The following is a 140,605-nucleotide window of genomic DNA, read 5'->3' on the forward strand; positions in this document are numbered from 1 at the left end:
CACATACATTCATTCATATATATTCATTCATATATATTCATTCATATATATTCGCACGTACGAGTCATTCTTTGCTAAATGAGCACAAACAGAAGCGGCCCAATCGCACAATGAAAACAAACATCCAGTGGCTCTGTGAGGCTGTTTTTAGGCACATGGTGCTTTGAGCTTAATGCTAAGTTCACCGCTCTAACATGCTCACACTGACAATGCTGACATGCTGAGGTTAACCAGGTGTAATGTTTACCATGTTCAAACATCTTAATTATGTGTGTCATCATGCCAACAATAGCTAATTCTTGCTAAATACAAAGTAGGAATGTTTTCAGTTATTTGTCTGTCTGGCGTTGGTTGCACTCCTGTAACCCTAACCCTGAATCTAACAACAGTCACACTAATGTTGGCGCTTAGGGTCAAAGTTAGGGGATCATTAAAGTCAGTAGGATTCATCCTCTGGGAACCACCAGTGTCTGTATGAATGTTATCGATCCATCAAATAGTTGTTGAGACATTTCAGTCTCGACCGAAGTGGTGGAGGGATCCACGTTGCCATCCCGAGAGCCGCTAAAACCGATTGTTGGATATAAACTTAACACAAACAATTTTATCGGCCAATTATATTCTGAATTACAAGAAACAAACGTGTGTAAACCTGTAATAAAACACTGGCCCGTGGTTGAGCATATTGCCGCCCCCTGTGTTACACTAAACACAGTCCTCCTCCTGAAGCTCCATCCTGCTTATTTTCTGCTTTCGCTTCTCCCACAGAGATTAGACACTCCTCCACCATCTCCCTTTTTGGCACAGTTCTGGTCTGTTTGGGGTCGCTGCTGCACGATAACAGGCCTTGGCCACAATTCAAGGGGGCTGCTGAATTCAACCGCCTCAAGTTTAGCTTCCTTGCCAAAAGGATATTAGGAGCTCTTGCTTTAGCAATTTAACACTGCCAGTGATAGATTACAGGGAGAAGAGGATTACTGTCAGAGAGTCTTGTCTGGGGGTGGGGAGACTGATAATAAATAGGATGATGTTATCTGGATGGAGCAAATTGCCTCTTCTTGGAGGCAGATACAGATTCCCAGAGTAAAGAATGTGTGATTGTATCTGTTTGCTTTTATGCCAGTTGATGTCTGTATTTATCTCTCCTGTCCTTTAAACTCTGGTGTTTTGTGTACAAAATATCATGCAATAGCGTTCATTCTCTGCCGCATGTCTTGGAGAGTTTCCCAAACACTGTTATGCAATCTTTCAAACATTAAACCCCTCCTTTCCTACTTCTTTAAACATCAAATATGTTCCTCTGTGTCCTCCCTGTTCTCTCTCCTCCCAGATTCTAATTGGATTTCATTACCATTTCCTTTCAGTTTTTCTGGTTGGGAGGAACAGCTTTCACTGGTTTCTCTTTGATGCACGCACACATCAGCAGCAGCAGCAGCTCCCACTACATTGTCTGGTAAGTTAAGTTACGTTTGTTTTCCCGACTTGTGAGTGAAAGTTGCTTTTCAGTGTTTCATGACACACAGGGGAAGTCTCCACAAGCTATCGTGCAGAGTTCAGACATGTCTGAAGGCTTTAGTGTTGAGAAAGAAAGTAATTGCGAATATAAAATGGCAATAATGGCTGACAAATCTGCAAATTATGAATATACATTAAAAAACAAAGACCAAACGCTGTTCTGACACTATAAACCGAGTCAAACGTGTTTGTAGCTGTACAGTTGATACTGTCATCTCCATATTAGTGGCCTATAAACTGTGGATTCATCTTTTGTTCGGCTATTGAAAACATTCATGTTTCTAATCATCCGAGGAGTGACGGCAGACAGCTGTTCAGACTCTCCATTATTTGTCGTCTTGTCTGCTCTCCTCTTCTGCTGACATGCATTTCTCTCTCCCTCTTACTTTTTTCACTCACTGTTTCCTTCTGTTTTTATCCCTCCTCCTCCTCCTCCTCCTCCTCTCTCTTATTTTGCAGCAGTTGTGGATGTAAGCTTTAGATTCCAATTAGGAGACCACCAGAAATATGACAGACAACTCTTAGCTGTTCTCATCATTGTCACAAACCACAAACAGCACGTTTAACCATAAACATGGCGTCCACCAGAGAGCCGTGTTCTGTTCGCCAGCTGTGAGTCCTCCTGCTTAGCTCGTCAGCTCGGTTTATGGTCCTGCGACAGACTGTGGAGACGAGCCGACCAAAAACGCTGCAGGAGAGCACACAGATGATATATATATGATCATTATATGATCTATATGATTATATTATGATAGGTAGAAGCACAACTCTCAGATTGAGGTTCCCACACGAGCAGGAAACCCTTTCAACAATTAAATGTGGCTGAGAGTAGTTTCTGAGACGCCTGTCTGGTATTCAAACTTTTATTAGAAACATCTGCTTTGTCATCATGCTTTGTTATGAAGTCGTGATTAGTCATTAGCTCAGTTTGTATTACTTTCATTCTTCTGAATTGAAAAAACATTTTGTTATGACTGAATGGCCCTCACAGAAACAAATGTCACGCGTACACCTTTTTATATATGGATGGTTTCATGTTATTTATGTAAACATTAAATCAGTCTGAGATCATAGATGATGGTCTCTTCTCTTTACATAATTTCATTTTGGGTCTTTGTTTACTCTCCTTCTGTTGACTCTCAATACATTATTCTAGAAAGATGAATCACCAGTTGGAACCAAAAACTGCACCTGCGTTAATAAAAACAATCTCCATGTGGGACAAATCTCCATTCATAGGCCTACTTTTAAAAATCTTTTTAAAGATATTAGATTTTGTAAAGATATCTGAGTGGAGAAGGACACTTTCATAAGATATCTGTGCTGAATTACTGTCTATTTCTTTATTTTTTGCATTACTGACATCCAATGAGTGATGTAAACTCAGTCAACTTTTAATCCTGTGACACAGTAAACTCAATTATACTGCAAGTCCTTAAATTAAGTTGTAAAACACTCATTACAGTGTGTTTACACAATATCAACATTTATATGCACTCCTCTGGTGTCTGTGATCTGATGAAGTTACAGTTTAAGTGATGTTTATATGGTGCACTCTTGTTTAACTGCATCATATCGTCCCGCTGTTCAAACTTTAATGTGACTCGTCCACAGACGTGTTCGTAACTCGTAATGTTTCCTTTATCTTTGCAAGACTAAACTCTATTTCTCTTTTTCCCCTCAGTCATGACCTCACTCTGGCTGTTGCACTCCCTCCTTCTCCTCCAAGTCCATCTTTCCAACCAGTTAGAAGACAACAAGATCCCTCCCAGTCTGTGTACTGGTCACCCTGGTACCCCGGGCTCTCCAGGAGCTCATGGCAGTCCTGGTCAGCCAGGGAGAGACGGGAGGGACGGGAGAGATGCTGCTCCGGGGGAGAAGGGACCGAAGGGGGACACGGGAGACCCAGGTGCTCTATTTGATGTATTTATGTGTGAGTATGTGATACATGTCTGCTGTTGATGCTCATGTCTGCGCTCCCCAAGGTGAGACAGGAGTGCGAGGCCTGACCGGAGACAGAGGTGACCCAGGAGAAAAGGGTGAGGGGGGGAAGGCAGGAGAGTGTGCAGTGGCCCCCAAATCAGCCTTCAGCGTCAAACTATCCGAGGGTCACACTTTACCCCTCACCGTGGGAGATGCAGTCGGCTTCGACAAGGTCGTGATCAACGAACAGGGCGACTACAACACAGAGACGGGTCGCTTCACCTGCAAAGTACCCGGGGTTTACTACTTTGCCGTCCACGCCACAGTCTACCGCGCCAGCCTCCAGTTTGACCTGATGAAAAATGCACACGCAGTGGCATCTTATTTTCAGTTCTACGGCAACTGGCCCAAACCGGCGTCGCTGTCGGGCGGCTCCCTGCTCCACCTCGTCCCTGGTGACCAGGTGTGGGTCCAGATGGCTCTGTCAGAGTACAGTGGATTTTACTCCAGCACCAAGACAGACAGCACCTTCACTGGCTTCCTGGTGTACTCGGACTGGAAAAACTCTGCTGTGTTTGCATGACACGGGCTCATGAAGCAAAATAAGTCATATCCCACTTTGGGAAATGACCCACAACGTTTTTTTTGTTTGCTTATTTCAGTTTTCTTATTGAGAAGTGAATAGGCCGTGACTTGGTGCATCTGTATTTGTGTAATGAGTATAAAACGCATACCGTACTGGTGAGGTGTGAGCTGTTTATTCAGTGTCTGTTCTTCAGCTGCAGCCTTCAAACTGCTGGGACACTTAATTATTGTAACAGATGTTGTGACAGCCGCCTGCCAACTCCAGGCCACAAATTCAAACAGCTTTTTATGCTATTATTGCACTTTTCCTGTCAATATCTGCGCAGCAAATATGAAAAATGAATTAACCATCTCATCACTGATGTTTTTGGCCCATAAATACCAATTAATACTGTGTGAGGAGATCTGTTTTATTTATTGCTGCAATAAGTCAGTTATACACTTTTCAAATTAATCTCCAAACTTTATATTTAGGTCACTTCCTCATAACACGCCAGTCAGTTTTATTATATAGGAATGTACTGATTGCAATGGTGGGAAAAATACTCAGTATCAATGTAGAAGTGACATTGTTATACTGTTGAAGCTGGTTGAGCTGTTAGTATTAACTACTTTATATACAGTTACAGACAGCTGTTTTGATCCAGTGGTGTCCAACCTAGGGGTTGTGCCCCCTTCAATGGATCACAAAATTAATCTTTAAAATATTGTGAGAGGAAAGTAATAATAAGGAAAATATAATTTGATCTCATTAAGCCTCAAATTGTTACTCAAAAGATACCATCTGAGAAGTTTAGATGGTAAATCCTTTCCGCTGGAGCCGGTAACAACTTCTAAACATCTGAAACATGACAAGGTGCTTAACAATTAGTACAATAAAGGGTTGTAGGGGTGACACGTCATATTGCAGTGGTGATGCATCACATTTTTTTAAGATCATCATGTTTTTTAAATCTAAAATCTTAAGTCACTAGCTATAACTGTAAATAATGTAGTGCAATAAAACTGAATAGAAGTGTAAAGTAGGATGGAAATACTCCAGTAGTACTTCAAAAGTACAGTGCTTGAGTAAATGTACTTTGTCACTTCTGACCATTGACAAATTGAACAACTTTCATGTGGCATTTATATCAATTAAATCCACCCGATACACCCAACTCTGTGGATTCCATTCCCAAAGGCAAAGCAAAACTAAAGTAAATTCCATCATGGAAACGTCTGGAAATGATTAATTTCCCACTTACGGTGTTTACTTCGGCTTAATGGTTTCACTAAACGCTGTGAGACTCTCCAGTTATGCTTCAACACGGTGAGCTGCTTGATGTAAGTCACCTCCTTCTTCCCATCACTGATAATAGCGAAAAACAATAATAACACTTTAGTTTCCCGGTTTACTGCGGTGTCTCCCATCATCTCCTGGCATCTTTCTTGAGGCATGGTTGTTTATTTAGTTAATCAATCTCCTCCTGGCATCAGTCAGTTATTCCCATTAGTTCACAGCCTGTAAACCGCTCCGTTTGAAGCTGATGGCCCAGCAGTGATGTCGATCCCTGAAATACTGAGCTCTCATTGGTTGATGAGAAAGGCAAGAGTTTGACATCTAAAGCTTTGATGCAGATACAATGTAGTTAATATAGTGAGCCACTGTGATAGACAGCATGCACTATAGTTCACCAACTGGAAGAAAGTGTCTGAAAAAAATCTATTAATTTCTCATTTTATTAATTAATTGAATATAGTCCATGGTACGTATACATCAAAGCCTATGTTACAGAAATACGTCAACATTTTTAGCTTGAAATACAAATTATTACTTTGACTATTTAGACATTGCCATCAGGTTGCCAGGCAACCAGTGGATGGAGGAAATAGTCCAGAACACACATTTGTACACATAATTTGTGTACATCCATTTAGAAACACCTTTAAAGACTATCGACTAAAAGAAAGAAGAAAACCTTTGTAATTTGTGTGTAATTTTAGAATACAAACCTCTCCTCAGGTAGCTGATCCCCAAATTAGAAACTATATGACTTCATTATCCTCCATGAGAGGGTGTCTCAAAAACAAAATTAGGATATGTGTATATGAATTCTGATCCTTTAAAACTGAAATATGACATAGACAATATATTCCAGATAAACACAAGTCATACAGATAACTATACTATCCTCAGTCTTTTGGGTAAGATGGTTCCGCTGTAGTTGGAGGTGCCACTTCTCCAGCAGGGGGCAGTGTTGTATCACTGCTACAACATTGCCAGCATCTGCAGAGGTAACTATCACGTATCATCACTTTGTGCTTCACATTATGGAGGACTGCTCATTTCAACCATCTGTATCAACAGTCTGTGAGCCCTGAGGTGACTCCATGATGGTTGGCTGTGCTTGAAAGAAACGTGAACTGTCTGCACACACAGATTCGTGGAGTGTGAATCACTTGATACAGCCACTGAGGAGAGTGATTTACACAACCCTGATAACGACAGCTTGCTTTGTATTACATGTTGAGGACTATTTTGAATGTGTTTAAACTTAAATACTTCTCATAGTTTAGTTCAACACAGGATGCACAAGTAATCTCTACAAAACTTTTGCATGTTATTGTTGGACGAGAACGGTACTTAAAATAGATTAATGCTAAACTATTAAGCTGAGCTATTAATGAACATTAGACTACAATTATGCTGTTATGGCGCAACCAAGAAGAAATACCCCTGAAGTGTACTTCAAATCACATTTCCAAAAGTAAAAGATGTGCAGTTAAGTCTTTTGAGAGTATTTATTGAATCAGATATTCAGGATGTTCAGGATGCTTCAATGGCCTATTTTACTGCACTTAAGTGTGATTTTTCTCATCAAAAGTATACATTTCATGGTATGCATTTTGTCATGATACAGTCTTATAAAACATTCCCAATGCAGGTGTATTCATACTATATCAACTTAAACTTCTTGACTAGACACAATTGATCTGATTTGATTAATTTAACTAATTATGTGACTGCACAACTGCTGATTTAGGTGTGTCCTCTAAAAGAAGGTGATTCAATCTGTATTTTGTATTTGTAAAGATTACTTTGTAAAGATCGGTTTTCGTTGACTTTACATGGTCAACAAAGTCCACATTAAATCCTCTTTTGTTTCAATGTTATAAAACAATTTATCGGGACATATACTTCTCCTCCAGACTTGGCCATCCTTTTTTTGTGTTGGAACAGTGGCACATTTCACGGCATCTCATTTCACTCTCTCAGTCCAAAGGTGAAAGTTCAAGTACCATAGAGTGCTCCTACAATGAGCCCCCTGACCCGATGGCTATCATCCAGCTTTAATCTCTACGTGGCCCATTCATCACACACTGCATTTATTCAAGTCTGTCAGGATGATCTGGATTACTTAAAACAAGCCTCTTAATTACAGTTGAGTCAGAGTTGAGTGGAAGCCAGCACTAATGAGCTTCCTGTCTCTTCTGTATCTTTATTTACTGTCCAACTCTGGTTTTCCATCTTAATTCAACGGCACCGTTTCCTCTCCATTCTGTCTTCTCTTACCTTTTGTAAAGCACAATATTTTATCCTATGCATGACATGTTTGTCCCTTTCGAACTTGCAGAACATAAACTCTGTGGCAAACAAACGTTTATGATACTTTAGCAAGATACTCTTTCCCAACGTCTCTTTTAGGATATTTGACGCGTGAAGTAAAGAAGTAAAGAGCTAACGTTAGGCTATAAAGGAAATACACCACGGTCACATGACTTCACTTCACCACCACGGAGCTAAAGGCAGTGTTGACGCAATGACATTTAATAGTTTAATTTCCTTTTTTAAACACAGGCCTCATTTTAGGCAAACAAAAAAAGCAAACATTGTATTTGAGATGAAGGGAACCAGAAGTGCACTAATGCAAACTCATTTGCAAGTTTTAAGACTAATTCCTGTAGTACACTAGTCAGCTCATCTATGCAGATCCATTCTCTTATTGTTTATGAGGCCCCAAAGGGAGGTCAGAGGTCAGGGTCGACTTGCTGTTTGTAGCTGGGTAGATGCTCACTGTTATGATGGCTTGAACCCCTCTGGTTTCCCACTCGTTAACGCATCAAGATTAAAGCACACGGTTTAGACATGATGTAGAAATTAAGAGTCAGGGTAAGAGACGGAGACAGTGCTCATAAACAGAAAGAAATAGAGCCTGAGTGAGGCAGGGAAGAGGGCACTAGAGTCTGACATGTTCCCACAGTGCTCTAGACCAGGATCACCAGGGTCAAAAGGAAGAGGTCAAATCCCTGGAGTATAAAGCTCTCCTCGGTTTGCCCCTCCCTGCTCTTTCCCTGACATTAAACTTCCTCTCCACTGTTAACACCAGCCTCACTTACAACTAACACATACACACTGCTGAGGCTGGGCTCAAGGGTCAGTAGACAAAAAAAACTCCTGGATGTTTTCTGGTCTTGAACAGGAGTGTTTAATTTGTGGTCGTCCAGCTGAAACCTGAGCACACCTCTCAGTTATACAGATGATACAAGTTCATGTCTCCTGCTTCCTCACACATGATGTCAGTACCCTTAAATTAGAGGATCAATCAAGATGCCAATGTAATGTTCAGACCCCAACTAATTAGGAAGATCACACACAAATTGTTTTATTACTGTAAAAATTACCAGAAATATAAATATATTCTAGATTAATGTCATGTTGTGCATTATTTTATTGTAGTAGATGTCTGGTATGAAGCTGGAGTTATTTTTAGAGACAGCATTGGGAACGGGAATACATTTGTAAACTACAAGGCTCTGATGAATTGTCATATGGTGGTGGAAGTGGTCCCATGTGACCATTAGAGGCCCACTCCTCTAACCCTGCAACCCTACTGCAGCCCCCAAACACTCCCTTCATCGAAATGGATACAAAACATGAAAGTTGAGCCATCTCAAGACTCAACGGTTGCATTATCTCTGGTTTCAAGAACAGCCTTGACAAGTAAAAGGAATCTATAATCTTTTGTGTCCAGTCCCCTTAGAAATGCTTCCCACTGTACTTCAGTTGTAAACAGCTGCATCCCCCTCTTCATATGTAAGTCCCAGGGGCATAAAGCAGTCTGTGTGGACCTCATGAGAAGAAACTAATTTGGTAAAATATACAAACGCCAAAGCTTAAAATATATGAGCATTAGTAAACTATGTAGGTTGGAATGTAAGATGGAAACATGGTCCTCTAGTGCTTTACATCCCTACTGATTACTACATAGGCTTTTGTACACCTTGTTGCAGCAGAAAAGGCACAGGTGCTGCTAAGAACATTAACAATCGCTCCGTCCCATTGAGTCATAACAGGGTCATAGTGAGGCCGCATTAACAGCACCAGAACTCTGAAACTGTAGCAGTTAAATGGAATTCAGCCATCATTATTTTATCATTTACACCTGTTCCTTATGTGACACGTCACATTTTCCTCTGGGGAAAAAAAAAGCCTTTGTGATGCCTGCTCTGTTTATTCTGAGCTGCCCCTGAAGGCAGCACAATCAGCAGCATGGGATCCACCTGGCTTTAAATAAACTGAGCTACTCCACTATCTTTCCATGTGGCCCAGGGGTTCACATTCCCCTGGTGGGGAATCTTTGCCTTACACTACTGATATATATACAGTGGTATGAAAAAGTGCTGTCCATGCTCGGAAACCATCAAACCGGACTGAACTGGAGATGTTTTGTAAAGAAGAATGGTCAAAAATACCTTCAACCAGAATCCAGACCCTCATTGGAATCTATAGGAAGCGTTTAGAGGCTGTTATTTCTGCAAAAGGAGGATCTACTAAATATTGATGTAATTTTTCTGTTGGGGTGCCCACATTTATGCACCTGCCTACTTTTGTTTAAGTCATTATTGCACACTTTCTGTAAATCCTATAAACTTAATTGTACTTCCTAAATATCACTGTGTTTGTCTGCTATATGATATATTTAATTGAAATTGCTGTTCCGAACAACCAATGATACATAAAGGAAAATCTTGAAAATGATATGGGGTGCCCAAACTTTTTCATACCACTGTATATATATATATATTTTCTTTTACTTAAAAAAATAATTAAGCAATTTTGTACTTATTTTCCCTCTATGGTAATAGGCTGAATATCTTTAGGTTATACACAAGGAGCAGTAGAATAAAACAACTCTACCGTAGCCATTCTTTAGACTAAATTAGTTATGAATCAATTAAAGACATAAGCTGTAGATAAATAGATAATGAAAATAACTGTTAGTTGCTTTGTGTTTCCTCGTGGTCTAAGAGTTCAACTGTGACAACATTTACAAGGATTATTACATGATGGACTGATAAAGATCACAAAGAGTTTCAGTCATTGTTTTATTATAAACAGAAAACCTGCCGTTATGTGGCAGTTATAGTATTTAAAAAACACAAGTTACATTCATGTATTCAAATCACATTGTCCCACATTGTGTCATACAAACTGCACGTAGCAAGACATAATGGTCATGTGAGCTCTTTTTAGTCCACTGCAAATCGTAAATTAGGAATGCCATTGGCATTTTAGGAATAGTCTATAATGCCAAGTCTCTTGTATTGTCAGTAATTGCTCCGAAAACAATGCAGAAATCGAATTAGTCAAATCATACAAATTGTGTATCAATAATAATGGTGGGGTCCCAACTCTGCCCTGTAAACAACAATCAATATCAACACTTCAGTTTTGACGGCAACAGATGAAAAACAAAAACAAATTAAATTGCAACGCCTTATTAGGTTATGGTCCTCTTTTACAACATAAATCTGTTTTATTAAAATGGCAAAAGGAAAGGGAAAACCTGCTATGGATTATGTGTTGGTGGTGACTGTAATGTGCCTCTGATGGAAGACTGGAATAAGCCCTATCAAAAGAACAAATAACAGGAATGAAGCTGTATTTGATCAAGCTTGACTGGAAAAATACACATCACAGAAAACCTTCTTTATATGGCTCTGTGAGAAGTGGTCCTCATTTACAGTATTTTTAAATGGTAAAAGCTTTTTTATAACAGAGCAAAACAGTCATGGTGTTGCTTGTAATACACTCTTCATTCATACAGCATGTGTTGAATCAGTTGTATACTCATGCAATAAAGCAGTGTTAGTTGTATCTTCTTCACAGCTTGGCCCACTGAAAGCACAACATTTTAAGACATGAGCGGTGGTCGACGTTTCAGCATCAGGGAGGGCACTGACGGGTTACCATGGCAACCAGACCTGAGGCTCAACATGGCAAAACAGGTGCATCTTTGTGCCCAAACAGACTTTAGCCGTGTCCCAAATCCACACGCAAACTTATTCTAAACAGTATTTTAGTATGTTGTGTGTTCACAGGTGACAAAAACACTATTCTCCGACAATGCAATGCACAAAGATGCAGGAACTGTTCCCTGTGTGGATGGTGATGAAACCGTTCTTATACATTAGTGGCATTTTACTGTTGGAGTCATGACAGTGTTAGTATTATGTTATTTCCTATTCCCTCAGTTGAAACAGTTAAGTATGTTGATTTCTTATATGCCAGACTGCAAAAACAGTATACTATAAAGATTAATATATATAGTACACAGTGTATACAGCTGTTGATTGTCAGATGGAATTGGGACACAGTATGTGTTTTCTTTATGTGTACTCAAAAAGATCTGAAATCAAATGTTAAAGATAAGTTTGTTAATGTTCTCTATTTTAGATTATCAATAAATCCCAATAAATTCCACACCAACAATAGATTGATGTTATCAGCCAGAATTGTCAGTGGTCAAAACCTTTCCATTTACACCAGTTTGCAGTGTTTGAGTAACACTTTTTAGAGACGTTGTTAAAGATTTACATCCCCAGCAGAAATGAAAAAGGCTTGGGGCTGAGTGCCACCGTCGGGGTAGAGAAGCAGGAACGTGTTAACAGACCGACTAACATGTTGTTACTTATGGGCTTATCATGGGATTTGTTGATGGCAAGAAAAATTTACAGAATTACCAGACTTATCCTTTAACACAACCTAGTCAAAGCACAGGTCATACAGCATGGTGTCAGTGGGGGTAACACTTTAAGTAGAGAGAATGATAGTGTAGTCGGCCCACAGATCCACTTCTGTTGGTCCCTCACAAGTACACGTCCATAGTGTTGAGGATCATGTGCCGACAGAGCGGGCAGTTCTGTTGATATATGGGCTGCCTCAACAGGATGTTCGTACAGTCTTTACACAAGCAGAGGTGCCTGCATGGCAGCAGCACCACCGTCTTGGTACGGTCCTGACAGATCACACACTTCTTCCTTTCCTCTTGCTCCTTCAGCAGGGTCAGCAGATTCTCAGCGGGTAGATGTTTACTGTTTTTGCCTGAAGACGACTGCTTCTTTAGTGGCCTGTCTATGCTTGATGATGGGAAAACCAAGTCCAGCAGCTCTTGGTGTGCTCCATCTCCTGCTCTTCCATCAGGTGGGTCCCTCCTCTCCTCTCTGGGGTCGCCATCGCCGCGTACTCTGCGGTTGTTGTCCCTGCTAAGCTGTGTCCTCAGAGCTAAACTTAACTGGCTGCTCAGTCGAGACAGCTTCTGCCAAAGTCCTCTTTCTAGCAGGCAGAGGTGAAGGAATATTCTTTGCAGACGCTGCATGGCACCACGTAAAAAACGTGGGGCGTTCTGCAAGGCTGAGGCGAGGCGGTGGTAAACCAGATTAAGTCTGTGCAAGGCTGGAAACAAGTTAATGTAATCTCCAATTCGCACAGCGGCCTGTCGGGTCAGGTCTCGATTCAGGTAGGCAGTGGTAGTTAGAGCAATAGTAACAGTGAGCAGGAGACCGTAGATGTTCAATATGAAGATACTGACAAACATATGAACCAGCGAGACCAAAAAGTCCAACAGGAGTTTACAAGGTGACCACAGGAAAGCCGAAGTCCCAACCAGGCTGCTGTACAGAAAGGTGAAGGAGGTCAGCGTGAGCTCCAGCACTGTCTGCAGTGGGCTGGAGACAGTCTGCCACACACTGACCACCACTGTGTAAATGTTCTGGGTGGCAATGAGTGCAAAATTGACCACAGTGTTGGTGAAGTAGACCACCAGGCTGACAGCAATGCCACAGCCCTCCAGCACAGACAGCAGACCTCGACACAGGTGCTCCTTCCCGCGAAGCAGGACATGCATGGACAGGTAACCCACCATCTTCAGGCTCTCGAGCAGCCCCTCCAGAGCCAGCACCAAGCTCCCCAGCATGGTGACAGTACTGTGGGCGACGTTGGACGTCGCCTCTGCCATGGACACCAAGCAAAACACGGCCAAATCCCCCAACTCCACCACCGAGTGGAGGAGAAGGGTGGGCAGGCTGGTTATAAAGGTGATAACCGCAAGGATTGTCCGCACCATGCTGTGGACGATGAGGAAATTCACGTCCAACAGTAAGCAGACGGCGTCCAGGCATTTTCCTACAGTGGCGATTACAAAGTTCACCAAACCCATGGTAATGTATATTTACCTCTCAGTGAGCTAAGATTGTCTCCACTGCAAAGTCCATGTCTTGTTTATTTGCTCGGGGCGAGATACTCAGACGATAGTTAACGCAAACGTTACATCATGCTGCTCTTTGTGTCAGACGGGATCTGACACGATGGATCGTTCCGTTAAATGGAGCATACAGTTCATGTTCATATATTCCTCGTGTTTGTTCGACTGAAACGACGAGCTAACATAGTAAACACACGCGTTATCGTGGCGGATGTTTAGTTTCAAACGAGAGGCAGACACTTCCGTTTATTTTCCGGTTTTCGTTTTGGCTCTCCGTTTAGAAACATGCTCCAAAACGTTTGACTAGTTAAATGGTCAGTTTACAATATGTGTTGTATATTAAGTTGACCGGCAAAGATCAAGAGAGACGGAGAGAACACACAAAAAGCTTAGACGTGTTTACCGTCGTTACTGTGGCCGCCATGTTTGTTTTGGTCGCAGCAGCTGACTTCTCCTGCTATTTCCGGTGAGATTGCCCAATCACAGACGTCACAGAACCGTTAAGAAATGTTTGATACAATATTAAATAAAATATAAACATAGAACCAAATACTATACAAATATACTATGATACAAATCAAACAAACATAACATTTACAGTAATGTATAAATGTTGTTTTATTATTCAACTTTATTAATGAAAAAAGGAAGTCGAGAGACGGAAACAGAGACAGCTCGTCTTCAAAGTAAAAGTTGCACGTTTTCAAACGTGTTTGTGCCAGCGATACATTTTAAGGAGAGATAAATTAAAATACATAAACAAATATTATAAATATTTAACATAATATATGACTATTGTAAAGTCATATTTCTGCCACTTTCCCGCAACTGATCGAGAATAAACTGCCAAGGGGCACAAATACAGAATTATTTGTAATGATTCATTATTTTATCAATTTATTTGCTTCTTAAACTATTTGGGTGAATGATACCGGCTATAGTGTTGAGACGTGTAATAAGTCTGACTGTAGAAAGAGTCGATGACTTTGACATTGACTTTATTGCTGGCTTTGTGAAAATAACACCAGTAAGCTATACCATGTCAAATCTTTCAAGTGTATTTTTAACGTTTTATTGCACAACTATTCTACATAAAATATAATATACTCTTTTGTCATCTAATATAACGTACTTAGTAGTACTTACATCGTTATTATTATTTCAGTTTCCTTATTACATTACATTGAATTGTTTCATTGTATTCTAGAGACACAACACATGAAAAGCAAAATAAAGTTATTGCACAACTTTATTTTGCTTTTCAAGTGTTGTGTCTGGTTCTATAGCTTCAGTATTTGTCCCCAAATGCATGTGCCAAAACTTGTCAAAGCACAACAAGTGTCATTTAAATTGGGCATTTAGTTAATACACAGGTTCTGGGTTTCATTAAACAACTTTTAATGAACAATAAATTGCTTCTGAACAAACTTGCCAACACTGACATTGTTATTATACAACGTGATCAATAGCAAATTAATTATATTTCATGCATGGACATCTCTCTCTCTCTCTGTCTTTTTATTATTATTGTTTGTTTTGTGGTTTTCAAATATTATTAAATATAGTACCCACAATTATTTATAAAATAAGGAAAAATGTAAATCTTTTTTTGTTCTTAGAAACTGTATGTGTGTGTGAGTGTGTGAGAGAGAGAGAGAGAGAGAGAGAGAGAGAGAGAGAGAGAGAGAGAGAGCGAAAGAGACATGATGAAATTTATTGCAGTCCATTTTCAGCATTGTGAACTTTCATGCCATCACCAGGGTTTTCCAGTTTTCCAGTCATTCCTTTTACATTAACACAATGTCACTTGTTGAGCCATACTCTCCCATTACCTCAGCCACTTTAATGACAATGAAACACACCAGCTTTGTAATCCTGAACAATATCAACAGTATTTCCTTCCTTGCCCTGTGCCTCATACTCCCCATCTGAACCGTTCAACACTAGGGAAACTCTGTCTGATACGATCATGGGAAATCCTGTTCTGAACTTTTGGACACTTGACAAACAGCATTTGTTTAAGCATTTAATGATACAACAGGGATATGCAGGAGCAGTGCAAGAAGCTATAAAAAGTCTTATGCATTTCTTTGTCTCCGTCAGAGAGCGTCCTGCTCCTTTTATGGTAGCTGACCTTCCGCGCAGTCCTTTAGCATGCCAGTCGTCAGTTTCCTTTGTTTGTTTTCTGGTCAACCAAATCCTTCCTCTGTAAATGACAAGGTTACACAGGCTTGCTTTCATCTGAAACTGTCTGCAGCCTCCCTATAAGTGTCCACAATGTGTTGTCTACTTTAACTCAGAAGTTTCTGTATCGGTATCCAATGTCATAGACATCGATTTTTTATGAAAGAGGCCTCTCACAACAATGATGGAGGCTATTTAGTACAACCAATTGGTTCCTCTTAACTTTTTGTTGGCACACAACATCCCCAGCTGCCACAAAGTGTGCATCTTCCAGATTTATCAGCAGTCTTGATGGTGCTTGCATTCACATTCACTCCATCGGCAGAAGTATAGCCAGCAACCTGAGAGCACCACTCAACTGAAACAGCGATTGGCCATTTGTCAATGATGACAAACTCTGACATCCATCTTAAACTAAGACCTGGAAGCTGTCTCCTCAGAGATGTTTAGTATGGAATGCAAATAAGCAAACAATCTAAGAATAAAGGGCGGAACAACACGTGGGAAATAAGAGGAGCTCGCACAGGATGAAGCGGAGACAGCACGACAAACCAACCCTTTGACGCGCTTCCTACAAGGAGCTGAGGGCCCACGGATGACTGATTTACTGCAATTAGGCTTCTCCCCCGCTGGGTTATTTCCACCCTTTAAAGAAACTTGAGCATCAGACCCTCCCATCCATTTGTCTGCTCTTTTATTCCCCAGCAACAACTCTTTACTGCACTGTGTCAGTCCCCTATGTAGCTAAAATAAACGTATCAGTGCACTCATAGCCGCTTGCCTTGCTAGATATCTCTAATGTAAAGTTACATGTTATCTATATAACGTCATAAACATGGAGAGTAACTACCACTCGTACAGTTTCAAGCTCTTTTTTGAGAGAACAAGTGGTTTGTGTGTATACATATCAGTTATCACAATTAAAATATTTTCTTTGCAGAAAAAAAACCTATTGCCAGATAAGATTGCTGATATTCTGCTAAAACATGGATTATGTTGAAAAGACAAAAAAAACAAAAGAAAGATAACGTCTTAATTAGTGAGATTTAGAGGTGCTGGTGACTGTTACCTTTATCCTGTCTGACCATTCCTTCCTGTTTCTTTGTGCTAATATAACTGGCTGGCTATTGGCTGTATAGGTTCATAATTAAACACTGTAGTGGAATGAATCTTCTTATCTAACTCTTTAAAATCAATTAACTATATTTCCTAAACTTAATTTCAAATAAAAAATGAACAGTGATACGAGAAATATAGCTTGCACATTGCACATTATATTTCTGCATTCAAACAGCTTGGAACTTCACAATGATTTTTCCAGATTACAGTTATATAAATTAATTATGTTTAATGGAACAAAATGTCTTCTCATGGTCGGAGGCAAACTCCAACACATTGTCCCCTGTACAGAGTGACCTAACCATTTTTGCGCAGTCTCCACACAATCTTAATAATCTGTCACTGTGGCTGTGACTTAAAGTTTTGTGTGGTGTTCCCAGACTTAGTGGTTCATTTTGGGATGTAGAGTTTAGATCATCTGATTCAATGATGACTTTGGCTGCCAGCCAGTACACTCAACTCACATAAATTTACTTTCAGAGTACATCTGTGTGAGTGTTTTAGATTTTAGGTAGGCGGCAGACCAGAAGCTTCTCTGGGAAAACACAAACTCCAAACAGAAGAAATCACTGGAGTGCAGACTGGTTCAAGCCCAGAGCAGGACCCTGCATTCCTGAAAAACCCTCCGCCTCGAAATCCGCTGCCTCCATTATACGTTGAGCGGACCAACAAGGGAGGGATGGAAGACTGAGAAAGAAGGTGGGAAAATGAGGAGTGGGACAAAAGACTGATTTCAGAAAAAGACAGAGTGATGATTTTATTGATGTGACAAGAATAGGATGACTAAGAATGTGGAGGTCACTCAGCATGACATTCCTGTTCTTTATGATGTCTTCTCAGGACTTTGTCTGTGCATCTGCAGGATGTTCTTGTGTTTGCAGGCTGAAGCAGTAGCTTCCTGTTTCATGACTCATTATTTCTGGGAAAATGTAATTCAATCTCAATCATAAATGACAGTGATGTCTAAAATAGCAAAGAGTCAAAAACTTTACAAAAACCTAAACTATAACGATTTACAATATGGCTGCAACAAACAATTATTTTCATTCTGAATAAACCTGGTATTTCCTCTTTTAATTCAACATTTTTTATAGAAAATATCTCCAAAAGTCTGAGTTTAGAACCCAGAAATATTCAGCTATCTTATTTGACAAAGAAACACAATACATTCTCACACGTGAGCCACTGGAATGATTGAACATTTGGCATTTTGGTTTGAAAAAACTCCAAAAATAGTTGCAGATTCCTTTTCTTCAACTAATCAATTAAATCACTTAGAATTTCAGCTTTAATATAAAACGGAGAACAATTTTTTCATGTGTGATGCTGTTACCATCCAGTGTTTGGTTTTTCTTTTTAATAACTGAAAAACGATTAATTAACTCATTTATTAAACTACTGACAAAGTCTATTCCTCTTAAAAAAGTTAAATAGTTTCAAATGCAAATCATGTGTTTTATTCTTCACACCATCTTGTCTTGATTTTGATTCAGTGAGAAGCATTATTACTTATGTTTCATGATCCAGACTATCCTCACTTGAACATTTCTAATTTGTAATTGATACAGGTTCAACTTATCAACCAACAATGACAGATTTATTTTATTTGTTTAAAGGAAATAAGTCATAGAAGTGAATTCTAGACAGAAAGGTCTTCAGTAAAAGGGAATTTTTGGCAGCGTAAGTGACTCTTTAATCCTATTTTCTCTTAAGTTATATATTGCTCCAAACAAGGAAAACAAGTTTCATTACTAAACTGAAGTCATTAACCTTTTTTATTCATCTCCCCTTTCTCTTCTTCTGAATACCAAGCTCTTCCCAGGCTGAAACACTGAAGAAACATGTCAGTGGGTGGATTTATTATGATGAATGCCCCCCATTACATATAATCACCATGGAGAAGCGATGTTCAATTCTTGGCCCATGTAGATATCAAAGTGTCTCTTTGTCACAATCCCTGCTGTTGTGACGGAGTTTAGCAGAAATTCAAATTTCTCTCCCACTCTTCCCCCGAGCCCCCTCACCATACCAGTGCATGCTCGAAAGCCCCCCGTCCTCTGGAGCAACTCAGACAATAGCCGTCTCTCATGCCGGGCAGACTACCCCCCGAAACAGCTTGCTCTTGGGTCCGGTCTCAGCGACTTGGAAAGAATGACATCTTTTCCTCTCTTTCCTTCCTAAAGAATTTCCTCAACCCATGAGCACAGCGCTGTGAGCCCTGGTGAGATAAACAGACGTGCACAATCATCGATCACAAAGGAATGGCACACAGGAGTGCATGGTAAGGATGCTCAAGTCAGGGCAACAGGAGTGGAAACTCTAAAGGAGCCAAGTTCAGGGGTAAAAATGAGTGTGAATACTCACAGTAGAGATAAAGTTGATTATCCGATGGGCCAGAGGCTTATGGTTAAATGATATATGGTTCATGAAATAGCTTACACTGTTTGTGTGCGACTGCTAATTTTCCTTAAAGAAATAGTTAGAGAACTATGCGTCATTACTTTCTTGCCGAGGGCCAGATGAGAAGATATCATTCTCTTGTGTGTAATATAGAGCTACAGCTGTTAGCTTAGCATAAATAATGGAAGCAGAGGGCGCTAGCTTGCCTCGCTCTGTCCAAAAATAAAATGTATCCGCTCTGAGGCTGCTTACACTACTTTCTGATTACAAGCCCACAATACAATATGTCACATGTATGCATGCAAAATATACAGTTGCACAAAACTACACCTGTCATCACTGGCAGGTTGATGATGACTGTTTATGTGTCCAAAATGACCCGTTCACTATACTGTTATTATTAGTAATGCAGGAAGTCCCACAAATGCCTTCCTATAAAACAGTGTATTGGATTAAATGATATATAACGTGTTAATTAGTGGGCTTTGGAGGTGTTGTAGGTGGATTTTGTTACTTTTCAACAATGTCAGACTAATGCTGTGTTCACACCAAACGCGGCGCGAATTTTTCGCGCGTCTGGATCCCACGTAAAGTCAACGTACAGACGCGTTTGACGCGAATTCGCGTCGGGCGGCGCGATAGACGCGAATCGGGCGGCGCAAATTTTTTTCGTCCGAGTTTAAATATTTCAACTTTGGCGTCGGCCGTTAAAATTTGCCTCGGGCGATAGCCAATCAGCGTTGAGATGCTCCGCCCGTCACTGTCCTGCCGTTGTTGAATCAGAAAAACATGGAGGACATCGTAGCGGTTTGCGGACCCCCGAGCTCTTTAATACAGCTACAGGTTAGCCTGAAGTAGAGCTGGAAGCGGCAGTCATCCAGACGCAGTTCTTGGAGAAGACGGTGAAATTCACCGAGCTGTGTGCGGCGACGGGTGATGTTATGAACCCAAATACGACGGCGGCTGATGTTCCGACGTTTGTGGTATTTCCACAACAAGTACAGAGTAGAAATAGTGGCTATTTCTTTCATGGTGGACGGCGGAAGTTATAACTGTTTTTACGGAGACAAGCCGCGGAGATAAACCACGCCCCCTTTTCGCGTCAAACGCGTCTGTGCATTGACTTTGCATGAGATCTGGACGCGCATTTGGTGTAAACACATCACAACTTGTCGGGCGTCGAAACTCACGCGAAGTTTGGTGTGAACGCAGCATAACTGCTTGTTTCCAGTCTTTATGCTCGGCTAAGCTAACCAGCTGCTGGCTGAGAGTGGTATCCATATTCTCATCTAATTCTTGCCGAGAAAGCAAATAAGCTTATTTTTTATTTATATTTATATTATTCTATTTTGATTTTGTGTTGAACTATTCCTTTAAATGAGCCAAGTGCAACCCAGTGTGAATACTCCCAGGACAGATAAAGGAGATACTTGTTTATAAATTACTCATATGTGCAACCGATAATCTAATTTAACCATTAAGAGAAAAATAGGTTAGAGATTGTGTTAGATTTTGAAGCATGCTCTGATAACATGTTTCAAGGCTTTGCAGTCATGGGAACTCTGTGGGGGAGGCGATGTTGCTTTTCCTGCTTCTATTTTCCTTTTTTAGTCTCGTTCCCCAAACCATTCTCCCCTGATATTCCCAAACGCCTGTCCAGGATGTATCATATTAAATAAAGGGTGAAAGGGGGGCATTTTTGCAAATTATCCACTTGGGTTTTTAAGAGCGTTTCTGGAAAAAGAATTTGGACAAACTTGATATTTGAACTTATAGAACCTCACACCTTGTGCCGCGCCCAAGTCACACAGCAACCTTGAAGATTTGGTCATAATTCACTGACGCAGAGTGGCTGAACAATGTAGTTGTTTTGAGAACAGCTAGGACTCTGCTATCGCTACATAACATACGGTTTGTGCTTCACCACAAAGGAAATGAAACCATCAACACGATGGTTAACACCCTTATTTCCATTAATACATAATCACTTTAAAAAATGCATACCTTGACTGGCCTCTGTTGTTTCTTTAGACATACTGTGCAACTTATCATGCATGAAACTTCTCTCATGTCTACATGTAAAGCATGTTAAGGGTCAAACCATTACAATAGTTCCCTCTCTGTGGCAGCAATACAGCAATAGAGAGAGGATGTTGTGTTGATTTTCCAATGTACACTACTTTACAGCAGAAAGAGAGAGAAATAATGGGCCTCATGTTTCCATCAAAACAGAGCATCAGTGCTCGTATCTCCACCAACAAATCCCCTCTGATAGCTTTAGGATGGAATGAAAAACAGAGCACCAGTTATCTGGTGAACAGAGGATGTTTTGACTAAAAGCACCCGTAAAAGCAGAAGCACTATCTTTCTGCCGCTGTTTTATTATCTAAAAATAAAGAACTGAAGAGAGACCATACTCAAAAGAAAACAGTTGGTCCTAGAAGGAATACGTCTACCTTTATGGAAATATGCTTATTTGTTTACTTGCAGAGAGTTAAAGAGTGTCTTGTCTTTACGATAAATATGAATGGTCGAATGCAAACAACAAGCCTCGCTGTGTTAATAAACCTCCCGTCTCGTGACAGCCAGCTTCTCACTCCTCCAGCGTGGTCGTTTAGGTCAGGTAAAGAAACAACATGGTATACAAACCAATTACTTCCTATAACCCGCCCCTAGTATGTTGTGATGTAAAGAAAACAAGCTTGTATGTTGAGATTACACTTTTTTATGATTATAAGAAAATTGAGCAATCCGATTTCTACCAAGGTCCTCTAGGTCCTTTGCTAGGGTTAATTATTTTAGAAACGGGACGTGTTTTCTATTGCCTTGACAAAAATCTTGCCTGATACATCCACAGACTTCTCTACCTCACACAGAGGGCTTTCCCATTCACAGCACAAGCGTTTGGCAGATAAATGCATGGGAAAAAGGTTGCCCAAAGTTCTCTCATGGCCTCTTTATTTAGGTGCCACCAAATAAAAATAAATAAAAAGCATATCTAAAAACGCCGCTTGAAATAGCAGTGAAATGGCTTACAGCAGCAATCCCAATTTTATGATAAACAGAAAGATAATATTCTTGAAACATGATAATGACCAAATTAAATTAAGCCCATGTTGTAAATAAGTCATTCTGTGCTCCTCTTTTCCAGGAATATAAAACCACAACCGTATGGAAAAGACAAAATCAATTACAACTGCTCCATCCTTCTGGAAAACAGTTTATTCCTCTAAAGGGCGTTGACTGTCCAGCTGTTTGAGCGCTGCTGTAAGAAGCAGACCTCGTGTCCACTGGACTCTTTCTCATCCTGACTTTGGTATCATTGCCGGCTCCTTCCTCTGCCCTGCACTCCCAGGCAATCCACTTGGCAAGAACAGTCAGATCAGATGGCCCACGGTGGCGTGTTCCAGCAGTAAAGGGTACAGAGATCAGTGTACATGACACGGCCCTCCCTTCTTTGATCCGCGTCCAGCTGCACAGGCTGTGATAATTCACACAGGATCAAATAAATACTGAGATTAAACGATTGTTTTAACTGTGCCGACAGTTTGAGGTTTTATCACCGCCTGTGCAGAGTTTGGGGAAGTGTTTCGTTTGTAACACATATTGGCCTCTTAGGTCTTCTGCACAGGCAATTATGGGCTGGAGTATTTTTCGGACTAACTACCCTCAAAACATGTGTTTGACCAGCTCAGTTCATTAACATTTCGAAATCATCAAAGACTAATTAAAGACACTTTTTTTCCCGTTTGTAGTGTCTTTGGTTTTTGTGTGTGTTTAAATTGTGTCTATTCTGTTTGGTAAAGCCTTACCTTTGTATATGTGTACTGAGCTACTCTCCACTCTGTGGCAGTCTTAAGCAGCAGACTTAAAAAAATATGATGTTGACTTCTACGTATACTTAGCAAGGCAAAACCACTTGGTCTCTGACCAGAGTGTCAACAGCACAGTGTCTTGTGTCATTTTCCGGTGGCCCTCTGGCACTCTGGAGAATTTGTTTTCATTACCGTCTTACAGTTTGGCATTAGCTGCAGTTATCCAAACCCTGATAGTCAAAACCACGTTTAGGGTTGAGTGGTGCTACCAAAGTGCTTCATGTAAATGATATGATGTCCTCTGGCAGGCACCATGTTGTTACATGGTTTGTTTAGGGAGTTAGTCAGATTCAACTCCCATATTTTGTCCATATTAAGCCTGGCATCTACTACCAAGAGGGAGTCATATTCACAGGTTTTATAAGGGGCTTGGTGTAGATAAGTATTGTCTTTGAAACAGTTATTGATGGAGAACAACATTCAGTTAGAGTAGAGCATACTGATATGTGGTAATGTTGAGCAGATTTGTCTCTGACAATTTTGTGTCAAATCTTAAGTTCACCATTATATTCATGACTAAATAATCAAGTACAACACAGAGGAAGGTATTATTGATTAACATACTCCAAAACAACTCTAAAGCTTTCATCACATTTAGATGCACCTAAAGTTTGATGTGTGCACGTAAATATGTATGACATCACCCTTATCCAGTTTAGCCCAACACTTCCCATCAGTGAGTAAAGCAAGGAGAAAGAAATACAACAAAATAAACAAATCACTTATTTAAAAATAACTAAATATTATTAAGTAAGATGCTGATTGAGATCCTTGTCTTGCTGTTTAAAACTAAAACAACTTCAGGAGCTGTATCTTAACATGCTAGTGAATAAGAAAAAAACACTTCTCAATCATCTAAATGTGTATTCACTATTTGGACCATGCAGATGCATGTAATATGTGACGGGTAATGAGTTTGCGGCCGAAGAGGCTTCGGACTAGTTCACCAGGAAGCAAGTGTATATGTTTGGTTGGGGATGGAGTTCACTTTACTCCTCATCCTCCAGCCTCAGCTCCACAACAGGTCAAACCCTGTCTCATGTTGATCCTGCCCAGCACGCCGTTGCAAACAGCAGTCCTGATATCATCATGAAATCATGACACAGATGTCACCAAGCACACACACGTGTTGAAGAAGGCCTATAAGCTATGTCCTGCATGCTGAAAGGTGGAGCCCCATTATGCAAAAGGTAAGTGACAACTTTTAAAATAAAAAAAACAACAGCTAGTTTTTAACACTCGTGGTTAGTATTGACAAAACACAAGTTATATTACTCCTGGTGGGGAGATATATCATGTTGGAGTCTTGTAGGAGAAGCTGTAAACCACAACTTCATACTGTATCCAGACCTCCGCCCTCTCGCTGCTCTCACTCGAGTTCCTCCTTTCTTTTTTTTTTTGCACACTGCACAAAATATCCACCTCAGTCATTCATTTGAACCCGGGCTCCGAACTCTTGTTAGTCTTTATTTAATTAATGAATGCGACAACTAAATAACAGAGACCGAGTTGTTGAAAGCAAATAACGTGTCGTGAGAAACAAAGTCATTTCCAGAGCTACCGCGCGCGTGAATGAGTCGGACAGACGGACATTTTTTACAGCGGTAGGACCTCCAGTCTGCGCCCCTCCTGTATCATCTGCCTCCCCGCGCGCTGCACCGCCGCTCCTTTCACACAGTTCTCCAGGAGGACCCGGTCCCTGTCAGACTCCATACACGCCCCAGCACGGACAGCTCGCAGTGCCGACCGACAACCATGGCTACACGGAACGCTGCCTGTCTGCTCGTCGGACTTCTGGCCCTCTTTCACACCTGGGGAGGTGAGTGCTCGCGAGACGCGTTGACAGGCTCGTCGACCACACGAGTGTTTGCGCTGTTGCTTCCGTTTCAACACCGGCACACCGTGGGTACGACAACCCGAGACAAGTTTGTCATTATACAACTGCGATGAGTGTGATTTCATAGTGTGTTTTTTTTTGTTTTTAAAAAAAAAATCTTGCACGAGCATCATCTGCTGATGTCTTGCAACTAATTGTTGGCAGTTAAAGAGGTCCAAGGTCAACTGTTGCCTGCAGAGAAACTTTTCCTCCTGGCAGCGGGCTCGTGTGCCACCGTGTCCCACAGGTGAACCAGGCCCTGTTGTGTACACTGATGGTGATACTGTGCAGCCCTCTATTGCTTACATTAAAATCGACCCCCCAGAAAAGGCAGTAAACCTTCCAGCTATGTTGTTGTAACCTGGGTGTATGTGCTAAAATAATCTTTCTCGCCCATATATTTTGAAAGTTCTCACAGCAAGTAGATTTCAGAGGGAAGATACTTTTATTCATCTCAAATATTATAAAAGGCTGTGGCTTAGTGACACTGAATGCATTATTATACAATATTAGGTAGTTTTGAAGTGGACGTGTCATTTTTATAATGCTTTCTTTCTTAATTTGATTGCATTTCCTTAGTAGTGTGGGTGTTTGCAGGTTATGTGATGGATACGACTGGAGGAATGTAAACTCATAATTGCAAATGATTGAAAGACGTGTATTGCTTTGTTGTACATGCTGTGAACATGTCAAGACCGTTGGACACCTATTATTATTATTATTATTATTATTATTATTATTATGTAAAACATTCCAATTTAAATGTCATACTTTGCTAATTTCCATGGCATATGAAGCTGGTTATGGTGAGTTCGCTGCATGTATTTTTAGCCAGCGACATCTACAGAGGTCCGGTTGTAGCCAGGGAGCTCTCCGTCTGCTTTCTGTCAGCTCTCGTCTGTTCCCAGCAGTGATCAAGTGGCTCAGTGCTGCCCGGGCAGCAAACTATGTTTCTATCACACACAGAGACACACGGGGCAAACACATTCCCAGAGTGAGATCCAGCTCTCACGCCACAGGTTTAGAATGTGAAGACAAAAAAGAAAAAAGAAAGTTAACCTGTGCATTTTATCATCTTTGTTATTGTTAATCATATTTACTTCTTTAAATCAGCTCTGTGAGGCTATAATAGATGTGTTGGATGGCAACTTCTGATGTGCAGATTAATGTTTATTTTTAGAAGAGAGCGTGTGAGTGGAGATTTATATGTGGTGGTATGTGGATGAGAAGGGCACGCCACTTCAGCTATCCACATAACTGTTTCCTTTTAAAGGGCTTTTACGTTTGTGTTGGTGTGCATTTACTTGTTTGTTTCAACAAGACAGGTCAATGTGTGCTTCCCCCCCCCAACCCTTCCTCTTCCTCAGGCACTTCCCTCCTTTCTTGACCTCCCACTCTACCCACGTCTTTACCTTTCCTTATCCCTGTTTGTTCTCGACCACATGAACCTTTCCCCGCCTCGTCCCTGTATTGTGCTGATCTCCTCTTTTCAGCCTGACCATTGTCCATGATCTCTTACAACTATCTGCTCTCATCAAGTCCACTTCCTGTTCTCCGCCTCTGGTTTTCTTCAGGCCTTGTGCTGCTGCCTTTCACCTCCAATCCATATCTACCCTGACATTCATTGTATTACAGTACCAGCACTTTTGCCGTTGCCATATTGAGAGGCAATATAGATGCTCCGAATCCTGTAGGATCTGTAAACTAAACAATGATGAAAATGGTTGCAGAATCACTTTTTGTTTATAATTAATAATCTATTAATTGACATTTCAGCTCAAACTACTGCTGTTCTCTTCACTTTATGGTCAGTTTTTCTCTCACTTAAAATCTTTATTGGTTATCAGCTCAAAGATTTGCTGATGTTGGCTGACAACCACTCAGCTCTGCTGGATCTGCAAAGACACTGTTTGGATATATGCGTATGACTATGCATATGCTGCACAAATTAGTGAGATTATGTCTGTGCCAGATCTCTGTCTTCAGTCCCCTATGACATCAGAGGAAAGACAAACATGCTGTTAGACTGCAATGGTGACCCTCGATAAGGATGCTATTCACTTCCTGTGACATCAGCTAATCAAGCCGGGCCAAAGAGCAGCCACATTAGACCTCACTTATTTAAAGGTCATCCATTTGTGCTGCGGCTGCGGCTCTATGCTTCGTTTTCATGTGCTCAAAAGAAGAAGGGATTTGGTCACAGACAATAAATGCCCTTGTTGTGTTTCGACCGCAGCATAGAAAATCGAGGCCCAGTAATCTGACAGAGGATCGGGTTTGAAATGGAAGTCCCTCATTTCGGACCTCTCTTCGAGCACATATCCACAGCGAGGAATGTTCATTTCCATCTATAAATGACCAACAAATAGAGTTTGGAGGTTTCTTTGAATTATGAACAGACACAGATGTTGGTCCTAATGTCTATGGTAACATTTCTTTAATTAAAAAGTAATTACAAAATATACTTATTCATTGCAAGCAGACTGTTACGAGATACATTCATGAATTTGTGACACAAGTATTACATAATTTTCAATGCGCCTCAGTAACCAAATGATCAAATCATAACGTAATCACCATGCCCTCCAAACCAGATCCTTGTGTGGAGAAAGTTCGTCACATGCATGTGGTGTCTTATCTTTGTCCTGAAATACAGCCGTGGGCTGTTCAGGCGCTCTGTTTATGTGTTCCCATGCAACAGACTTCCCAGCACACCGCGCAGAAAAGGAGCAGTCCAACGCTGTTTTTGATCTGGGCCGTGACGGTGCAACATCAATCAATGGAGATGTCTAAAATTGTTTTGGTGAATTTGCAGTTGTTAGGATTAGTGAAACATAATCCAGATCCTTAGTGAAACTTGGAAAGGAAACAATACAAAGGCTAGAGAATGTCAGTCTTGTGCCATAAAAATAGATCTGGGAAAAAAGCGGAAATGCAATGCATATATTGCTCTTTAACATGGCGGTGAGGTTTTGAGTATCTTTGCCTGATTTTGACTGTTTAAAGGATAATGGACCTCCCATCAAAACCCTGACAAACCAAACAATCTTGTTGGTGTGAACTGGTCCACATTGGCGTTGTGATCTGTCTTTGTTTCAGCATTAAAAGGTTAAAGTAATACTTTACTTAAGTAACTGTAGACCGTGAGTATGAAAATGGAGCCGAATGTCTGAATAAAGAAAAAGCATCATCTTGTACAATCTCAAAAACGATCGTACGTATCTTCAATTGTTATTTAGTCGGACTCGGTACAGCCAGTGGCGACTAGATGTTGCTGTGTAACTGACATCACTGTGTGTCACTCAGTCACTTTAACATCTTTGTGGTTTTATACAACACTAAAAGACATTGTTCTTGCTTCTGGTCTGATTTGACCTGCTCTGTTGGTTTGGCCAATGATGACATCAAGTGAAATTTAGTGTGCCATTATCAAGTAATCCACACAGTAATCACCCCTCATGGCCACAGCTGTTGCTGCTCTGCAAAACCTTTGTAGGCTGGCTTTAAAATCCCACTGTGTGTTCATTACTATAGTGATGCCGTAACCTTATAGTAGATATTGGCAGCGATGTGGTTGTTGGTAACAATGCAGCAACTTTTGTTTGCCAGAGTTTATTTTCTGCAATAATCCAAAATCCAATAGAGAAATCCCATTTACTTTTTTTTATAGGGAACCAGTGCGATGCTCAGTTTGGAGTTGGCCAACACAAATGTCTTCCATGCAGTATTCTATACCGTTGCATCATTTTTAGCACTGTTTAGTTTCAAGCACAATGACGATGAAAGCTAAAGAAAAGCTGCCTTTGTTTTCAGGTGTGTTTTTTTTAATAGCTTTTTAATGAAACAGCATTTTCATGTGGCGTCTGCCTGCTGAACCATATAATGGGTTGAGGCTTTGCACTTGGGAGCACCAATTGTAGAAGCACTGGGTTTCCTTTTACTGTTTGATCTTCCTTTTGTTGAGAATAACATCCATTATCACCATTACCTGGGTCAATATAGCAAACAAGTGAGGGAGAGGGTGGGGGGCTGTTCCTGGTGGAGAAAGCTCCCAGGACATGGTGCTGTTGTCATCAGGACCATTTTGTGTGCAGTCAGAGTAGCAGCAAATGATTGTTTGTACAACGTAGCTCTAGCAAAGAAGCAATCTGCAGCCACGCCTTGTTGAATGATATCTTAATATCAACACTTTTTTGTGTCCAAAGCGTGTGGTCTAACACTTGTTTACTGTGCAAAAGGAAGGAAGGAAGTTCATATTCTGCCTTGTTCAGTCGTCTGTTATCAGAACAGGGGAAAATCTGCCTTTGTCCCAAAGATAAATATTCTTTGTTTTACACGTTGACTTGAAATAGGCAAACATCTGTAATGAAAGTGACTTTGCTATTGCAAACGGCTTTCAGAAACACAGATTTTGCCCAATTTGGTTTTATAGGAAACACCACACCAGTGATGGCCAACTGAAAGCCTTAATAGCCTCAATATCCGCCTTGTCTGCAGATGTGCAATGAGGCATTTCATCTGCACGTCATATTGGAGGGGCCTCAACACACATTGCACATTGCACTCTGATGTATTGCTCTCGCATTGACTGCAGGCTAAATCGGTTCATATTAGACCGTTTAAAGATCACCTTTAGCGAGCACAGCATCTCCTGTGACTGTTACCACTTACTCCTCTCACGGCCTTTGAAGTTCCTTGTTTAGAAGGACAGCTGCGTACACCTGGTACAAACGCACACACTCACACACAAGCTCATAAGAATGACCTTTTGTCACATGTTATTTCTGTGTAAAGCAGGGTGACTGTTTTACTGCTGGTGACAAACTGTAGGACGCTGATCAGTGATTAAGCTTCTGCAGTATGTTCTTCATGCCCATTCTCTGTGGTCACGATATAAATGTTTATATGATTTCATTAATGTAGATTAAATTAGATTTGATCAAATGTCTCGCTCTATCTATTTATGTCCTTTAATAATAATAATAATCCATTTAATTTATATAGCGCTTTTCAAGATACTCAAAGACACTTTACATTATACACTGTAGACACAGCTACGAGGAGCAATGCAGGGTTAAGTGTCTTGCTCAAGGACACATTGACTAGGGCGGGGATTGAACTGCTAACCCCTTGATTGAAAGACGGGCATGCTAACCACTGACCCGTAGTCGGGGCGACTATGGGTCAGCCCGACTACTTTATACAGTATACATGGCCTCAGCCATAGTTCGTGGCAGATTCATTTATATACATACCATTTTTCTAAAAAAAGGTTGTGAGTCCCAGAGAAAACCGGTAAGACAAGCCTAATGAGCACTAAGAATAAAAGCCTCAGCACTGAGAGAGGTATTGGCTGTGACAGGAGCTGCTACCTGATCTCTTAAACAACCAGAAATTGAGCCAAATGGGGACAAGCTCACCATTAAACCTTCGGCAAACGGGGACATAAATCATATTCAAAGCCTGTCTTTTCTGTCTAACTCGAGGAAAGCAGGAACATCGTAAAATTCACCAAAGAAAACCCAACTTTCCTGTTTTTCTTTTACAGCTTTGTGAGAAGTTAAGAGGTCAATGTGGTGCTTTGAAAGCCACTTGAATCAAAATGAATGAACATACAAACAGGATGAAGGGTTTTGTTGCGTCTACGGTTGCTCAGTTCAGTGTTTTGCAGGTGGGAACCCTCTGAAGGCAAGCAGGATACAGGCCTTCTCTCTGACATTCATAGCACAGACGCATTACAGGACTGTTTATGTGATTCCCCCCATTTGGAAGCCATTTAAAGGTCATTTAGAGTGTTTTTTTTTTTCAAAGCAGGCAAGAAGAAGAAAGCTCATATGCCGAGTCTGACCTTATCAGACTGTCAGGTCCTGTTTGAGCAAGGCACTTAACCTCAAACTGCTCTCGTGGACCAACCCTTTTGATGCTACACATGAATATGAAATGAGGAGCAGATATGGATGGAGCTACAATTATTGTATTGGACAAGAAGTGCTTATCACTTATCATCTTGTGAATTTAATATGAATTGTTGCTCTTTTATTCTTCCAGATTATCTGCTAGACTTCTGTGTACTTGAGCTCAGTGCATGAGGTTGCTGCAGTAACAACAAATGGCTCGACTCTGGGATAGCTTGCTAGTTAAACTTGGGTCACGGTTGAAACAACAAACCAAACCGAACTCTACAATGTTGTATCACCCCTGAAATAAACTCTAAACCTCCAGCGGGTTCTTCTTCTTTAGACAAATTGAGAAAACTCTCATCAGCCAAAAACATCAACATACTTAGCAGGTCACTGAGTAGACTTCTGAGATTATGTAAAATGTCGTGGAGAGGTGCAAGGAACATGGGTGCTAGTGTTGGGTCAAGGGCTGATGTAATCATTACAAAAGAAATGCTTTAGGCCTATCTAAACTTTTCTTTTGCCTTTTTACATTAAGAGCACACTATTTACTGCGTCTGACAAAACTTGTTGGTTGAGATCTTGCATTTTTGTCTCCAAAATCCTTTTTTCTTCTCACTTTGTTTCAATAGTTGTTTTGTGGCCCCCAGAAGAGCCAGCTGTTCCCTTTTGTCAGTCACAGTGACTCCGATGTCAAAACGATGGTTTCTACATGGTGGTTTGGCCTTAAGAAATAGTGATCATTCTTAAGCGTTGCAAGGGTGTGGAGTTTTACCAAAATATAGAAATCGACACCATTCACTCTGTCCGATGGGATCAAGGCTGTGTGATATATAGGCCACATGTGTATTATGAAAGTCATTAACTTCACTAATGTTGTAAACTCCAATATCACAAGGAAATCGATTAAAACACCAACAAATCACATGTTTAAAGTTGTGCATGCATCTTTCTGAAAACAGCTGGTCTAATGCCTTTAATGCAATTGGTTGTACACACAGTGTCTCTACTGTTGGCCTCCTCTCCAGATCTGTTTTCGTAGATGAGTATGAGCTGACGTGGTTTGCTCCACACTATTTTAGGAATACAATATGGTGAGATTATATGAGCCAAATTCTATTTGGATGAGATGATATATTTTTAAGTAACTGCACAGGCAGACATGCAAACACAAAACATACCTACACATGACATAGGGAGATTTAACTATAAACTCTGAAAGAATATTTACTCCTGATATGTTTAATGGTAGTTTGTCATTTTTTAAAAGATGTTGGCCTTGAAAAGGGTGAAAAAATATGTAAACATACTGTAGGTTAATCAAGAGAGACTGAGGCTGGTGATGGCTTCTTAACTGTAATGTCTATTTATTTTTTTCCATAACAAATAAGAAAATGCTTCACCTGTGAGTGCTAATATTTAGTTTCTTTGAAGAAATTCATGGGACAAGGTTTCAGGCCACTAAGATACTTTAAAAGAAACTAAGAAGTCTCGGTTAGTGATCATTTTAATCTAGCTTTTAAAAAAGAGCATCCAGAAAACTGCAGGATCAGCAAGCAAACCTGTGATCCTGCAAAGCATTAAGACATTAATGCAGCATAATACAAAATACAAATGTTTTACAAAGCCATCAGTAGCTGGTATCTGATACTGATAAGATGCTAAGAAGATATGGCTCTGAATATGGGCTTGAATTGAGTGAGAGATGTGGTTTCCAGACATTGGCATGCTGAACACATGGAGTTAACTAGTGAAAACCTTGCTGTGTGATTGATTGATGATCTACGGTGTTTATGAGAACAGGTATAGCATTGAGAAGTAAAAAACAGGCATGTATTTCAAAAATGTGGTGTGAAACTGCAGGTTAACTTCAAACTTTCTCCCCCATTGGTGGTCAAAACACGATAGGTAGAGATTTAAACTGGTGTTAGATAATAAAGACTTATTCTATGACGTAGAAGTCCTAGGAAATGTTTGTTGATGTAAATGAAGACCATTGATTAGCAATGGTGGTGGTCGAGGAATGCAGAATCCATAAACATCTCTATCGCTGGCTGCAGCAGGTTGCTTTCTGGTCTCTTTTTCCATTCTGACGCGGCGATTTATGTGCTTTTCCCCTTTCGTCTCTCCTCTGAGGTCAAACACACACAGACTATTATCTGTCCCTCTGCTAAGTATTGCCAATGAGCCCCATTGCCCACTGGTTTCTTTAGCTTCTTCGTGTAGATAGAGAAGAGACTCCAGCGCTGCTCGTTTACCAGGAATCGTGGCTAATTGCTAGGGGTGGGAATCTCTCTACACCTCACGGACCGATTCCGATTCAGAGGGCTAACGATGCGATTATAAAAGGATAATCGGTTACGGTGACACAAGATTCTGTAGCAATGCATGTCACGTGTGGCGTTTTACTTCTCTCCTCCCCACTTTCCTCAGTGACTCCGTGACTTGAGCTCTGGTTTTGTTGTAGAGTCTAAACGCGTTGAGATGAATGTTGTATCTCGGTTCCAAAGTGTCTCAATGACTGAGTAGGGTAGGGGCCGTCACCAAAACCCTGCTAGTATTCAGCTTAACTTAGAACGTAAACAACACGCACGTGTATTACGTCTGTTGCGTTCAGGAGCAGTGGTTAAGAAGGGAAAGCCCAGTGTCACGGAATTGTTTCAGGCGATCATAACGTTGAGAGTTTTTCTGCATCGAGTCATAATCATTCAAGAGAGAATCGCAATGCAAGAATTGATTTCCCTCCCTCTAATTACTGGGAAGTGCTAGCTGCTGGGCTTCTGTCAAGTGAAAGTTATATTACTAATAAACCTGTATTCTCTTTCCCATCTGTGGCTAGAGGTCAGTTGAAGTAGAACGACTAAGTCCGATAGGGCTACAATGTCAAAACGTTTTTTTTTCATGTGTTTGTCTCTATGCATGTGTTTGTCTCTATGCATGTGTTTTCTTAAGTTGCATTGTGTTGAGCTCTCAGTGCGACTGTAGGTAGATGCTAGAAAGAGAACTACCAGAGGTTTGAGCTCCAGGGCTACAAAGCTTGAGCTGATCCTTGGATCTGAAGTCGTCCTCCGGGAGCTTCACAGGCACAAGTGGAGACAAGAGGCCTGTCAGGATCTCTGTCTATTCTCTGATAGTTCAACACCCTGCTTAATAATGGATGTTGTTTTCCTGAAATAATGCTCCATGCTGATCTAATGCACATTAGGATCCTTTTAAACCTAATGCAACCTGTCAGGCCTCAGCCATGACACTGTGCCGCTGACTCCACAGAGCAGACGGATGTGTTTGCTGTGGCTGCACATTCTTAGTTACACTAGGTCGCTGTTAGTAGTTAACGGTTCATTTATTTTTGCTCTCCTTTCTGGCCCTTGTGTATGTGTATAGGATTATTAATGTCTGAATTTAAAGGGTTTTCTGTTATAGGAGTATATTTAAAGGTTTACTAATACATCAGTTTTATTTTATATATTATAATTATTTTTGTGTATCTAGTTCTTTCTCTTCTGATGAAACGGTGATTACTCAAATATCTTTTTCTTTCTAGGTCACACCATATATTCAGTCAAAAGTAATTTTGGTTTCAGTTATTTTATTTTAATCAACCTTCTCCAAGTAGAAACATCTGATGCAGTCAAAAGGGGCCATTGTTTTCATTGCTGCATCGCTTGCTTCATCATGCTGCACACACCCAGGACCTCAGATAGATATAGATATTTGGAATCAATCCAAACATGCGTGACGATTTTAGAGGACTTTGTAATGAGGTTCACAAGTTATGAAAGCTATGAAATGATATCAATACTTGATTAATGTAATGGGTTATATTGTCAATGTATTTTTAAGTTGCACTCAACTATGGGGTCAGATCAGTCTCAATAATTGAAAATGCACACAGAGAGATTTACAAATGCAAACACAAGATTTACAAATGCGCACAGAACAATTTACAAATATGTTCAATTTACAAATGCACACAGAGAGATTTACAAATTAATTACACTCACAAATGCACGCAGAACGACGTGTCTGTGTTTATTTATTTGTCAATCGTACTGCATTTGTTTGTGGATTCTTCACGTGTGTGTGTGGATTTATGACACTCCCCTGCGGTGGCTAGATCGGCAAATGCGTTTTTTTTAAAACAGACCTATCTGTAGCCAATCAGATGTCGCCCTCATTTTCAACCAATCACATGAGCGTCATTCGCTTTATTTGCGCCTTAGAGGGGGCGTGGCTTATCTCCGTGGAAACAGTTATAACTTCCGTCATTCACTATTTCTGCTTTATACTTGTTGTAGACATAAACGTCGGAACATCTAACGCCCTCGTGTTTGGGTTCATAACATTAATATGATATATATATATTTATACATACATCACCCGTGGGCTCACACAGCTCGGTGACTTTCACCGACGACGTCTGAATGACAGCGGGCGAACTTTTCGCTTCGCTCTATTCGCATCATTCGTGCCGCGCCAAGATTTTCTACAAGATTTACAAGATTATACCGAACTTTCAATGACTTACAACAACTTCCTTGTTGTCATGACTTAACGTTACAACAATGGGGGGTGGGGTGTACATTAATTGTGTATCCCTCTGCAAATTGTGCAACTGTAACGCTGGCAGCCCCGTGGGGAGGGGAGGGGAGGGGGAGATGCGCTCATGTGATTGGCTGAAAATGAGGGCGACATCTGATTGGCTACAGCTAGGTCTATGTTGAAAAAACGCATTTGCCGATCTAGCCACGGCAGGGGAGTCTCATAAATCCACACACGTGAAGAATCCACAAACAAATGCAGTGCGATTGACAAATAAATAAACACAGACACGTCGTTCTGCGTGCATTTGTGAGTCTAATTTATTTGTAAATCCTTCTGTGTGCATTTGGAAATTTAACATATTTGTAAATCTCTCTGTGTGCATTTGTAAATCTTTGTGTTTGCATTTGTAAGTCTCTCTGTGTGCATTTGTAAATTGAACATATTTGTAAATTGTTCTGTGCGCATTTGTAAATCTTGTGTTTGCATTTGTAAATCTCTCTGTGTGCATTTGCAATTATTGAGACTGATCTGACCCCATACTCGACACACTCTGTAATGATACAACCGTCTTGAGTTGTCACTCTAAGATAATTCTTGTAAACATGGGAATCCTTCCCATCTCCACCATCCATCCTTCTTATTAGGTCACCGCTTCCTTTCCCAGGAAGGAAATAATTCCCATGACATTAAAGTGCTCATTTGATGGGATCTTTAACTTATATGTATATGACATACTTGGGAATGCACAGATTTTTGTCAGAGATTTTATTTGAAAATGCGAGTTTGCATATGTTATATCGATTGTGGTGCAGATACTTCTGTATCAAACAAACACATATTTTCACCCACTCTCACCTGTATGCATACACAAAGTTAGCAAATACATGTCATGAAAGAGCAGTAACATATGTTGTGATATATAATATTACCACTGGCAGTGTCCACCAAAAAAGGAAAGAGCTGCTGCTGAGTACTTTATCCCATGAGTCAATCGGTAAAAAGCTTTCAGTGTGTGTGTGTTTATCTGCGATCTATCTTTAGCCATAATATGCCAGCAGCAAGCAACATCTCAAACTTGTGAAGCCATGTCATGGGACCTCTCTCTCTCTCTCTCTCTCTCTCTCTCTCTCTCTCTCTCTCTCTCTCTCTCTCTCTCTCTGTTCACAATCAGCATTGTAAAAAAATAAAAAATACCGTCCCTGTTGGCCTTTCCCAAACTTCCAAAGCAGCTTGTGTTATTTTTCTTCTGCCTGCTCACAGCGTTTCTGATATGGAGACCATTTTGTCGTCTGGGACGTGGGAAAGAGGAAGGAGGGGGCGTTTGTACCAGTATGGGAGCAGGCAGGAGGAAATGGTCCACTGAGATTCACTCACTCACACACACAAACACACACTCACACACACACACACACAAACACACACGGGAATACAAATGCAAGTAGGCATAGATGTGTGAGATTGTGAGAGTAATTTAACTCTGTTTTTTTAATATTATGGGAGTCATGGCTTTAGACATGGGAAGATGACCGCATCCCACATGAAGTCAGAAGTCATTTAGTTTGAGAGTGAACTCTCTGCTGAGAGAAGACCAAAGATACCAAGCCCGACCCCTCACAAAGCATCTTGATGCTCGTCCAGCATTCATCCTGAAGTCCAAGAGTCTTCATTATCTGAGGTCTTTATTAAACAGCTAAAGTGGGAAATGGCATTAAGTGCCCAAATTGTCAAGTTGAATAGACGTTTGTCACTGAAGATGTTTTGACTTGTTGAAAACAGGTGTAACTAATAACATTCATATTATTGCTGCAACAGAGCAGAATAGATACTTCTCTCACTTACCCCGACCCAGCCAGGCAGTTTTGACTTTATTTATTTATAAGAGATGTGTCTCTTAAATTTAAATGAATCCTCCATGCCAATACAATGGATGTGGATGACATTGGATTTGTGAACCGTTTTCATTGGAAGTTACTTTCTGCTGACGTTATTGATCATCCGTTTTCAGAGGGACCATGTGTTCTGTGGATTATCCAGAGTAACAGGGAGACTGTTTCTGGAAATGCTGTGAGAGAAAGCAAACACAACTACCTTTGTAAGAGACCCATCCACAACTTATCTACCACGCTGTTGTAACAGTTGGGATTCAGCAGAGCCCCCCTGAAAGATGCCCTGGAGTCTGGCATGCTGAGAACCGAGCCAGGTCTGATCTGTACAACAGGTGGTCTGTTGAAATGGAATATAGCGTTGGATCAGCAGGAGAAATCAGAGAGCGGTGTCGCTCCCTCCCTATCTTCCCTGTTGTGTGGTCCACTCTCCTCTTTTCTGTATTTACATTCTTTGTAGCCTTCGTCTGCTCCGCCTTTTGGAAATCGTTAATTCTGATGGCATGTTGAGTGGATACTGCCAGTATTCGGCTCCAGCGCCCTGGGGATTAGTGAGTGTGTGTGTGTGTGTGTTAGGGAAAGTGTCTGGCAGGTCACTATGACAAGTTGACCTTGTTTTCTCGCAGGCATCGTGGGAATGTGCAATTTGGTTGCTGCAGCTGCCACTGTCCATCTCATTGTCCCTGCACACCGCAGTTAAAGCATCACCTGAACTCCACACAGGCCTCATGCAGAGGCACAATGTTTTGGGGTCGCATCCAATGATTTGTCTTTGATGTCCTAATTTTGAGAAAGTGTATGTGTTTGACATTTTGTTTGATAACAGACTTGTATATCAAAATGGTTGCAATTTCATTTTCCATCAAGCTTTTAAACTAATCAATCAATTTACTTTTTATATTTCAGCACTGACAATATCCATGAAAGTTGTGGATGCTCAGATTCATTTCCCATGAACATTAAATATTAAACATGTAATTTGACGCTGATCAACTACATCTGGTTTACTAATCTGCTATCTCGATCCATTCACACCTGAAACTCCTGTAATTCCTCAGAGTCTAGTTTCTAGCAGCTATTTCTATTTGGAGCTGCAGGCCAGTCCTCTCTACTTTATGAGAGTTACTGTGTGCAGCCAACATGGCGGGAATAGAGCCATTCACCCAGCCCAAGGTCGTGGCAACAGGACTAGTTTTAGAAACGTCTCTTCTTAATACAACGTTAGTACGGTCAGACTCCTCATTAATAAAACAAAGCCTTGGTAACTGGTGACCGCTAATGCAAGCAAACAGGATTAAATAAGCGTGCATATTTATGAAGAAAGAGTGAAACACACTTTGGTGTGGGAGGGGTTGGAAAGATCCTTAACAATACCATTGTGCATTGTGCATCTGCAGAATTACTCCAGACAGGATTGTTAGCTGGTTCTTTAAAAATGGTGTAGCAAAAATATGTATTGTATATTTAAATGTATTGCAAAATAATGGCTGCATAATACCATGCATATTTATTACTTTCTCTATTAAATACAAATGAGTGGTTCTTTCGTGGCATTATAAAGCCTGCTGCATGTTGAGTTTATGGATTAATGTGCCTGCTGTTTGGAGGATTCATGAGTCACTGAGAGTCCTTTTCGTTCTGAGTGAATGATTAAAGCCAAGAGCCCTGTGTGTGTGTGTGTGTGGTGTGTTAAAATGCCTTAGGGTGCGTCACACGACTCATTTGATTGATGAACATGCGACACGGCCTTCAGTGTATACGTCTTTAAAAGTTTCTCATAACATTCTTTTACACCATTTAGCTGAGTTGACCCAAACTAAGTGGGGCTTCTGTTCTGGCAATCTGTCTGTGCAGGGTGGATAAGAATTTGGCTGTTCCTACCCATCCCTCAAATATGTCTATGAAGAATCTTAGTCTTCCAGGAGACATGATCTGCTGTATTTGCTGGTGAAGACCTGATTGTTCTTTAGTGCATATTTTCCTCTTAACTAGTTTGAATTTTGAGAAGAAGACAACATTTATTATATTTATCAATCAGGCAATATCACATACATAATATTCAGAATATCTGCTTGCAGATTCAACTTGCAAAAGCCAGATTTAATAATTACAAGCATCAAAAGTAATGGTCAAATTTTATTTGGATTTCAAAGACATTTCACAACTGAGTAGTTATGCCAATAACAAGTTAACTGATTTTAATCTGTGAGATTGGTTGTGCCTCAATAACTGCCATGAGCATTTACTGTATATCATTCTTTAAATATTCAAACTTGCACTTGTACTGTAAGTGAACATAGCAATAGTATTTTTTAAATGTTTCATGCATTATGTATTTTCACATCTTGCACACAGAGCTGTTTGTGGTCTTTTTCCTACTAGATTAATATGAATATTTAAAGGTTAACTATTCAACATTTGCAAGGCCATAACTGCTACACTGCCACTCAGAATTATAATGCATCTGTTTACCAGATTTGAATACCAGGTACATATATCTTTGGCATGAATCGCCTTTAAAGTAATTGACATCCTGCAGCCTGTCAGGAGAAATGAAGGTGGAAGGTCAGGGAGTACTAGTTTGCCTCTCTGTATTCCTCTTCTCACTTCATCTGGAGAACATGTCCTTTTCTCTGCAAGATACTGTAAGTGTGCCATTGAGGGATTAGTGTGATCAATGTCAGAGGACCAAACACCCTCTTTCTTCCCACATCGCTTGAATTCTCCCACCTCTGTCTTTTCTTTCTCTATTCTCTCTCGCTCGTCTTTTATCTGTTTTCTCATCACTCTTCACTCTATTTGCTCTCATTAGACCTATTTACATCCATAGAAGCCTGACTGAGGCACTGTTTTCCCATGCTTCCTCTCTCTCTGGCTCACCCTGTCCTGAAGCAGAGTTGCTATTTCTGGTGGCAGTCGGGTCAGTGCACTGTAATTCTGCTGTATCATGTAAGCAAACAAGCTTGATAGGCCATTGTTATTCTTAGATGTGACAGGACTGGAAACATGTCCCCGAGCTGTTGCTTCATTTAGGCATGTCTGAGGGGAAATGTTTGGTTCAATGTTATACACACTGTGGTATGCATGCTTTGTTTCAGTAAGAAATTATAAAATTATAATTGAATGTAATACGGCCCTTGTTTTTTTTCAGTGTGATTATACGTGCTCCCACATGTTGTTGTTCTTTGTTCCCGCAATTGTGCTCACACTGTTTCTTAGCAAGTGCGATCACCTGACACAAGAAGCTAGTGGGTGATGGCAAGCAATTAAAACTAGGTTCCTGTCCCCACGCACGCACGCACGCACGCACGCACGCACGCTGTCCTGATATCATTAATTCTTTTAATATTCATGCTAGTCCTTACATGTTTTTAGTTCAGTGAAGCCTCAGCCTTTTCTTTGGGGGACATGCCAGAAGTAAATTAAACATGAATTACAGTCTAAGCAGGGGAATCCCCAGTATGTAAACATTAATACAATACCTTACCATTTGAAACAGGTTATGTAAGGACTCTGTAATGCAAACAAAAGGGCATGCTCTCTCTTTCAGACTAATGGGTTCTGGACTAGATATTTCCTTTTAGAGAGAGCAGAAAGGCTGCTTGTGAATCCCTGAACTAAGTGGTTGGAAACTAGTGAATGAAACATAGCTGAGTAGGATGTATGTCATGTGGTTTGAAACATTTGAATACCATGTTATAATGCATTTAGAGCAGGGGTCAAGTTCAGGTCAGTTAGATACAGCTTAGAATCCTCAGTGTGTTTATGTTGCTTTGGATATTAAGGGTTATTCTGGCGACCTTCTTTAGCACCAATGAAGCAACATGTTCCACTTTTCACAAGAAGAAATCTAATCAACAGATACAGAACAGAACATGATATGTATTCAGTATATCCTTGGTCCCCACATAATGAAATGTTACATTTGCTGAGCATTTCCATACTTCTATGGGGATGAGTCATTTTGATTAACTAATAATCCTTTCGTGTTGCGCCACTCACTCAGCCTTTTGTTGAGCATTTCCACATTGTGTGCTGTATTAAACATCACGCTGTCTGTAAGCTGCTTGTCTGGCTTTCAGCTTTCGCCCGTGTTGCAGCCCTGTCTCTTAGAAATAACCTTTCTGCACTAATCATAGAAAGTTTTGAAAGAATGCAATGCTATTTAGAGATCACGTTTCAGTAATACAATGAGGGAACTTTGTTAATTCACACTGATAAGGAAAGACAGAACGTGATTGCTTTTGTTAACGTCCAACTGAAACCACAATCGCTTCAGAAGCTTTTGATGCATTATGAATACACCTGTTTGTGTAATACATAGAGAGTCAAGTAAACAAAGAAAAAGGGAGGTGGAAAAAGAAACTTTTCACATTCCCATAAATAATTGTGGGGCAATGTTCTGCACCTGCGCCACCATTCTGTTAGATTAATGTCAAAATGAGTCCAGGACGATAATCTGGTTTGAATGCCAGTTAATGTGCTGAAGGTGGACGTCCTCTCCCTCTCAAATGGCCATCTGTGGTCTGGGCCAGCTGCCAGAGCAGACAGAAGAGGGCAGGTCGACTGCAGCCTGTCGGCTAAACCCTTCATGGGGAGAGAGTCCAAACAGATTCCAGCCTTTGAACAACCACATGCTTCATCTCATCCGTCTACTGTACAAGTCCAGAGGGAGGACTGAAGCGTCTGCTCAAAATACATATGATGTTTCAAGATAAAGAACCCTGATGTGTGCTGATCACCTGACAATAGTTGTCTTTATAGGAGGTTTTCTTGTTCTGGTATTGAGGAATTAAGAGAATGTATAGCTCTGAGTCTGGCAGGACGCTTTGTTAGCATCGCTCTCCAAAAACAGAAACTGATTGTGTATCCTGACAAAAGGCTTTGACTTCATTGGAGACACAACAATGTCTTTGAAATGACTTCTCCCTCGAGATTATCTTATCCTCTCTGGCTCTGCTCTCCTTTTATAACAGGCTTATTCTGTCTTATCTTTAAGTGCACATAAGTTTACAGTGCCTTTGAATACAATCTGCCCTCTTTGTGGGGTGAGCTGTGTTTTTTTTTTGGGGGGGGGGGGGGCGGGGGGAGAGACACCAAGGTGTTTATTTCTGTTGAGGAAAGCGCTGATACTAATTCAAATGGAAGAATATGTGCATTTGTGTGTATGCTTGTGACCCAGACTCAATTACCTTCATAAATCCATGCTAAATATCCCTTCTAACTACAATGTTTATGGTATGTTTTATGTTTTCTGCATATTTGTGGGAAAATAAACAGTGTTGTCATTGTAAGCATTGTAAATCCCCCTGCCTCCAGTCTGTAAGCAAATCACCTGCTGGCTCTGGCTCCATATTTAGCATACAGCCTATAGTGATACTGACCTTCTCTTAATGGTTCTTAATGTTTAGCTTTTTTTTGATGTATGGAATAGCAATCTTTGGGTTTCTACTCTCCTCTTCTCAGGGTCATTAGATATTTACGATAGTGTACAGAGCACATTCCCCTCTCTTGTGCAAATTGTTTGTTGTCTCAGGGTCAAACACACACACTTTCAGGGGAAAGAATATTGGGAGCTCATAAAACTGGAGAGGCCCTGCTTTCTCAGCAAGCCAATGTGAGAGGGGATGCTGAGCTTTATTTGGTCACACTGATTTAGAACTGTTATCAAATGTGCATAGACTCCCAATATCTGCTCTTCCATCATCACACAGCATCGATCTGAGCCCTCGTAGTGCCAGCCGCTCTGATTGATGCACTGTGGAGAGAAATGCAGGTCAAGTTACTAATGAGATTTGAGTGAGATTCATGTGAACAAACAGACTCCAGCTGACAGACAGGATGAAGGAAGAGTTTGTGAAACATTCGGTCTGAAACAAACTAGAATCTGAATCCCAATTCTCACTGTAGGTAAGTCCTCAGATGGGGGATGGGATGCTGTGAGTGAGTCAGCGTTGTCCTTCCAACGCTAATGGCCAGGAAACGTGTATGTTGGAGAGACTAATTGGATTTCTTTAACAGGAAAGCATCCATCCAGCTCCATTAGCTGGTGGTAAACAGCAACACACAGCGAGAGGCAGGTGAGAGAGAAAAGGGGGGTTGAGATGTAAACGGAGGGAGGGAGAGCCGGGAAAGAAGGGAAAGAAGAGGAAGAAGGGGAAGAAGGGGAAGGCATGTTTATTGTCGACGCAGTCAGGTTCAGTTTGGGGGGAAAGCTGTAAGTGTTTGTTATCCGTGCAGATGATGAAATGAAATGCCAGGAGTGAAGCAGTGTCTGCTGGGTAATAAGATCATCAGCTGGCATCCCTGGGGTTATGTTAATGCATTAACTGCAAGACTATGAATATAATGATTTTTCATACATGAAGTAACTTCAGATGCAGTATAATAGCGCCCTATTTTGTAAAAAAAAAAAAAAGCCGACATGAAATGTAAAACAATTAACCTTTTTTTCAGTGGCGCTATGCTACAGTTTTTTTATTCAACTACAAAAATATTATTTAACAAAAAGTAAAAACTTCTCCAAAAAAGATGTAACTTAACTGTGGCCACAGTTGACAATCATGTAACAATGATACATGCTAATACATAACAATACCTGAAACACCTTCAAAGTACATTGTACACCTTAAGTTTGATATAATATATATATATATATATATATATATATATATATATATATATATATATATATATATATATATATATTTATACATCATTCATACATTGAGAGTAGTAAGCAGACAATGATGGAATAAGTACGACTATATATATATATATATATATATATATATATATATATATATATATATATATAAAACCTCGATCCATGGAAACCTGTGAAAAGAAGCAAAGTTAGTAATGTGCATTAATGGGACATGGATTCACACAGAAGGTGAGAAGAGCTCAGTGTATCCTAAAACATCCCCCAGCAGCCTATAAGCCTATAGCAGCATATCAAGGGGCTGGACCAGGACAAACCTGATTCAGCCCTAACTATAAGCACTATCAAACAGGAAAGTCTTAAGTCTATTCTTGAATGAGGTGACTGTGTCTGCCTCCCAGACTGAAAGTGGAAGCTGGTTCCATAAAAGAGGAGCTTGATAACTGAAGGCTCTGGCTCCCATCCTACTTTTTAGGACTCTAGGAACCACAAGTAGCCCCGCATTTAGTGAGCGCAGCTCTCTAGTGGGGCAATATGGTCATATAAGCTGTTCAGTAGATTAGCCCAAGTGTGGAACATGATAACTAAGCAAGCTCCATTCTTGGGTCACGTGCTGAACTGTCTCCATGAAAACTAAGCAAACTCGGTTTTCTGAGGAAGACCACGAGACACCATGGGAAGTATAGTCCTGGATTCTTTATTTAATTATAAAGTAATATACAATGTGAAATAAATCCTGGTCTTGTTTATGGGACATGAGACTAAACGGACTACTGTGTGTTTTATTGTGTATTGTCTGTTGTGCTTCTTGTGATTCAAATGAATGAATTAATGAATGAATGAGGGTTAGAATGAAGGTCAATGCAGGACTCAGATGAACCACATTTACATTATTCTGAGCAGCTCTTGACATAAACTACGAGAAAAGCTGCATTCAGCAACACAATGAACAGACGGTCAGGAAAGCCTAAATCAAACCTGGCACCCTCGTGTACCTCTGGGCTACATCTCTCGTTGGCATCTCGTACATCTACTGACACACTGCGATGAGAAGTGTAGTCGGGGGTTCCTCCTACAGACCAGTCAGATGGCTAGAGACCCTCGAAGGGGAAAACCACCTCGTTCATCGGAGACGGAGCATGGAGGAACAGTGGGGCTACTATGCTGCCTGTAAATTGAGCCTTTCTTCCTGTGAGAGGGTGACATGGTGGAATGCAGCACATTAATGTGGACATGGGTGGGCTTCTCATTCCTGTCATAGCATCTCTCTCTTCCCGATGACCCTCCATGACTTTCTCCTCTCTTCTTTTTTACTGGGTGTGCGTGCCACGGTTTCTATCTTCACCACGGAACTGGTTCTTGTGAGGGTGATCATCATCAGTCAGATATCAACCTCAAGGTTCAGTCGTTTTACAATCTGTCCATTATAGGTTCAGTTCAATGAAGGCTTAAGTTTTGATTGGCTGACATACTGTATCGGCCAATATTGGCTTCACGCCGATATATTGGCATTGGCATTTATTTAGGTGGCTAAATAAGAAGAAGTTTAAGCAGAGAAAGGTTTGAGGTAATTTAGAAACAATATCTCCATTACATAGTTTGTCAACCAGAAAGCACTTATCAGAAGCATTAGTTTCTGCTGTAACCTTCCTCAAATAAGAATATGATCAAATGAAACACACACAAATGGGACCGTCAATGGGACTCTTTCCATATTGTATTCATTCGTTTGAGCTTTGACTTGCACTCTTTTGATCATAAAATCTCGCTGGATTTTGTAAATTTGCATGGGAACTTGAGATGGCAGCTTGGCGATAAATAACACAAACATGTACATCACCCTTCCCACTCATTGGCTTGTAGGAGCATTTTTGTTAAATCACCAAAGATCTTTGTTTAAGAAATATAAGAACATATTTAAAACTCACTCCGACATGATTTTTGACTGAAAAAGGAAATGACTCATTTAGATGGGACGACTACTCAGTGATAAAAAAAAAAAAAAAAAAAGGAAAACAATTGCACACATTCTCTTTGTTTTAGGACAAACATCAGGGTTGATGGTGATAAACGATTAAAACATGTTAAACAGACATATATTGTCTTTCTCTTTTCCAGTGACGGCTCATGTGGAGGTGAACATGATGGACCGAGTGGAGGTGTTCAGGGGAGAAACAGCTTCGATCGCCTGCATGTTCACATCATCTGAAGGCGTTGGCGGCATGATGATACAGTGGTTCTACGTGAGTTTCATCAACCCTGATGCACGCACACGCAGAGAGGATGATGTGTGATATTTCATGTGTGTGTGCTCTCGCCTTTAGGTGACGCGGACTGGTGAGAAGCAGAAAATCTACTACCAGGACGCCACCATGAAGGTTGTCGACAAAGGCACACAGTTCACCGACCGGATCAGTGTGAGTGGTACCGGAGCCACTGGAGAGATCGTGTTGACTATCAGCAATGTGGAGCTGAAAGACCAACTGGAATTTATCTGTCTCATCAAAGGTCTCACAGAAGGGACCGGGGAGGGACGCACAAAGCTGAGAGTGTTCGGTAAGATTATTAAAGATAGAGTTTGAGTAACAAGGGAAAACATACAAAGTCCACAAACACAGAGAACAGGTGACTGCTGGGAGAATGGGTGTCATACAATAAGTCACGGTCAATTTTCGCCCGTTGCACTTTTTTGTATAAGTACATTTTTTTTCTATAATCACAGTTATAGAATGCCCATTTCAGACCTTTCAGATGTTAAAACTTCAGTTTTAGCTCGATCAAAAAAAAACCTACTCCCACAATTTCCACACAGACAGACATTTTCTCTGAAAAATGTAGCGTTTTCTAGTTCTTAATTTAGTGCTTAATTTCTATGCAGTAACACCAGACCTTCCCAACATTGAGGGTGTGCAAACAGGGATCTCGGTCAACGAAGACGGCCCATCCAAGGTAAACAAGCTTTGAGTTTAAAAAGTAGAAAAATAATGTACTGGCTATCGGGCTACAATTGATTTATTTTAATTTTGGACTTTTCTCATTTTCTCTCCTCTCCTACAGATTGGGACCTGCGAGGTCAAAAATGGCTTCCCCAAGCCGAACATCACTTGGTACAGAAACAAAACTCCGCTACGTGTTGATGGTGAGACGGATTGACATCAACATCTACAGTAACGTTTCTACGTTCGACACAGCCTTTTTCTCCATTTCCCTCCCTGTCCTTCCTTGTTTTCCAGTGGTGAAGGTGGTTCCCAGCATCACGACTGAATCCAGTGGTCTGTTCTCTGTCAAGAGTGAGCTGAGCATGAAGGTGACGAAGGAGGAAAAAGATGATCTGTTCTACTGCGAGATCAACTACTTTGTTCCTGGAGGAGTAATGATGACCGAGACCAACCATATTAACATCACTGTGTACTGTGAGTTTCCCACATAGTATAATATACTATATATATATATATATATATATAGTATATATATATATATATATATATGAGCCTTTCCAGATTGGCTGCATTGATTTGCCTTGTTTGCTGCAGGGACAGTTGTGGGAATCACAAAAACCTTAGAAATGTAAGGTCGGACCACAACCCTGAAGTTGTCGCTCTCTGTTTCAGACCCCTCCACAAGTGTAAGTGTTTGGGTGGAGTCACCAAAGGGAACCATCAAGGAAGGGGACTCCATCGAGCTTCACTGTCGCGGCAACGGGAATATGCCTTCTTCAATCTTAACAATCATGCACGAAAATGTAAGAAAATCAACCCTTTTGCACTCATTATTTATGCACTTGCGAAACCAGCAGCGTAGTTACTACTTCCTGCAGATAGTTGTTTGACACATGTCCATGTGTTGATCAGACTACTTTGGCTTCTTGCAGGATAATTACCCTTTAGTCAACAATGTGTTGGTGTTGGATGATGTGACCCGTCTACACAGTGGAGTTTATCACTGTACCTCTATGGACACAGACACCTTCGAGGAGCTCTCGGGAAACACCACTGTGTTCGTCAACTGTGAGGAATCTGCACTGATGTGACATGTGACCATGATAAATACAATCGGCCAGCTGTACGACTGCACGTGCCCGGTTCGACATGTGTTCCCTCTCGCCCTGCTGTGTGTGTGTGTGTGTGTAGATCTGGATCCTGCCGTTGTGATGCCCGAAGACACTGTTCTGGTGACCGAAGGAAATGAGCTTACGGCCACCTGCAACGCCCTCTCTTCTCTCGAGACACACACCGTCTGGATGAAGGTCACCGACACACATGCAGTGCAGAACTAAGACACAAACAGCAGCAACATGTTGTCTCTTGCATTTAGAAGAGCTGTCGCCCTAATGTTTTGTGTGCAGTCCGGCACTGTGGGAAACATTCAAAGGATTTAGGTTGGGATGCGTCTACGCTATAGTTTTGCGTGTGTCAGATTAGGTGATCATAGGCTCATTTTCAGGAGGTGGAGACTCGAGCATTAGTATAGAACTTCATGCAGAAGTCTGTAAAAAAATAGCTTTTTACTTTATTAGACTTTTTGGGTTGGCGGAGATTTGTCCAAAAGTTTTGGACACCAAAAAAGACCATTGAATCTTATTTACTTATTTTAATCCTGATTGTATTGGTTGGAGAGAACATTAGTGAAATAATCAGTTTTCCAGTTAAAATAGGACTTTTTGTGAAATGATTGTTGAAAAGATTTGTTGATGTACTAAAAACTAGTATACCTCTGCATCATATCTATGTGTGTGTGTTAAGTGTGTTTTTTGTGTCCCGTTGTGTGTGTAGAATGGAAAAGAAGTTTCAACGGCCCACAGTCTGATCCTGAAGGACGCTACATTCGACTCAGCAGGGATGTACGTGTGCGTGGTGACTGTGCTTAAGATTGAAGGAATGGAAACCAGCGGGACACTTAATGTCAAAGTCCAGGGTAAATCTGATCACATATATATAATATTTAAATTGCTTTTTAGTCTATAATCAATGTCATTCTTCAAGAAATGCCATAATATAATATACACTGTTTTAGTTTTTTCACTTTCTTTTTGTAGTTTCAATTTCAATGTTCAACGTGGCCGTTTTGAATGGAAAGTCTTTGTGGGTTAGCAACAGTCTACTAGTTATAGTAGCTTTGGTCACAAGAACGTTTCGATGTTATTATTGTTTGCTCTTCTCTCTGCAGGCCCACCAAAGATCATGAAGCCATCCGACAACGAGATAGAGGAGAGTTTTGAGAGTACAGTCGATCTGAGCTGTAATGTCAGAGGTTTCCCAACTCCCCGTGTTATCTGGACCACCTCTGATGGAAAGGTACAGCAGAGGGAATCCTCCTATGTTTCATTATCGACAGCTGCAGCAGATATGCAAAGTTTTTCCAAATGTGTCTGTCGGGTCAATCATGACAAACTGGTTTACAGTAAACAATCTACACTGTTAAAATTACAGGAACAAGTCTCATTTAGCTCAAACAAATTGCGTTTCAAATTCTCTTTTATTTAAATGTTGTTTTACTCTACATGTGAGGAAATTAGGAGCAGGTTGTGTATGAGTTGTTAATGGGGTGTATTTCTGCACAGTGTTCTAGTATTTATTGAAATTACAGTAATTTAATAAGCATTTTAAGGATATTTATTCACGGTAATTAGCAATGAATGCATGGCAATATTGTGTGGATCTCCATTTTGGTCGAGAATTAAATATCTCAACATTTATTTGATGGATTGCTATGTATACGATTTGAGAGGATGTATGCTAATTAATTAGACTATCCTCATACTTTTATATACAGCACCAGCAGCAGGTCAGAACTCACTTATCCAGTGAAATGTCTCCACATCTACGAGATGGATAGACCTCAGCTGTAGTTTGACCTCAGTATTTAGTCTTAATGGAATTAAAATTGTGAACGCAGTTAACATCTTCCAAGCATTGCCATTGCCAAACTCACATGGGCCGGAGACTCTGTTATTGTGATTTAAGTGCGATATCTTCAACAGCACCGGTCACTGATTTTGATCCAACTCAAGTGTATTTCTTCCGGTGTTTCTGCATTGAATCCCTAATGTTATGAGAGTGCTATGAGCTGCCACTGAAGGTATGTTTAGACTGATGATGCACCTTTCTTCAGTCTCTGACAGGATGTCGGCTTTAAATCTGACTTATGCAGAAGAAAGGGAAACCATTTCCACCGGTGGACCGCTTTTTTTTCTTCTCTGTGTAAACTGTGTGTTTTTGTACCAGATCCTCAAGATGGCATCTGAAACAGAGACTGAGGGTGAAGTCCAGAGCAATGTCAGCATCCTAGTCACCTCGGACATTACCGCTGTCTGCAATGCCTCCAACGAGTTCGGCACTGACGCGGTGACCTTCAACATCAAAGCCAGTGAGTTTCTTCGGCAGAATGCGTTCCCGTCTCCACTCTCTTGTGTTTATTTGCGTGTTGGTCTCTACCTGTTGTCCTCCTACCTCCCCCCCCCCCCCCCCTTTCCTCCTGTTCCTCCCCATCTTGTCAGTGTCACTTCTCTGTTTATGTTTACTGTGTCTGAGGGCGTCGAGCTCGGCCCTGTGCATCCTGGGGATTCAGTGTTGTGGTTTTGGACAAGACGCTGTGAAGCTGTGCGGCTGTGCGGCTGTTAAACGTGCTCCCCTCCTCCCCCCAGTGTGTTAACAGGAGTGTCCTTCCTTCTGTGCCTTTACCTGTTTTCAGCTATACACACCACCACACCAGCCACCACTACCACTAGCACTACTACCAGTAATACCACTACCATTACCTCTGACACAGGTAAGACCACAGTCACTCTGCACCGTCGGCCTCGCATCTCTCAAGTCGAGTCAACTACAACAAGTTTAGAAAATATCTCCTGTAAATCCTGTTAAAAGGACTTGAGTGAGAGTGATGCTTCAGCTGTCAGTGAGGGTTATTATGTGCATGTTGAGCATCAGGTGGTGTACACACTTCCTTTCTTTCATGATGGCTGAGCCGTTTCTTTCTGTGCGTCAGACAGAAGGAATGAGAGTGAGAAAGGAACACTTGACAGCACCTCAGGCTGCAGCAATGACCACAGAGGCATGACTGAAAGGTCCTTACAGCAGTGTTGGTTAACGATCACTCTGATTAACAACTGTGGTTTCTACAAGGTATCTATAGTATTTATTGGGTGATATTGCTGTCAAGCCTGTGAAGTGTTGCAGAGACAACATTGTTGGCACAGTTCTCCTTTTCTGTTATTATAAAATTCAACTAATTTGTTTATATGTGGTCTTTTTAATAAGTTTGACAAATTAGTAATTAAGTTTCTGTTAAATCTGATTAAAAAAGACTGACATGATATACAGGGTACATACAAAATACACGGTACACACCCAGAAACACACATGCATCAGTGTGACTCTAGGAAGCAGCTGATGCTTAAATGCACTCAGAGCAAGTCTCCTGACTCCCATTACGTGTGCCGCCTTGTGTTTTCTCCCTCCTCCTGCCTCGTCTCTCTCTTGTACATCATAACAGAAAATGTACAGCCCCTCTGAGAAAAAAACTGTTCTGTGTTGTTGTTTCTGGGGAAGCGCCGTTTAAATGACATCAAACAGGGCCGGTCTGGGAAATGACCGCTGAGCGACTGACCACATCGGCCAATCAGGCTACATGTTTAGCTTTTTTTAGCTTCAAATAAGATCCTCTTGAATGAAACATTAAGTGTGTCCAGGTCAGGCTTTTGCTGAAGGTCTAAAGTATGTGTGTGTGTGTGTGTGTGTGTGTGTCAGGCCTGCTGGGATGAGTTATTTAATATACCCAGTCAACCCACTGATAATTGTTCTCATGTGATTTTTCTCCGTCAAAGCACAACCCGCTATCCCACCAAAGAAAATCAAGAAAGGTTTGTATGTTACACTGCTGAAGACTCTCCCTCACCTCCTTCTCAAAGCAAACACGCTTCCTTCCACTTCTCCACAGCACCTCCCTCTCTCATCTCCCAGCATTCATCAGACCTCCCCTCTGTCCTGATGAACAAGGCATCAAACCATCACTGAGTTGTTCATCTCCACCTCTTCCTGTGCATGTTGTCATATACAAGTGCACCTCTCCTCCTTCACTCCTGAATGACTTCCTTTCTTTAGGTTGCCAGGTGTAGGCCACCTGAATGACACTAGTGCTGCACCCCGTAGACAAACTGTACAAATGCTTTCTACTGAACCTGCACACTGTGGAATGCTGCACAGCCTGCCTGATGCGATCCTGTATCCGACTGTCCTGCTTCAGACCGTCCTCTCTTTCCTAATCCATTTACAGTGAGTAACCCTGTCGTTGTTGTTGTGCTTCTTCCCCACCAGAGGGCAGTGGTGTTATCATTGCAGTCATCATTATCTGCATCCTGCTGCTGGCCATCTTGGGCAGTGTGCTCTACTTCCTCTACAAAAAGGGCAAGATCTGTGGGCGGTCCGGCAAGCAAGACCTGTAAGTACAAGCAGAACCACTTGGAGGGTGGAGATGTAGGGTTTAGATGCAGAAACAAATGCAGTGGACACCAACTATTTGGTGGATCTCAAACAAAAACTAGATACTCACTAGCTTTTGGTGACAAAATAAGACCTGAAGAAGGCCAGCATGGCAGAGAGACAGAGCAGGAAGTGGAGTAAGACAAGTTATATACATTAGGACTTCACCTTCTTGAGTTAAAGTTAAATTGCAGATTTATTCAATGTGGAAAGCAAAATAAAATGTCATAATGAATATGAAATCTGGAGATGATGGTTTACAAATGTGGTAGAGTCAATTCAATTAGAAATTATTTTATCAAGGTAATATTCAATGGAATTCTTTCATATTTTCCTTCTCGGGGTACAGAGGTGATGTGTCAGTGTCATAGGCCATTTGCCACCATACATTTTAGATGTCCACTCTCCAGATCAACCTTTGAAACCATATGAACGTTATGTTGGATGCCAACTGAGATGTTCGACCTGATTGCAGGCATGGCCAACGTTTATGTTGCTTGGCAGAAATCTGATCCCTCATTGGCTTTACATCAGCTATATATAAATACAATTTAAACACATGGACAAATCTGCTAAAAGAAAACCTAACATTAATTAGTGTAATTTAACACTCACATGGTTAAAGCTGCTACAATTACTATTTACATATTAACAAAGGACAACTTAAAGGACAAGGTCAACTTAAAAGGTTATTATACAGTATGTTAATGTTATGTTCACGGCTTTGTTTCCACTGCCTTCAAGTGTCCAAAATGGAAATGAAAACAAACAATGAATCATCATCGGTATGGCTAGATAGAAAAACATTCTGTTGCAAAATGTATGTTTCTTTTAATGATATGTTTTGGTCTTGCAGCACTAAAGAGAAGTCCGGCAAAGATAACATCGTGGTGGAGATGAAGAGCGACAACACTGAGGAAGCCGTGCTCCTCGGGGTCAACGGGGAAAAGCAACCGCCGAGCAACCAGGTAGATATCTCCTGTTTAAACCAACAGTGAACAGTTGTTTCAGTAGAAAACTGCCAAAGATGATGCTGTTTTTTCCCGCTGATCTGATTACACCTTTAACATGTTTACACCCCCTCAACCTCCTCTCCCGTGCCCTCTATTGTTGTGTTTTAATTTGTGTGTTTCCCATCTGGAGTAAAGGGAGGTGCATACCTGGATGTACAGAAGTGAGGAGGCGACTGCAGCTGCTCCTGTTCTTTCCTCTCAGGCTCAGACCGGCCGATGCCTTCAGGCTTCCACCACAGCCCCTTATCCAGAGTTATGTCATGGAAAAGTCATCTGTCAGATAATATCATGATGCCGCCTGAGTCTCAAGTTATTCTATGCTGCAGCTTTTGCTTACTGTCCGTTACATCCAGCAAAACATTCTGTTGGAATGAGCTTTAATGAGAAGTCATTTAAGCACTCCGTACCTTAACTCTGCGAATAAATCTCCCACCATGGAAACTATGGTTCTTATTACCAAAAGCCTTGTATACTGCTGATTGTCTGTAGAACAATAATTTGAGCACAACATTGACCACGGACTGTTTTTATACCGGACTACACATCACCTCAGGCAAAGTAATCACTGAAGAGCAGCCTGAAATAGCTCTTTATCAAGTGTACATATTATAACCTATGTATATATTTCTTTATTTAAAATAACACAATAGAAAAAAACAACCAAAAAGAAATGACCAGATAGTGTTTTATTTAGTTTGGATGCTCTTCGTGGAGTGCAACAAGTAGATGTCTTGTTTTTATTTTGTAATATTTTGTGTCTGTACACTGAACTCTTTGGGACCCGACGGCCCCAACAGCCAGTTACAGCCACACCTTCTAGCCCTGAAAACAAACTATTTAGGTCATTTAATCACAACGTTCACATTTGTGGCTTCTCTAAAGCTAACACACTCATCTTCACACTCCTCAGTTTGTTTATATTGCAAAATATATATTGTTGCAAGACGGGTGAATAATATTTTCAGCATTTGAGAAAGAAGGGTTATTTGTAGTTCTCTTTACTTTACTTTTTTCCCCTTCACAGTCTAGTTTTGATGTTTTCTGTGTTTGAGTGGAAGCGTTGACAACAGCCAAGTAAAAAAGTTACAGACGCCTTTGAAATTAAATAAAATCCTGAAGAAATTTCATCATTTCTATTGTTAGTTATGTTTCTATTTAACGTTCAGTGCACTGATTTGTTTGTGGTTATTCTTTATGCAGTTCCGTTTCTCTAATGTGAAACAGTGGTTTGGTTGAATGTGACTGTATGCGAATAAAAAAAAGTATTTCTGTAGCTATGTTAGTTCGAATGAGGAAAGAACAGATTTTTGTTCATGGTAAATATGGTTCATGGTATGAAGTTACTCTCCCCAATAAGGAAAAGACAGAAATCTGTATAATGAATGAATTATTTCATGTTTTGACTGAATCTTGAAATAATCTGTTGGTTCCCAGAGACATATAATCCCCCTCAGACATGACGACCGACGACAATATCTGACTACTGAGGAGGGGGGAATGACTGTGACTGCACATATGCAAATTAGGTTTGTAGACAATCAACAATGAATATGCACTGTGCTCGCTGCTCAGTAATGTGCAGGTATCATCCAGAATTACCCTTCCTACTCCGTTTTGTTTTGCTGCTTTTAAGAACTACCACTGTTGATTGGTTTGGATGTTTGCAATCTGTAAAATGCCTTGGGAGTTGTGAAATGTACAATTAATGCCATTCAAACCAATTCACCAACAAATTGTTTTCATTATTTGTAGTTTTTTGAAAAGTATACCAAATAAAGATTTGACTGTTAAATGAAAAGAAAAGCTTGAACTAATTCTGAGTTGGACGATTAAACAACTGAGTAAAAGTGAAGGTTAATGATTCACAAAAAACATTTTCGTATCAGATTTTGGGTCATGCAGATTTAAAAAAAAGTATTTATATGATGAAAGATGTCTTTGAAATTTCTGAGTAGGTTTCCCCAGAAAAAGCACCTGTATGTAATGTACTAATTATATGATGAATAGAAGTTGGTAAACTTCCACTAAATTAATTCAGATCATTCAGCTTAACCTTTTGTAAATGCACATCTCAACATGGGGAAGAAGGAAAATGTGTCTTCGGGCAGCATAATGTCGTCAAAAAAGTCCCGAAAGTCAGAGGACAGATGTCAGTCACAAAAAAAGATTTGTATATTACCTTTAAAATAGTCAAAAATAACTCATAGTATCGAATGTTAAACCAAGTTTAGCATGTCAACAGTCATGTGTGGTACGTTACATCAAGTCAAAATCATAGTAAAGTATAAAAAGGCCATACCAACATCATATCACAAGAACAGTTGAAAAAACTAAATATGAAGCCAGAGTCATATAGTACGTCTAAAGAAGTGATATCAAATTTATAATATAGTATGGCAAGAAATAATCTGTGTTGTATAATCAAAATAAAAATGTCACAGTATGTAATAAAAAAAAGTTTAAGAACATGTTATAGTATGCCATAAAAGACATTTAAAAGCTAAACACATTTGAATATGCATGTAGAGAGGAAAGACATGTGGTAGCTTTTACTTATCATTTTATTAACAGCACTGTGCATACTTCCAACGTGATATGAGCTTTAAAAACCATCAAAAAGTTAATGAATGACTTGTACTGATGAAATGACACTACATGGAACAACAGCTCCCTCTTCTGGCAGAGAGCTGAAGTACCCCAACACAGGGACTGAGGGGAACAGCACCCAGTCCTGAGGCCGAGCGCTGATCTGGGACCTGGTTCATCTTCCAGGTAAGAAAGATGACGTAAAGGAGACCGTTCCCAGATCTGCGCTTGTTCTCATAGATGACGCTTGATGCGACTGACAAGGCAGAGAGGACAGATTAATGTTAATACAAGCCATACTGCACAATCGAGCCTTCCGAGATCACCAGGTACAGAACAATACCAACAAACTCCACTTTCTATAAAGTCACTAAATGCTGCATGAGTGGCAGTCAAACGTCCACACAACCTTGTGGTCAAAGCAAAGCCTTACTCTAAACATGTGGCACTGCTCACAGAATTTTTCACAGAAGTAAACAAAAACTTTGGAACAAAATACTTGTACAGGAATGCAAAATGAAATGAAACAGCCATTTTTTTCTTTTCATATTACTGACTTTGCACAATAAGCTTTTTCTTTAGAGTGACAGTATCAAAGCACAGATTGGTACACTGTGAGAAAACCAAACAATAACAAATGTTAAATAATACCAACAATGACACGCTGTCCTCAAACCATAAACAGCCCATTGGTACAGTATTGAGGATTGAGGACCTCCCGCCCATTACCCATCATTCAAGAAGTTTCTCAAGGCAACTCGGAACAGGGACAAAAGAACGAGCTGGCCGGACAGCGCAGAGATAGCTTCCAGTCAACAATGCAGCTACCCAGAATAAGCAAGTGCTGATTGGCTATGGCCTGATTTATACCCTCCCCCACAAAAAAATCCTTCTTCATATGCTGGGAGAGGTTTAAGTCAATGCCCTCAAAGTTCCTTGCATTTATTTATCTTATTCATGTATAGTACCTGGAAATTAAGCTGCTGTTGTAGTCCTGCAAACATTGGAAGTAAAAAAAACAATGTGCAAGTTGTGATGTGACAACAAAAAAATAAATAGGCTACTTGTGTGACTTCATTAAGCGGATACTTTCAGCTACATGTCAACTGGATGAAGAGACAGCAGGTGAGCCGAGTCTCCTCCGGGTTTGTGACAGCTCGGCTGAACGCCACTTGTTTAGATGAACATTATTCCTGAGTTAGCGCTTACATTTGGCCCAAATACTGATATTAATAGAGACTTGGAAACCCATGAGCCTACTTTTTCAAAGGCCTCTGCAGTCACTTCCGGTTAGTGGGGGTGAACAGGCAGAGAAAAGAACTTAATGAAAGGTGAGCCTGAAACCATTACAAAATGGCTGGTTTACATCCCAACATCATTTCGTCTGCTCTATTGCAGAGTCTACCGGTAGAGAATCACAGAGAATATATATATTTAAAGTTGAACACTGAAGAGTCGCCAGCTTGAGAGGGCTGCAGGCTCCCGAGCCGTTTGTACTTTCAAGTATGCTACATAACGGACCGGAGACAAGGTGATACTGTCACTTTAAAGGAACAGGATGACTGGTAAACACAATATTCACAAATGTACATTTAAGGCTTAATTGTTTAGCACTAACAATAGTAGCAGCAGTGAAGCACTTCTGAATGAATTATAATAACAATATTTATGATAATATTACAAGAAAATATTACCTAAGTAAATCAATGTCATCTTTTTTGTTTCATAACACTTGACTGTGCAGGCGACGGACACGTTCAACCAGCCAGCCAATGAAGTGAGACGAAGACGCAATGAATACATTTCACGAATCACACAACACTCGCCTGTCTGGTGCTGCAGGGCCGTTAGCATTAGCATTAGCTCGTCCTCTCAGGAGCTCACTGCCACAGAGTTGGAGCATGTGTCCCACATTCATGTTGTACAGGAACAGGGGGTTCATTTAAGAGGTCTTGAGCAGTCGGTCTGGCAGACACGCACACACATGCTTACATACACAAACTCACACATATAAACACACGCTGCCAGACAACAGTCCAGACCTGAAACCATCGCCATGCTACTTGGAAAAATACAACATGACAAAACAAGCATGTTTTTCAAAAATAAAAAAAAAATAAAATGAAAAAAGGGAGGAAAAAAAGTACCAAAGCAACATTGTTAATCAAAGGCCATAACAGACTGAATTCAAAATGAAAAAGCTCCGCTGCACATCTTCTAAAGGATGCCGACACATCCTGGTGAGGAAGACGTCCTGACTCTTCCTCACATTTTATTTCTCCACTCTCACATCCCTCAGTCCGAGAAAGGGCCAAAGCCCTCTATAAAATGGTCCCCGCCTACCGATATCGCTTGTACCAACAGCGACCCTCAAAGTCATTTTTACATACTATATATGCACGTACTGTATATATTACACACATTTAATATATATTTACTCATATATTAAATTTTCATATAGACATACACTTTTAGTTTTATTTGTGAGGTGTTGTTACATTTTCAGACAGAGGCTTCAACAATGGAAATAACAATCCACCTTCCCAGGATTCCTACGAAAGTCTGGTGCCATTTGGCGTCCGGTCAATGTTCCACACATGCTCGGTACATCCCGCAGAGATGTCCATGAAAACCAAGAGGCCTGCTGTAGCAGTTTCAAGAAGGCCAGACACTATTGAAAGCGCATGGAGTGCAGGGCGCAAAGTCCCAGCGAGGCTGTGAGCTCACTGGTGTAACAGCCAGTTAGAAATCCACAGGGATGTAGAGCGTCGGCCAGCACCGGAGGTAGTGCTGCAGGCACCGGGCTTTTGGGCTGGGCGGTGCCAACCTAAACCCAACCAGGCTGGGCCAAGCTAGGGCGAGAGAGCATACGCACAAGGAGACTGCTATGTGAGAACATGCGCAGTGGAGGGAATGGAGACAAACTCGCGGAGGATATTCTTAGCCATTTCAATATTGTTCTGTGCAATTAACAGTGCTTTCTGGATGTCCAGGTAAGAGTATCCCTCACTCATGAGGTGCTCAATTTCGCAAGTGATTTGGGGGTTGGTTTCTCCTCCTGCTGCTCCACCACAGGGTGGAGCAGGGACGGGTGGGACGGGGCTGGATCGATGCTCTGAGTTGATTCGTCTGGGAAGGGGCTTTGGAGGTCTCTCTGGTGCTTCCACCGGCTCTGAGAAGGCTGAAGAAAAGGAGAGAGGGGATGTACTCGGCTTTAAAAAAAGGTGAAAGGTCTGGACCCCTCGAGTTCAATAAGTCAGTGGAAATGAAGACTTACTTTACTGGAAATAATTTACATCTCATTTAAAAAAAAATAAAATACCTGTGGCAAACAGCACACTGATTAAATGTTATAATACTGTATATATAGTAAACTGGTTGGCCTTTCCACTGCAGCAACCTTTAAAAGAGCACTCATAAGTCCAATTATGATCTGGGAGCTTGTCTGAGAGCCATTTAATTGGTCCTCAGATATGACGATCTAAGTGTTTAGTGAAACACTCAGACAGTCGGCACTCCTACTGTGTAGGTAGCAAATGTCATCTCACTGGAGAGAAACGCTTTTCTCCACTTTCTATAAAGTCACTAAATGCTGCATGAGTGGCAGTCAAACGTCCACACAACCTTGTGGTCAGGGTCAACCTCCGTGAGATTCTGATGACAGACGGTAAATGGACTGAACTTGGATGGCACTTTTCTGCTTCCAGACCACTCACAGTGCTTTAACACTACATGTCATCATTCCCCAACATGCCCATCAATTTGGGGTTAAGTATTTCAGGACACATCGACAGGGATTGAACCGCCGATTCTCTGATTGAAGACGACTCTGCACTACTACTGGGCCACAGTCGCCCACGGTGATTCCTGGTAAACATCCTGGACATCACTTACTGTTTCTTTTGTTTTGTTTCAAGATCACCGATGTTACCCAGCAACTCTCTGAGAACATGATTGGTCTTTAGCTGTTGTACACTGGGATTGTACGTACTGGAACAAATTATGTATGCAATCAATTCCTTGTAATCAATCAACATTTAACATTAACTTCAGAGAGCTTCTGGAAAATCGGTATGATGCCTGGCCTCATTCCAGGTAGCAGAAAAACGCGTTGATCGACTCTTCAGACTACTCTCCCGGTCAGAAGACTTTTGAATTACTTTGAGATATTGATTAATCAGCAATTTTTGCTTTTTGGACATTAAGGAGCAGAACAAAGAGGCTGCCTTTACACATTTTTACATTCATGTAAATGTATGATACCGACACACCATTTTCCACAAACCAGTTAGTCTGCCATCACTCATGTAAAATGTGACCTTTAAAGTGCCATTTCTCTTAATAAAAGCTATATTTTAAAGGGTCAATAAAGTTACATTGTGCATAAAAACAAACTCTGCCTCAACGAGGACAAGTGTACTTACGTGTTGCAGCTCCAGCATCCGAATCAAGAGAAAGGCGGCTGGAAGCAACTGTGGAGGATGAGCTTGATGAGGAAGATAAAGAGGAGGAAGACGACCCCCCCAGTTCTGAAAGGGTCCGTCGGGCCGTGGCCATTGGCAACCGGGGTTTTGGGAAGTCGTAGCTGTTCTCCTCCTCCTCCCTGTCCACGGCTACATGGTCTCTTGGGCCATTGGCCATCGCCAGAGGGGGCAACTCTGAATAGTCTGGGATGGATCGAAAGCAATTTATTAGCTCTGCAGTATCTGATAGACAGAGAACAACATCAAGTTAAATGAAAAGACTAATCTTTGCAGGGTGGTAGACAGAAAGGTCTGCATGAAGGACAGGGAGGTTTAAAATAGTGACTCATACTGCTCGTCTAAGCTGGCGCTCGTCCAAATATTGATGAATCAAAATACCTGAATCACTGGCTTGTTGTGACCCAGCCTGGACATTGTACATGGCTTCATACATTTGAGGTCCATCCTCTAGTTCAGCCGGTGTCGGCCTACAACAGCAAACAATAACAACACAACAGCCATAACTGATGCAGTATTACAGTTGTCAAAGTAATTTAGATGTGTAATAAATTCATTGAGTGATTTGAATACCGTGAGTTGACTGCAGTAGCTTGCCTCGGTGTCTGGAGTGCTGATGCAGTCTGAGGATGTGGAGGTCTCTGGACTGGTGGGGTCTCCCCTCCAGATGGTGCCGTGATGGGGTGCAGGACGGGGCGAGAGGAGGGGATCATGTACTCTGACTCCTCACTGTCACCTGCCTCCTCTCCTGTCACTGGCCTCTGGGCTGGAGAAAGTCTGGGAACAAAAAAATATTTACACTAGAACTATAAATATGGATTTATGAAACATAAACACAAAAAGCTAAATGTTTTGAGTAGAAACAAGAAGTACGTATTGTGTGGCCTTTTAAATGTTTTCATTCAAAGATCAGACGCTCCAGTCTTTTAGTAGCAGTACATCATACCTGCTTGCCAGTGAATAGATGGCGTTGGCTGAGGTTGAGGGCTTGACTTTGGGGTTGTCATAATCTTGACTGGCGACTGCCACAAAATTCTGTTAAGGAAGCAGAAGCTGCAATCTTAGAAACTTTAAAGTGATGAATATTGAAACCAAATACTGATACTACATTAACAATCTAACCATAATGTAACCATCATACCTTTGAGACAGCACATCCAACCCCATGTGAACATAATGGATTTTACAAATATTAATAGAGGAATTAAAAAAGTTCCCAAACTGTGGTTGTGTAGAGAGCCAAAAACCCACCCACATACACGGAACAGTATACTGGATTGTTAGAAGGTGGAGCCACAAAAACAGTTCTCAAACTTTACTACTAACATGTTGTGTGTTTGTAGCTGTAGACAATGAACACACATGAAACCAAATGGGAGCTGTGGTGTTCTGTGGTTTCACTGACCAGCTGGTGATCCAGACTGAGGGAGCTGTTGTGCTTGTACGAGTCTGACCGTGTGTCCAGAGCGGAAGGCAGCGCCAAGGGGAGGGAGTGCCGGTTGGAGAGTTCCCTGACACCTGCTCGAATGTCCACTCCCAGACTGGAGACTTGGGTGGATGAGGATGCTGAGGAGGAGGAGGACGATGAAGAAGAAGAAGATGAAGAAGAAGAAGAAGAAGAGGAGGAGGAGGAAGTGGGCGCCTTCGGAACAGGACGGGAGTTCCAATCAGCCAGGGGCCGGTTTGGGGGTGCAGGAGGGAGCTTATCTCGAGGGGGCTCCCCAGGAGTGCAGGGTAAGGGCCGCCTCTGCAGCCGTCCATCGGGGGCTGCCCCGGCTGTGTGGGGACGGTCTGGAGGAGGAGGGGGGAGATCACGCAGTGCTGGGGGGAGGGGAAGAGGCTTGTCTTTGTGGTGAGATGCTGCCTGGAGGGTAGAAACAGAGATGGAGAGAGAGCTCATTTAGACTTCATTCAATATTGATGTAAAAAAGAAAACTCAGTGCTGCTATTCTCTACGCTGGAAATAGTCCATTCAGCAACAAGAACACTGAATGCATTTATCATCATTGACAATATACATAACTTAGATGAACAAAACACCAACACTTATATGCAGAATATAAAATACACTGATTATGGCTCATTTTCATACCTTACTTCTGTCACAGGGATGAGTAAGCGCAATTTTGATAACAGAGTTCCTGATATTAATTTCCAATTTAAGTCTGGATTTGCTATCTGCTGTCATTCTTTGGATTCATCAAAAGAAGTGAAGCTTTTTTTTTTTTTTGTGACAACACTATTTCCCTGACACACCCCTCCAGACATAAGCTAGACAATTAAAACGCATGTTAAAGCTGCTGTGTGACTGAAATATGTAAACGCTTTCACACATTAATTTCAATACATCCCATCTTGCCCTCACAATGTGTTGTTGGTTGTGTATGTTCAGGTACCTTACTGGTGACCCCGGGGCTGCAGGCACCAGGTGGGTTTGGAGGTCTGTGTGGTAGCAGGTCTAGTCTGGGCGGAACAGGCGGAAGAGAGGACTGAGGAGCCATGGACATGGGTGACGGAGGGCGCTCCACCTGGATCGACAGGAAAGAAAAATCAGGATCTGTCTAATGGCCCCCTTTCAGTGATCCACAAACACTTTTTTAGATCGGAAGTAGGCACAGCAGAAAAGATTAAGAGCAATACTCTGCACAACAGTTCCCATTGAGTTTTCCTCAAATGGTCACGACTAAAGTCTAAAATCATTATCTGCAAGAAAAGGCTGAAATTGTTATGGAGGAAAAATGTATGTGCTTTTTTGTTTCACAATTAGATAAATAAGCACATTTTAAAACCCCTAATTTAAATATGTGGCTCATTTCCGTTAATCAGCTGGATGTCATGTTTTCTGTCATTAAAATGTTTTCAGGGCCCAGACCTTCCCACGTTTTAACAAACTTATTTGTGGTAAAACTGTGCAACACCGTTGTCCAGAAAAAATGGCCTGTGCAATATAAAACACAATATCTTTTAATTTAACTGCACTGTTGGTTTTGTTTCAACACGAAACAGACACAAATCAACCTAAATTTTATGAAGTACAACCAAGTACTTCAGTGTAGATTGAAAAAAATAGTCAAAGATGAGAGAGGCCGGGTCAGCAATGAAAGCCAAAAAACTTTCAGGGACCACATCAAAGTGTGTGTGATCTCAGATACTCACCTACTCTATAAGCAGACTAATGCACTCAAGAGTTTCTCAGAGGCACATAAAAAACAGAGGATAGGAGAATGCACCATCTGTCAAATACCGAGGCACAAAAAAAGCTGCTACCGTGGCACCATGAAAGATGGAGATGAAAGACTTGAGATATGAGCCGTGAGCTTGAAGATCACAAAAAGTGAAAAGGGCAAGGCAAGAAATGTTTCATCTGTACAGAGATGGGTCGGGTAAGATAAGAGAAGAGGACAGGAGGAACCCATGAGTTGCACCCACGGCGTCAAACCAACGGAGCCAAGGGCCTCGATGTTTTATCAACGGAAGAAAAGTACGAGTGTCATGACTGGAAACATTAGACAAACTGTAATAACTTTTCTCTCAATTAAGTCAAGGTCTTTCCACAATATTACCTTTGTGCACGCGAGTTTGCTGATCATGAGGTGGGGGTCTTCAAGTCTGTCGTCATCATCATCGTCATAGCTGGGTGATGGAGAACCCTCAGCCCCAAATAGGCCCCTGCACGAGCCCCCACTGTTGTCTTTGGGGTCAAAAGGATCCACAACAATGGGCTCTGTCCCCTTAATCTCACAGCGACAGAAGGGGCACCCGGTTCCCTGACCCTCCGACTCCTGTAACGGGCAGAGAGGCACACCGAGATGAAAGAAGGTTACGTGCTTTCATACGTCTCAGAAAAGACTTCTCAACAGGTATGAGTAAGAAGATTTAACTTGGAGCAATCCACCCACACAAACCTATTGCATCCACCCACACTCTTACCTGCCAGGCAGTGAGACAGGAGGTGCACATGAGATGACCACAGGGCTCAATCTTCACATCCTTGTCGTTCTCGGCACAGATCTTGCACAGCTGGAAAGTGGAGCCCATCTCACAGTACAGCTCATATTGCTCCTGAGGCAGAAAAAAAAGAATTAGACAACGATGACTTTTCAGTGCCCAAACGCAGTAACATCATACGGTACTAACACCATCTGAGATCAGTTTGAAAGAGCCCAGAAGGATCAGGAGCCAAGTTAAAATGTGGGGGCGGATCTTTTATTTCCGTCCCTGTGCTCAAGCTAAATGAGTCTGTTCATAAACGCTTTTGCAAAACCCTGAGAAGATATGTATGCCAGACAAAAAGACTGGTCTGGGCACAATTTTATAATTCAGTTATGTATACGGCACATTCAACATGATGTGTCCTTCAATGAGAGTATGAAATATTGCAAGACAGTTGGGGTTTCCTGCACTGCTTAACAATAGAGGAAGCTCGCACTGACAAAAGAACAATGAGCTTGAACTAGAAAACTATCACTGAAAAAGGCACCATTTGTCAACTTCATTTTCACTTTGCTCATTTCATATTCAACAGTTTTCTTGGGGAACGCAACACTGTTTCAGTGAAGTGAACTTTAAAGAAGATGACTCAACATTAAAGTAAACATATCTAGTTTTAAATGTTGGTATTTAAATATAACTATATCATAATCATATGCTTCTGCCACCTTCACTACATTTACATTAGATGAGGCTGCATATTTTTTTATCACCAAGGAAAAACATATTTTTATCCAGTTTATCTTACTTATTAAATATAAATGTCAGAGAGAAAAGATACAAATTTGTATAAATGTTTTGGTTAATGAGCTTTGACAAACTCAGTTCCCGTCTGTTTTTCCCCCCACATCTTCTACTTCTGCTTCCTTTTGGTAATAGGCACTGGTGGACTGTTGCATACATTTATTTTCAACCGAGAACTTTACTGAGCTGTGTTTGCAATACAAAAAAGGCCATTTGAGATTTACAATAAAAGCCAAAAAATAGCAGGAATATACAAGATATTAAAGAGTGAGGATTCAGTCTGAGAAGCATCCTGCTCCGACCTGTGTGACTTTGATGTGGTCTTGAGGCGACGGCTCACACAGTCCTGTCAGATCTGGATTTTGGGTCCGTCCATCGGGGAATAAATAGCTTAGAGATAAGGAAAAAAGTTCTCATCATAACTAGTTATTATGATTATACTGAATGTATACCGATGCGGAGATGCATGCTTTGCAGGGAGACAAGAGGAAAGAAAATGGGAAATGGCAGAAAGAAACTCCCTCCATATGACAGGAAGCTTGACTCATAGATCATTTAATCAAACTGTCAAATGAAGACCAATAGCCAGCCACAGGGACAGAGTAGATGAACATCCCCAAGAAATGAGATAAAAGTGTGCCAAACAAAATGCCAGTGAACTTACAATCCTTCCCTGAAGCCATCTATGAGGGCCTGGAAGAGGGGTTTATTGTGGGGAATAGTCTGGAGTATGTTTCCATCTGCTGTCACGTAGCCAATGGCCCACTGGCCCAGCCGTGTACAGCTCAGTCGGAAGATGTAACTGAGGAGGGAGACATGAGAAATAAGACTTGCTGGACTAAAGATGATCAAATAGAAGAGGGTGTCTCACAAATGATGCACAATATGAAACATGTTCTTCAAGTATGCATATACCCATTTATGAAATCCATATGCAAATATGTAGGCTGAATTATGCATGTGAACATCCCTTTGGCAATAGAACAACAAAACCTAATGTACATCAACAAAAAAAAAGCACTAAATACAGTTTACATGAAAAGTTTAAAAGAAAACGTATTCTATTCAAATATAAGAAAACAAAACCAAATGTCATGAAATGCATTTGACATAACTGATGTACATTTTAATTGTATTTGAGAAACATAAATGGGGTAGATGTTTAAAAAGTAACTCCTATTACAACATTGTCAAAGTTATCAATGAACCTCAGACAAGATGCATGTCAGGCAAAAACATCACATGCATTAAAACTCACCGCTCCTCTTCAACATAAAGGATAAGTAATCAACATCAAGCAAATGCACAGTGTGGTGCATATCTGGATTAATAATGCTACTTTTCCCCCCCCTGATAAGCGGGTCCCAGTTTTGTTTGTCTCCTGCATGCACACAGGGGTGGACATGCATACAGTCATACAACTGGTTTTATATTCCACCGATCAACAGGAAGCAGTAATATGTTCAGATATGCAACAATTCCCCATCGAAAGTGCGAGCAAGTAAACATGGATGAAAAGATGCTGGATTTGACATTATTTTTAAATCACCATGACAAATGTTTTATATGAGGGAGGAAATGCATTCAACGCATTGACATGGGTGGCCGTGCTTGCCCAACTGCTCATGGCCATGAACAGCTGAGCTCAAATATATTCAAAAGTGGAATAGTAACAGTGGCAGCATCAGTTTTGAAAGACGCAACAACTCTTCTTAGTCGTAAACATTTGCCGCCTCCTTGTTTCAATGTGTACAAGTTACGAATTGTGTATAAGGAAATTACTTAATTAAAAATCTGTGGTATTGAATGAACTGTGCAAAGAAGCCTGTCTTTGTTAGAACACTATCTGCGCACGCTGGGGACCACTCGTATGTGACTGAGGAAGGCCAGAAAAGGAGCTTCACATTATTTTGATCATAGACATCAAAGATTCATCTTTTAAAATGTCCTCATCAGCGATTGAGTTTGGATATACGGCACAAGTGGGAAAGAAATAAGTTGCGGTGAAGTCGATATTTAGCTTTGAAGCAAAACAAGTGCTTTTCCCATTCTACTAACTGATCCCGACTGACAGCAGGCTGTCATTTACAGTTTCACAATCTAAATAATGAAATCAGCTTTCAGTGTACAATCAGGGCATTCATGCTAGGTACCAGGTGCCATGTTGTTCTGGAGCACCAAATTACACCACATCTTTCTTCAGACTGCATTACAAGGAGTTCTCACCTGCCAGGCTTGTGGATGAACTTCTGGAGCCGGGCTTTGACCTCATCGTATGTGAGGAAGGCCATGTAACCAGAGTGAGTAACTGCCAAGCTGTTCCAGTTCCTCAGCAGGGACGACCAAGGCTACACATACAAACAAAAAAGAACCAGAAGAGCGACTCATCAGATGTGCAAGAGATTGGACAGAGCAAGCATAGCATGAGCAGCGTAATGGAGAAGTATATTGCATTAGGGATGCCGCTGAAAACAACAATTTACTGAACTTCAGTGGGATTTACAATGATTTCAACCTGGGTCAAGCAGTATAAAAAAAGGTCCTTAAAGCAGGATTACACGCAACTCATTTGATGCCATCTGGCGCAACAGAATGGGGAAGGTTAAATAGACAAAAGCAGACTCCCACACTGTATATACAAAGCAGGGAAAAGCCAACTTTATATTTCTTTCTTTAAAAACTACTTGACCCAAATCAAGCCACCCTAACAACAAGGGGTGAAGACTTCAGCAAATAATTAAATAACTGATGATACTAGCTGACTGAATACGATAGGAAGTAGGTAGTTGCGCAATTGCTCACCAGTCCGTTTTGAGTTTGAAAGTAAGTAGAATTAACAGAGCACAAAAAAGAGCTGCAGAAGAACGGGCACGGTTTAATCTGCACAATAACTCACCTATGTACAAATATTTTTATTAGGCTAAAATCACAAATGTTATATTTGCTTAAATGAAAATCTGATTTTGTATATTTAGATTTTTTGCACACCGGAAGTCACAAGTTGGACTCATGTTAGACGTATTGTATCGCATCTCTCTTGTACCCTTTAGAGTAATATGATTGAAAACTGGCGAGGTTAGTAAATAAATGTGTGCAGTTTCCTGACTTTATTTTATATCGTTAGTAAATATTATAGCATATAGTAATTGTACTTTTTTTAGTTGCCCCTTATTTGAACATCAATTCACCTAATCTGTTTACACTTGACTGAAGAGAGCAACTAAGCTTTGCACAATACTGTTTATTGGTGTACAAGTGTGAACGTCATTCAGAAGGATACTGCATGGAACATTTGAAGGGTTTACTAGTACTCTACTGCATATCAAGGACATAGCTTAAAATGGCCACAGCCTCACTTGCTATTCTGCATTTGAAGACATTCAGAGGAGCGCTTCTTCTGTGTGAGGGAGTGTCACAGGACATGTCTGTAACCTCTTTAGGCTTCATTAAGCCCGTCAGTGTTCTGCACACAAGTAACAGGGCATAATGTCCCTGGCGATATAAGCAACATATACTATTGCGGTTGAGATATGATGCAAGAGGATTTAGACAATGTAAATTAAAACACAGGGAGTAAGGCTTACAGATGAGACGGTATAAAACATAAATGGTTTTCATACGATAGAGTGTTGATTACAATGTTCATACACAATGCTTGCACTACATACTATGGATAAGCTCTGGAGATGAGGCCTGAGAAACCCGCCATCTGCCCTCTCCATTTCTTTTATACCTCCTGCTGATGCTGCTTCATTCTATGCCTGCGCATGTCAGGAGATTGGTCCATCAAATACAAAGTTGAGTCAGGGTTTTGGTATGGCAAAGTAAAACAACTCACTAACTGTCAATGTACTGACACTCTACAACCCCAAAGTTAGTTTGATTTCTGTCCAGGGATTTATTCCACAAATCCTTGTATTTGGTCTTTCTTTCTGCAAGATGAATAATAAACAGCAATCTTATAATGAGAACATGATAACGCATATAAGGATGACTGTCCTTGTGAAGGATCTCAGTGTGATGCTCCTATCTGGAAAAACACAGACCTGTTTGTGCCTTATGAAGCAACAACAGACACCACATGAAGAGGACAAAACCATCGGCAAGCATCTGTACTGGGTGAGCAGAGCAGAGGAAAGTTTCAACTTCAGTCCCTTCTGTGAATAAAGCAGCAGGCATCCTGCTAACAAGTTGATAGTTAGCCGGAAAAAAAAGAAGTGGCCAATTTCATTATGTGCTGCTCGAATGATATTAGTTTCACCAAGGCTAGCAGGCTGCTATGAACCGCTCTTCCGTTGCATTTCTCTCCTCTAATCATCTCACAATGCAACAATAAAACTAAATGATGCAGAGAGTGTGTGTGTGTCTTTTTGTCATTACCTGGAATAGCCTGGTGAAGATGTCAAACTCAAAGACTGAGATATAATCGTTGCATGTGAGGTCTATGGTGGACTTGAGGGCCATGGCCTCCAGTCCTGAGCTGATGGGATGAAACTCATGGAGAGACTGACGGAACATCTTCCAAGGCACAATCGTCCTGTAACACACAAAACGCATGACCACATCCCCTTGCAATACATCAAAACATCCTACATAACAAGTGTTGAATATAGACTACCTGCATGCCCAGTGCCATTGATTATGATACAAGATTCAAGTGAAAACAGGAAATGCTATTTTGTGTAAGAGCAATTTCAGTATTACCAAATAGAGGGTCATTGGTCAAGAATGCTAACCTATTCTTTTAAAGAGACAGCAACCAGATATGTAAACTGGTGGTAAATGGTAAATTGACTTGCATGTGACTATAGCCCCTTTCTAGTTTTCCGACCACTCAAAGCACCATATACGACATGCCATCATTCACCCACTCATTCATACACTAAGGCAGGTGCTACCATGCAGGATGACAGTGTCAGTGTGAAGTTAATAAACCCCCATTTAAAATGTCAAGGACCCCCAAAAAACGTCTCTCACACAGAGCTCTGTATTAACCAAACATGCGTTGCAGAAAATAAAATAAAAAGAGCAAGGAGACTGAAACTATTGCTCTCAGATGCCACTTATTTGTATTCTCTTGGCGTAGCAATTCTTTTTCTTGGGAACAACCTGTAAGGGACCCCATTGGCTTCCAAAATGCCAGTTTGGAAACAATGTGGTAAAATGCTATTTAATGTGTAAAAAATGAATATAGAACTGGGCTCACTTGTCCCCAAAGGCGTGCCGCCAGAACTCTGCAGCGTCTGCCTTGGTGATGCGGAAGTTGTCGCCCTGAAACAGACCATTGGGGAAGATGGCCTTCAGCTCGGCCAGCATGTGGCTGAAGATCAACGACAGCTTGGTGAGGTTCCGCCTGTAGAAATCAAAAGTAGAGTGAGAGATTTCACCTTTTTATCATTGCATTGTGGTTACCGTCATCAGCCAATACAAGAGCTTTAAGAGAGAAATGCAGCGCAACATTAGTATGTTATTAGCATTATGTTTGTTGTGTGTAATATTAAATCAGATGGCACAGCATATACTTGGTGTATTACTGATTGGGTACTGTAGTTCTACTGGGGGACTTTTACACTCACACGGGAGGGGGGTGATGGGTTCAGATTATGCAGGCACTACCTACCAAAGTGGTGCTTTGTTGGTGGACTTCTGTGCTAGTCACCAGAGCGAACCCCACGTTCAAGCAGAGGGCAGTTCATGAGTGCACATGGTACCACGATCAATGATCGACTTTGTGGTTGTGTCATTAAATCTGCCATTGTATGTCTTGGACATTCAGGTGAAAAGGGAAGCAGAGCTGTCAACTGATCACCACCTGGTGGTGAATTGGATCAGATGGTGGGGGAGGGAGTCGGACGGACCTGGTAAACCCAAACGAGGGTGAACTTTCATGTAGTGGGGACATGAAAATAAATGTGTCATTTCCACCAAACTGATGAATTAATTAATCATTGTTATTGTTGGCATTGGAAGCAGAAGACATTATGGGTGACATTATGGGTGCAAATACAGGGCAAGATGACATTATGGGTGACATTATGGGTGCAAATACAGGGCAAGATGACAACATACTGAGCTATTGGTAAGTTACACAATGAGGAAAAACCTACTTTTTATCTTGCAAATTATATACTGACCCAATTTTATTTTTTAAATGTGCTTTCAACATGTATTTTCCTCAGTCAACTATAAATGGTAATCCATTTTGCATTCCCCGAGTCTCTTTATGCATGCAGATTTTAAATAATATCCCTCTCCTCATTCATTTTTTAAACCTGTTTCTTTATTTCCTTTAGTAGGGAATTAGTTTTGAAACCAGTGACATCTAACTGTCAGTGCTGATGACATTTCTCTGAGATGCATCCCGTTATTCATGCTCTATTGGTAGCTTTGGGAATAATAATAAACAATGTGTATGTGTAGAACTGTATGTTGCAATACACAACTAGCTTGTCTGAACCGTTGGCCATCAACAATAACAATTAAAAATAAAACATTTCAAAATAAATTAAAGCTTCCTGATATGTCATATATAATTATTTAACTGAATAGACAAAACACTTGAAAATGAGATGTAGATCTGCTGATACCGTTTGATAAATTGATGGGTGTGGTGGTTGTAGATGTAGATCTTTTGGATGGTATTAGCAGAGCCATTGTGTGGGCAAGTGGTTTGGTTTCATACTTGTTATACTAGTTTCAAGGAAACGCATTACAAGCTGACACCAAATTTGTTTTTATTTGTTTTTCCACAAGGCAAACTCAGTGACTCTTTAATTTGGTTCCGACACGCACCAGAGGTCACATGAATGCTTAACCTTACATTGTTTTATTCAAATGTAAACATTAGACTTGCATAAGAAGGAGATTATAATTTCTAAAATATGCAATGAAATAGATTTTATTCAAAAAGACATTTTACTCGAGGCCAGGTTTCTGCTTGGTGTTTTCTCCCACTGAGAATTGCCCGTAGCTGCTTACGCATTAGCGAAATAGTCACAGGTCCAGGGAGACAACACAGTAGTGTTCAAAGACGTACACATACAATCACAGAGTGACTTAAGAGGTAGCGGCCAAGACATCCAAGATTACAGCGCTGAGACAAAAGGCTGGTCGACAAGCACAGAGGAGAGGAAAGAACCGAAAAGAAAGAAACGTGAGGAGAACAGTATTAAAGAGGAACATGCCAGTAAGAGGAGAGGGGACAGAAAAAAGTGACTGGGGAAACGAAACAATGAAGCTGCATAATGTCACCAAACCCCTGCACCCCATCACAGCATTAGAAGTGTTGTGCTGAGAAGGACATGATTTATGGAGGCAGCACAGAGGGAGATTGTGCTTGGCTGTCGGGCAGGGTGAATTGACATGCACAAGAGAGACCGCAATGAAATCGTGGCTACACTGCAGCTGCCCTACACAGCACTATGCTCCCGATGAGTGGAGCAGGGGGGGAAAAAGTGAATGAGGAAAGACGACAGTGACTAAAGATGGATGAATAAGATTAGTGTACGTTGAGAACCTGCCAACATAAACCAGCGCTTGTTAGGGTAATAATCTACCTCAGAGGGAGCAGACAAGAATCTGAAAATGCAGTGTTTGCCAACTGCAATAAAAACATTGCATTTATACCTTCTCGGAGCTGGATATCTTATCTTTTGAACTGCTCTACCCGGTTGAAATCTACAGACTTGAGGCCAGATGCAGGGGCTGTATGGCTGACCCTCGCCAGTCATGCCATGTGGAAAACGAGACTTTCAGCTACTCTTGGCTTTTTCCCTGAGGTGCTTGTGCTGATAGTTGTGAACGTCTTCCCTTTTCTGTGTCTCCACAGATCGGTTGAGACACTGCATGTCTGTGTGTTTTTCTTCAGCAGTTATTATCTCAGCAGGAGGTCCTCCTTTGTTTCTTCTGCTTCCTATTGAGCCTTAAAGCTGCAGTATCATCTATTCTCCTGTCAACCTTTCTCTAACCTGTGCTTTTCTCCAAATTACAATAAACCCCCTGCTGCTGCTCTACTTTTATCTACAGAGTTGGGGTTAGAGTTACTCAGGTATCCTCTCTTTCAATTGTATACATGTAATTGACATCTCATTGAAAGCTTTCATTTCCACATGAAGGTTAGTTTGCCGGGTATGAATCAACCATCCACTCCTCTCGTCTCTGAACTTGAAACCTTCTTGGAGGCTACTTGAAAGTTCAAACCCAACATTCAATTATATTTCTATTTCAACTACACATATGCCAATTATATGTTTGAAGAGTCTCACTTGGGGTCGCAGTTTGTTCGGGCACAAGATGAACGAAAATGTTGTGATCTGAAACCTTTTGAGGTTAGTCAAATAACAACAATCATGAAGCTGCAATTATGGCTCCTCTAACAATTATTTTAATTATTGATTAATCAGCAGATTATTTTACCAATTAATTGTTGAAAGAACATCGATAATTTGAAGAAATAGGCGTGCCTCAGAACATAAGACATCTTTAAATGTCTTGCTGACCATTAGTCTAAAGCCCAAAGAAATTTGGTTTAATAAATAAAAAAGCAGCAAAATCATCACCAGTGGGAACCAGTGAATGATTGCTGAAAATGTCTGAAACAACAGGAAATTGTATGTTCACCTGGGACACCATCACTCATAATAAGAAGCTGATTGAGAAAATAGGTTTTATTTTAAAGCAAAAAAGAAAATAAGAATACAAAACAACTTGTGGAAAGATGTGCACTTCAGAACATGTTAAAACATTGCACAGGGGTCACAAGACTCAAGTCAATATGTTTTGGGAAATGCTTCCAAACAATCTGATATCTACCAGTCTAGGCTTTTCCTACACATAACATATACACACAGTGAGTGCACATAGACTTAGTCTCCAGAGTCTCCCATACGTTATATATGGATGCTGTTACACTAGGAGAGAATGAATGTGAAAGTAAATACTGGTCTGACTGGCATTAAGCTCACAGGGTGGCACAGCTGTCTTTGGCACAAGATTTACACAGTGAATGAGAGACTCTGTTGTGGTTTTTTTGTCTGCATGATAGAAAGAGCTTTCCAGAAGGCTGTCTGAATATTAATGTGAAATTCCAAGTAAGATACAGGTTGGAATCTAATCTTCTATGTAGCAGGACAAGCTGATATCTGTTTTATTATCTCTCCGTCTCTCTCAATCTGTGTCCCTCTCCATCCTACAATACCATCTCTGTACTGTGTGTGTGTGTGTGTGTGTGTGTGTGTGTGTGTGTGTGTGTGTGTGTGTTCTGGGCTGTAGCCAGGGCTCCTACAACTGTTGCGGCTCTTTATGCCTCTGTGGCACGAACAGAGGCAAATCAGAGTCGGTGGGCTACAGCCATACAGAAAATGGTTCCCTGACCTACTCTGGATTCAGTGTCATACGTCTATAGTGTTTTATTTCGTTCACTCATTCTTAACCATAACCCTAACAACAGGCCAAACCCTTTTTTTTCCCTGAACACTTCTTTTTTGCCTACCATCCCCCTCATGGTATAGATTGACCTCTGACCTTGCAGCTGGCTGCTCCCTTCCTGTTTCCTGCTGGCTCTGATAAAGTAGCGCAGCTAGCCAGCCAGCCCCGCACTGCGCTAATACACAGCAGCCCTGCAAGCAAGGGTCAACCTTACAGAATGAGAGCCTGTCTGGATTGGCAGAGTCACAATTGGCTGTCATATCATCATGCAGCTGTATTATCTTTTCTGCTCAAGGCTAATATGGATATGTAGATCAAACCAAAGCTACCAAGAGTTATGTTCAACCATTTATAAGAGGAACTAAACCAAATCAGGATTAAGTACCTTGACAACCAAGACATCTACCCTTACAGACCAGCAAAATACAGAACCGTGAATAACTGAAACCCTTTACAATCTATGTTAACGTAAATTGCATAACAAGTCTGCACAACACTCTTTATGAGTCCAGCAATGTGATGGTTTCAAAAACACACTGGTCAGTGGATCAGTTTTAAATATGGCAGATAGGAATGTGAGACAGTCAAAGTACCCTGGTTAGATCAAGAGGTGTATGTGAAAAGGCATATAGTGCAGGTAACATGATGCTACTTCCAACATGTCAACAGTTTTTACCATGCTAGTCCGGTCATATGCAAAGCATCCACACTGCCAGCCATCACAGGCTCTGATCACAGTGACTCAGAGAAGACTACAGCGGTTATTTCAACTGAATGGAAATATACCAGTATTTAACCACAAAGCCGATTCATTCCCAATCCTCTCGCTTAGTTCAATGTAAAAACGAAAACTAAAACGGTCAACAACCTAAAAAAAGGCCTTAACAACAGTACTTGACGATGCTCAAATCCATCCGGCTGAGTCCCAAGATCGTACTATTTTGGACATGGATCTTTAATAATATGGTAAATACTTACAAAAATATACACATACTATACTATACTATATAAAGAAAATGCAATTGCTGCATTAGGAAATAGTGAATTATGCTCTAGTCACCACTTTAACTCAATTCAGATCTCCATCAGGAAAGATCCATGCACGCACAAAACCTTGAATAAAAACCCTAAATCATAACCTTACTCTTTTCCAATTAGGTAGCGAGCAGGACCATCTCCAAAATATGCTAAATCTAGCAAAAAAGTTGCTACGTTTGCATTACTGACAGTCCTTCAGGCCTCCCGCCAAAGCCACTCCCCCAACATTATGATAATGAACGTAAACGACGACCATGGCTATTGTTTGTACTCGCAGCTGTTAAGCTAGCATCTTGTGGAAGACTCTGGTGACGAATGAACAGGAAGAAAACACGCAGGTAGGCAGGAAGCCTGTCCAGTCAATACAATTGGGTCGAATTAGATGGTCCTGCGACAGCTACAGATACCAGATTATCTTCTTAAGAGCATTTGATTCATTGATTGCCGTCAGGATGGAATGAGAATTTCAACAGAAACGTGAAAGATATTTTTTAAGATTGTCACCAACTCTGCCTTTAATCTGATCTCTCTTTTAAAGAGCTTACCTCTAGTAAATTAGAGAAACTAAAACTATTTTTTAAAGCTTAATCCTCTCTACACAGTTGACTGGTAATATCTATCTTTTTATGTATACATAAACAGCGAGTGCTTGTTGTACCCTCAGGGACAGAGAAGCTAGTGGATTGCATCATGCTAATCACCATAATCTATCAAGTGTGAGGACTACATAAATCGGCTGCTCACTGTTACCACAGTGACATAAATAACCATAATGCTCTTCTATTTATATGTATGTGTGTGTGTGCATGTGTATATCTGCACATAGAGACCCAAGCTAAGCAAAAGTAATTGAATTCAAGTCAACCTGTGCAAAATAAAAAAGGTCAAAGATGTCAGGTCTTACTAATTGTATTACTGGTAAAGTGCACAAAAAGACAGATATATCGCTTGACTGCATTTCTTTGTTTGAGTGAGAGTAGCCACATCAAACTACACCCAGCAGTTACCCTATCAAACAGAAATTAATAATATCCATGCAAACTACCTCTGTAATCCATTTGGGTTGACATCATTGTCATGCACTGCTGGATTTCCTTATGGCTCTAACACTTTAAACAAATACCTTTTCTACAGCATCATAGCCACAGTGATAAGATGGGTTTAAATATAGTCAAAGAGCTGTGGTCACAGAGACAGACCTTTGTTACAAATGGACGTCATGTTAGTTTACAGAAAATAGGATGTCATATTTTAGGACGACGCTCTTTTGATGAACAAAAAATAGGAACGGGTGCAAATGACATTTGCAAATACCAGAGGTACTGTACCATACAATGCCATGTTTTTCTCTGTCCACAAAACCTTGACGACATAAATCCCAGATGAAACCAGAGCACTTTACTGTAAACAGCTGGGGAATGAATTTCAAGCTCTGATCTTTTCATCTAGAATTGATAGCATTAGCAAGATGTGACCCAAGAAAAATACATTTTTGGAATTATATCCAAAACACAAATGTACAGACAACCAGGTGCTGTAACAAGTAGCAACAGCAGCCTATGTGGACTGGTGGCATTAGACAAAACAGTGCCAAGCACCTGTTCGGACCCACTGAAAGACCTCATGCAAAGTGTGCACGTAACACGCGTTCTTCTGAATTAGGGGCGTAAAACACACCCAGCCTTCATCTTAGCAATTAACACATTTTTACACATTCAAATCTCTTAACTTTTGGATGTATGCATATTTTTAAACAGTAATAACATACTAAACATTTAGAAAACAATTGAAGTGTCATGAGGAAAAAGAAATGGATCCAAACTATTGTCGAGTGAGAGGCTCTGCATGTTACCTGCCACTGAAGCCTAAACCGTAGTTCAGCTGCATGAAGGCAGGATGAGTAGAGGTTTGAGGAAGTTGTTCCTGTCTGAAATAATAGTGAACATTTCCATCACAATTTCCAGTCCACAGTGACATGTTTAAATACCTGCTTTTATTAACGCAAATACAAATAATTGCGAGCCAATAATATAGAATGATGTAATGCGTACAACATTTTACAATATTCAACGTTAAGGGTTGGAATCTCTCAGCACCTCAAGATTAAAAAAACAGAAATAGTCTTATTTACGTTTTCCTTACACATCTATCCAAAATTAAAGATGAATTTACTTCATCATCTTCCATCAATACCAAGGTTGTCACATATGGAAGTAAGACACAACTTGCATACAATGCTGCTCTTGTCCAGGTCTCTTTTCCCTTCAACTTCATAGAAGCCAGAATGCTTCAATAGATGCACAACCTTTTAAGCTGGCGGGTGCCGTTCGGACAGTCTTACATAATTGTCACAGGCAAACATATCGAGGATTAGGATTAGGTTTAAAATGTCCAATTATTTACTTTTATATATTGAGATATAATGTTTCTATATGACTTGTGTTTCTATTAAGTTGTCCACATCACTTGTGTCAAAATACACAAAGATAAACAATCTGAATGTGAAAATGTTTACACCACTCAGCTCTCGTGAAGAGTACTGGTTTTAAAACAAAGCCAACGGACATAATGCATTTCACGGCCAGACAAATGCATGACCAATTAGACCATAAGAGATATACAACCATCTACAAATAATATATAAAAACCCATCATTAGCCTACCGGTCCCTTTCTGTTCTACGGTTGCTGCGTCAATCTGCAGCCTATGAACCCACCACTTCCTGTGACCACCTGGACCTATCGGCGATGGTCAGGATGCAATGGCAGCTCGGCCCAGGAAGACGATCAAACAGACTCACAGAAAGGTCAAAGCAGTATCCGGTTAGACCCACGAGAAGGGAGTTAAAGGGGATATTCTGACAACACACTGATCAACCCTTTTACTGTATTATTCTACTCAGGGACTGCATAATGTGCAATGTCTAACATTGAGGTTTCCTCAGTAAACCAATACATTGACTATATAGAGTCTATATAGTCAATGTATTGGTTCTGTCTATATTATAGACAGAACAGCAGTGTTACAACCAAGAACAGGAGATAAATGCTAATTTATCAACACAAACAATTATTCAAACCTTTTCATCAAGGAGTTACAGCTCACTATTCATTCCTGTGAAATGCAGAAGCCAAATACTGAGATATAGATAGATAGATCTCTATTACAACTCACTATTCATTCCTGTGAAATGAAGATGTCAAATACTGAGATATACATCTATAGATATAAAAATTGTCTTTCAAAATGCTATTAACATGCTTTGTATTTAATCAGCCTCTCTAGAGCCTCAAAAAAACCTGTCAGAGAAATGTAGAATATTTACCTCTACGGTGTATGAGTAAAAAGGTACAATATTGACCCAGTAGTGTTTAGTCTTCTGTCCTACTGGCAGCATTTGGCTGATCATCCATGCTGTGCTTGTGTAAACATGGCAGCGGTGGTCGACAGAATTAGGTTTCACTTTTGTTTAACATGTTCACAGATGCATTGATAAAGGTTGGGCTTTTTAAATCACAAATAATGTATTGCACGTACAGTAAAAAGCAGAGTTGCCGTCAACACGAGTATCATTCACTTCACCCGGTATCAACTACCAACACCCAGACGGGCAAAAAGAAAGAAAACATTTTCACACTTGGGAGTAGAGTATGGGTCTTTGTCAACTGAGGCATGAAAACGTCTCGGCGGACCCGTGTAAAGCAAGAAGAGGAAGTGAGTGAAGCATACGAGGAGGAAGTGATGACTGTGTTGTATTGATTCTGACTGTGTATGGGCTGTCAGTGTAAATGCTAAGTCTCTCACAGTAGACTCACTCATCTACTGTCACCAACAAACGCCTTTTCTTTCTCTCCACCATAATTATAAAAAAAAAAAAAAAACGTTATATCTTACACACACAACTTCTACATAAGTCAATACTTAGAGATTGTTGCTCAACAAAAAACAAACCCACTCTTTTACTGAACTACCTCAACTCTACTGCGGCCAAACCACATACTAGTCTCTCTAGAAGCTCCACGTCATTGGTTTATTCTATAGCATGCTTAAGTGGGCTGATACCCATTGGTCAGTGTCACTGCCACTGCCTTTTCCACAAAGACAACAGCAGTCTTTGTGAGTAATACATGGCTACTGGGTGTGGGTGTGTGTCTGTGTTTTCTTTGCTTTAACCGGGAATTTCTTTCAACGCAGCCTCTTGGTGCAAGGTGTTAAAAATGGTACCATAAAAATACATCAACCACCAGCTCATGGTTAATATGGCTTCCTCTTCTCTCTGGTTGCCGTTTAGTGGGTTTTTTTCACATCAGGGTAGCTGAGAAAGAACCATATCACTGAGGAACTGAGCAACAAGAAGTAGATGTTTAATTTTCTTGAACCAGTTCTAACAAGAGACAACGATTTAGATACAAATCTAAAGAAACTTAAGAGGAAGCAACTTTCTTGCAGTTTTAGGGGCCCTTTAAAAAAAAAAAAGATGTTAAATTAAATTTCACAGAAACTGCCGCACAAAACAGTCTCCTACCAATGAGCTCCACCAATCCATTAACCCACTTTTTTTCTCCTTTCAAACCAGCGTTACAGACTAATAACCCCTTTATGCCGGGTTAACACTTGACGTGCTGCGGACGTCCGGGTCTGGCTTGTGATCTTCAGCAATAGTTTCGGTGTCTGGTCTATTTTCTTACGTGCCAGGAAAAATCTAGCAAATACACTTTTATAATAAACAATTTAAATTATATAATATAAAAGGATGTAAATGTCTCTGATAAATTGTAAAATATGCATCCCACACTTTTGTCTTCACTTTCTTCTTTCCCTGCTGTTCTGCGTTTCAATTACCCCGATTACCCTCCCACATAATACAATTTCAAAATCTATCCCCTATATTAATACAAAATAGTCTGGTGTAACTGCGGTTTATTATTAGGTTTTTAAATTAGGTACTTATCCCACATATACACGCGAGTTGTGTCTAAACCGAGAGTGAGCGCGACTAGCAGATACAGACAGAAAGACAGATTAGCTTTAAAGAGGAGCATAATTGCTTGTTGACCAGCACAGAGCAATTTGCAATTTGCTTCTGGTGGAAACAGCCAGGCTTCTGCTTGTGCAACAATCGACATGGCGCTTCCACGTCCAGTGTGAACCCAGCGTACAGCTTTCATCTACTGCTCCCAGCCCAGAGGCAGTTCGGGAGAAAACCCTTCCTTGGACAATATTTGATAAGCTAATGACTGATATCGTAATAATAATTATAACTGTATAATTAATTGTACATAATGTTTCAATAATGTCAGACATAATTTACCCAAAGCAGTGAACCAAAAGGCATCTGCAGTAATACAAGCAAGGAGGTAAGAACAGCAGCCAGTCTGCATCTCGCAGAGCCTACTCATTAACACAACAGCTATTTGTGTGCTTATAATAAGCTTCATTTTATCTTGGGGTTTCTGTGCCACTTTTTGTCTTCAAAAGAATGCCTTTTCTCAGTCATTTTTTTTTTTCAAACAAGGGAAACGAGGCATATCTCATTAATTACATATCCACAAGTCCCCCAACACATAAAAACAGGACTGCTTATTTCGAATACACGTGTGTTTGCTTTCAGATGGGCAGAGACAGATAACTACACGTAAAGCGGGAGAAAGAGATAAAGATGTTGACGCTGTGGGATTTCATAAAAGGAGCATCACAGTAAGGCAGCAACATGAAGAGAAAATGATCACGGAGATGGTTGAGATAGCGAGGCACAAAAACAAAGTGACAGGCTGGTAGCTGTAGATTAAGCGCCATTCTGACCACAGATGCTCACATGATCAAACCACAACATCTCTCTGCTTTTGTTTTGATACATCTTATGCTAGAACCATCCTGCAAGCCGGGGATGGGCTAAAATGTTCACTCTGTGCCTGCACGGTTGTTAATATTCAAACTGAATGAATGAATTTGAGGTGTGAAGTCATCGTGAAACAGCAACTTATGAGAAGACTTCTTAAAGTGACCTCCAAGTCACGCGTTTCAGCAATAAAGTTTGAGAAGAGAGTAGAGAAAACATGTCAAGCCACTTTCACAATATTTACCTCTAGAATCATATCCACTTTATTAGCATTAATATAGCTGCCATGTTTAGATCTACTTTATTCACCTGGGTTGCGAGTTCTCCTCGTACATGCGTTCCTTGCCCTCTTTAAACAAGCTGATGGTCTGCTTGGTCTTCTTGGTGAGGTTCTCCATGAAAACCCGGAAGTACTCGTTGTCCCCCAGCATCTCCATTTTGCCTTCGTAGCGAGACAAGATGGTGCGCAGGTGCTGGTAGGTGTCTGGCAGCAGGTCCAGGATGTAAGGGGGGCTGTTCTTCAGAGCCAATTTGGGGTTTTGGCACAGCCGCACCACCTGCAGAAAGGGAGGATGTGAGGGGGAAGACAAGATAAAGTTAGAGACAAGAAGTGGGTGCAGGATGTAAGGCAAGAGAGGTGAAAGGAGAGGGACAAGGAATGAAAATATGAGTTGTCTAAATGCAACCATGCCTTTTCTTTCTCAGTAAAACAGGATTTATAATGTATAGACAGTCTTTTATCTATTAGTGCAATTATCTTTAGTGCAGAATATTTCCCTTTGAGCCCAAATAGAATATATGCAGAATAAAAAATGTCAACAAAGTCAAATATTGCGAGAAAGGCCTTTAAAAGCCCTCTCAGAGTCAATCTGGGAGCTTTGTACATTATATGATGGTATAAATCATGGATTTAATCCCTTATGGCATCATGAGTTATTTCACCACTGTCACACTACTTCCTCTTGTACCTACACAAAAAAAGGTTACGGTGGAAAAGGACAAAAAGGATATCTGCATTCATATATGGACAATGTATGTTTGTCCCGTTTCATTTTTAAGTGAATTATCTCCATTTCTTATTCATTAACCTAACATATGTCCTTTTGAAGGCATGTGCAGCAATGTCTACGCCTTATGTGACCTCAGTTCCATTATCAACAGTCTGATTCTCCATTTCTTCAGAATGTTTAGAGAAGATATTGATATTTACATTTCCTCATTTCAATCTGCATACCCTATACACTGCCTCAGAAATACAAATTCTCTTTAGCCAACATTTCAGCATGATTGCCTTGCACATTTGAACAGCTGAAGCCCTGACTGATACGGGCAACATGGGTAAGCATAATTTATAGTAATAAACTTTTCAATCAAACTCCCCACCCCCATAAAAAGACACAAAGTCAAACAGGTCGACGAACATCAATCATTGACCTAACAGAGAGTGGATTCTGTTATGGGTGAGCAGAGAGATAACCTTGTTGTTAGGAAACATGGAAATTCAGACCTTCCCTTTTGGTGGTCAGTCTACGTGCTTGTTCACCAGACTGCATGAATGTTACATCCTCAGTAATGTTCAAACTTTCCTCACTTATCTCACTGTACTGCTGCACTGTGTCTGAGTCACTCGGTTGACCATTACAAGAGGCGGACAGTACAGCCTAGACTCATGTGTTTCTTTGCCAAAACGTATTTAATCCTTTGGCATTACATGGTAGTAGACTTTCTGCATTTACATATTTATTTTATACAATTTATCATTCCTCTAAATTGTGTCTAAACCAAAACTAAGATTAAGATCTAATTATTGGTAATTATTATCATTCAGAGCAATCCCTCCCCTTCCCTTCCACACCATAGGTGCCCAACCTAAAAAGGGACATCTCTTGAATCCTCAGTCCAAATGACCCATGTTTCCAATACTCAAACTGAGAGTGAAACATATCAGGAATATTTCATTCCAGTCAGTTCATCATCACTGTATCAAATGCCTCTCAAAAAGAATGAGATCACATTTGACCAGTAGGATATTTTAAGCAGTACCGGTTTCACAGGATGCAAAATGTTTTTAATTTGTGGGCCTTCTTGGTGTCTGAACATCAAAAGTCACCTTTCTATCGATACCGAGTGTAAAAACTTTACAGATGAAAATTCAATAGACATCAAGGGTCACCAAGGCATTGTTGGGTGGGATACAACAAGAGCTAATGGATGTTTTAAGCACTAGGAAATGCAACAACCATAATACTTTTATTAAGATTAGCCATGTGGATTATTCACACATTACATTTTACAGTAGACTGACAATATATAACTAGCTAGAGCCTGATGATTTCATCCATTTAAAACTATTTTAATTAGCACACTGAGATGCAACTGAAGGATAAAGAAAAGCTAAAACAACTTCAACGAAACAGATTGTACACTATAAAAGGATAATGCTTATACATTTTTGTCCACTGCATTTTGGGCAATTTCCTTGTGTTTGATATCTGGGTAATTTGACTACACGGGCAACTGAATTTAAAGATATTTCCAGTATCGTCTTTAACACTGCACCCTCATTCCTTTAACCCTTCTCTAGGCCTTGTAGAGTTGTAATTAATTTTTATATATACTTGCACATGTAAATAGGAAAGTCCATGTTTTAAATTAATACATAAGAAAGATATGATAATCAATAAGGGATATTATGAAGAATATTCTGAAGGAATGTGTTTGGGAAACATGGGAGAAAAGTCAATGTCACTGTATAAGTATGTTACTGTAAAGGTGTAATCACTGAATAAGTATTATTGTAACTGTATGCTGATTGTTTTATATTTTATAGTTATCATAACTACAAAGATGACTCAGGTATGAATGGAATGTATTGATCCAAGGAGGCGTAGTCAAAGTAGTGGTCTCCCTAAGAGACTGGAAGATATGCATTTATTTGGAAGGAGCCCATCTTACTGTTTAGGGCCGAAAGGGAAGAGATAAGGGAAGTAGCATTGTGGTTTATTGCTTAGAGAAGTCCGCCTCCTTGTACTGAAAGGCAAATATCATGCTGTGTAGTTGAGGTATATGCATGCATACCTGATACTAACCAATGGAGAAGCTTTATGCTCAGTGTATGGATTGTACTTAACCTTTCGAAACTCTGTAAGGCGTGGCATTTGTCCTCTCGCGTGAAGGCGGTAGACAGTTAACTATTTTTAACAGATTTTGATTCATATAAATCGTTATTATAGCCTGTGGACCCAACGACACGTGAGCGCGCCCGGCTGGGACAGAAATATATGCTTATGATCCTTATTCTTTTATTAAATACTTTATATTTTAAATTACTGGTCTCAGGACGTCTTTCAAAGCGCGGGAAGCTCAGAATTTCAGTTGAACTTAACAGCCTCCAAATGAAGGAGGTCTTCACTGGTTATGTCTGGGACCAGATAAGACTGTTGCCGAGGTTACACCCCCAAGATCATCATCATCATCATCATCTACCACGCAAAGACTTGTACCCATAACTCAGCAAAACACACATTCATACGTACAAGGCCACAACTGAGCGCTCGTGTGAATGTCATTCAAATTAAAAACAGACAACAAAAACTCTATAAAAAAGTGTTGATCATACACTGAGAACAAAACTAAGACAGTGTGGAATTGCAGCATGACTTCTGTTGTCTTATTTGTGTTAGGTACAGTACATTCTCAACAGTTCGGCAGGAAAATCTACCACAGTGGAGGAAAATAAACTGGAATGTGGTTTCTTAATAATAGCTTTGTAAAAGGACTTGGTCTCTTAACATCAGAGCTCTAACCTAAGGCCTCGGAGAGGAAGAGGAGACACAAAAGAGTGTATTGTCTTCCTATTCACTCTAAAATTGCTGTGTGAATCTCACAGGAAACTGGGGGTCAAACTGCTAGACTTTTCTTTTTTTCCGAGAAGTGAAGCTGTGAAATGAGTCCCCCCTGTGAAAGAGAATAATTGGCCTAGTTAAATGGACACGTTTCTTTTCTTTTTGTAATGCTTTGTTAGTTTCTTCCAAGGGCTGACAGACAGTTGACTGCAGACATTTCAGCAACAATGTACAAGATAACTGTTGCTGTGCTTTGTGCTAGCAGCCGCTATGTTAGAAGATCACGGACATGAATTAAATTCCCATACGGCGTGTCTTTGCGCCCACTCTTCCTTCTGCGGTAATGTTTACGATACACCACAGCACTTAACCTCGGTTAAAAACTGCTAGTTTGCACCATGGTATGACAACTAGTTAACGTCAAGAGAGAGTGGCACAGCACGAGCAAACAGATGTGTGAAAGAAACCCTCGCTCTGTCGGCGAGCTAGCGCTAACGGAAGGTTGCTTTAACGTACAGACTGCACCAAACAAGACGCTGTAGGTTGGACAACTAGCCCACGTTAGCTAACCACGTCTTCTCCCGGCTGACTAGCTCCTTCAACTTTAGCAGCGCCAGACCTGCGGCAGGCGAACATTAGCTAGCTTATCTTAGCTGCAGTCGGCTAGCAGCCCGAGGCGCCAGACGCCTAAATTAACGTTAGTCATAAACTCACGCACCTTGTCCATTAGTTTCCAGCATTTCTCCACCGTCTTTTTGTCCACGGCCCCGGGCTGGTGATGGGAGTGGAGGTGGTGATGGTGTGGTTGAAAGGCATCCTTCATCATTCCGATAAGCCCCCCACCTTTCTTCAGGTTCCCTGCCATGTTCGGTCTCGGCTAGTGTCTGCCAGAGCGACCGACAGGCGCGACAGGGCAGGGGTCAGGGAGACCGAACCGGCGCCTGGACTTGACGTTAGTCGGACCGGGGCGATAGTCCGGCACCCCTCCTCCTCCCCACCACCACCACCACCCCGACGAGGACAGCTCCTGTGTGTTGAATCCGAGCCGGGGTCAGACGGGGGGGGGGGGGGGGGGGGGGTAATAGGGAGGGAGGGGTGACTATCGGATAAAGGCTCCCATCAGTAAACCTAGCATCAGTTGGTAAATGTCCCGATTCGTTCGGTCACTCACACCCTGCTAGTCGCGCTGCTCTGCCTCTCTCTCGGCTAATTAGCCGAGCACCAGGGCGGTCTCTGCTCTGCTCTGCTCGCCCTCAGCAGGAGGACAATGGCACCGTTTCTTTGCCCAGAAACCTTGTGGACTGGAGTGTGTCCTCTCCTTTTCACAACATCCGATGTCGTTCCCCTTTTTGTGTCTGCAGCAGCTCTTTTCGCCTGTGCTGTGTCTTGACAGGAAGTTCCGTGGCTGTGTGTTAGTGCCAGCCCTCCTGTGCGGGGTGACGACAGAGAGCTCTCACCGATAACCGAGGAGAGGAAGTTGCGCTTTAAACTGCGGACGCACAACAGAACAGGGTTGAATAAATAATTGTAGGAATTAAATATTTCCCAGTGTTTTTCTGTTTCCTCCAGTGACGTGTATGTGCGGCCCTTTCCTTTCCTGTACGTCCCCTTCCGTTCGTTGTACCCCCCCTCCTCCTCCTCCTCCTCCTCCCGTGTCTCTCTCTGACTCACTCACTCACAAAACTCAGACTCCACGCCTTCCCTGTGCGCGTCCACGAACCATGAATGTAGCCGTGCGCGCGCTTCTGTCTGTACAGCATTCATAAAACGGGATTCTGAATGCAGCCCTGGATTCCCCCGAGCGGGCCGTAGTCGCCCCTGACAACAAAGGACGCTTTGACACGTCTTACTGGATGTAAAGATCCAATTACACAGCCCACGTGCATGAGCTCGAAAGGCATCGTTGCCCAAGTAAAGTTGTGACTGGCTGCTATTAAAGTCAATCAACTATCAATCAAGCTGGACAGTTAGTGCCATGGCAACTCGCTCAGCAACCGCAGTGCCCAGCAACAAAGACTCATCCCTGTATGTTAGTCAGTGCTCACAAAGGTCTGAACACGCAGCCTCAAGCAAACATGCCTCCAAAGAAAAAAACGAAAAAGACCACAAAGAAGAACCCAGAAAAAAGTAACTTTGCTTATGAAATGGTTAACACTGTGGGCTGCTGTGAGGCAAAATGTTGCAATTTTAACAACATTCACTGTCTTGTTGCAGGTGAAAATGACTTGGAAGCAAAGTATAGGCGCAGCATTCTGGACGTAGCCATCCTACAGGATCACATTGGTGAGCAACAATTTTTAGTTGAGTTGATGACAACTGATGGTGACTTGTGTAAAAGCAACAACATCATAATTCCATACTGTAAATGTCTTGTTGATTATTTTTTTCAATTCATGAAATAATTATTTAGTCTTTTTGATGTCAGAAAATACTAATACAAATGCCCTTCATAATTTCTCAGAGCCCATAACAAAATACCAGATCAAATCATCACATTTGCAAACCAGCAAACACTTGTTCTGTTTTGATTCATATATCTATTACATACTTACTCAGTTATCAAAATAATAGTTTTAATAATATATTAATTCTCTGTTGATCAACTATATTCTAGTTAGATTCTTTCTGTCAGTATGGGCTGTGAAACCAATTGCTATCAACTTTACCAACAAAAAAACTCAAGCCTACTGGCATTCTTTCTACATTTCAAAATAAACATTTTTAAACTAAATTCATCTGATGGTGAAATTATTATTTCTCAGATAAAGTTGGTGGTAAGTGCAGTAACTCAATGCACTTTGAAGCCAGTACCTCACATGATTGTGAGGTACTTTAATTGAATATTTCTGTTTTTTTCACGTTTCTACTCTCGACTTATGAAGTAAATATTGTACTTTTTTATATACATCTTGTATGATCAAGTAAGAAATAAATGCATTATAATAGTTCACACTATCCTCAAATAGTTAAAACATAGCTCAAATACAACAGTAATTCTGTGATATTAATCCAAAAATGTAGTCCAGTCAAAGCAGCCATGTTTCTGCATTAATGCTGTCACTGCTGAAAATATTTACATACTTTTAATTGAGTACAATTTTGAATGGACTTTTACTGGGAATGAGGGAAGTTAAGTGATCTGGATACGTCACACTCCAGTGAAGCCAGTTGAGCACCACCTGTACCACCCAACGCTACGTGTTGAAGCAGAACTGGATACTTGAGCATGTTTCACTAATAAGGCTTAAGTTCACCATCGGAAAATAATGACAACAGAACTGTATTTGGAGTGTTACTAGGAAGTAGAAGTAGATACAAATATCCACAGCTGTTGTGTACATTCATGCATGTGTTTGTTTGATTGATTGCCACAGCCTTACAGTGTGAGTCTGTAAAAAAGGTCCAGTCTGATAGAATTGACCTGAGGAGATGCATGAGACACATGGAGCAGAAGCTGCAGCATGAGAGGCAAGACCACAGGGACGTCCACTCTGGTAAAGTACACGGGGCACGAATCAACAATTAGCCATTCTTTGAATAACCTGAGATAAAGCGTAGATCCCTGTGGGAGAGAGGACAAGGGGCGTGTTTGCCAAGGTTAGGCTAATTCTTGAGGAACAAAAGTCTAATTAGCAGGGTGCCTAAGCTGATTGCTGCATAAACCTAAAACAGTGAATCAGCAATGCAGCAGCTTAATCTGATATCTTTGATGCAAATGTCATTCTAGAACTCAGTCGCCAGTACAACACCATGCAGACAGAGCTGACCAACAAAGTACAGAGGATGGAGAAAGAGGTCAGCCAGCTGTCAGAACAACTTGGTATGAAAACACCTCATTTTAATGTCTCTATCTAAATGAATAAAGGCATAGGAGTTCGGCTTAGTTTCCAACTGTGATGGCAATGGCATGCCTGTGTGTGTTTGTCTGCATAGTGATGTGTCAGGAGGAACTGAGTAAAGAGACAAGAGAGCGTGAGCAGGTGGAAAGGGAAAAAGATGCCACCATAGCTGACCTCCAACACAAGCTGGACAACATGGAGACAGACTATGAGAAGATCCTGCACGTGAGTTGCAACACAAGCTCATACAAACGTATTCAAAGAAGCCGCTGAAGAGGTGAACTATAAACTGCTTGAGTTTACAATACAATCTATAGGTATACTATTTCACTTTACACAGGGACAATAAGACTCCATTAAGACCTAATGGGTGCGGAATGGGGCCAGAATTGATGTTTTTGTAGGAACAGTTTAGGCGGTGGATGCACATTTTCAACAAGCGGATCTTCAAAAGTCATAAAGTCAAGCCTGGAGCTCTGTTATAGTGCTCAGGCTGTGGTTACAGAACTGTGATTTTAATATGCAATTATCATTATATCTCTCCTCCCTCTATGACACATAATCCAATTATGCCTCACCTGCATCAGCTCCACTCCTACAACTCATTAGTGTTAAAGGTGGTTAAGGAGGGAGGAATATCAGATTGGACAACTGGGTGATTTAAAATGAAAATGTTAGTGTCTCATTTCTACTCATGTTTTCTGCAGGAGAATCTAGACAGTCTGACTTCTCAGCTGTCTGCGGCTCAACAGGGATGGGAGGACAAGAGCACAATCATTCATCAAAATTACAAGGAACTGCTCTCTGAATTTGGCCTGAATGCACGCCACATCTGAAGGCAAAGAAAAGCAGCTGGTCTTCTCAGTGAGACACTTTTGTTTGATGTTGGATCTACAACTCAGTTCTAATTGATCAGATGTTGCATCTGTTTGGTTCAATTTAAAGTGACGTCTCCGACAGCATCAATTTGTAACTCACAGTTTAGTATGCCTAGCACACGGGTGGATGTTTTTATAATATTTGACCATTAGAGTATCACATAGACATAGAGTTATAGGCATGTGTTCACCAGCTCATGTGGTGTCTGTAATGTTGCGTAATCCCCACTAGATGTAGCAAATGGCTATTTATAGTTGGGGAGATGGTGGCCAGATGTAGATACCCAGATGTTTTTAGAGTATTTTAAATGTGTAAATACATAGTCTGCAATGCTGCTTTTGAGACAAGATATTTCTTAAATCATATAATAATCATAACAGTATGTGACGACTACGCTACCGGAGTGTGAAATGAATGATAATGGGTGAGAGAACACTGCACAACAGTAAAGACTAACATCATATTAAAACAGGTAGGTGTGTTAACAAAGAAGGCAATGTTGTGACAATTATCTCAGGCTGTGTTTTATGCTGACTCAGTGGACCAAAGGTCAAATCTGGTAACAGGCAAGAGAAGTAAGGGGAACCTGGCCACATAAACCACAGAGACTACAATACCACCTCTGCTAAACTGTAGTACTTCCAAACTGCAGTGTTTTAATTCAAACCAACAACAGCAAAACACAAATTACGAGAAAGTAACATTTGAAAAGAGACAACAAGAGAAAGGAAAATAACAGTTAATGATGCAAGAAATATGACATAGTTGCTCAGCATTGATAAAACCCGAGTTCTCCCGCGGGGAGCCAGATAAACAGATTTGACTTTCAAGGCTGTCATTTGTGCGTCTTTTGTCATTGCCCCGAGCAGTCTTTTGAGGTAATGAATCATTTACTCCGAATGAAGATTATTCTGTGCTCTAATGGCCAATTAACTCAGGAACTCAAGAGGCCTTAATCTGAAAGCCAATATGTTCTCATTCAAACCACAAAGAGTTGTCTCCCTCAGAGGGTTTGTGTTTGTTTAGGGCTTAATGGGGTGCTCAAAATGAGTTAAGCATAGTGAACCGGTTACTGGGGAGACACAATTATTATGCGCAGTGTCTTAATATTATTGCACATAGCTGGTTGAGGTAGAGAGCTATAGTTTTAACAACTTTATGTACAGTTGGACAGGTGTTTTAAACTAGTGGTTTCAGGGTCGGCATCCTTCCAAAGGGTCACAAGATCAATTTTAGGGATTATGAGATGATTACTGGGGTTGGAAAGAAGATACAACTAAATCCTGCTCTTCACATTCTCTATTAGATTTTTGTTACTTCTTTGCTTGAAAACATATTGAATCATTTCATCTCTTTTAGCGTCAATCAGTAATTCAAATGAATCTCTCTGAGATGCTTAAAGGGGAAATGTCTTAACATAGTCACAGTCATAGACACAGGTCAAAATGAACAACTAAACTAAACAAATAAATGTATATGCGTATCATATATTTTTATGTGAAGTAAAAATCTGAAAACTAACTAGAAGCTGTAGCTGTTAAATAGGTATTGTAGAATATTTACCTCTAAAATGCAGTGTAAAGTAGGGAATACACATATGTACTTTCCATTACCTCGTAAGTAAATACCTTAAGTGTTCATACCCTTTATTAGGTTTAATCATCAACTGACATGGGCACCGTCAAAAAGGTGTCCATGGTGATTAATGAATTTCTTCTAATTTGAATCCTTCTAATGTTCATCTGCGGTCATCGATGCATTTGAGACAAATGGTGCTTTATGAGAGAGTGGAGTCATGGAAAGTGAATTGTGTCTTTGGACCCTTCGATCTTTGCAACTTTAATCCAAGGTCAACAGTCTTTTTGCACACACATTCAACAAGTTTTGAGTTTTGTGACAAATTCATGTGGCTCTCTGCTCTTTGAGCTACCCAAGTGATTGATTTTCACAATAAAGGCTGTCTGCTTTCCTTTTTCTGATGAATACCTATCAATAAGTTCCAGCTGATGCATTTCCACTAGAATTTGACCCGGCTGTATACTGCGTTTATTCAGCTTTTGGGTAAATACAAGACGCCCTGCAGCTGATGAAACAAGATGCCCACACTGTGATTTCCTATACAGGCAAGTGCATGAGTGGGATCACATACAAATACACCCACATATGCACGCACACACACACACACACACACACACACACACACATACACACACACACACAGGTAATGAATGCTTCCCCATCTGAGGGCCATCAATCAAGGCAGGAATAAATAGCGAGGGAACGAAACAGAAAATAAATGAAGCTCCATTTTATTTCTCTGAAAGACAAACAATGCCAAGATGTTTTGGTCAATATGTTCAAAAACAAATGTCAGTGAACAAAAGGCTGTATAACAGCCTTGACAGCATCTTACCTTGGAGATCATTCTTGCACTGAATACCTTTTCTTTGAGCACACAACAGCAACAAGACCTTTTCAATTAATTCCCAGAAAATCAATGAGAAAGCTCTCACTTCAAAATGTGCACCAGTCTCACTGATAATCTGTTATGTCTTTGATTTTGGTATCCTTAGATCCAGTGCTCATGGCTGTTATGGGGCCTATGTTTACAACATGTTAACCTTGGGAAATCTGGCAGGAGAAAGAAACAGTTCGACAAAAGGATGCAGTAGAAATGTGATGAATAGATTTAACAACTGCGGTAAGAAAGCAAAATTGTATCTCTCAATAGACCCAGAGCAATAGACCAAAATATTCTGTGAGTCTTACATTTTATACATTTTATGAGCAAAATGGCAACAATATTTATTTACAAGCAACTTGCTGATGGGATGTGAGATGCTAGCGTGGCAAAATGCATCAGACTCAGAACACTATAATTCCTAAATCCTTGCAGAATTTCAATTTGTAGTTGAGCGACTGGGGGTCGGTCCATCTTTCAATCATAGAATCGGTGGTTCGATCCCCGCCCTAGTCGATGTGTCCTTGAGCACGACACTTAACCCCAAATTGCTCCCTGTAGCTGTGTCTAAGGTGTATGATTGTAAGTCGCTGTGGATAAAAGCGTCAGCTAAATGACATGTAATATAATGTAATGTAATATTGCTATGTGCTACAACTGGTTAAGCTTGAGGAGTAGATTTTCACACACCTCTGCAGGCACTCAATGCTCATCATGAGCTGAATAAATCAAACAGCAGCCAGGCAGTGGTGGGTAGAGATTCACTGAATTTATGGACCTTGAACACCAGAGTCAGAAGGAGAAGCATGAGCACGATGAAATAAACTTCACACAGCAGTGACACACAGGTGGTGGTGAGTGTTTATGTGCTTGTGTCAGAGGTGTGTGTGCTTTGGATATGCATGTAGGGTGGTGACTCACTTAAAAAAGCACGTCATCTCTCATGCTGCAGAAGAAAGATTGTGAGACAGGCACTCGGAGAGGAGAGAGAGCGGCAGCCGGAATTATACTGTAAATCGGATGCATGGTTGTTGTGTGTGTTCACTCACTACCCTGAGGAGAAATAAATACCCACTGAAAATCCCTACTAGATGGACTGCAGGTGAGCGGATGCTCATGGCACACGATTGAGTTGTTATACTCATTAGCCTGTGTTAGCCTTCCCACGCACACACATTCTCATCCGTTCAACGAATTTACAAGTGTGCAGACGTTAATGGGAGATAAATGAGAGGTAGATGCAGAAGCTCCTTCTGGTTCACTCAACAATCGTCATGTTTACTCAGCTAGAAACCCATGCGCCCTCATACTGCTTCCCTGCATGCTCATTATGTCACAACAAAACAAGTGCACCATCTGAATATTTCTCCTGTTTGAATAATAAAACTAGAAAAACAAAGTGCACTCAGATGCTAATATTTAGCATGTCGTGTCTAAACAGCAAAAGAGTAAAGAAGAGACAAAAACCAGAACCCCACATGATAGAGGTTGTTTTTGGAAATGTATTTATAATGAAATAAAAATGTAAAAATAAAAAAATTAAGTATATAAAATATAGCAGCCAAACCTTGCCATCTCTCTGTGGTCTCCCGGCAAAGGTCACTCACTGTTTCAGTGGGATTCGTTTTAATTTGTCCTCCACTGCTCTCTAGGCCTTCTGGGTAATTGGCAATCTCATTCCAACTACGCTTGATTTAGCGCCCGTGTAAATGTTTTTGGTGTTTAAGAAGTTAGCATCGTGTGCAGCGAGAGGCTTCTCACTCTCATGAGTTTCTTAGTGACATTCAGCAAATGGATAGAAACTTCTTTTACAAAACTGGAAATGAAATGTGGGTCTTTTTTTTCCCTCGCAATTTACCTTTGACAAGTTATTATACAAAGAAATATAGAAAGTTAACACTGACTGTATGTGAAGATTTTTTTTCACCATTTTGCTCACAATCTGTCTGTGTCCATATGAATATGTGTCTAAATGTCATGTGTGTCCATATAAACATAATACACAGTCGGTCTGCACCTCTCTGTTCTATTAACATAATCAACTTGTTACTGTGAAAAACAACACATTGGAATAACACTTGGGAACCCTGTTAATCATGCTGTATTTACACACCATCTGTGGGACATTAATAGGTCATTACTTGAGGATCAGGATTTGCACTATTGGTGCTTTACCAGATGATGACGTAATGCCACTGCGACTCCCACTCATTTATTTTCTGTGCCAAATCCTACAGATTCAGTTTCAAACACCGATGTTTTCTTGTGGGAGTTCAGACAAACTGCAGACCCGAATCGAAATGCCATCTGAAGTCCCCGAGACACTTTCCAGAAACGTGAGGAAAATAAACTTAAATTGAAATTCCTCTTATTTCTTAGACCGGTCACCCCAATCGCTCAGAACCATCAATTCACTGAAAACTCTATTTTCAGTGAATTGATGGTTGATACAATTGTGTCCTGCAGTTCAAGTCTGTCAGCAGTTGAGTTAACACAGTTTCCCACGTTCACTCGCTTCGGAAAGAGCATAACAATCATGGCTATTAATGCAACAAAATACTTTAGGCAGTTTGGGTGAACTCATGTCTGTGCATATGAAATGGTAAACTAATAACTGATTCAACTACAAGGTGAGATCATCAACTATGTGTCCAAGAGCAATGATTATCATAAGTTTGCATAAACATAACACATTAAACATCTTAAATTATGATGAATTACTTGTAAGTGTATTTTTTTATCTTATCTAAGAAAGGACATTCTGTCCCAAAATCCAAGTAATTTCTCCATTAATTATCACATTATCTACCAATAGAGAAATTGGTCCTTTTTCTTTCATATCTTATGAGGACTTGGGAGTTTTATCCAAATGTGAAGTGGATGCTGAAATGTCAGGCAGACATTTTTTTCTTTTGTACTCTTTTCTTTTATGGACGTTTAAAAAAATAATACAAGTTTTTATTGTTACTAGTTTCTTCTTCCTTTCTTTTTCTAGTTTGAAGTCATTTTGTATGGTAAGATTTACAGAGCCACTGGAATTTGATGTATGTTGGCTTCGGTCACAGAGAGAGACGGGATTGAAGGTTTGGATTTGTGTGAAGTTACTGTGATCTATTTCGATTTAGTGACATGTCAGAACAATGAGGTGTGACCTATTGACAATAACGCATACAAACTAAACAAAACATGGTGGATGGCCAATAGGTCGGACACCTCAATTTAACATTCACAAATAAACTGGTGGCTTAATTCTGAGGGACTGTTACTGACAAAACCTGATGGGCAGATTTAAACTGATGGACACATCAGACATCTTCAAAAAGCAGTGAAGACAGGTGGATATCCATTGATTCCCAGCGGGCAACAGTCAGGCTATCATCCAGTTTCATCTTCAAACCAGTCGGTTCAGTGGGAAAATACAGTGTGTCAACAGTCTATGCAAAAAGTAACCTAAGACTCATGTTGCTGGTGGTTTGTTGTTGTTGTTGTTGTTTCACTTTGGAAGGAATGGTTGTTATAATGCAAATAAATACAACTATTCCTTTCATCAATACAACCAAATTGAATTAATAAATTAATTATTTCAGTTATGTTCTTATCAGTTTGCATGAAGCACCTGACTCTTAAAGACCTGATCAATGTACTTAGAGTTTGGTCGTATGGTGGTAAGTGTGAAAATGTCAGAGAGCATCTCGGCAGATCTGGAATGAAATACTCCTCGAAGCGGTGTGTTATACATCACATTCAGTAAAAGTTTAACTGCCTTGACATTTGAAAATAATCTGAAATCAACTGCAGATATAAAACACGTTGCTTTACTAGGGTCTTCATGTTTTCAGTTGGTCTTGATATGAGATAATATCACACACATTGGCTTGTCCTTGTAAAACCTGGATCATTGTAGAATATGCCTCTAATCTTTTACAGATTACACAGGAGACTGTGTGTATATTGTGAGAGACCATACAAAGGACAGGTGATAAGACAATACATTTGTCATAGTGTTACAAATGTAAAGTTGAAGGAGAAAGTAATGTCAATACATGGAGGAAGAAGGCAAACATAATGGATGTCTTTGTGTGTGTAGCCATCGTGTTTTGAAGCAGGTATTCAAAACACGACATCTTTCTTCCAGCTACTCAGCAATTATTTAGCAACTAATCCCACAAGAGCACCTTCCAACACCTCTGGACATGCATCGCTGCCTTTCAGAGGTACCAACAGTTAAAACATGTTTTAATAGAATATCACCACTATAAAAGAAGTCTGTGTGTCTGTATGTCTCTGTTTATTTGTTCTCTGGGTTCAGTTGAGTTTGTTGTTTTCTCAAGGCTGTGGTGCTTTCTTCAGCCACAAGATAATACTTATGGTTTTTGGCACTTTCAAAATAAAAGGATTTGAAGATGACCTCTCATTAGTTTGTTCAGCTTTGCAGCTCTTCAGAGGCAATATACATTTATACAGTAAATTGTCAGATAAAAAAAAGGAACTCATTTAAATTTTTTTTTCGAAGAACGAATAGAATAACAATATTCAGTACTGATAATCCAACAGAGGACAGATATAATTTAAAAAGGGGGAAAAGAAACAGCACATCATAAATGACTGAAAATACTGCATAGTACAAATGCCCCGCAGCTGTTTGTGTTCGTCCTGTGTGACGTAGTACAGAGGGCCAAAAGGGACAGACCACAACGAGACAGACTCATCACTTTCTCCTATGACCAAGGAAACAAATCACCCACGGAGACTGAAAAACTGACGATAGGCGTTTGCCTCGAGGGCAAAACAAAATTCACAGTTCATCCTGCCCTGTAAGATCAAGCTGCGAATGGCTGAATCAAAATACAATGTGATCTTTGATCCCTGGAAAGTAGAGAGCTGGATGTCGGGAATGTCAGTCCTGTTGTAATCGCGGGTGCATTATTCAGGTTCACTGCTATTTGTAGTCTTGTCCCACTCTATGCTCTCCTCACTGTGTGTGGGAGAAGGGAGGGCCCCTGTGGCCCCTGCAGGACGCATCCTCAATCCCTGGAAGCGCCGGCACTCGGGGCAAATGCGGATGTGGCTGCATCCCCTCGCAACCAGGGCAGCCTCCTGTGCCAGTCTGTGGGAAAGGGGTTCAGGCAGTCCGGTGCCTCCGCACAGCTTGCCGTTGCTGAGGCTGACGGCAGCGGCTCGCGCACGACGCTCCTCCAGGGGTAAAGGCCGCGGCCGCAGAACTGAAGCCGTCCGCCTGCGCCTCACCTGCAGGCTGTTGTGACACAGGACGATCCCATGGAGCTCCCGCAGCATCTCCTCACACACTGACTGCTGCAAGCACACAAACAGAGAGAAAAAGATAGGGGAGAGGGGGATCACAGACACACAACACATACATTTCATATATATTATCATAATCAGTGTACAGTGACAGATAGATGGCTGCTGTAGCTTTAACAACATTACTAAAAATACCAACATGTACTGTATAATACATATGGAAGAGTTTCATACATACAGACATGTTACCCACACATTTCATCTCCTGGTCTGATGGTTGAGTGCTCCACCACTGGGTATTTACACTAAGTAAACTCAAATAATCACAATGACAGACATGCTTCTGCAACACAAGAGACTAATTACCAATCCACACATGCTGCACACGAGCACAGTAACAAAACAGATAGAGGCATCTATACAGATACACACAGGTATAAACCTCAACGCACACACGCACACATGCACACATGCACACATGCACACATGCACACATGCAGACACTGGGTTTCCAAGTTAGAGCAAAATAAATCTATGCTTCTCAAAAAAGAGGAAATCACATGAGTTTTTGACTTTCACATTCTGAATGTTTATTGAATTAAATCACAGTGTGGAGTCCATTTGAAAAGACAATTATCAAGTTATTTCAAGGAATCACATAAAAAAAATGATAACAACTGAATTGGCCTTTGACCGGATGAAAATGCCTCTCCAAGGAGTTCTTTGACTAGACTGGACACACTCCTCACATTGTTTTCTAGTCCCCACTCCAGATAAAGCTACATTCAAATTATTATGATTATATAGTTTGATTTTGATTTGTGATTTATACAATGTCTCGGATTATAATCATTGATAAATACCTATAGTCTTTCCTTCTACTTTCCACATCTGGCTGATGGCCACAACTAGTCAATTACAGTCCAACATTGATGAAGCTTTTGAATGAATGATCTGGTGTCTGAAAATTGGATTTTGAGAGAAGATGTGCATACAATGCCTAGCATCTCTTATGTAAAAAGATGATTGGATTAAGGCTAAAAGAAAACAACCAGAATATTTTTTGTAAGTAAACTCTCTTCGGCAGCATCCTGTAAGCATGTATTCACCACCAATAGGATCGATTTACATTCAATATTATGCATTATATATAATATTCTATGAAATATATAGATATATGTTTGACTCTTCTACTGCTATACATAGAAAATAATCCATATATATATATATATACTCTGAGTATTTGAGGTATATCTTTGGTTTTTGTGCTGATATGCTGGACGGAGGAAGGTTGGGTGTGAAGTGGAGACGTGCCCAGAGGAAGACAATGACGCTTACTACACTTCCTGTCAAAGCTGTGCCCTGTGGGAAAGCCTAGCAGCTCCCCGAGGAGGAAGGTACCAGGGAGGGGAGAGGGAGACAAAGCAGATGCAGGTTATATAGCCCTCTCTCACCTCACTTCCTGGCGTTTGTCTTAACATCCAGACAAACTCCAGCACTGCCATGAAGATAGCCACCAGCAGGCCACACACCAGCACCACAAAGATACCGCCGATGTTCTCCATGCCCAGACCTGGTGACATCAGAATATGGCAGTATAAATCAGAGATGACGAGGAAAAAGAAGGGAAAGAACCTGAAATATAGTGTGACAAACTCAAGTGGAGCAGAAGAACAAGCAGATGAGGATTAACCGGCGACAAACCTTTGGCACGGTGGTCCTCTTCCTTTGGACACGTTCCACCATCCCACCACTTCCTCTTGAGGATCTCCAAACGATTGTCCTCCTGCATTTTGAGGATGGCCAGGTCAAACTCATCACGGTACACTGACCCTGAAGGGAAGAAAGGGGCAAAGCTCAAACCCGCACACCGCAAAAACAACTCCTGACAAGGTATTCCAACCTAAAACAAATATCTCTCAAAACGCACTCACGTTGTTAAATCAAATCAAAATGCCTTTTTCTTCTGATTTGCTGCGGTGAATGGGAAATAATGGCACTCTATTTGAAAACACCTTGTTTCCACAAAAAATATGATTTCAAATAAGAAAGTCTGCTAGGATTATGATGTGTTCTAACGGTCACATCAAAGTATGCGGTACAGAAGGTCAGCCACTAAAAAGTGGGTTTATCTACCCTCTGAAGATTTAAGGAATTAAAATTAATCTTGTTTACTTTAAGATGTGTCTGCCCCCCCAAACCCCTGTCTGGAGATTGGCTCAAAATGAGATCAAAGTGTAAGTAAACTCTGTGCTCATACTCTCAGAGCAGCAACCGAGTCGTACAGCAACAGTTCCACAATCTAAAGGAACAATATTTCAAATTCTCTTTCTCTCATCCTCACTCTCCCAACATAGCTAATGGTTCATCTTTGCTGAGGCTTTCAAATTGTAATGTTTATGATGTATCCTCCAACTAATGCCCCTGCTCTTCATTACCACTTCTTAGCTTCAGTGTATCGAAGCAAAACATCAGCTCTCCTTTGCTGCCTTGATGTCACACTGCACCTCGTTTTCTCTTCCCTTTCTTATAATTCTTCTTTCCCCCAATGCAATTGTCCCTCCTCACTCACCGAGCGGCATGCCGATGCCGTAGCCCTTGGTGTCCAGCAGACCTCCAATCTGAGTGAGGTTGCAGTTCCTCTGGCGGTAGTACTCATTCATGGTGCTCTCTAGCAAGTAAGCGTAGTTGGAGTTGAGGACTCGGGCGATGCCCTCCTCCGTGCTCTTTACAAACACACTGGGCATTTTCGAGTGCATGAAGTTCCACATTCGCTGGTAGGTCTGGTAGCGAGAGTTCTGCAGAGCGGCGGCACACCATCAGGAGAAACAGACACATTCAGTTTATCAGTCGCAGATACATCATTTCTCAGTTTTGCAGGCGTAGAGATTGGTTTTCATCCGTCATTCTTTTTCATTTTCTTGACTGATGGATTTATTCAAATTCTCCGAAAGGTTTGTTTCAGTAAAATGTGAAGGGTTTTTTTCTTTAGCGGATCTTTTAACTAGCCTCAACGTTTAGAATAAAATCTTCACTTAACATCTCCACCTGTATTTTCTCATGGCCTGTCTTCTTTGAGCTATTCAAGGTTCAGTGGACGTGAAAGCACAAAAAAAGACAATGCTAATATATCTCTTCCCTCCACATCATCATTCACTGTCCTTCTCCTTGTTATACACTCTTACTCTGTTACTTACCCTGTCTCTCACAGAATCTGGCAGACTAGTCTACATCGACACCGGGCTGGTGATGATGGCAGAGGGATGTTCCTATCAGTCTGTATCAGTCCTGACCCCATATACTCTACATGAATATGTCTTTTGCGCTCTGAGGTTATGTCCTGGCGAGTGGAGATCGGAGAATTGTCCTCAGTGTTTGACAAATATTAGCAAGTAGCCCCTGGACCCCAGTAGGTGACTACTTTTCCCTACAGGCTGGCTACTCCATATCCTTGTAGAAAGCCCTGTTCACAGCGGAGTATACTACTTTGCAACGCCACTTTTTGAAGATATTTATCATGTTTCCACTCTGATCTTCCTGGCTTCCCTGATACTTATCACACAGCTTTAATGTTTTTCTGGAGGGGAACGGTTGCTATGGCCTAGATATTCAGGGACGAGCGAGGAGGAGTGGTGTGTGATCGATGTTGGTGGGGCCAAAATGGCAGGGCAGATCTTTTGTCCCAGTCCAGCCCCACACTGAGGTCAAATCTTGAGAAGATGAAAGAAGATATGATGTGTCTCTCTTAGGAACCTGGCCAGTTCCCCATCTTCCTGAAGATAATTATGTAGAATATTTGTGTCAAGGATCAGACAGAAAAGAGATACAACTGTTGGTTGGTGGAAAAAGACAGGAAGGACAGGAGGGTGATGAGGAGGATAACAACACTGATGGCCCACCGATCACTGCAGGCTCTTGAGTCTGTCGCCATATGTGTGGCTGTGAATAACCAAGCAATTATATGCAATGACATGAGTAACCTCTGACCTGGAAGAAGGTCATTGTGGATCCTCCGTGCATGGTGCCGTACTCTATCGCTGTCTGATCTGCCAGGTCGTCTACTGACTCTATTGGCACCTCCATCCTCTGGACTGTTAGGAAGGCAGCCAGGTTAGCAGTGTAGGATGAGATGATGATTAATGTGAAGGCCCACCTGTGGAGAAAAGGTAGCAGACAAGAACATGTATTCACCTATAAAAGTATGCAAATGAAAGTCTAGCGTATGAAGATGGATTGTCTGGGAGAAAATGTGGGAGGATTATAATATCTGCGCGCCTGAGAGATGAAGACCCTGCAGGATTTTCAGTTCATGACGAGGTGGATGCATAAATAAGTGGCTATGTATGGAAGAAGGTAACAATGCTCGGTTTGAATAAAAGGATGGTAGACACAGACAGACAAATAGTCCCACATATGCATATGCACAAAACCCTATCTCATCTTGAATTCTGATGTCCAGGAAATCTGGAATGAAGCTTTAAGTTCACAATAAAGATAAAATGCATTCCATGATGGTTCGTAATGCACAACATTAATACAGAACAGAGTTGAATGGTAGTTATAGGATTTGAAAGCTGAAAACATGGACATGCACTAATGTTTGTGTGTCTCTGTCGCCAATACTGACCACACTCCACTGACACAACGTGTTGACAGAGCTCTTGGAGCAATGGTGGATCCTTGCTGCATGAAGCCTCCAACAGGAAACCAGAAGCTGTTGCCAAGTGAGTACTGGTTAATTAGCAGGTTACAGCGACCCTTAAGACACGGGTGGGGGTTGTACCACTCATAAGGAGTCAATCTGGGGAAACGAGACAATGGGGTTAGACAACAGAGAGAGTCATAGGAAGAATATAGCCAACAACAGTGTAAATCAAGGTTGGATTAAGTATTCAGACGGGAGCAAGACTCAAGAGATCGGTAGCAGGCGGAATGGAGAAAGAAAGGGACAGACAGACACGGAGCTAAACAACTCTAACAGTCAACTGAGCACAAAGTCACCATGGCTCTCTGGAGAGAAGCAACCTGCTTTTCTTTCCCCGTGTGCTGGTGAAGGTAATACCAACACACCAATATAATTGGTATGTTCAAATGGTGCTGCATGAAGCTAAAGTTCTCAGACAACTGTGTTGTGTGCAACATAATCTCATTCTGATCTTCTAAAATTAATAAAACAGCTACACAGAAAAATTAAGCATTTAGGGATTTTTTAAAAGTCTAATAGAGCCTTTATACAATACTCAAATGCTCATATGTACATGTAAAGAACATTGGTCAACCAAAAATACTTTGGTAAATACACACTTGATTTTTCTTGCAAAGACTTTGGTTTGGAATGCATTGCAATAAAAAGTATTTGTGGAAATTACAATTATAGCTACAGATAACATATGATTGTAAAGGTAATACTTTTCTCAGCAAAGTTCAGTAAAACCAAAAAGTATATATTAAATATATTGTCACTCTATTTAATTACAGTAAAGCACCCACTGAACTCTCTTCCCACAGGAAATACATCTACCTGTCTGTGGACTGATAATTTGATTCCAGTAGGTGTTACATAAGATATACATTTGCATTTTTTTAATAACGTTTCTTCATAACAGTTTAATTTAATAAACGTTCCCTCTCTGACCAGCAGGGGCCAGTATGACGCTGGGGACACACCACTGGGGTGAGAACACCTCTTTTTACCGGGATGTGGAAGATAGACAGATAGATAGAGACTGAAGAAAGGCAAGAGAACACACACCTGTTTCCTCCTCTGTACAAACCCCAAACAAACCTTTTGTGGTTCAACTCTCTGTACTCTACCCCCTTTCTCATGGTGTTCTCTCTCTCTCTCTCTCTCTCTCTCTCTCTCTCTCTCTCTCTCTCTCTCTGGTGAGCTCTTTACCTAGCCACCAGAAAGAGGATGCAGCTGACAGCCAAATAGGCCAGAAGCATGAAAAGCCAGACTCCAGGGGAGAAGGGATCCAGAAAGGAGAAGTAGCCTGGCCGACGTCCCTGAAACACACAGATGCACAAACACATTCAGTGTAGTGGTTACAATCATTAAAGCCTGCACAGACTGTTCAGTTCACACGAGTCAACCCAACAAGGGCTTTTCCTGAACAAGAGGTTAAATGCTTAATTGCAAAGGTGGAGATTAAATAATTAGCATGCGGAAACAAACACACATCTAAATCTCTATCATCTCCCCACAAAGAAAAAATTCCAGTGTTGATTATTTTGCCCCGGCCTCAATTTGGTTTGTTTTAAACACCATTTACTGGCGCTTGTGCAATTAGGAAACGTGGAAAAAGGTCACTGGGATAGTAAATAAAGGCATTTTGGTATGATAAGCCTAGATTTCCCTGTCCTAAACTGATAACAATATAATTATATGAATCTCATGTGCATGTAAACATTCAGATCAACATTGTATGAAAGTACAAACTCAGTCTCCCATGAATTGTCAACAGAGTGGCACGGGCTTTATATTTACAACAACACAGATAAGAGGTATACTTTCCTGGATTCTGGCACTGAAAAAACTAAACTAAATTAACTGACTATTTTCTAACTGTTTCCATTTAATTGGTATAAAGTATGCCTTTATGTCAAATCCGATACAGTATGAGATCAAATCATCGAAGAACCATTAGAGGTCAAAACAGTCATTCTGTGCACTCTCCACAAGGGAGAGAAAGTTCAAATTATTATGTAAACCATTACAGTGAACATTTCAACACAATTCATCTCCGTGACCTATTCACTGTATGTATGACTGGGAGTGTATGGCGTCCCAGCTTGTATAAAAAAAGGAAAGACATTAATGAACAGCTGTGCTGAAGCAGCTATGGGCTGTTGTGTACTGGTTTGGATTGGTAAGCAGTGGAAGAGGAGACAAAGTGGCTAATATAGGGTTGGCAGCCAGCAGGCCAATGGGAATATAGGGGCCAATTCCTGATGTTAAATTTCCTAAATGAAACCCATTACTGGTAATTGTGTGGGTTTATTGCACGCTCATATTTATTATGTGAATGCTCATCCTATAGTCTAGCTGACCAAAGATCAGCAAGGGAATATTAGCCATTTACACACAGATGCACATCCACCATCTGTTAATGCCTATGAAATGGAGGTGGCTGTCAAGGCCAGCAACACATAGTTAAGTGAGGTGATCAACGTCCAACTGTTCCAGTGTTGTTATGAGTAGAAGTTCATTATCTTCCATTCTGTCGACGAGCAGCACTGTGAAGCACCTGAACCTAAATCGCTTTCATGCAAAAATACTCAATTAGGTGCTGCAAAGAGACATCAGGCATGCCACAATACTGCAGTAATACATTGCTGAGGGCCCCCAAATAAAATGTAACAAAATAAAATTTGGTGCAAGCGGGCAAACTTATTTTAGTGGGCGTTTGTTATGATAAACGAACACGCACTTAGACTTACGCAGAGAAGAAAATGAATGAATGAGTCTGTAATCACTTGCATATCAGCCTGACTCAGGAGTGGTGCAGAAAGCAGGAGAGGAGAGCGAGATTCAAATCAGCCTGCCAGTCTTAATGTCTGTCTGTCTATCTATAGAGTGCAATACTTATGATGATGATGATGATGATGATGATAGCTGTCTCAAAATAGAATAGTGGAGTGGTGAAACACGCAATGGCCATTTCAGAGGTAGATAACTGTTGTAAAATGAGTATGAACAAGCTGCCTCTTGTTGCCACTGGCATGATTAGGGTAATAGCAGTATGTGCTGACATGAGTCCTCTGGTTTGCTGGTCCAGTTTGGTGCATGCTGAGGCAGCGTTCTTGTTAAATGCTCGCCCTGCGTGTATACATCTTTAAGCTCTCACCAAGGTGCTATTATTAAAATGAACAAATCCGCATAGACGCGATTAGTGGAGAAGGTGCAGAAGAGCAAATCAGAAATAGAGACAGAGAGAAAGGTAGGAGGAGAGAAAGAACAAAACATTTGACGTTTTCAGGAGTTGGAAGGGAAATTATCCATGGTGAGGCTATAAGAGACACACTAATGAGCACTCAGACATTCAGATAAATTGTGGACTGCACAAAATGTATAAAAAAATGTGTGGATGTATCCACAGTGTGTATTTATATTGCCTATATTGTATAAATATTTTTTTTCTTCCATTTTACATTAAGTGTAGGTCTTAAAGTCTAAGTGCACCTCCAGCTGAGCCTAATTCCACCCACTGCATAACTTTTAAAAATGCAAAAAAGTAAACCCATGGATGTATAAAGAGAACTAAATAGAAAAAGAGTGACTGCACCTCGGCTTGAAGAAGGTTAAGCCGGTAAGTCGGCTGAGATATCTTTTGTAAGAAATTGATAGAGCTCGAGACTGAGCTACGCTTTCAGTTCTTTTTGTTTGTTTTTATTAAAAACCCTTAAAACCTGCAGACCTGACTCTGCCTGTGATTGCTGCACTGCCCTAACTGCTGTGTCCTCCGTACCGTCCTGTTACGGTAGATTTAAGAGAAATGTACCTGGATCTTCTACATTATAGACCCCATAGAACAGGGGTGTCCAAACTTTTTGCAAAGCGGGCCAAATTTGATAAAGTGAAGATGCACGGGGGCCAATAGTTCCTTCTGACATTTTTTTAACCACAAAAGTTGCATGAAAATACACTGTTATAAAACAATTTTCATTGTCACAATTACCTTTATTTTTCAAATGACAATGTAACCAAATATAAGCCACCATGGCAGACGTGAACAACTCTAAAAACACAATTCCGAAATAACCGCTAGTTCTGCTTTATACTTGTTGTGGACATCCCATAAACGTCGGAACATCTAACGCCCTGGTGTCTGGGTTCATAACATCACCCGTAGGCTCACACAGCTCGGGGAATTTCACCGACTTCCGCTTCCAGCGCTACCAGAGCAGCAGCAGCCCAACGGGCGGAGCATCTCAACACTGATTGGCTGGCGAGTTGCGAAACTTTCGCAACTCGAGTTGGAAGTTGAAATATTTCAACTCTGGCGAAATTTTCAATGCGCGAAACACGTTTATAACGCCTGGCGAATTTCTCAACCAAACGTGTCTGTGCGTTGACTTTACATGGTATCCAGACGCGCGAAAAATTTGCGACGCGTTTGGTGCTGCCACCGTGTGGTGAAAGGAGGAATTACATCTTTACATTTGTATGATTTATTTATTCTGACAGAGCTATCAAGCCATAACTAACACATTATAAGACCGAAGCTGCGGGCCGTATGAAATCTGACAGCCTGCGGGCCGGACTTTGGATGCTAGTGCGCATGCTCTATGCATGCGACTAACGACTCACGTGACTAACGAGTTACGTGACTAACGACTCAGGTGACTAACAACTCAGGTGACTAACGACTCAGGTGACTAACGACTGAGGTGACTAACGACTGAGGTGACTAACGACTCACGTTACTAACGACTCAGTTAACTAACGACTGAGGTGACTAACGGCTCAGGTGACTAATGACTCAGTTGACTAACGACTCATGTGACTAACGACTCACGTGACTAACGACTCACGTGACTAACGACTCAGGTGACAAGTTGGCAAAGTTTACTTTAGTTTAGTTTTGTTTGGGATACGAACACTTCTCCTGGACAATTGTCATGTGTGGGAGTGGAGCATTTACAAACGTATAGCTGAAACACATCCACAAAGACTGCACTTGTGTATGTTCCTTTCCCTCTCCTCTTGAAGCCTACCTCTATCCTTTTCTTCTCCAAGCACATTTAAGGAGTCTCCATTGATTTGGGGATCAAGTTGATCGAGGAATAAAGATAGAGGAGTCGAAGGAGGCATATTGGGATTGGCACAGGGGGCAGCATTTAGAGGTCAAGGGCCGAGGTGAGCCAAATCAGCTGACGATCCTCCCGGGTCAGCTAAGGTAGGCCAGGACAGCCTCCAAGACATCACAGGTGCATCTGTCCTTCATCTCTACAACTGAGGGCTCAGTGTCATTGATGTTAGCACAGTTGTTAATAACTTATGGACGCACATATTTTGTTTTAAACAGTGAGCTAATATAGGTGGTCTGCTCTCTCTTCATTTTGGAAGGTGAGTCTGTGTGCAGGACAGACTGTCAGAAGCTGACGTGTTTGTGTGTGCTTGTATTTCAAAGCTTGTCAGCAGCTGTCTTTGCTGTCAGTCATCTGCAGCAGGGCAGATAGAGTACGTGCTTGGGCAACCGAGTGCATAGAGAGCACAATGCTCCACAGAGAGGCAGCAGGTAGCTGACTTCAGGCTGAGGAAGACACAGCAACCATGGCTAATCTGGAAGTTACTCTAGGATCTCTTACACAATGACAAACAAAGAAAAACTCTTTAATAATTCATCATTAAGATATTAAAAGTAAACAATAAGTAATAAAGGGAGTAGAACAAGCACCACATGTGTGTATATGAGTATGAGCCAACGGTTGCTCTTGCCCTTTCCCAGATAAAAATTGTCTAGTGTGTGTGAGTTCTTTTTTATTAGAGGCAGGGGAATCATTTTGTAAAGGTTTATTGTCACGTTAAGATGATAAGAGGGCGGAAGGCAAATCCAAGGACAGAAGAGAATGCAGACGTGGTGCAGAGGGCATCGAATCTTTTACAACCTGTTTTAAGAGTACATCTCAACGAATAGAATAGTGAAGAATTGCTGCCTATTATAGTATTTGTGTATCCCTCTTTCCTCTTAACATGCAGACGAAGAGCTCATTTATTGTTACCTTGCACTGCCCTTGTTCTGTCTCAACTTTCCACTGTCCCTCCTTCTATGCACCCCCCTCCCATGGGATTGCATGCCAGGGCTGAAGGAGCTGGTGAGGTTATCCAGTCAAGGATTTCAGCTCGTCATCCTGCCTTTTGGTATTCATACCACACTGTTGCCCCTTAAGGCTGCCTGAATACTGACTCACTGAAGGAGACTTCCCATTGTCATTTCAACTCTTGCTCTTGTTTCTTTGTCTTCTCTCCACTCCCTCTGCTACTCTTTCTGCTCATTTCTTACTAATTGTCTTTCTTCCTTTCCTCCCCTGTGCCTCCCCACCTTTTGTATTTTTTTCGGGGCTCTTTGATAGTGTGTGCCTTTCTATTTGTGTCAGACTCGACGCCATCAGTTGTTACTGTTGTTGAAATAGCCGCAGGTGAAATCTCCAGAGTGCAGCTGATTTGGCAGAGGTCACAGGGTCATATTCATGACAACATCCTGCTGTCCACAGGGATCCTGTCTGGCTTTGTCTGTGTGTTGTGTACATGATTGTGATTGTGCATTACAGTGGGAGGTGTGTGTGTGTGTGTGTGTGTGTGCGTGCGGGCACAAGACTACATGTGTTTGTGACTGTGTAATTCTGTCTGAGGCCAAAGAGTCAATAAAGCTCCGTATGCTACGCTCTACCCTCAGGGCAGCTGCAGAATCTGACACAGCTTCCACTCGCCCCTAATTAGCTGCTGTGTCTAACTAAGTGCTGCTCTCTGATTCTCTCTTAAGCACAATGTGCTTACTTTGCCGCACAGTGTGAAGGAAGTGTTTACATGATGGAACTGGCACAGAAATAACGTACCTCAGAGTGTTGGGGTCTTTGGTTACAGCATGTGGCTATTTTTTCTCCAGATGATGCATGTAATGGAGGGGACGGTATTTATAAGGTTGTAAGAGGTTGACAGTAGCTCTAGGTTATGTCTGTGATATTAACTCGATGGCCCGATTCACATATTGTACTGGCTGCTGAGGTTAAGTTAAGCTTTTTGATTAGTGTGTAAAAGCAAATCTAATTTATTTATATGGCCTGTTTATATGGCCTCAAACCATATGCCACAGTACTACTTGACTGTAGTACATAACTACAAACCTACAACCACCAACAAAAATAGTCAGGCGAGACAGCTGGAGAACCCAGATAGGTAGAGATTGTTTTCTGCAGACACACTGAAAGCTGTCTGAGATTTGTTCTTATATTTTTTAATCAAATGTTGTGCCCTAGAAATCATACAACAGAGTGAGTATACGAGGCAACGGTGATCTCTTCAGAATATCAGATCCACTCTTTTATTTGTGTAATGTAAAACACTGACTGAAAATTATAATCATGTGGCAATTAAGTGTTGTGATTGGCTGTTGTTTTAAATGCTACATGGAAAAGTAAACTATGACAGTTTTTTGAGTGGAGGAACCAGTGGAGGTTTAGACCAGGCTTCTGCTGTTTCATAGAGGAAATTCATTTGGTCTGAATGGTGCTTGAAGGCATTGATGTTCGAGAAACAATTTGAGATAGCTTTGTAATGCACGTGAGTAATTTTGACAAAACAAGATTACACCTTTTAAAATATTTTTGATACTGAAAAAAACATGGTCCCTATTGGCTGGCGCAAAATGAGAATATGTGTAATAGTCTTCAGAAATAGAGATTAATAACAATACAAAAAAGATGCACAGTGAAAGAACTAGAAGTACAGCCTCACAGATGTATTCCTACGCCAACCAGTAAAGTTGCAGTCGACATCCATGTCTGTCCAAAATGTCATCACTTCATTATTTTCGATATATCTGTGAAATCGTAATTTTTGGCATATCAATTCTTGAGTTATGGCCAAAAACGTGTATTGGGACTTTTGTCGACCAAATTCCAATCAGTTCAGCAATGAGTCCGAGTGGACGAGGGTGCCAATTTTGAAGAAAAGCATTACTGAGATATTGTGCACAAAATAGGATTGATGCCAGACAAACAATACAAAAACATAATGCTTCTGGCCTTCTGGCTGTGCGGAGACATAAAACCAGTGTGAGAGAGAGAGAGAGAGAGAGAGAGAGGCAGATTGTATGACGGTAATTAATTCTCAACCTCCACCTTTATTTTATTGCATTCACCGTTCTTATTGATTAGACTGACGTTTTCATTTAAAGTTTGAAATAAGCAGCAAACCCCCTCCTAGAAACCACTGTGCCTCAGATCAATAGTTATTGGATTATAACTAAACAAGTGCAGTCAGAGAAATTCAAATATCGAATTTTAGAGCCATGCTGAGGGACTGCTCCGAGTGAGATCTGAGAAAAACGCCAAGGGGCAATGGGGGAGTAACAAGAGCACGAGAAAGTGAGACAGACAGAGACGGGGGCCGTCCGTCTTAATTATCCCCCTTTGTCTTGTACTCTTTTTACAGAAACTCCACACAGCAGTGCTTTATCTATATAATACCTGCTCTATTCATTTCCTTCTTATTAATCTCTTAGCCTCCTCAGGAATTTGGTGTCAACTGGGTCAAGTCTGTGCTAATTCAACCGTGTGACTTTGTGGCTCAGCCCGAGGGACATGAGTTTCATATCACCTCCTCATGCTGTGACCCGCCTGCCTGCCACCCACTTCAGAGGCGATACGCTACCCAGCAGCCCATTCACCACTGTACCTGCTGTGAGCTTCGATTAACTCTCCCCAACTGTTGGGGCCCAATTGAGTCTCTCACTGCGACACCTATTAGTGCTGCGTGTAGACCATAGGAAGGAGGGAAGGAGGGAAGGAGGGAGGTTTACAATAAGGGGAGACAGGAGCCAGAGGGAATATGAGTAAATATCCCTCTGGGAAACTATGCACGTGCCAGATCACCTCAGTGCAGATCATGGCCAGTGGGTTAAAAAACCTAGGGTTTTGGGGGAGGACTGATGATTAATGGGCCAGCGACTCTGCAAACATTGGTTTAATTTCACCTGCACTGCTGTTGTTTCAATGTTTCTTGTGTGGGCTTACTCTCTGCAGAGCATGGAGGGCTTGGCTTGTGTGAATAGGAGGGCTAAACCCATGCGAAGGGCAAGCAGAAAACAATTGTGAAACTGGTACATTCATCAGGAAGTTCAAAAGGTAAAACATGCCATCTGGTGCTGCAAGGGCGGGGGGCCACAGCAACAGAAGGAGAAAATGAGCAAACACAGGAGAAGTGAAAAGAGCTGGAGACTATTAAAAGTTGAGACTGCAGGAACAGCAGGGAAAGGTTGTTGGGAAGATGAAGAAGAAGCAAGAAAGCGGGACTAAGGGTTGGAGGAGAGTAGGAAAAAAGGAAGAGGCCTTGAAAACACATAGATGCACAGGAAATGGAATAGCTAAGAGGTGATAAGGTGCAAAAGTGTGGAAGGATTTGGACCGACTGAGTGAGATAGACTCAACAGTCCAAAAGAGAGAGTGTTTCTTTTCCAGCCATTAGACAAAGATGACAGCCTGCTGTGGTACGTCCGCAAGCCGTGTGAGAGCCAGTTTGATCGGTTAGAGTGTGTGTGTGCATATGTGTTTGGAGGGCTGGTGACTCACCAGGTGGACACGGTACATGATGCTGATGCCGAGGGTCATGAAGGGCTTGGAGAAGTCAATGACCTTTTCACGCTCTGCTGTGATGGTGAGGCCTGCGACTGCCAGGTCAGCTTTCTGAAACACAGGGGAATACAATCAAATCATGTGAACACACTCCCAAAGGCATACAGAACATAGCTGTGAGGACATAACATGAGTTTATGACACAACCAATTATTTAAGAACTTGAAAGGATGACATAAGAAGTGGGACGACTATGTTAATTCCCTAATAATGCCCCTTTGTATCCCATAGCCTATTTATCCGCCAATAGCACTATTTGTGGTGAGGATAATTTAGCATTGGCACGGTGTGTGTGTGTTTGTGTCTGTGTGCGTGTGTGTGTAGGGCACAAGAGAGCTGAGGGTAACCATCTTGGCTGGCCAAGGGAACACTGTCAAGACAAATCAATTGACAATGCAGCGGCTGGTAAAAGTCACACTTAGAAAACACACAAACCCCAAAACACAAAGACACACACACACGCGCACACATAGGAATGGTCAATGTACACTGAATACTGGACAGCTCCCTGCAAATAATACAGGCCAGCAAAGTGAAACTGCAAGGGATTCTTCATCTCCCTGTGGAGCAAAGAGTGAAAGCAGCAACGCTCAACAGCAACGCATGCAGACAAAGTGCTGCAGGAGAACTAAGAGGATTGGGGAGACAGAGAGGAATGGGAGGATGAGAGTGAGGAGGAATGGGAGGATGAGAGAGGAGAGGGGAGCTGTGCTGCAACACCGCAGACGCCACTCAAAATCCCCCAAACACATTTGTATCTCCAGGAAAGAGAGACAGGGAGAAGGGCATCTGGCATGCATAAAAGCCACAACATCCATTTTGATGCGATGCAAAAATGTATGTTGTTTTTCCATAATCATTTTAACCTTTAGAGCAGGTTTGAAATGCTACCAGAAGACATTTAGAGCTTCACATAAATAGCCCCAAATCCCACTCTGTCTGTGCTCCAATTAGTGTGTTACACTTCAAAATGTCCACCTCCTTAACCTCGCCCTAGCCTGCACTCCACACTGAAGCCTACTGTCTCTTGCCTCAGCCCGCAGGCTTTGACCTTCCATCGTCAGCTGTCCCCGGCCTCCGCCTTGTCTTTTTTTTTCTCCGCCGTTTGAAAATCTGATCGCCTGCTCCCAGTGCCGGGAGGAAGTCACACGCAGGGAACGGCCATCCAGGAAATTCCAACAAAGGAAGTCACTGATCCTTTGAAAAATGAACACACGGTCGTAACAGTCTCTGAAATATTTATGTGACGATAGAATATTAATATTGATTACTGGATTCCTTTGCCTGCTTGCTGTTTTGCCTCTGAAAAAAAACCGACCCTGTAATGTTGGCTGTTTAATATTGCATCATGCCCGTTTTCACTTGCATTCAATCATTTCAGGGTAACCCGGGAAAAAAAAGACTACATAAAACTTGCAAATGTGAGCGATGAATTAAACATTACCCTCAAGGATGTAGCATTTGACTTTAAGAGTTTAGTCTTTGGAGATGCCTCTGTTCTCTAACTGCAGAACAGTGGGTTAAGGAACCAGGACATACTGTACTTAGACTTTGGTCTAAGTGCATTCAGGATTCTTCCTGGCATGTCTGGTTTCATTGTTAGCTCGGGCTCAGACACCCGTCAAACTAATCACCCTCACACAGTGACATATTGTTCAGTCTAAATGGTACTGGCAGGGACACAGGTACCTGTTGTCCGGAATAACCTAAGGCTGTCCTCCTTTGCACTATATATTTCATTTCACCGTATCCATTAAACTTGAACCAGGGTTGTTCCTTTGTTTTCTTTTAACATCTTTTTTTTTTTTACTCTGTCATTTTGCCCATCCCTTTCTAAGCCTTTATCCAAACACGCTCAATCCTTTCTGTTCAATGTGGAACATCACTCCAGATATCCCCCATCCTGTGACAAGTGTCTCTTAAGTGTGTCTTGACTTTTTGTCCGCCCATTGCCTTGACTTTAACCATGGCTCTTCTGAAGGTCATCCTTCCGCAGGTAACTTACAGGGGAAGAGGGCGGTGGTAGACTGTGACAATAACAAGAGCAGGCTCTCCTTGCTTTATATACGTAATGGATCTGCCCTCCATTAGCCCACATATTAAGACAGATCACCTCTTATGAGTGCCTCAATCCCTTTCCACTTCGTGCCTGTTTTCCTCTTCCTCACCCGAGCCTTCCTCCTCACTATTTATAATGCGTGTTTCACTCCCTGCCCTCAGCTCCCTTAAGCCAAGTTGACAAGACACGACTTTTAAAGCTGTCAGATCGCTGTACTGTTAACACGACACAACTTGCTGTCGTGTAATCGTGTCCTTCTGGTTTTCACACTACATGACTAACCGGCGACAAAGGGGTCACACACTACAAGATCTTTCACCAAGAGGAATCCCAGATGTGACTGTTTTGTCATGCAAACACATGCAAGAAGCGACATGGGACATTATGTAACAGCGTGCGTGAGACAGGACTCTTGATTCAAGCAATCGGCCTGAACTTTCATTGTAGTCATGCTTGTTGATCTTGTTGTTGGCACACGTGTCCACATGCCTTTACTATTTGTTTCTCGAAGTGCAGCAACTTTGTTCTCTGTTGCAAATACTACACATACAGTGAAGATCCTATTGTTACAGATAATCCCTCCAACTTGTCTTGCGCTCTAATTAGCTGTAGCTCCCCGACAGACTACTCGACCGGTCCAGATATTGAGCATGCTACATTTATAGGATGGGGCTGCACGATGGTGTGGTGGCTAGCACTGTCGCCTCATAGTAAGAGGTGTGCGGGTTTGATCCTGGGCTGGACGGCCCTTTTGTGTGGAGTTTACATGTTCTCCATGTGCCAGCGTGGGCTCTCTCTCTCTCTCTCTCTCTCTCTCTCTCTCTCGTCTGTGAGCATGAATGGTTGTCTGTCTCTATGTAACGGCCCTGCGATAGTCTGGCAACCTCTTCCAGATTGAAGCCTGCCTTCGTCGAGAGTCAGTGGGGATTGAATGGAGCGCCCCCATGACCATAAACAGGATGAGCAGTGAAAGACAATGGATGGTTTGGGATGCTTTGGCTTGTGTCTTTAAACAGTTCACACATAGTCCTCAACAATCAACAATGATTTGCAGGCGGCCATCTGGAATACCGGCCATTACCCCGATGGGCCAACACAACAGTTTGTTTTTTTGTCAGTCAACTCCTGCCTCATGTCATGTAAAGTCATGTAGTCTGAAGTGGGCATTATATAACCTGATCTGCCTGATAAGAGCCACATACAGTGTAGCTGGAGAAGTGCAACACCTCACTCAGAGATTTAACAGCAACACCGCAGACAGACCAGGAGGAAAGTCTGTTAAGGTCAGATCAGAAGGCTTAAGGGAAGGAGCTGACAGGGAACAAGCCACCAACAAGCTGTGACTGTTTTGGTAAATACAATGCTTCAGATGAAAGAAACTGCTGAATGAAAAATGCGTGTATGACATGAAGGAAAGCTGCAAGCTATGACCTATATGAGAGCTGAATGATACATTTTGGTGTTTGTGTATGTGAATGCTTCAAGCAAGTACTTTGAACACTGGTGTGTTTATATGTGTATGTGATACAAATCATGATTCATGGTTGTAGGGCTTGTTTACAGGCTGTGCATGTGTATTTTCTTTACCCTTGATATGAGCTCTCCAACCATGCCGGCCCATGTTCCATTGGCTCCAGGAACCCCGTACAGTCCATCCCCCACCAGCCGTATGCGATACTTGAACTTGAGGATATCTGCCAGCTCCTTCAGCATGTCCACACAGAAGCCTTCATAGCGCTCATTCCCCTCCAGCTCTTGGTGGTTCGGCCGCAGCATCACATACGGATTCTCCTGAAAAACACACACATAGACAGTACATCCACAACTGTCTATAGATATTGATGCCATATTGTACAGTCACGACAAACACAATTCATACTGGATTGCACTATTCAGTTTACTTGAATAGGCTAAACCCATGAGGCCTAATGTCAGAATATCTTAAACTCTGTTGCTTCGACTTCTTTCTAAAATTTCCTCCACAACTTATTGTAAGGGTACTACTAAATAGCTTGAGTACCTCTTTAACGTTAATGAGTGCTTTACAGAACCTTACTATATATTTTACTGTCAGGAAGAATGGTACAAACATCCCGTGTGTCCTTTGGAGGTCGTTGTTCACACCAGGTTTACTGCCTTCAATGAAAACTGATTTGTGGATTTGAAGCAGAGCCAGACACTAACATCAGGGACAGTCAGACCAATCTGTCATATCCAGCAAAAAGCGGATAAGAAACAAAAGCACCACACACACACACACACACACACACACACACACACACACACACACACACCTATTTACAACCTGTCTTATAGAGAACCAACTCTCTGTTCGACTGTTTATTTATGTATTCTTTTGTCATTTAGTTGATGTTGTCGGGATATTTAAAGAGGCCAGCAGTGATGTATTTTGGAGCCCCCTTTATTGCGCTGTTTTTCAAATAATACACCTGTCAAACTGGTGTGCCTGGGATCCACTACATCATAAAAAGGAGACGTTATGTAGCACTTTACTGTTGGTCTATCCATGCACTCAGCTCTTGAATCCAGCGAAAACTAACTTAGATTGGCGACATGACATCAGATAACAATGATTAACAAGTCGGAGCATTTTCTTGTGTTGACAGTTTTAAAATAAAAATGCAAAAGGAAACTAAAGTTACATTTGTTGTTATTGTTGCTTGCTGATAGAAGCTTTATTGAGTGTTTTAACAACAAGTTTACGTGCAAGATACAGACTATAACTAACAAATCCGTGTTGCGCAGAAGCCATTCAAAGCCACTGTGACAGCGTTCAGAAGGGTGAAGCATGAGCAGTGTTGTGCATTTTCACAACTGGAATAGAAGTGAAATTGTTTTGTCATCTCCACAGCTGGAAATAAGTATTTGTGTGGTAGCTTGTTTACTGGCAATTGATTTACCTCATAGCAGAGCCACAGAAATAGTAGGTCCACTGAAATTGGATTAAATTGATCTAATCAGGCTCATAGTTTGATTAATCCAACAGTATAGCAACAATAACCTGTGACATGTTCCGTAATAACAATAACCAGGGGGCTCTGTAGTTTACTTTGAGGTCATTGTTTTTAAAGTACTGTAAATACTCACCAATTCCCCAAACTTCAAAAATACTGAGAGACAACCTAAAGCATTGTTTTTATTGACAATAACAAAAGTAGATCATATAATTCATATAATTAGCGTTAAAGCTAAAGCTTTCAGAAGTAGAAGAGTAAACAAAACGCTGATCAAGCTTTCAGCCAGTTAGGGACTGGGTGTACAAATCTATAAAAGTACATTTTCTGTTCATTGACTACTTAAAACAGCCAAGCACATCACTTGACCTACGTGTTGCCTATGCATTATGTTTCAGCAGGTATAGGGAACAATATAAATGCAAATTTCATAGCTCACAGACTGCTGAAGCTTTTCAAGCAACGACTTGCAGTCAAGCCAGATCGAGTCACACGATTTCACTCCTTCCAATTTCTGCAACAATGTTGCAGAGGTTGTTTTTTTATAGATGTTTTGTACATAACACGAGCCGGACCGAGGGACAGGGAAGAAATGAAGAAACACACAAACCTGCTACAGTCACTTAACAACTCTTCATACTAACTAACCAGAGAACCAGTAGGGTACCTGGATGAATGTACTGTATGTTTGTATCCTACTACAATACATATATCTGTTGTTTTCTTTGTCACTCTTCCTTGGTTTCGATGGGTCTTTCTTTTGCTGAGGCCCTGAGCTCCAACTATGGTATTGATATTAAATAAAAATGACCAGTCAAATCTGCATGTTAATTAGATCTGTGGTTGGTTGCAAATATGGAAAAATAACTGCTATTGAAAGCTGATATATTTCCTACAGTTCATACTCATCTGAAAAGTTCCACCAAACATTAAAAGAAGAATGACGAGGAACCACTTCCACTGGAAGCCTTCTGTGAAGTTGAGAACAAAGTCTTATAAAAATAACTATATATAAAAGTAGGAAAAGTCTATACAGGGGTATAAAAGTGCTGTGTTCCATGAAGGCAAAATCACAAGGAAATCCCATCTACCTTATTTTGCACACCACAGCAAAACAGCAATAAAGATATGAGTTTGAAGCTTTAAAGACTTTCAAAGCAGCTCTTATTCCCAGGCCATGAGGAGTCTGGTTGTGGACTGATAACTTCGGAGGAAGAAGCACACTCGCTTGCATATGTTCAAGCGAGTACTCGTACGCACACACATACAGAGCGCCAGGTGCACCGGTGGGTATTGTTCACATTCAGCTTCAGACACTACAGCGGAGTTTTCCCTTTTAAAACCTTGGGGTGTTCAAAATGTCTTCACACAAACCTCCTCGCTTTCCTCTACTGTTTTCTTATCCTTAAAAAAAACTTGCTCCCTGGAGCCCAGCAAATTAGCAGCTGAGATATAATTCTCTCCCAGGGTTTGGTAGTTCTGTTTGAAGAAGAGCCACAGAAACTCCGACAATATTCGGAAAAGTACTAGGTCATTAGAAAAAGGCCCAGGTAATTTGCATTTTTTTAGAAAGCAATTTCAATACAAATGAGGTGAAAACAGAAAGCGAACAAGTACACACAGACTTCAAGTATTGGGGACAGATCTTGTGTCTGTGGGTGCATATCCAGGTGCACTTGCACATGGTGCTGCTGAGCCTGTGTGCCTGCAAATCTGCCGTCGGCTTTATGTGCACTGTTGAATCCTTACCAAAGTGTATGTGAGTGGAAATGACAGCACGCGCTAACACAAGGGTGGGGGGTGCAGGAAAACTGAGGGAATGACCACAATAAAGTAGTTGAAAAGCGGCTCTTATCTGAGGCACTTAAAGCAGGTTTCAGGTATTAGGAAAAGGAGTCTTGAGTTGGGATTTAAATATGTAGACGATGCCAGACAGCTGGCATCAAATAGTCCTTCAGGTAAAAATCTGCTCCATGTCATTTCATTCAGAAATGAGGAATAATAAAGAGTGACGAGTACTGAGCATGAGTGGTATTTAGGAGCGTAATTAAATGAGGGATATGCTGTGTTAAGACCCAAGGCTGTTTAATGATCTGCTGGTGGTGTAATAACCACATGTATTTGCATGAATCCAATGAAAAAGTCACCTGTGGGACTTGGGCTGTGTGTGTGTGTGGACTTGGACTTGTAGGCTTTATGCTCAGATGAGATGAGTATTGTACAGCGTATGTGTGTTTGTGTGAAAATATAGGGCGGGAGGGGTTTAGTGTCTCTATGTGTGTATCAATGTGAGTGTGTGTTTTTATTGGGAAGTCATGGTTTAGCTTTTGCAAGAAGGGCAAACGCCTGGTTTGATTTGCATCGGGTGCTTGGATGCTATTATACTTGCTTGCAATAGTTTTATTGATGCTTCTTGACTCCATCATCATCATCATCATCATCATCCAAGATCCACTAGCTCCACTTGAAAATATGACCTTGTTTATACCTATACCCATTTGTCTCGGTGTGATACGATCACAAAGGAGCAGCTCTAAGTATTTCAGTTCACATCTGTCATTAGAAGGCCTCTCCACATGCGTCTTGAGTGACCACTTGTGATCGGATCTCACTTTACCGCTCTATATGCAGATAATTGTTTTATCCAATATATCAAATATGAATGAAGAAGTCAAAATATAAACAATACAGACTGGGACTATTCCTTCGCGCCAAAGCTGTTTGGCACACTGTTAATATATCTCTATGGGCTTTTGGGAAATGTTTGACCTGTTATCGCTCTTTAATATCACACCATTGGCACGCGGATGGGTTCGTACTTTGGCTTACTTGTGTAAATGAAGTAAGACTAAATGAGGGCTGAGCATTCACACTTGTACTAGGAGCTTTCCTCTTGTGATCAGGTCTGAACAGGGCCGATGATTTGTAACTCTTAAAATCCAGGAGTTACATCATAACAATGCAAATCGCCTGAAATCAGAATGGACTAAAAATATCACTCTTTTTACTGCTTGAAAAGCAGTATCATATTCATATATGAGGATATGAGAATAGAGAAAACACAATGCTTTTCCTATTCCATCGGTGTGGCTACAAAGACATTGGGCCTCCCTCATAAGAACCACTTATCCAAACAGTTCTTTAGGAGTACTTGCTGCATTCACCAATTTTCTTGTATTTTTTTATTTAATAGTTTATGAGTGGTCCAGACCTGTCGTAGGAGTCATGTACAGTTAGTCTGCTGTTTTCCAAACCTAAGCTTTTCACTAATGTATTGTATATTTCATTACTTTGAAGCTATTTTGAGTTTGAAAACCCTATATAATTTACACTTTATACTTATGTTGACATTATCCTGTTTGACTCTGCAATTTGATTTATTGGTTCATACAATTCTGAAAGTATTCATATAGCCTAATGGTATCATCATTCATTTAAATTGGCTATTGATGATAAAATCAATACAATATGAACATCTTTAATTATTTAGGCCCCCTGGCATTGCTGGTGGCAAGACGTTTTGCATTATGAAACACTTTCACCTTTGTAGTGACAGTACAGCCCTCCGATGAGATGACATTTAAAGCACTTGTTATTTGCCCCCATTCCTAGGCTTTGACAGGTCCCCTAATTCTGCTGCTGATGCTGTGAAAATGATAGAAAGTCCAACATATTTAACAGCTTTAATTGCCTTTATGGATCTCTGAAAGCAGGACTTCCATATAGGGCAGGACGCATAGCCTTATATGGTATTATTGGGACGTTTCTTGTGCTAATGTCCAATTATCATGACTTCATGCTCATTGAAGCACAGATGGTATTCATCATGTTTACGCTGGTCTTTCACACAGTTATCTAAAGTAAGGAGCGTTTTTTCTGAACCTCACGTGGGACACGTTGTACATTACATTACATTATATTTGTACGAGCCCACCTAATGAAAAAAGAGTGAGAGAAAGTAAAGATAAGAATACCAAAATGTTCCTGCACCAGGTAACAAACTCAATCAATTCTTACGAAAGCGCATAGTTCTGTGACAGCCCCCCAGAGTTGTTAGTGAAATTGAAGGGGGAAGACGGCGGCCTTGTGTAAATGTAATGAAACTGCCCTGTGAAGGCCAGGTGAACATGTCAAGTGTACACACACACACGCACACGCACACGCAAACGCACACGCGCAAACGCACGCACACACACACACACACACACACACACACACACGCACACACACACACACACACAAAAACACACACACACACACACACACACACACACTCTCCCAGGCCAGTGCTACAGGTAAGGAATTCTTATGGAGGCTTTCAGCTGTGGCTCGTCTGCCGCCCACAAGCGAGAGATAACAGCGACATGGCAATCACACCATGATGAATGAGCTGTGATAGGCGCTGAAAATTGCTCCTTGGTGGCTTCCGAAGTTTGGTACTCGGACTCTATATCTCCAAACTGAAATCAAAGCTCTGTGCTCGGCCAATTCTTTCTTTCACACCCGCTTTCTGTTGTGAAAATATTGTCTCATTTGTAGTCCCCCTCAACCCAAACACACATATCCATCCTGCCCCCGCAACCTGTCCATCCAACGTGAAATGAACCGTCCCATCTGCATCCCAATAAATCTCAATGAGACCAGTGAGTTGTTCAGTGGCTAAATATGGCAGTATGTCCTTCCCTCATTCCCACGGCTCTTCAGCTGATAAGCCAGGCACTCAGAATAACACATTGGGCCATTTGACTCTGCTTACAAGTTAAATTGTATCTTATCGTCTGATACATCAGTGAGGAGGAGGAGGAGCTGGGTGACAGGTTTGTGTGTGCGACTGTCTGTGTGATTGTGTGTATCGAGGGAAGAAGAGAGGCATGAAACACATGCAGCTCACTGAAAAGCTGAATGGTTTTAAGTAGTTCCATTTACGTGAATCCATTCATCACCTCTGATGTAATATCAAAGCTACTGTAAAACAGACAAGTTGAGCTTATGAAAAGCATTATATTCTTCTCACTAGTTATGGAAATTCCTGACATCTGCTTTACTAATTAAAACAGGTAGCTAATTAAGTGATGAGCAATAGATCACTGTTAATAATTAGATCAGTCAAGAATATATTAGTCTCACATAGTTAGTTATATCTCCACAGCGCTGTGTCAGAGCTAAAGGAAGGTCTGGCGACACACATTATAATTCTGACAATGATCTGGCTTGTTTGTATTTCTTTAAACCAATCACAATGGTCTTGGGGGCGGAGCTAAGCAGAGGATACAGCAACGGTGCCCTTGCATTTACATGTTGGAGGTCAAGTTCACCACTCCCTCTTTGTGATATTATCTTTAGCAAAACACACACATCCAGAAGGAGTTACAGTGAACCATGTTGATATGCTCACAAATAAATTCAGAGCCGCTATAAACGTTTTGGCTTTAAGACGAGGTTAAAACGTCGTACAAACTAGTTGTGATTGAGGCATGTTGAAGCTCTATAATCCTTCATTAATACAAGAATGAGATGTAATTCACTCATGTTTATTGTGTTTAATTGTCAACTGCCTTCATTGAGGAAAAGCATGCATTTTAAATTTCATAAGATTTAAGGAGTCATAGATTACGGATCATTCATCAAATTTCTTAAAAACTGCATTCCTTGGAACAGGTAGCAGAGTGAGCCTGGTGAGCACTCACAGGATCTATATTTACAACAGAGGCTGAGAATGTCTGACAAGTGGAATTATTAGCTCCTCCTGATGTATTGTGATGTAGCCTCATCTGTACTCAGGGCAAAACAATCATGCAGCAGCACTTCCTTCAGATCCCATGAGGAATAACTTTGGATCTGGAAACACAAAATGGCTTTTTGATATGGTAATTGTCCGTCAACCACAGAATGTCAGCCACATGTAGATCAGCCGCGGTGTTGAGCTCATAAAATGACACAGGCTTCTGCTGATGTGCGCATACAGTATCAGCGTGCACACAGTAGCACTTACTAGTATTGTTGTGATGGTTAGAGTAGTGTTGAAGAGGGTGTCCGTCACATTGATTGATGGAAGCTTTCTCTCCATGGACAGTCCATCTTCAGAGTGCCACAGGCCAATCTGCAAGAGAGCGCGCGCACACACACACACACACACACACACACACACACACACACACACACACACACACACACACACACAGTCACTAAGTCCATCAGCTGGAAAAGGCCAAAAGAAACAATTTGTACTTAATTGCCACCCTATTCTCTAGAACAGTGGTTCTCAACCTTTGTTCAGTGACGTACCCCCTGGGAAATATTTTCTTCAGCCAAGTACCCCCTGACCAGTGCAAAGCATTTTTGGTTGAAAAAAAGATGTGCCATCAGTGTCTGATTTAATATAGAATATATACAATTTACAGTTCATGAACTTACAAAATAACTATTTTTAAAGGATTTTTATAAAGGATGCTCATTTAAAATAAATTATTTTTTAAATCTCACGTACCCCCTGGAATGCCTTCATGTACCCCGAGGGGTACACGTACCCCCATTTGAGAACCACTGCTCAAGAGGACAATCTGTATGACCTTCGCAATGGACAGTGTAAGACAGAGAGAAAGCAGTGGACAGATCCCCATGTCGTAAGACAAGGTGATCGGGAGAGTAAGCAAGGCTGCAGGAGGAAACAGAGACGTGTGGGGCTCCTTGAGGAGCGAACACAGGGCACATGTTCAATCAGAGGCAACAGAATGCATTCATTAAACCAATTACCGGAAAATCCTGTGGAGCAGAGCCACATTCTCATTTTCATTACAGCTCTAGTGGGGATTCACACCTCCACCTCACATCTTTCCTCCCATCCCCTTTCAATCTGTCTCTGCCATCTCCTGTTTCATTATTCTATTTGCACGAAAAAAAACCTTGACGATTTGTATGCTCCGACCTTGATGGACGGCTCCTCTAATGGTTGGGAAAACTGCAACCGTAGAGATTATTAAAATCAGTACAAGTATTGGATGAAGTAAAAAATGCAAAGTCGTTGAATAAAACAAGTGTTTTTCAGAGCTTTGACTTTTCCAGTGACGACCACCTCAATTGTGCTGTTGTACTGTATGAGATCTGTATTATTCACATGTATATTTGCGATACCTTGTTGATGATGATTACATGGTGAGCGTTATGTGACACTGGTGGGCGCAACTAACTTTACTTATCATAGTGGCTTCACAAACTATCATTTCATTTCAAAATGCAATTTCAATGTCAATAACAAACGGAGCAGTTACTTTATGTGTTGAACTGAAGATAACCTTGAGTTGAATCAAGATAATATGCAAAATGAGTCTCATTATTAGTTGGTGCAACTTATGTTTAGATTTAATATATGAGGGGTCCGGCCAACTGTGTCTGCTAGTGTGTCTTTGTGGGATGGAAAAAAGTGGGAAACAAAGGCAGCAATTTCAACATTTCATTAAATATGCCAAACTACAACAACTCGTTAGGCTCACTGAGAAACAAACTTATGACAATTTAAAAGAACTCTGTTTTGGGGGATTTCCATTCAAACTGTGTAATCTAACTCATTATGTAAACATTGCCCCCCCCGGTCTTGAAGTCCATGGAAGTAATATCCCTTATCATAATAATCAACCTCCCTCCATTATGAATATTATATATGAGGTATAAATGAGAAAATATAACGTCTAATTTATCCTTGAACATTGTTGGTGTGATTCAATCCATGTCCCTGGAATGAGTTCTCTGATTACATGTAGAAAACCTTTGGGACCATTCATGTTGGTTGAGACCAGATAGGAAAGAACTGTTATCAGTGATTGAAGTCTGAAAAACCTCAGTAAACAATGATCTTGTTCATAGTTTGTTTCAAGGCTAAATTGCCAAAAATTCTCAAGTGGTTACAACCGATTCATGTTGATCAGAGCCTGCGTTTGAAAGCCGGTTAACCACTCTCCTAACACCGACGATGAATTCTGATGTGTGATATAAAAACCAAAAGGAAGAAAGAACTCCCGGAATCAAAGATTTCCTTTGAGAGGATGATCAAAAAGATCTTGCCTCCCATTTCCTCTGGTGTGTTTGTTGGGGGAAACAGCACCTTGCTCACTCAAATAGATATCTGTTCATCTACCCAACCCCCCTGCACAACAGCCTCCACACTCACTCATTACACAATCAGTTGTCGGAGCCTGTGGAAGTGTAGGGAGGTTGGTCTGTGGCTCGGTTGGGGCTTAGCAGGCGTCACCAGAGGGCTGAGCATGGGGATGACGGAGAGGGTAATGGGATGGGGTGGCATTGTGACTCTTGCCCAGGAACAGGAGGTTCAGAGAGAAGGGAGAGGGAGATGAGGGAGCTGTGAGCAGGAAGGGAGAAGAAGCAGATGCTGGCGGGGGAGGAACTGGCCCTTTGGTGACCCTGCCTTCAATTCTCTTTGCGCTGGGAGGGGGAGATCACTTTGCCGAACAGTAAGGAAGATGTATACATCAGCTAATGTAAGAAAGGAAGCGTGCTCGGGAGCAAACACACGGTGACATTTATCAAAAAGACTGAAAATGCTGTAATGATTCTTTGCAAGACTTTATTCCATAAAGTACTTGTTTTATTATTGATTTGTGCAATAAAAATGGGAGGCTACTCATTACATAGCATTTATCGGCTGAAAAAATGACAACAGAGTGTCTAAAAGTTTGAGATACATTAATATACAACTAATTAAATTGATGAAATATTAACCAGAGCGCAACACACTTATTAATTTGACGGCCAGGAAAGAACATCAGTAATCTTATATGTCATATGCGTCGGAGCACATTTTTAAATAATTATTGTTGTGCAGACTGTGAAGTGAAGGGAATATTGCATTCAATCTGGTGAAGCATTGAAACATTGTATAAAACCTCATTATTAACCGCAGCACAACCCAAGAATCTTATAGACTCATAAGCTTTAATTATAGAGAGAAGATGCTGCATATTGCTATATACAGTACAAGACTCTGTTAGTAAACAATATAACATGCTGTAATTTGATGGTTCTCATTTGCAGTATCATTAATTTGGTATTCCCACTGCATTTGCAGCAAATAACTACTGTGCAGTAGGCTACAACCACTGAATGGAGGAGACACATTTAGACGAAGTTCAGAGTGTTGACGAGTACTGTGCACTATTTATTTCACTGAGAAACAGGGAGGCAGGAGGAAGACTGAGGTATAATAAGAGAGAGGGGAATAGGAGAGGAGCAAAAAGAAAAGATAGAGAAAAAGAGAAAGATGCAGGGGAATGTCAATCACTTACTGAGTAGGTGTGCTGAGGCTGGCGAACGGAAAGAAAATCAATGAGAAAGTATGAGGAGCAGCCAGCTAGGGAGCCAGAACATAAGGCAGAGAGAACAAGAGAAAGAGACAGACAGTGAGAGAGAGAGCGAAAGAAAGAAAGGAAAAGAGAGAGAGAGAGAGAGAGAGAGAGAATCTGCGAGTACAAAATAAAGAGAGAGTGAGAGAACGAGGAAAAAGAGAGATGGGAAAGGGAGAGGGACAACAAGTGGAACGATGCTCCCTGCGAAGGATTACCCAGAGTTCATTCTGCAACCTGGAATTACAGCACAAGGACAAGATTAGGGAGGCTGCTCATTGGAGCGTCAGGATTGGCTGATTTTCCTGTCAGAAAAATGCCATATCCAATCGGGTGTGGCGAGACTGTGCTGCGACGGACCATAGACTGTAGCGACAGACACATTCATCATATATGGGAGAAGCAAGAGCTGCCATTATCAAGCATAACGCCATACAGCCCATTTACACCGAGGTTAAAGCATTCAGGTGTCACATAGTCAAAACGTGTGTGTGTGTGTGTGTGCGTGTGTGTTTCTGGCTGCGTGCTTGCATGTGTGCATGTCTGTGTGTAGCTGTGTGAATTGCAGTTAAAGCAAAATATCTTCACAGGCCTTTGAGGATGGACTTATATTGCTCTTTTAGCAACGTCACATCATCTCAGCTCGACGAAGGAATATGATGAAATAGATGCTGTTTCTACACATCAACCACTGGTTGAATCAGTTAAAACTAAACAGAGGACAGTTATATTTAAAGCACATCAACTCTGCCTCGCTAAAAAGTCTTAGTGTACTTGTGTGTAACTGTTAAGCATTTTCTCTCTATGGAATAGTGAGTGTTAAAAATGTCTCTCCTATAGCAGAAGCTCTCTCTGGTATGACTCATCAGCAGGAATGAGACTAATCAGGACGGCGCCGTAGGCAAACTTCCGGGGCTCGACAGACACAGGTGGAGGTGGCGGTGGTTGGCACTGCCACACAGTAAAGATAATATATGACTATATGAAGAAAAAGGAGCTATACAGACTTGTGGTATTCTTGCAATTATTTCCTTTCGGTCAAGAAGTCTCTCATCCCTGGTATTGGAAAAAGTTGACCTGGTAACACGTTTAAAAAGTGTTGTTTCATAAAGTCTGTACTGCATTTGTGCTGTGTTTGTCCTGTACGCAAAACAGACTCCAGACGCCTTATGGTGAATAATGTTGTTGAATCCCAGTAATGAGACTCAAACTCTGAGTTGAAGAGAAGGTCTTTCCACTGTCAGAGCAGATCTTCAAAGCGGCGCTGCATGTTGAACGAGTGCTGCATCCCCAGACAGTAAACAATGGATGCCCTCGTAGCCACAGTCCCCGCTCAGCCTGCCCCCCCCCCCCCCCCCTCCCCAAAATACAGACTGTCCAAATGGCATTGTTAAGGCATACTCTTAACACTGGGACAGCAAGGCCTTTGGGGTGTCTTCCAATCCCAAAGTTTAGTATGAAGGTACGTTTTATGAATTGATAAAACATTTGGGCTCATGACTTTCTGGAAAGATGATGTGAAATAATTTACAGCAGCTATAAAGGACTGTGTAAATGGATACCACGATTCTGTCAACACATAATTCAGTGAGGCGTCATTCATAAAGGTCATATGTGCAATCACCTAGTCGGGTCCTTCTAGGAAGGACGTGAGTGGGGTTAATAACTGAATTCCTTTTTGCTTGATAATAGCATTGTATGTGATTATTTGCTGAAATATGTTATTTTTGGTTACTCCCCTGCATACGTTTGAGACAAGCTAACGTATGAAACTGTACAGCGTGTAAGGTAGATCAAATGTCTGAATTTTGATGAACATTGTTAATATATAAAATAAAACAATGATCACAATGAATGTGTGAGCAAAAGGGAATCCATTCAAGAATCTAACAAGACTGCTGGGAGAACAGAGTTGGAGTATGAACCTGTCTATGCGAGAGAACAAATAAAACAATACCTGTACGGTCACACTGCATCAAGGGTTGTTGTGTAGCTGAATTATGTATTTGTAGGATTTCAAGGGTGCACTGTGCAGCCTGATAAAAACAGAGACACAGAGGCAAACTAGCAGGCACACAGGCACAGAGGCACTCACGCACACACATGCATTTATTTGCATGAACATGAATATTAGACACACACGCGCACACACACACACACACACACACACACACCCAGCCAAGCAACCCATACACAGTCTCACCCAGCCTTGAAATCCGTTAAGACTGGGGGATCTTGCAAAACAGCTCATCCATTCTGCTTTTGATCTATTCCCCATCTCCAGCCTGCAAAGTGCAAACTGAGAAAAACAAAAGAGGAAAGGGGACTGCTGTACGTCTCTGAGAGACCAAACAATGAAGAAAACCGGAGACACACAGAGGATGCCGGTGTGTGTCGGGTAGTGATGCGAGCCTCTGCATCAACAAAGTCAATATGAATTTCAATACGTAGTTACATATTCAGCTCAGGGAAGATCCTTTTGAGCAGATTGATGATGATTCAATAAGGTTGCATTAATTTCTTATTTTGGTCTTATGCTATGTTATTGGTCACAATTCAATATGCTTTGCTTTGACGGACACACCCACTCTGCCTCTAATTTGTGTAACACTGATGTGGTTTGCATTCACCCAGGAGAAGGCAGTTGCATCTAAACCTTGTCTTTGACTTAAGATTTCTTCCAAGTTTTGAGTGAATCAAGATGCAGAAAAAAAAGCCTTGAGGGAGGATATGTCAAAAGACGAGTAATATGTCTTGTAAGCAACGCTGCCGAGCTTTCCCCTAGTGCCACACATTTAAATCAGCAGCCATATCATGCAGCTGACATAGTCTCCAGCACGGTTACAGTCCTGCTGGAAATGACTGTGTGAAAACCAAGTCAGATAGTATAAGCTGATACAGTATATGCATTCAACTGTTGGTCTTACACAGGGTTTTATATTCAGTATCAAATTCATTCATTCATCTTAGAGCAGCCATTCTACTTCAGAAGAAATGGAGCTCTAGCGCAAGTTCAGACAGGAAGACCAAACCCCTCAAGCCCGCATCTATTCCTCACATTCCTGCCAATCATTCCTCACGCATGCTCACTCATTGTTTACCTGCTTTCATTGTTCTGCGCTGTCAATCATGACACCAGCTGCGCAGATCATCTGATCCCCTCTATCCAATAAGCAAATGGAAACAATGACACGACTAGCCAATCATCTTGCTGCTGTCTCTTTTAAATATGACTGTCTCTCTACCTTCAGTTCATTCATGCTGCTGTTAGGCACCCCTCCACCTCCCCATCTCCGCCCAGTCTCCACGGATCCATCAGCTTCATCCACTCATCATTCCATCAGCTCATCAGCCACCACCAGGTCTGGACTCCACGGGGGGATCTATCTCATTGCTGATGGGGGCAGTCGGCCCTCAATTACAAATCTCCCCGTAGAGTCCAAGCGCCAAAGACGCTGAGACTTCATCATTTCATATCATCTGTTAACAATAACATGCATCCTTTCTTTATCTAACTGGTCTCTCCCTGATTGAAATACATTTATTTACATTTATCTCAGCGTGATTAGTATTTATCCAAATTCAAGTAAATTGAATGAAAATGTAATAAGAAGAAATCTGATGAAAGAGATTTGAGTCTTTTGCTAGCAGACAAGTTTGTTTCTTTTCAAAAGGCATTGCTTCACTGACCTCCAGCACTGTCTGCAGCACTCAGGACATTCAACTCATAACAGAGACAGCTTTGTGTGCAATAAACTGGTGGAGACAAATCCGCTCATAAACTGAGTCACCGCTATGCAACTGATCATTACTGACATTAGCAAGAGAGCATCTGGTTGTAACTTAACAATATATAACAGTTTCCTCCATCATAACTTTTAAAAAAAAATTTTTAACATGGTTATATGATACAAAAATTAAATCAGTGTACACTGAGCGCTGTGCATCGCTTACTCAAGAGAGATTATAGCAACTAAAAAAAAGGAGCTTCCCTAGGGAAGACTGAACATAAAAAAAAAAAAAAAGTGAATGCAAAGGTGCTTGAGGAAGTGATAGAAAAGATGATACTGAAATCACACTTTGAATTTCTGCTTCCAGGCAGTCCAAAGTCTAAATTCCCTCCTGGAAAAGCACAGAGCATCTACAATCTGCACAAAGAAAAGAGCATAAATAGGAAGGAAGGCACATAAACAAGGTGAAACTGTGTGTCATGGATGATCCTCAGATGTTAATGTAGTCTGACATATACTGCAGATAAAGTGACTGGAAACATGAACTACACTCACACGCGGCAGTATAATACTGACAACAAACAACAGTGCAGTCCTGATGAGCTTTTGAATACTGTTAGCGGGACATGGATAACAATAGATACAACACTGAATTGAATAAAAAGAACAGGCCCTTCATCTGATCCTCAGAGATGCTGTGATTCAGGGACAAGTTCGTTTGAAAAAGGAAATTGCATACTAACAAATAAACACTGAATTCATACAGCTTATATTTATTTTCCCCTGCTGGCAAAAAAAAAGTTCCATTCCAGTGTCTTGATCGTCAGTATTGTATTCTTTCTTTGTTGACAACTATCAGGGTTATGTTCCTTAATTTTCACTGGCATTTATGAATTTCCCAGGATAATTGTGACTGTGATAAAAACGCATATACAAAAAAAAAGATTCATGGCAAAACGCCAGAACACCTTGTTTAAGGAAGCCATCTGGAGAACCTTTGAATCTGATTAAAATGTACACCTCCTGCGATGTAAATGTTGCTGTAATTATTGTTTGCAATGACACAGCTCTCCCACTAATACAGTCTCTCTCTCTCTCTCTCTCTCTCCCTCTCTCTCTCTCTCTCTCTCTCTCTCTCTCTCTCTCGCTCTGTTTAGTTCACACAAACACAAAGTAAAAAAATGAAATATGTTTAAACTGCACAGCTGGAGGAGATCAGAGGGCCGCCTCAGTTTTTAAACTTAGCTCAAGTACCAGCTCCTGCATATTAGACCCTGCATGTCTATCAGACCTGGTTAAGATGTACTCATCTCTGCAGGAGCCTGAGGCAGAGAAAGAGATCCAAGCCATGTCGTAGTGTGCTGAGCTACACCCGCTTCTATGATAATGTCCTTCAAGGAGAGAAAAAGAGTGGAGTCAGTCTTGAATCTGCCAACCTGCTGTGCATCGGCCCACACCTCTCTTCCCTTTACATTTGACCCTATCATCCCCCCTCTACCTCGCTGTACCTGTCCCTTCTTCCCTCACATTGCAGCAGCGGAGAAACATTGAATTGAGTGCATCTGCATCCTCAGCAGAGGGGGCAGCTTGAGTAATAGTGTTCTCAGAGATGGGCTGGAAGCAAAGAAAAAGGGGAGGGGAAGGAAAAAACAGATTGCCGTAATAAACATACGAGCAGCATTGACAGGAAATAAATAAATCCAATCCAAAAGAGAAAGAAATTTAACGAGCACATTCAATCTTTAACTGGAGGAAGTCTTGTGTAAATAACACAGCTCAAATCATTTTTTGCAAATTGAAGTGGCGCCCATGCAGGATCCGTGTGTCTCCGAGAGCGTGCAAGCATGTGTCTGTGTATGTCTGATATTCAAGGCACTCAGCGTTCCCTCAGATATGGGGAAAAAAAATGGGTATAAAAGGGATCTCCTCTATTGCTCGGCTCCACCCTGAGGACCTTGACACAAGGATACATGACTAAAGTTTATTTTAAAAAGCAATCTGTCTGTAAATGTTGAAATGATAATTCTGAAAATTGGAATGGGTGTACTACTGCATGCCTGGAAGATTTAACTCTTTCACAATGCGGACATACAGATGCACATGAATGAGAACATGGGACAAGAATGTGTGGGAGGACACCATACAAAAAATCAATATCCAAGGTTAAAGAAAGACCAATGATCCTATTTCTTTACATCCAATGAACAAATGGCTTTGGCTGTGGCTGCTGCTGCTGAAAAGATGTAATACAATGCAAGGTAATACCAATTTTAAGTGGCAAACAGTGATGAACAGGCTCTCGTAACCCAACGTCATTTCGGGGAAGTGGAAGTTGTTGTAATGTTACAGTACAGGGATAAGGCTCTGAATTTTCATGAATATTGGAAATTGCATTCAATGTCACATTCTGTGTTATTGTATGTGGTGCTCGAGAACGCCACACTGCTCCACGAAGACACAAAAGCTTGTGAATCTAGAAGGTCTTGAGATTCTGCCGACCAAATCTGAAATGGATATTTTGAATCCTCCCGGATGTTTGAACAGTTCCATAACTATAAAGTGCCTGAAATGGCGTATTGTCACATGACCTATGACATCTTCATTTAAGGTATCGACCATTTCTTCACAATGTAGCATCATATTAGTCCAAAGGTCATGCCAACCAAATCTGAAACAAATCTAATAAACCCCTGAAAGTTCAACAACAGTTTGCTTAAAATACATGAGAAACGAAAATGACCGACTTCTGGTTGGACGGTTGAATGTGATAAGTGTCCAAAATGGTGAGAACAATGTGGGCATTAATTTGATATGTTCTTACGTATGAGAACAATGATCCCACCAAATGTTGTGACCATCAAAGAAACGTTGTCCATGGTGTGAGTTTGGGGGTGCATTGAAGCCCATCCCAAGCCCCAAAAATCATCCCTACAAAACTATGGGTTCCTGGGGCTGTTGGCCCCCTGTCTTGGGCCCTAATTGTGGTGTTAAACGTGGATAGAGTATTATCTACCTGCTAGCTAGAAACATAATCAATTCATTGCATTTAGGCAATTCATTCTTAATGCTGCAGCATATGTAATCCACCCTGACACAAAGGGACGGGTTGAGACTTTCGATTCCAGCTAATCTGCCAGGGGTTGTTTGGGCAGCTTGCACATTCACATAGGGAGGGATTTCTATTACTTCTGTGGAAGTAATGCAAAACAAGAACTAAATGATAAAATAAACACGTTTCAAGTTGTGTTGATGGGATTACAGTTTTCTGATCAGGGAAGAAGAACTTGAAGATGGCAGGAAACAAGATGGGGAAAGAAATGTGCTCCTTCAGGCACAACTACTGCAAGTCCCAGTCACTAAACGAATGTCTCAGATTCTTTCATGCATCTTTCTTTTACAGCTACGACCATTCAACTCTGTTCCAACTCTGGCATAAACCTGGCAGGCATCATAATACCACATTATGAGTGTGCCAGTTTGCCCGAGACACATCTATTCTTGAGCAATGAATTTAGCAAAGCAGCTGTGGACTCAATAATAAGACCAATTTGCTTTTAGTCATGCTGGAGTCGGCCTTTGGCCTGTTCCACCTCTGGACAACTGTGGAGCTAAATCCATGCCAATAGTTTTGTTCGTTTGAAAAAAAGATTTGAACCTGAAAATTCAAGTTTTGGTCTTGAACATTGAAAAATTCAACAATCGAATAAAATAAGGAAGGTTTCAACTACAGGGGCGTTGTATCTGACAGCTTAACAAAGAAGGCTGACGACCTGCCTCAACTACGTTGCCTTCAAGAAACGTGGGTACTGCGAAAATGATGACTCACTCCTTTATAACCAGCATATTCACGTGATTGGCAGTAGACACAATTAAAAAATAGGGACACGTTACAAAGCATTAACTAGATTTATTGAAATAATTTTTTTGCCAAAGCGGAAATTGAGTATAGTGCTAGCTAGCATTCAATAAATCTAGTTAATGCTTTGTATACCTGTAGTTGAAACCACGCCCCCCACGCCACATCCCGGCCAAAAGTCTGAACCTGAAATTTTTTTTTTTATTGTAAATAATCAATAACTCAAATAAGTATCTACTGTGTCTCCAAAGTTACAGAGACAAAACTGTAGAAGCAGTAACAGCAGGAGCAGCAAAGTCAACACCTAATGAGTTCTGTTTTAACCTAAACTACACTAACCACGCCCCCCACGCCACATCCCGGCCAAAAGTCTGAACCTGAAAAAAAAACGATCTGAAAGTGAAAAAAAGATCTGAACCTGAAAAAAAGATTCGAAACTGTAAAATAAAAGATTGAAAGTTGAAAACATAAAATATGCTACTGAAAAATGAAAAAACATATTTTATTCGAAAAAAAAATCTAAATTATATTTAAACCAACAAAACTTTTCATACACTTATTTTTTATTTTGAATACATAGTTGAATTTTTCAATGTTCAAGACCAAAACTTGTATTTTCAGGTTCAAATCTTTTTTTCAAACGAATAAAACTATTGCCATGGATTTAGCTCCATAGCCAACGTATTGTGGTGGAATTATTTGTAACTCCTATTCACAAGCTTCGGATGAGCTGTAACATTCTCATAACTTGAACTTCACGATTCCTCCAACTGACCATTTAACTTGAAACATTTCTCTCTTGCTCTGTTGTTTCTCTGTCTTTTCTCTCTCATGTGGATTCTAAACCAAGGCTGTGATTAAGTGCCTCCATTATAAAACTTAATGAGCATTTCTCTTCTCTCCAGGAGTTGGCCAAGAGTGTTTGGACCCCCCTGCAATGCACCGAAATGCACATGTGTGCATGTGTTATGTGCAAACACACACACAGAAATAAACAAAGAGACCCACTGATACAGCTTACATATCACCCTCTCTTCTGCACTCTCACACACTGTCAGACAACAATTAAATAAAATGTACTTTGTATAGACCAAAATTAGCCTCAGAGGGCTTAACAGTCTGTACACATAAGACATCCTCCGTCTCGTGACCACAGAGTCTAGCGCTGCTTGCCTCGCCCAAACTGCAATAATTACTCATTGTACAGCTTCCTCCAATGAGCTCAATGCAGAAAACGAGGGCAAGTCCACGGGGGCCAGGCGGCTGCAGAGACACAGGACGGCTCTGTCAGTATGGTGTTTGCTGTTGTACGGTTGGAGGTCGCTTTGGAAAAGACGTGTGCTAAACAAGCATAGATGGCGGCGGTTTGTGTGCCATAGTGTGCAGAGCCAGGAAGCAGGCAGCGGGGGCTGGCACCAACAGCACAAACAAGTGTAAACATAAAAAGCATGCATGCAGACGAATGCACACAGGCAAAGGACTGCACAGCCACGCTGGGAACTGATGTTGGATCAGCCAGCGGTCCTACGGCTGCCACGTCCCAGCATCACAATAAAGTACTCTCAGAGCTTCTGATCCCCTAAACAGAAAATACTGAAATCCATTTTAGCAGTTAGGAAAATCCTGCTTTTAATCTTCCTAAAGAAGAGAATGCAGTCTGCGTTCACAGGAACAGGTTGAGATATATTATCCATCTGTATTGTATCCAGAATTATACTGTTTTACAGCGTCTCCCTGGTGGTCACACCATCTGGAAAATATACACTCGGAAAAAACGTTCACATTCGCACACACAAGCCCAGATAGTTCTTCGTATTAGTCTCCGTTATCTAGCTCATTACACTGGCTTGTGAATAGCCGTAGCAAAAGGATATAGAGGATTACAGCCCGTTCCTTTAATATGATTAGTCGTTCCAACAAGAAATAGGAGTGACGGTCATATTGCTGTAGGAATTAGATGTGGTGACAGCTTTAACAATAAGATAAGAAAAAAAAAGACCCCCCGCTGTTATTTGACATGCAGAAATATAGTTTTGAGTTTTATAGCTCTGTCTGTGTCCTTTCTTTTGTCCTATTTTTCCCGGGGGCACCCTTTCTGCCTGTCATCCTCTTTCCTCATTTCTCTTTTACCTTGCCCTCCCCCTCCACCTGCTTCTCTTGCCTCCTCCGTGGACTTTTGTTGGTTTCAGGTGCCAGTGGTGCCTTGACCAAAGCACGGAAAAATGTCATGCCAACTTCTTTCACATCATCATTGGCCTACATGGCTGCCAACACAGGAGCAGCTGGGAAATGTACTTTGCCTGCCAACACTGAACAAATAAGGATTATGATGTAATGCTGCAACATTATATCCTGGTAATAAGAATGCTGAACGAATTGCCATCTGAAATGGTTGTTTTCAAGCTTAACGCAATATCATTTTACTTTTATATTATGGTTGAATAGTTATGGTGCATTTTCAGATGATGTTATCGCATATCTTTCCCTGCTATGAATTTATGCAAAGGTTTTGGTTAAAAATGCATAATAATAATGAATAATTCAAACAAAAGAAGCAACAAGTTTCTAGTTTCTGATTCAAAGTTTTGACAACAGAGCATTATTAATACATTTGGGCAGCCACAATGGCATTATTACAATAATCATTTAGGCTTTGACAAGGTTCACACCTTCTGTGTCAAAAAATATGTCATGAAAAACAATGTCCAAATCCTTAGCTTTCAAGCACAACAATAAATCTTTCTCTTGTCAAAGCTGATAGTTGCATTAAAGATGCACATCCAATGACTGGTGCTCATTAATCAGTATGTATTAATGGAGAAAACAACCTTGTGATGGTGACTAAATAGACTGACGGGTAGACTGATAGATAGAAAGCTATAAAACGCAGGAAACTGGTATTATTTGTAAAAAATGTCTGCCAGAGAGATTAAATATCTGACAGTGATTAGCTGCAGAGTGTTGGACGCCAGAGGAGCTGATGGTCACACATGTGAGGCGATCGATTGCGCAGCCACAGGGATCCGGGTGAGGGAATGGTGGGTGCTACAGGAAGTAGGGTAGACAAATTGAGATTGCTGGTCTGTACAGTGAGTGGATGCAGAGAGGTGCCGGTGCTACTGAGATCAAAGCCTTGACTCAGAAGAATAAAACATTGTTTTTTCTTTGTTTCATGGTAGTTACGTTCTAAAGCACAAATAGACACACAGTTACACACATAACACACATATACTGTATGTGTGTGTGTGTGTGTGTGTGTGTGTGTGTGTGTGCAGTGAGCCACCTTCCTTATCTCTGCCAAGGCCTTCGTACCTCTAGTATCTGCCTGGCTGAAGCAGTCCCAACCCAACAGCATGTGGGAGGTGTTAGTTAACAAAACAAACAACACCCCCACCCTGTCCCCTGTCTAACACCTTTGCCCCTCCCCCTTAACATAAATGGCAGGGCTGCTTTATAATACTTCTGTTTGAAATCATCACATTAGGCCTGATAGCATTATCCTTCTGCTTGGCTGGCCCAGTGCCAGTATAGAGAGTGGACATGGGGAGACACAGACAAGGTTAATAAAGGAAGATGGGCTGCTGTCTGACTTCTACAGTGTTGCTTAGGAAAGATATTTCTCACACTCAGACAGGAACTCAATCCCAACTGAAAGGGTCAACTGTTTTAAAACAGAGGAGAGAAACTCAGACAGTTTGACAGCACAGGAAGGAATAACTGTGTCTGATCTGCATCTCATAATAGTATACCAACAAGTACTTAATGACTGATGAGAAAGCACAAATATGGCTATCTGCTGCAGCATAATGGAGCATGTTTGTTGGATTATGGATCAATTAATTTAGATCATACACAATGCAGCATTGACAGAAAACCACAACAGGGCAGCAGAGAACACACAGCTGTCAGGGGGAGACAGGCATTTCTAAGAAAAATCCTATGCATAATTTGTTACCGCACTATAAAAAAAGCATAAACTTGAGAGATTACAGCTATCGCTTTACATTATTTAAGATGAAATATGGAATAGAAAAGACCTGGCATTTATAGAAAACAGGGTTTTAAGCGCCAGCTGTTCAAAGCTAGTATCAGCTACTGTATGTATTATGATGCCAGTCAGAATAGTTTCTGCCGTTCACTCATAACAAGACACACAGAACATGCAAGCAGATAGTCAGGTGTCATCCTTTCATTGTATGGACGGAACAGGGAGAGGCAGAGACAATGAGAGGGACTCAAAAAAAAGAGGAAGAACTTCCGTATTCAGGACCAGATGATGCTCAATGATTGTTTGTAGACAGGCACCTATTGGCCACAAAACCCCAGACACAGAGAGCTTGTGTAATGATTCTCCCTTCACTTTGGAAACCAACACTGTTCTGCCAAGCACAGGCACACTGCATTCAGATATCATGAAAAGCATGAGAAAAATAGACCACGGAGCCCACCATTGTCTTTACTGTTGTTTTTCATGTGACAGATAAATATGCGCTCATATTAATATGAATATTACTGTTACTAAAGGTCAGGTTATTGATCATCAATTACCTTTTGCAAAGAGAGAGTGGTGTTTTTTCATTAAACTGGAGGAGCCTGGATGAGCTTTACAGGTTACCATTTACAAAATAAAGCATGCATTAAATGTATTTTATATTTCCTCCTAACTTTCTGTTACGATAAAAAAACAAACAGAAGTCAGGTCATAAATGCTGAATATTAAATCCCATTTCATCACAAATCAAAGGTGTGTGCAGATTGTTTTTCATAATTATAGGTAATAACCCCTACAAACGATATAAGGGCAGATGTTTGGCAGAATTGGAGAGATGCCACCATAGAAGGCTGTAAGAAGAAGCAGTCGTGATATTATGATACTGTTAAATAGTCTCAAACAAAGTAAATATGTGAGTCAGTTAGAGGAAAATTAAAAAGCAGAATGTAAGCCGTACAAAATCTGAACGCATGTAATGTCATCCAAGGGTTTTTAATTGGGATCAATGGACCAATAGTATTTCTTTAGCCCACAAATGTATCCAATTCCCAAAAAAAATCAATAGTTATAATTACACATTTGATTATCTGATACTCATGAGCTATTTTTCCAGAATTTAAAACAGATCTTTCTTTCCATCGGACGGTCAATTAGTGGACTGTGAAAACAATATGTTTTTTAAATGATCTTGATAAGAGTACTGTAAGTGAAAAGCTAAAATAAGACACTGGTGAATTCCATAAATAAAAAAGAAAAGAAAAAGAAGAAAACATGTATACATTTGAGATATAAACAACAATAAAAAGACATTTGTTGTTGATATTTTTAACATATATCATTCCCCAAAAAAAAGATTTTCAGTCATGTTGCCTTCAGACAGAGATTTGAGGTATTTTTGATTTGTGGAACATTGACATTAAACATTGGAAACCCATGCTACAATCTGACCAACTCCTGAGCAATTGATACAGCCCATAAAGCACCAATAGTCATTAACAGACAGTACAGAAGCTGCTTACAGCCCCTCGCCACCTACATGTTATTACAGTCCCTGTAATCTTGGTAAATGGGTTCAATTTAGAAGAAACTGTTCAGTATTTGAAAGTGTGTTCCCTGGTGTGAAACTGAGGCAAAGAGAAGTCAGGGGAGACCAGTTTCAGAGATTGTGGGAGGTGGTTCAGGAGACACAATGAAATGCCCAGTGCTGCGTAGAGAGTATTTTTATTAAACGAAAGAGCAAAACAACGAAGCTTGAAATCCCAGCATCCACTAAGGCAATACTGAAGTGATTGGTATTGATCAACACCACCCACACATCCCTGCTGATATATTATAGTAATTTAGTGATACTATACTAAAATAGTACTAATTGTTCTTTTATTGTAAATAATCAATAACTCAAATAAGTATCTACTGTGTCTCCAAAGTTACAGAGACAAAACTGTAGAAGCAGTAACAGCAGGAGCAGCAAAGTCAACACCTAATGAGTTCTGTTTTAACCTAAACTACACTAACCACGCCCCCCACGCCACATCCCGGCCAAAAGTCTGAACCTGAAAAAAAACGATCTGAAAGTGAAAAAAAGATCTGAACCTGAAAAAAAGATTCGAAACTGTAAAAAAAAAGATTGAAAGTTGAAAACATAAAATATGCTACTGAAAAATGAAAAAATATATTTTATTCGAAAAAAAAAAACATAACTGAATCTAAATTATACTTAAACCAACAAAACTTTTCATACACTTATTTTTATTTCGAAATATATTGTTGAATTTTTCAATGTTCAAGACCAAAACTTGAATTTTCAGGTTCAAATCTTTTTTTCAAACGAACAAAACTATTGGCATGGAATTAGCTCCATAGTGTCTGACCTGATTGTTTCTCAAGTCAGTTTACAAGCTAATTTAA

The 140,605-nt window shown here is 41.1% G+C and overlaps 6 protein-coding genes across 12 annotated transcripts in view; 3 read left to right on the top strand and 3 right to left on the bottom strand.

The window, feature by feature from the left end:
- The first annotated feature begins 1,042 nt into the window (after nt 1-1,042).
- On the top strand, nt 1,043-4,181 carry c1qtnf5 (C1q and TNF related 5). Of its 2 annotated transcripts, XM_034548544.1 has the most exons (4): nt 1,043-1,083; nt 1,365-1,453; nt 3,200-3,424; nt 3,501-4,181. In XM_034548544.1, exons 3-4 carry the CDS (start codon nt 3,202-3,204, stop codon nt 4,019-4,021), a joined length of 744 nt encoding a protein of 247 aa, XP_034404435.1. In that variant the 5' UTR covers nt 1,043-1,083; nt 1,365-1,453; nt 3,200-3,201; the 3' UTR covers nt 4,022-4,181. The 2 variants fall into 2 exon arrangements, with proteins under 2 accessions (XP_034404435.1, XP_034404434.1); XM_034548543.1 differs by lacking the exon at nt 1,043-1,083 and having other exon boundaries at nt 1,318-1,453.
- A 6,191-nt stretch (nt 4,182-10,372) lies between these two features.
- Nucleotides 10,373-14,029, bottom strand: rnf26 (ring finger protein 26). Of its 2 annotated transcripts, XM_034548921.1 has the most exons (2): nt 13,519-14,015; nt 10,373-13,410 (listed from the first exon to the last, which is right to left on the bottom strand). In XM_034548921.1, exon 2 carries the CDS (start codon nt 13,407-13,409, stop codon nt 12,153-12,155), a length of 1,257 nt encoding a protein of 418 aa, XP_034404812.1. In that variant the 5' UTR covers nt 13,410; nt 13,519-14,015; the 3' UTR covers nt 10,373-12,152. The 2 variants fall into 2 exon arrangements, with proteins under 2 accessions (XP_034404812.1, XP_034404811.1); XM_034548920.1 differs by having other exon boundaries at nt 10,373-14,029.
- Nucleotides 14,030-24,262: 10,233 nt separating this feature from the next.
- Nucleotides 24,263-55,280, top strand: mcamb (melanoma cell adhesion molecule b). Of its 4 annotated transcripts, XM_034549101.1 has the most exons (18): nt 24,263-24,315; nt 24,728-24,944; nt 46,112-46,236; nt 46,318-46,549; nt 46,872-46,942; nt 47,051-47,132; nt 47,227-47,406; nt 47,605-47,735; nt 47,865-48,000; nt 48,124-48,239; nt 48,766-48,907; nt 49,160-49,287; nt 50,218-50,359; nt 50,684-50,761; nt 51,819-51,854; nt 52,309-52,432; nt 53,330-53,441; nt 53,617-55,280. In XM_034549101.1, the coding sequence occupies exons 2-18, from the start codon at nt 24,881-24,883 to the stop codon at nt 53,617-53,619; spliced, it is 1,902 nt and encodes a 633-aa protein (XP_034404992.1). In that variant the 5' UTR covers nt 24,263-24,315; nt 24,728-24,880; the 3' UTR covers nt 53,620-55,280. The 4 variants fall into 4 exon arrangements, with proteins under 4 accessions (XP_034404992.1, XP_034404991.1, XP_034404993.1 ...); XM_034549100.1 differs by lacking the exon at nt 24,263-24,315 and having other exon boundaries at nt 24,557-24,944; XM_034549102.1 differs by lacking the exons at nt 24,263-24,315; nt 50,684-50,761 and having other exon boundaries at nt 24,557-24,944; nt 53,617-55,265.
- A 3,005-nt stretch (nt 55,281-58,285) lies between these two features.
- cbl (Cbl proto-oncogene, E3 ubiquitin protein ligase) lies at nt 58,286-87,070 on the bottom strand. Of its 2 annotated transcripts, none has more exons than XM_034549099.1 (17): nt 86,607-87,070; nt 86,154-86,462; nt 81,900-82,147; nt 70,494-70,640; nt 69,668-69,824; nt 67,514-67,635; nt 65,952-66,089; nt 65,590-65,677; nt 64,484-64,615; nt 64,117-64,335; nt 62,950-63,081; nt 61,959-62,417; nt 61,500-61,588; nt 61,151-61,330; nt 60,935-61,023; nt 60,497-60,739; nt 58,286-59,253 (listed from the first exon to the last, which is right to left on the bottom strand). In XM_034549099.1, exons 2-17 carry the CDS (start codon nt 86,298-86,300, stop codon nt 58,958-58,960), a joined length of 2,886 nt encoding a protein of 961 aa, XP_034404990.1. In that variant the 5' UTR covers nt 86,301-86,462; nt 86,607-87,070; the 3' UTR covers nt 58,286-58,957. The 2 variants fall into 2 exon arrangements, with proteins under 2 accessions (XP_034404990.1, XP_034404989.1); XM_034549098.1 differs by having other exon boundaries at nt 61,127-61,330; nt 86,607-87,069.
- A 437-nt stretch (nt 87,071-87,507) lies between these two features.
- ccdc153 (coiled-coil domain containing 153) lies at nt 87,508-90,110 on the top strand. Its single transcript, XM_034549038.1, has 6 exons — nt 87,508-87,562; nt 87,650-87,718; nt 88,810-88,929; nt 89,163-89,255; nt 89,369-89,499; nt 89,982-90,110. Exons 1-6 carry the CDS (start codon nt 87,511-87,513, stop codon nt 90,108-90,110), a joined length of 594 nt encoding a protein of 197 aa, XP_034404929.1. The 5' UTR covers nt 87,508-87,510.
- A 7,427-nt stretch (nt 90,111-97,537) lies between these two features.
- grik4 (glutamate receptor, ionotropic, kainate 4) overlaps nt 97,538-140,605 on the bottom strand; it is a 129,716-nt gene continuing 86,648 nt past the window's right edge. Inside the window, exons 10-19 of the mRNA XM_034548318.1 lie at nt 123,258-123,365; nt 115,878-116,081; nt 112,169-112,282; nt 103,773-103,882; nt 102,504-102,677; nt 101,864-102,029; nt 100,449-100,674; nt 99,581-99,709; nt 99,331-99,449; nt 97,538-97,927 (exon numbers count right to left, since the gene is read on the bottom strand). Coding sequence (XP_034404209.1) covers nt 97,538-97,927; nt 99,331-99,449; nt 99,581-99,709; nt 100,449-100,674; nt 101,864-102,029; nt 102,504-102,677; nt 103,773-103,882; nt 112,169-112,282; nt 115,878-116,081; nt 123,258-123,365 — 1,740 coding nt within the window. The remainder of the gene's footprint in view (nt 97,928-99,330; nt 99,450-99,580; nt 99,710-100,448; nt 100,675-101,863; nt 102,030-102,503; nt 102,678-103,772; nt 103,883-112,168; nt 112,283-115,877; nt 116,082-123,257; nt 123,366-140,605) is intronic.

This window comes from Cyclopterus lumpus, chromosome 13 (assembly GCF_009769545.1).
Source record: "Cyclopterus lumpus isolate fCycLum1 chromosome 13, fCycLum1.pri, whole genome shotgun sequence".
NCBI lineage: Eukaryota > Metazoa > Chordata > Actinopteri > Perciformes > Cyclopteridae > Cyclopterus > Cyclopterus lumpus.

What these genes read in the sequence shown, in the direction of transcription:
- cbl (XM_034549098.1), bottom strand. Translation starts at nt 86,300, where the DNA reads ATGGCAGGGAACCTGAAGAAAGGTGGGGGGCTTATCGGAATGATGAAG. An exon ending in CGGCACGCCTTTGGGGACAA is followed by an intron (nt 69,825 to 70,493) that starts GTGAGCCCAGTT and finishes TGTGTGTTACAG; the next exon opens with GACGATTGTGCCTTGGAAGA. An exon ending in ACAACAAGCCAGTGATTCAG is followed by an intron (nt 60,740 to 60,934) that starts GTATTTTGATTC and finishes GATCCATCCCAG; the next exon opens with ACTATTCAGAGTTGCCCCCT.
- ccdc153 (XM_034549038.1), top strand. Translation starts at nt 87,511, where the DNA reads ATGCCTCCAAAGAAAAAAACGAAAAAGACCACAAAGAAGAACCCAGAA. An exon ending in AAAGAAGAACCCAGAAAAAA is followed by an intron (nt 87,563 to 87,649) that starts GTAACTTTGCTT and finishes GTCTTGTTGCAG; the next exon opens with GTGAAAATGACTTGGAAGCA. An exon ending in CCAGCTGTCAGAACAACTTG is followed by an intron (nt 89,256 to 89,368) that starts GTATGAAAACAC and finishes TTGTCTGCATAG; the next exon opens with TGATGTGTCAGGAGGAACTG.
- mcamb (XM_034549101.1), top strand. Translation starts at nt 24,881, where the DNA reads ATGGCTACACGGAACGCTGCCTGTCTGCTCGTCGGACTTCTGGCCCTC. An exon ending in CACAAAGCTGAGAGTGTTCG is followed by an intron (nt 46,550 to 46,871) that starts GTAAGATTATTA and finishes ATTTCTATGCAG; the next exon opens with TAACACCAGACCTTCCCAAC. An exon ending in ACCAAAGAAAATCAAGAAAG is followed by an intron (nt 51,855 to 52,308) that starts GTTTGTATGTTA and finishes CTTCCCCACCAG; the next exon opens with AGGGCAGTGGTGTTATCATT.
- rnf26 (XM_034548920.1), bottom strand. Translation starts at nt 13,502, where the DNA reads ATGGGTTTGGTGAACTTTGTAATCGCCACTGTAGGAAAATGCCTGGAC.
- c1qtnf5 (XM_034548544.1), top strand. Translation starts at nt 3,202, where the DNA reads ATGACCTCACTCTGGCTGTTGCACTCCCTCCTTCTCCTCCAAGTCCAT. An exon ending in GGGGGACACGGGAGACCCAG is followed by an intron (nt 3,425 to 3,500) that starts GTGCTCTATTTG and finishes GCGCTCCCCAAG; the next exon opens with GTGAGACAGGAGTGCGAGGC.